At 33.0% G+C, this 116,139-nt stretch overlaps 7 protein-coding genes and 1 long non-coding RNA gene across 11 annotated transcripts; 4 read left to right on the top strand and 4 right to left on the bottom strand.

The window, feature by feature from the left end:
- Positions 1-4,651: 4,651 nt before the first annotated feature.
- Positions 4,652-15,899, bottom strand: LOC130895564 (microtubule-associated protein 4-like). 2 transcript variants are annotated; one of them, XM_057802928.1, is made up of 9 exons: positions 13,600-15,899; positions 11,545-12,421; positions 11,424-11,467; positions 10,920-11,085; positions 10,595-10,800; positions 9,789-9,974; positions 8,976-9,140; positions 8,220-8,278; positions 4,652-6,312 (listed from the first exon to the last, which is right to left on the bottom strand). In XM_057802928.1, the coding sequence occupies exons 1-8, from the start codon at positions 13,669-13,671 to the stop codon at positions 8,249-8,251; spliced, it is 1,746 nt and encodes a 581-aa protein (XP_057658911.1). In that variant the 5' UTR covers positions 13,672-15,899; the 3' UTR covers positions 4,652-6,312; positions 8,220-8,248. The 2 variants fall into 2 exon arrangements, with proteins under 2 accessions (XP_057658911.1, XP_057658910.1); XM_057802927.1 differs by lacking the exon at positions 8,220-8,278 and having other exon boundaries at positions 13,600-15,891.
- LOC130895582 (uncharacterized) lies at positions 11,079-28,270 on the top strand. The gene is made up of 2 exons (XR_009059475.1): positions 11,079-11,334; positions 28,000-28,270. It is a non-coding gene; the product is annotated as an uncharacterized LOC130895582 (long non-coding RNA).
- Positions 28,271-29,526: 1,256 nt separating this feature from the next.
- LOC130895578 (myosin light chain alkali-like) lies at positions 29,527-34,225 on the top strand. 2 transcript variants are annotated; one of them, XM_057802953.1, is made up of 6 exons: positions 29,527-29,699; positions 32,456-32,483; positions 32,553-32,690; positions 33,323-33,493; positions 33,578-33,664; positions 34,094-34,225. In XM_057802953.1, the coding sequence occupies exons 1-6, from the start codon at positions 29,697-29,699 to the stop codon at positions 34,147-34,149; spliced, it is 483 nt and encodes a 160-aa protein (XP_057658936.1). In that variant the 5' UTR covers positions 29,527-29,696; the 3' UTR covers positions 34,150-34,225. The 2 variants fall into 2 exon arrangements, with proteins under 2 accessions (XP_057658936.1, XP_057658935.1); XM_057802952.1 differs by lacking the exons at positions 29,527-29,699; positions 32,456-32,483 and having other exon boundaries at positions 32,501-32,690.
- Positions 34,226-36,371: 2,146 nt separating this feature from the next.
- Positions 36,372-46,455, bottom strand: LOC130895579 (myosin light chain 1). Its single transcript, XM_057802954.1, has 7 exons — positions 46,324-46,455; positions 41,501-41,528; positions 39,671-39,811; positions 39,310-39,477; positions 39,155-39,241; positions 38,672-38,727; positions 36,372-36,634 (listed from the first exon to the last, which is right to left on the bottom strand). The coding sequence occupies exons 1-6, from the start codon at positions 46,324-46,326 to the stop codon at positions 38,702-38,704; spliced, it is 453 nt and encodes a 150-aa protein (XP_057658937.1). The 5' UTR covers positions 46,327-46,455; the 3' UTR covers positions 36,372-36,634; positions 38,672-38,701.
- Positions 46,456-51,074: 4,619 nt separating this feature from the next.
- On the bottom strand, positions 51,075-52,805 carry LOC130895573 (uncharacterized). 2 transcript variants are annotated; one of them, XM_057802947.1, is made up of 3 exons: positions 52,537-52,805; positions 52,018-52,476; positions 51,075-51,506 (listed from the first exon to the last, which is right to left on the bottom strand). In XM_057802947.1, exons 1-3 carry the CDS (start codon positions 52,562-52,564, stop codon positions 51,202-51,204), a joined length of 792 nt encoding a protein of 263 aa, XP_057658930.1. In that variant the 5' UTR covers positions 52,565-52,805; the 3' UTR covers positions 51,075-51,201. The 2 variants fall into 2 exon arrangements, with proteins under 2 accessions (XP_057658930.1, XP_057658929.1); XM_057802946.1 differs by having other exon boundaries at positions 52,018-52,482; positions 52,537-52,797.
- A 167-nt stretch (positions 52,806-52,972) lies between these two features.
- On the top strand, positions 52,973-54,768 carry LOC130895567 (uncharacterized). The gene is made up of 2 exons (XM_057802938.1): positions 52,973-54,407; positions 54,471-54,768. The coding sequence occupies exons 1-2, from the start codon at positions 53,204-53,206 to the stop codon at positions 54,695-54,697; spliced, it is 1,431 nt and encodes a 476-aa protein (XP_057658921.1). The 5' UTR covers positions 52,973-53,203; the 3' UTR covers positions 54,698-54,768.
- Positions 54,769-54,966: 198 nt separating this feature from the next.
- Positions 54,967-55,600, top strand: LOC130895581 (NADH dehydrogenase [ubiquinone] 1 alpha subcomplex subunit 2). The gene is made up of 3 exons (XM_057802956.1): positions 54,967-55,151; positions 55,210-55,316; positions 55,438-55,600. The coding sequence occupies exons 1-3, from the start codon at positions 55,072-55,074 to the stop codon at positions 55,524-55,526; spliced, it is 276 nt and encodes a 91-aa protein (XP_057658939.1). The 5' UTR covers positions 54,967-55,071; the 3' UTR covers positions 55,527-55,600.
- Positions 55,601-55,785: 185 nt separating this feature from the next.
- LOC130895833 (uncharacterized) lies at positions 55,786-110,657 on the bottom strand. The gene is made up of 25 exons (XM_057803384.1): positions 110,622-110,657; positions 98,842-99,215; positions 92,346-93,447; positions 91,810-91,868; positions 89,845-90,026; positions 84,310-84,364; positions 83,997-84,244; positions 83,645-83,938; positions 81,167-81,404; positions 78,703-78,882; positions 78,459-78,652; positions 77,547-77,718; positions 77,380-77,493; positions 76,177-76,387; positions 75,943-76,120; positions 74,948-75,375; positions 70,401-70,417; positions 66,519-66,932; positions 66,259-66,463; positions 63,369-63,529; positions 62,860-63,306; positions 62,589-62,798; positions 62,244-62,521; positions 58,761-58,917; positions 55,786-58,254 (listed from the first exon to the last, which is right to left on the bottom strand). Exons 2-25 carry the CDS (start codon positions 99,184-99,186, stop codon positions 58,180-58,182), a joined length of 5,964 nt encoding a protein of 1,987 aa, XP_057659367.1. The 5' UTR covers positions 99,187-99,215; positions 110,622-110,657; the 3' UTR covers positions 55,786-58,179.
- Between the last annotated feature and the right edge of the window lie 5,482 nt (positions 110,658-116,139).

The following is a 116,139-nucleotide window of genomic DNA, read 5'->3' as shown; positions in this document are numbered from 1 at the left end:
AAAAACTATACAAAAAACGATAGAAACCAAATAAACAATATTTATGTTCGTTAGTTCTTTTTTTAGAACGGTTTAGTTGTTTGTCCAACATAAATTTATTGAGACAAACTACGAAAAAACGATAAAAATCGAGTTAAAAATGTTTATGTTTGTTGGTTCTTCTTTTGAAACGGTTCAGATGTTTGTCCAACATACATTTTTCATCAAAAACTATACAAAAAACGATAGAAACCAAGTAAACAATATTTATGCTCGTTAGTTCTTTTTTAGAACGGTTTAGTTGTTTGTCCAACATAAATTTATTGAGACAAACTACGAAAAAACGATAAAAATCGAGTTAAAAATGTTTATGTTTGTTGGTTCTTCTTTTGAAACGGTTCAGATGTTTGTCCAACATACATTTTTCATCAAAAACTATACAAAAAACGATAGAAACCAAGTAAACAATATTTATGTTCGTTAGTTCTTTTTTTAGAACGGTTTAGTTGTTTGTCCAACATAAATTTATTGAGACAAACTACGAAAAAACGATAAAAATCGAGTTAAAAATGTTTATGTTTGTTGGTTCTTCTTTTGAAACGGTTCAGATGTTTGTCCAACATACATTTTTCATCAAAAACTATACAAAAAACGATAGAAACCAAGTAAACAATATTTATGTTCGTTAGTTCTTTTTTAGAACGGTTTAGTTGTTTGTCCAACATAAATTTATTGAGACAAACTACGAAAAAACGATAAAAATCGAGTTAAAAATGTTTATGTTTGTTGGTTCTTCTTTTGAAACGGTTTAGATGTTTGTCCAACATACATTTTTCATCAAAAACTATACAAAAAACGATAGAAACCAAGTAAACAATATTTATGTTCGTTAGTTCTGTTTTAGAACGGTTTAGTTGTTTGTCCAACATAAATTTATTGAGAAAAACTACGAAAAAACGATAAAAATCGAGTTAAAAATGTTTATGTTTGTTGGTACCTTTTTGAAACGGTTTAGATGTTTGTCAAATATACATTTTTCATCAAAAACTATACAAAAAACGATAGAAACCAAGTAAACAATATTTATGTTCGTTAGTTCTGTTTTAGAACGGTTTAGTTGTTTGTCCAACATAAATTTATTGAGAAAAACTACGAAAAAACGATAGAAATCGAGTTATAAATATTCATGTTTGTTGGTACCTTTTTGAAACGGTTTAGATGTTTGTCCAACATACATTTTTCATCAAAAACTATACAAAAAACGATAGAAACCAAGTAAACAATATTTATGCTCGTTAGTTCTTTTTTAGAACGGTTTAGTTGTTTGTCCAACATAAATTTATTGAGACAAACTACGAAAAAACGATAAAAATCGAGTTAAAAATGTTTATGTTTGTTGGTTCTTCTTTTGAAACGGTTCAGATGTTTGTCCAACATACATTTTTCATCAAAAACTATACAAAAAACGATAGAAACCAAGTAAACAATATTTATGTTCGTTAGTTCTTTTTTTAGAACGGTTTAGTTGTTTGTCCAACATAAATTTATTGAGACAAACTACGAAAAAACGATAAAAATCGAGTTAAAAATGTTTATGTTTGTTGGTTCTTCTTTTGAAACGGTTCAGATGTTTGTCCAACATACATTTTTCATCAAAAACTATACAAAAAACGATAGAAACCAAGTAAACAATATTTATGTTCGTTAGTTCTTTTTTTAGAACGGTTTAGTTGTTTGTCCAACATAAATTTATTGAGACAAACTACGAAAAAACGATAGAAATCAAGTTATAAATATTCATGTTTGTTGGTACCTTTTTGAAACGGTTTAGATGTTTGTCAAATATACATTTTTCATCAAAAACTATACAAAAAACGATAGAAACCAAGTAAACAATATTTATGTTCGTTAGTTCTGTTTTAGAACGGTTTAGTTGTTTGTCCAACATAAATTTGTTGAAAAAAACTACGAAAAAACGATAAAAATCGAGTTAAAAATGTTTATGTTTGTTGGTTATTCTTTTGAAACTGTTCAGATGTTTGTCCAACATACATTTTTCATCAAAAACTATACAAAAAACGATAGAAACCAAGTAAACAATATTTATGTTCGTTAGTTCTTTTTTTAGAACGGTTTAGTTGTTTGTCCAACATAAATTTATTGAGACAAACTACGAAAAAACGATAAAAATCGAGTTAAAAATGTTTATGTTTGTTGGTTCTTCTTTTGAAACGGTTCAGATGTTTGTCCAACATACATTTTTCATCAAAAACTATACAAAAAACGATAGAAACCAAGTAAACAATATTTATGCTCGTTAGTTCTTTTTTAGAACGGTTTAGTTGTTTGTCCAACATAAATTTATTGAGACAAACTACGAAAAAACGATAAAAATCGAGTTAAAAATGTTTATGTTTGTTGGTTCTTCTTTTGAAACGGTTCAGATGTTTGTCCAACATACATTTTTCATCAAAAACTATACAAAAAACGATAGAAACCAAGTAAACAATATTTATGTTCGTTAGTTCTTTTTTTAGAACGGTTTAGTTGTTTGTCCAACATAAATTTATTGAGACAAACTACGAAAAAACGATAAAAATCGAGTTAAAAATGTTTATGTTTGTTGGTTCTTCTTTTGAAACGGTTCAGATGTTTGTCCAACATACATTTTTCATCAAAAACTATACAAAAAACGATAGAAACCAAGTAAACAATATTTATGTTCGTTAGTTCTTTTTTTAGAACGGTTTAGTTGTTTGTCCAACATAAATTTATTGAGACAAACTACGAAAAAACGATAGAAATCAAGTTATAAATATTCATGTTTGTTGGTACCTTTTTGAAACGGTTTAGATGTTTGTCAAATATACATTTTTCATCAAAAACTATACAAAAAACGATAGAAACCAAGTAAACAATATTTATGTTCGTTAGTTCTGTTTTAGAACGGTTTAGTTGTTTGTCCAACATAAATTTGTTGAAAAAAACTACGAAAAAACGATAAAAATCGAGTTAAAAATGTTTATGTTTGTTGGTTATTCTTTTGAAACTGTTCAGATGTTTGTCCAACATACATTTTTCATCAAAAACTATACAAAAAACGATAGAAACCAAGTAAACAATATTTATGTTCGTTAGTTCTTTTTTTAGAACGGTTTAGTTGTTTGTCCAACATAAATTTATTGAGACAAACTACGAAAAAACGATAAAAATCGAGTTAAAAATGTTTATGTTTGTTGGTTCTTCTTTTGAAACGGTTCAGATGTTTGTCCAACATACATTTCTTAAGAAAAGCTACGAAAAAACACGTTACCAATATATATATATATATATATATATATATATATATATATATATATTTCATTAAAAACGATAAAGTTAACTAACAAAATGTTTTGGAGCAAAAAAATATATGGGACAAACGAATTATCATTACAAAAAAAGTTTGGGGGACATAAATATGGTTTTAATAAGAAAAATTTGATGAAAACTATTTTGGAAAAGTTTTGACATAATTTATCAAAAACTGGAATGTATACGGGACTTTTTTTTTTAATATAAATGATTATTAAAGCTATTGGATTATTTTTTTAAGTAATACGTCTCGAACTTAATCAAAACCAGAAAAAAAATAATTTTTCCCTATATTATTTCACTCTATCCTGAATGCGGTCCTGTCTATAAAGCCATGACTTTCTTATGGGACCTTCTAGCCGTTTGCAATGTTGCCAAACTTCCTTAAAAATATCTCATTCAAATATACATTAGTTTAGAAGTTTACTTTCCAATTCAAAAATTAAATATTCGGGTTGGCGGATTGATAAAATTAATGAAGACTTATCGAATAAAGATTTTATTCAATTTTTTTTAGTCACATTGTATATATTGAGTACTTTAATCATCATTTTATTTCAACAACGTACCATCCAAATTGCCCACAATTTACGTCTTGATAATACAGGGAAAAACGGAAAAGTGAAAAGGGTCATGTAGTGACCCGATTTTATCCTATTAGACTTTTGGAGGAGGTTATTTGACATCAGATTTGTGACGTTAAACAGAAAGTGTACAACTACCGCCCGGTATATACTACAAATGCAAATTTATTACCGGCTTGAATCGTTTAGTGATAATTTTTATCCAGGACTGTATTTAATAGATTTCAACGCGTGAAAAGTGATTTTTTTCTATTAGGTATTCAATAGGTGGTAAATTTAGTATCTCCATCTGGGTTTTTCTAGCGATTTTCTTCTTGTAAGCGATGCAGATCTGGTTAAACACCTAGTCGTTAAGTCAATTTCGTTTTCGTGTAATGTATGAAGAGTTCTAGCACTTTGCGGTCTAGAAGGTAAACTCGTTAATCGATCAGATTCGTAATGAACTTTCTTTTTCTGGAAAAAAAATAAGTTTACAAAAGATTATTTGGGATTTAGTCACTTGGGGGTAAAAACAAACATCGATAAAGCCCCCCACGTGTATTGGGTTGTATATCATCCCAATTACTGATTGAAACAACTGAAGTGCACGTTTTGTACCACGTGGCTGTACTATTTATGGTCAAAATAAACGTCATCGAAGCCCTACGTTTTTAAAATAATAATAAAAAAAATACTTACGTGTTCTATCCTACATGTGATTTGTTTACGGTGCTCTCTATCATTAAAGCGACTACTTGTAATATATGCAAAGTTTATTTAAATTAACAATATTCCAAAAAAATTACAAAATAGGAATAGAAAATATATAGTGGAAATAGCACTTGTGAAAAATGCCTTACAAATATATTAAAATAAAAATTACTTCGAAAAAAGTTTACTTAGATCAATTCTTACCAACAATTTTTTACGTAGTTTGCTTGAATAATTCTTCATTCTTCCAGTAAAAATATTTATGTTCAATATACATTTTTGATAAAAAAAAACCAAGAAATTAGATAGAAATCAATTAAAAAACGTTTATGTTAATTAGTTCTTTATTATTAATTTATCATTAATAATCTCTATTACATTGTTTTTATTAGAAATGTAAAAAAGGAATAAGAAATGATCTAAGAAAACGTACAATTATTTTTAAGTCCTCAATTCAAAAAAATAGAAATGAGACATATTATTTTAAAGCGTGAAATACATTTTTTTTGTAATCATTTAGATACTTGTATTTTAAAAAATTTTTTCAGTGTAGACGTGTAGAATTTTCATATGTAAATTCAATATTGCTAAAAACCACCTTAGAAATAAAAATTATTTCAACAGGTTTTATAATTGGGAAAAAAAGGTTAAATTTCTTTTTGGTCACATATCTATCACAACACCAAAAAACTAATTCCAGATTACGTGATTATGTATACATTTAGATGATGAAGATATTTTTATATCCATAGTCACTAAATAAATAGAAATTTAGCTCCCTTTTAACGTTCATTTGTTAAAATTGTGTTTTGATTAGGTAGGCAACCATTCATACGTGTTCTAACCCCTCGAAACTATCTAAAATTATATCAGAATCATGATTTAAGTACTTGATTAGATTCAGTAAGCGAATTTTGAGATTTAATCAACTTTGCCCTTAAAGTAAAGGGTGTACGGTCAACTATTAGTATAAATTTAATCATTTTTAAACTTTCAAAATTCTTAAATAACAAAACATATGAAAAATTAAAATGAAAAAGTGGATTTTAATAACAGTGCCTCGTAATTTTTTAATTGTTTTCTTTTGGAGAAAAATTAAGGGAAATTAGTTTAAATAAACAAGAAATAGGCAATTTTATAACCTTATCCTGAAATTTTTTTATGGTTCCCTTTTGGATGTATTACCTGAAATTGGGAAATAACCAATTTTATAGCAGGAAAACACTTTTAATTTGAAAAAAAAACAGAGCAAATGGGATTTTTGACCACAAAATTTGATCTGATGCCCTATAGATGGTTTCTTTGTGAAAATAATTAGAAATTACAAAATTTTACAGCAAAAAACAGGACAAAAATTCTTCATTTTAATCTGCAAAGTTCATTTATTTTATATATAAAAAAAATGTTTCAAGAGGAGCAAAACATCGATTTCTGTTCTATTTAGTGAATAAATATTAGTGTAAACTATGGTTAATTTTAAATTTACATTATTCCTTTTATGGTTATTCCAAAAGTGCATCTAAAACTTTAGTTTCAGTGACAAAATTATTTTTTTTTTCAATATTCATCTTAACACGTCTCTATATTATTACAAACAACGACCTCCGTATAAAATTATAAACAAAACTTTTACGATAAATTAATGTTCTTGATTCAAATTTTCATCTGCAACTGGTGCTTTGTCTGGCTGTGAAGGTATCGAATTCTAGCAAAACAGAAAGAAAAAATAAAATAAGTGAATACGTACGTTTCGATGTGTATATAATAACTACGAATTTGCTATTAATTACTACAAAATCATCGGTGATAAGAAAATTTTACTTCAAAACTACACTAAAGTCATCGAAATTCAAATAAAAACTACACAAAATGGTTAAAGATATAACGAAACGTCAAACGCTTCTTCTTTTTTTTTTTCTATACAATTGAAATATTTCTGCTTAGGTAAGTAGTCAGTTTGAAATTAAGTAGCTGTAAATTCAGTTCTGACTCTGTCACATTTAGAACTTTATTTTAAACCAACTTCACAAGACTTCCATATTGTTGTAGAGTTAAAATTGGTTGTAATTTAGTTTTAAGCAAATAATCACAATTTTCGTCCTAAATGAATATTACAGACTGCAAAAGATCGTGTTTTAGGGGAAAAATAATGATATCTAGTCAAAGTTTTAATTGTAAAGACACAAAGTTTCGAGTTTTGATGAGAAGGAAAGTGTAGTTTGGGTTTACATCGAAATTTTGAAAACCTACTACTGGTGCTGTTTTAATTTCTATCTAACATGCGATCAGAGTTAATTTCATTCCAAAAAAGAAAAATAGTTTGAATTGTTATAACGATCTGTTAAAAGTGGTTAGTGATTAAGTAAACATGAAAAGATGATGATTAACGTCGAAAATGTTATAGTTAATATACGAGGTGTTGTGAATTTGTGTCGAAAAGTTCAGGAAATAAAAAAAGTGATTCCTTTATAAATTTGATGTATGATAAAAGTGTATTTCTCCCGAATTTTTATGTAAATTGAGAAACACCTCGTACATTCGATTGGAGAGGAAATCGAGCAGCTGTGTTGGGATTTTACGGCATAAAACGAAAGTAAGTTTTAAATAAAATATATTGAATTTTTACAATTTGTCATAAAATACTGTCATTAGAATGAAATATATGAAAAGAAAGAAAAAATTTTTACGAAATCAAAGACTAGAGGAGAATTTTTATCTATCAATTAAATGATTGTTCAATTTTTGTAGAAATTATGTTTTGGATCAATAGTCAAAAACGATTTGATTAAAACTTGTTTTTTATATCAGCACCCTATATATTTAGATATTATCCCTATTTTCTGACTGAAATTAAAGGCTAAGAGATTTTCTGGATACTCCGATGATAGTAAAACATAATATGTGCGTTTCAATAGCCTCTCAGCTTCCTTTCATTCTAAAAAAGTCCTGGTATGAAATTTCTCACCCTGACTTTTACCTAGATTCCCAAAAAAGGCCAAAAAATAGTCTTGTAAGATTGTTAACTCAATATTCATGTGAATAGACAAACTTTTAGTTTTGTTTTGTCTATGAATAAACAGGATTCAATAGAAAGGTAGTTTTATTATCCCATTATATCAGGTTAATCCTTCATCAATATAAAGTCATCTTATTCATTTCAATTATAAATATTTCGTTATTTTGTGTGATAATAAGAAATTTTAGTTTTTAAATGCCAAAATACAACCCCAGATCTTATAAAATCGTTTAAATCATTTCATTCGAATGGTTCCAAGTCACTATCATCATTTTTACCTCAAAATGCCTAGCCTCCTTCTAAAAAAGACCAGTTTGAGATTCTGGTGATATTTTAGGACTCAAAACATTTATCAGACAAAATTTGAAATTTTTTTGTGCAGTATAATTTGAAATTCATGGAAATTTGTTAGATATATAGATAATAAATTATCAATCAAGTTGATATATACTTTCATATACGAGGCGTGATTGAAAAATCATTTGATTTGAAACAATAGTAACCTTAAAGTTGAAGTATAGTCCAACCAAAATCACAAACAGTTGAATTTATGTTAGTATAAATGTTATTGTAAAGTTATCGGAAAAAAATGATACCTTAGAAGATGAAAATGATGATATTAATATCAATAGAATGTATAAAGATATTCTGGAACCTGTAAATCAAAAAATGTACCGAATAAATTATAGGAATTATTTTCCAAATTTTTTTGTCATAAATTAATGGAAAATCGTATATTTTTTGTCGAGAGGATTGCTAAAAAAATCTGACAACTTATTTTTCTAAAAACAGTTCTCCAAAATAGGAGAATCCTCAGGACCTCACCAGCTCAAAAGCAAGGCTCTTTTACTAAGTTAAATCCAAGGGTTTTCCTCCCTAATAGGGACAGACATCTATGTGCCCTGTGATTTGGCCAAATTTTTTTGCTTTCCAATACTATAATTAATTCTGAGGAATTTTCCCACAGCCTCCTTACTCCACAAGTACTAAATTTCCCTGCAGGTTTGAGTGATTGTCGACTGTCAGCTTTTGGAGTGATGAGGTTATCGAGAATTTCGAGAACATTTTAAAGATAAAGTTGATTGAGACTGGACATTGTTGTCAGATTTTTTCACAAAATCAAATAGAATTACCTCAAACTGGGAAAAGTTTTGCATTTTGAGGTTATGTTTCAATTAGAATATTGGAAAAAACAATTTGTGATAGTAAACAATTGAATTTGTCTTGCTTTCATTTTACAATCATGAAAATTGGAAAATAAATGTAAGAAAAGCCTTTTACCACATTTTTATAAACATAACCTAGAAATACGAAGTTTTGATCGGGCACTATTCCTATAATTATCCACTTACCTGAGATGTTGACAGAGAATGTTCCATACTAGATACACCTGACATTTGCCTCAAATAATCCTTATCATCAAATATTTTCTTATCACCACCACCTGGTTTATATTTGACGTTGTCAAGAGAACCAATTTTGCTACCGGCTTTGATTTCTATTTTCCGGTTCTCAATCTAACAACACAATAACTCCCTCAACAAAAGACAAAAAACTGTGGAATCGAATTCACATTAAATATAAAAAGAATCTAAAATGTGATTTCTCCTGATGAGGCAAAATATTACAAAACATGAATATCTCGATAGTAGACTTTTGTATGGTATTGGAAAGAGTAGCTGGTAAAATATGAGAGTGTAGCCCTTATATATGGCATGAATTAACCCAACATAGGTTCCCATAAGAACGCCACGCATCCAACAGTTGATTTCCCTGAACCAGTCTATACCTGTCCAATAGTAGTTATCAACCCCACTGTACCTTTCTATATTTTTTATAGAAAATCATTTGAAAGTAGAATTCTTTTCCGAAAATTAATAAAAAAGACGAAAATATATAATTTATAACAATCAATTCTTTAATGCTTAAAAATTAGCGGTCTATATAGTGAAAACGTGTTCTATAAGTGATCTAAAGTTAACAAATACGTGTGTATTACAAAAGTGGGTAAATATGCTTCATGTTCATTGATTTATTTACTCACTTTGACATTTTTGCCAATTTTGTGTGTAATTTTCTCGTCTTTATCCTCCAATATATCCTCTGGCTGATCAAGTAAATGCGTAATTTAATAAATACAATTTTAAATATTTTATTTCGCTTACCTTTATATCTCCACCTCCGGGTTGATGTTTAATGTTATCTTTGGATCCAACTTTCGGTTTTGCTTTTTCTTTAAAATCCAACTTTATCGATTCTATCTTTTTGTCGCCTCCTTTGGGTTTGTGCGTAGCGTTTTCTAACGAACCTATTTTGGATTTCGCGTTCCATTGTAATTTTTGATGTACTATCTATAAGATATTGAGCAAAGATACACAAAATACAGGAATACGTGAAAATAATAAAATATAAATGGATAATATATAACAATTATTAAATACAACTTATAATAAACGTTACATATACATGACAATTGACATATGACAAGAAACTATGATCGTAAAACAGATCGATCACTTATCAGCTGATCGCGAATTATAATTTATAACATTATAGGTTTTCCGTGTTATTTCTGTTTCAATTGAGTTATAAACGGTTAATCAATATACGGATTACACACAAAATTAAAATACCGATACGTTTTTTTTCATATCGAGTCATAAAAACCACAAACCTACACTATTCGTAAGAAAGGATCATAGATAAAACGTAACATTTGATAAACGAAATTGATCATTATTTGTCGATGATCAAAATCATGATTGGATTAATTTGAACAATAACGACAGAATACGAAATAGTTTTTTTTTGTTTTTTAAGCAATACTGAGTGTTATTCGAAATTTTAGTCTATATAGTAAAATAAATTATCTGCCTAAAGTGCTTTTCTAAGATAAAAACAATCACACATCCATAAGGTGCCGATAGGCACTAAAGAAACAATGACAGATGACAAGTGAAAAAAAAGTTACCTTCTTCTCCCCACTTCTGGGTGTGTATTTTTCATTTTTGGCTTCTATTCTTGGCGCAACTTTGAATTCTATTTTTTTATTTTCTATTTTGACGTTACCGCCTCCAGGTTTGTAGTTCGCATTCTCCAACGAACCGATTTTGGATTTGACGACTTTCAAATTAGGGGACGGCGCATTACCCACTTGAATTTTGTTCATAGGAAGTTCTGTAAACAAAGTACAAATCGAACAGGTTAAATTTGATGTGTATGTTTAATTAATTAGATGACTGTTTTGCTAATTCTAGGGACTATTCGGTGAGTAATATATGAATTAAAGGTCTTACTTTTCTTTTCGCTAGTTGAACCTGGTGTAGTAGCATTTGAATCTGGACTTTTCAAGCTGGGTGACTTGGATCCTCTTGACAAAGATCTAGCTACTGGCGTAGACGTCGACGTCCTCGATTTCGAACTTTTTCTGGCCGATCTGCCGTCGCCGTTAGCAGCTTGGTCCTGTAAAACATATATTTGAACACCTTCACTGTCCCACGCGATTCTAAAGGCGATAAAAACCAATTAAAAATATTTTTTAGGTTCTCAACATGAGTAGTACTTCAATGAAATGAATGAATTATTTTTGAGACGTTATAGAATGTACTTGGAGACCAAAAAATGGCTATCCAGAGTTAACCAGGACGTCTTAGAGTTCGACCAGTTGGAGATGCAATTCAAACCCTTTCCGGAACTAGATACAAAAACTTTGTGAGTGGTACTTCTCATGCAGGTCTTGTTGGAGTTCGTTGTGGCTTTCTAAATTTCAAAATCGATAATTTAACTAAAATAATACTTACGTTTCCTTGTGTAGACTCATCCACTCCACTATCGTTATCACCTTCTGAAACAAACAAAAAAAAAATCAATTAAGACACGTTTAGGAGGAATTGAAATTGAATTAAATTTGAAAATAATAACCTTTAGTTGTCGATTTAGCTTCCTCCAAGTCCAAACGTTTTTCTTGCTTTACGGAAGGTGGTGCTTCGTTGATATTTTCCTGTATAAATGCTCGACTTGGTGTCGTACTTTCTTCTGTTTTATTTATCGGAGATTTAGAGCTACCGTTAGGGCTGATATCGACGCTTTTTTGCGATACCTCCGTCAAGGAGCTCTGCGATTTATCTTCATCTTCCACGATCTTATTCATCCTCGAGGTGGATCTAGATTCCGGCCTGGAAGGAACTTCCTCTAAATTTTCATTGGAATCGGAGCTTTGTCTAGAAGACGGTCTACCTTCTCCGTAACTTTCCACGCTGCTGACCGATTTCCTCCTAGTTTCTTCTTTAGATTCCGCCGTCGTTTCCGGCGGGTTCGAACTCAAACTGTAACTCCTGTTGTTCATGGCGGCTATGGAGGGCGGCTTGATAAAATCCCTCGGCGGATTATTAATTTTGTTATCGTCATTTTTAGATCGATCAATCTCTGTCGGATCCAGAGTTTGAGATCTAACTATACCTCCTTCCGGTACGAACGGTCTAACGTTACCAAATCCCGGTACGGAACGTTGTTGAAATATACCGGGAGGTCGTCGGGGAAACGGAGAGAAGTTTGGTCTGAAGTTGGGTCTCGGTTGATTCGTCGCAAAAGTTTGACCTTGAGGAATCTGCTGAGATCCCGGAGGTCGTTGTATCGGTGTTCTTGGCGGAAGGAATTGTTGTTGGGGTTGATTGGGAAACGGCGGTCGGTAAGGAAAGTTGCTTTTGCTATCGATTCTGTATAGGGGGCGTTGTGTGTTTATCGGGGGACCTGGCGGTTGGATCGGCGGGGATCCTTGGCCTTTTTGTTGCGATTTTGGCTAAGTAAAAAAAAAAAAACAGCGTCTCGTGAGGACTAAACTACAATCATAAATATCAACAAGAAGTATATTCACAGTTTAAGAATAATAATAAACAAAGTTTTGATCGGTGGTGTAAGTTTATAGGGCGACATCCTGAATAACGACGTAAAAAAGCGTTTTAAACGATTTTGATTTATTCATTTTCCAAAGACTGACCTATCCTTGATCTATTTTTAAACGTGATTCGAAAGGGGGTGGAATTTTAGACTATACGTAATGGTTGTGTGGCACGACAACTTAACGAAGTGAAAATTACGGTGGTTTGTTAATATTTTTCAAATTATATGTGATCAAATCTCGATTTTAATCCTCTTAAGGGATACCAACAATCAAATTCGATTCGTACGCGTTTTTGATCGAGACAAAACCCTGTAGATGGCGCGTCTGTATGTTTTAGTCGAGTCCACCGACCCGTGGAATTCCAAGTAACCAATTATACCTGATTTTGGGAAAAACCAAAACCTTCTCCCTGCTGTAAGTACACGAAACCAAAGGAGAAGTTTAATCTTTCGATATTTATAGTTTAGTTGATGTTTAAGTTATCGAAATTTGTTTGTTTTACTATCCCCCCACTACCCTCGACTGCTGTCTGCTGTATTTAAACTGTCAAATATTGACGCGTTTTTGATATTCGAGACTAATTTCAAAAGTTTGTTTAGTAAATTCCTAAATATACCATAACTTACTTTGAAATGTTTAATAATATTATGAATTTGGTTGCTATCAACCTTGTCCTCGCGTCGGTTCAACTCAGTTCATATTTCCTCTCGTAAATATATGAACCGCCCTCGTATCTTTTTATTTGATTGCGTTATTTGGAAAATGTATGTCAGTCAGTGCCTCTCTCACACAAAAACATCGATTTTTTTTTTCTTTTATAAATCGGCGAAAGAATAAAAAAAGGTACGGGTCGTATAAAACTTTTGGTGACAGTGCCACCTGGTTCGAAATAATACATTTCGAGCACTATAGGAATATACGGGGTGGGTATATTATAAAAATTTGACGTATTCGTAGTTTTAAGATATGAAAAAATTGCGTTCTAGGAATTTCTGGATCGTTCCAGAAGTTTCTAGAACTTTCTTCAACGTTTCTAATCGATCATCATGGATTTCACTAATTTCGGAATATCTTACCATTTCTCTAACTTCATTTTTTGACGAATTTATGTCAGTTGTAGGGCCGTTGGGTAGAGGCTGTTCTGACATTATCTAACAATAACAAAAATTATTTTTTTTTACATATTTTTTATAACAAAACTAGTGCTCTACCGTCTACTACAACTTTTTCTTTGTACCAATTAACTAAATGTATAAAACTGTGCTTTATATCACGTGATATGATCTACCAGAAGCGTGAGGCTTTTATGCATGTCGTATATTTAAAGTAAAGTAAGTTAATAAGTCCCCTTTCATAGATATACAACAGTTTTTATCGTTACCACGTTCAGATTTAAGCTAAAGAAGTAATTTCATCTATTGCAGCACTTGGCAAACGCTCCACTTCAACAAATTCTACGTTTCTTCGATTTTAATAGAAAAAATAGTTTCGGGGGGTTACAGGCTTTCGGTTCTGGGTCCAAATTAACCGTTTAACTTATTTTTGAAAATCTAACGGCGTTTGGATACTTTGTGAGATAGGGGACTGCATCGAATCTTCAAAATCGATGGAACTAAACAACAAAGATTAACCAGAAAGCCATCAAGTCACGGTAATAAAGAAACGGGAAAACTAGAAGAAATCAGAGACATGAAATAAAGATTTTTGGATTTGAAACAATCGAAAAAATTTCTTTCTCGTACCACGAATCGGCCTGGAAACTTCAATGACATCGAAACGTGGTCGAAAAATGGGTGGACGTTGTTTTGTGGTCGATGAGATTTAATACCGAAGTATCAGGACCGATTTAACAAAAAGGGACCTCATCTGACGAACGTAAACTTGATCTATGTTTCTTCAATTTTATTAATTGTCTACTAGACTTGTAACAGTCGAGCTAGTTTTTACCGAATCTATGATTTTATACAATTTGACAACACTGCACATCTAGGAAAGTAAACGGGGAATTACAGGCTTTCGGTTCTGGGTCCAAATTAACCGTTTAACTTTTTTTCTTACGCCATCCTCATCGAGATGTCTTATTTTTGAAAATCAAAGGGCGTTTGGATAGTTTGTGAGATAACAGAGCCCCGGGACTGCATCGAAGAAATCAAAGTCATGAATTAAAGATTTTTGGATTTGAAACAATCGAAAAAATTTCTTTCTCGTACCACGAATCGGCCTGGAAACTTCAATGACATCGAAACTTGGTCGAAAAATGGGTGGACGTTGTTTTGTGGTCGATGAGATTTAATACCGAAGTATCAGGACCGATTTAACAAAAAGGGACCTCATCTGACGAACGTAAACTTGATCATGTATAGCGATTAGTTGTACTTTCTTCACTCTAAACTTACTGCTCGTTAATTTCAAAGTTACCAAGCAAGTGAAAGTTTAAATAACTCTAAAGATTGAGTATTAGATAAAACGTCGCACGATATATCAGTGCTTTCGTTGTGACACATATTTCAACTCCAAGAATCTAAAATATTCAAATATTATACTGAAAATGATGACCTTGTAAAATTTTATATTAATTAACTGGAAAGACTTGGAATTTTCGAATTCTGGACGTTTAAAAGCCATCGCAGTTCATTTTGAATGACAAAACTTTAGTTTTAGTACGAGGATGGTACAAGAAGTGCCAGGTCTGATCCAGAAACAAATGGGGTACTGGATGATCGTCGATTTAGTGCATGAACTAGCAGACATACTATGGAGCAATCAAAGCAATGGTCCGGCTCCAAAGAAGCCGAAAACCGCTCCATCTGCAGGCGAAGTTTTTCGGGAATTTTCATTGCTACCTCAAGCACACTATTCGCCAGATTTAGCACCCTCGAATTATCTTTTGTTCCCTAAACGATTTTCCAAAAATGGTGACAGTTAATGGCTATTTCGAGGACCTTGACGGTTTAGAACTTATTGGGAAACGTGTACGGAGCTAAAAGTTGAAAATTAAATCAATTTCTTTCCCAAAATTTTCTTTATTAGACCAAGTACTTCCAAAACCATCATCGCACGCAAATAAAATTTGCGTATTCGATAAACTAAATTGAAATAAGTAATTTCGTATAGAACCAATAAATTCCAATTCCTTTATACGAATCTTACTCGTGTTCGATTATAAAAATAAAGCTAAGAAGCTATAATGGCGCTATTTCATTGTTACCTTATTACCAATTCACTCACACAAAAGCTGGTAAGGGATCGAAAATAAAAACAACCGAAGGGTGTTTCACTACGTCGTGTTTAACACTGACCGATTCGACTGGAAAAGCATTTCCACCTTCTGCGCTGAAGTTCCATCGATCGACAACCTCCTCCATAGCACATAGGCGGTACAACAATTTATTTCAAATACCAAATCGTCAAAAAAAAATTTACAGATTGCGATAAATCGAAAAATATTCGACAATCCATTATATTCGCCCGATCTAGTCCCTTTCGTTTCTAAAACAACAATTAGGAATGATAATATCGCGGCTATGAGAAAAGTTAGATATCTGGTGTGGGTGCCTCGACGACGACGTAAATAACAACAAAAAAATTTTGGAAATCGCACAAAATTATTATTAACACGCTACTGTTTATTATCAATTATTAATAATTGATAGTTTTCTACAGAAACTAACCGACATTTGTCATTTAAAGACAGTTTTCTACAGAAACTAACCGACATTTGTCATTTAAAGACAGTTTTCTACAGAAACTAACCGCCAATTGCCTTTTAAGACAGTTTTCTACAGAAACTAACCGCCAATTGCCTTTTAAGACAGTTTTCTACAGAAACTAACCGTCATTTGTCATTTAAAAACAGTTTTCTACAGAAACTAACCGCCAATTGCCTTTTAAGACAGTTTTTTACAGAAACTAATCGACATTTGTCATTTAAAGACAGTTTTATACAGAAACTAACCGACATTTGTCAATTAAAGACAGTTTTCTACAGAAACTAACCGCCAATTGCCTTTTAAGACAGTTTTCTACAGAAACTAACCGCCAATTGCCTTTTAAGACAGTTTTCTACAGAAACTAACCGTCATTTGTCATTTAAAAACAGTTTTCTACAGAAACTAACCGCCAATTGCCTTTTAAGACAGTTTTTTACAGAAACTAATCGACATTTGTCATTTAAAGACAGTTTTATACAGAAACTAACCGACATTTGTCAATTAAAGACAGTTTTTTACAGAAACTAACCGTCATTTGTCATTTAAATACAGTTTTCTACAGAAACTAACCGCCAATTGCCTTTAAGACTGTTTTCTACAGAAACTAACCGACATTTGTCATTTAAAGACAGTTTTCTACAGAAACTAACCGACATTTGTCATTTAAAGACAGTTTTTTACAGAAACTAACCGACATTTGTCATTTAAAGACAGTTTTCTACAGAAACTTACCGACATTTGTCATTTAAAGACAGTTTTTTACAGAAACTTACCGACATTTGTCATTTAAAGACAGCTTTTTACAGAAACTAACCGACATTTATCATTTAAAGACAGTTTTTTACAGAAACTAACCGACATTTGTCATTTAAAGACAGTTTTCTACAGAAACTAACCGACATTTGTCATTTAAAGACAGTTTTCTACAGAAACTTACCGACATTTGTCATTTAAAGACAGCTTTTTACATAAACTAACCGACATTTATCATTTAAAGTCAGTTTTTTACAGAAACTAACCGACATTTGTCATTTAAAGACAGTTTTCTACAGAAACTTACCGACATTTGTCATTTAAAGACAGTTTTCTATAGAAACTTACCGACATTTGTCATTTAAAGACAGCTTTTTACAGAAACTAACCGACATTTATCATTTAAAGACAGTTTTTTACAGAAACTAACCGACATTTGTCATTTAAAGACAGTTTTCTACAGAAACTAACCGACATTTGTCATTTAAAGACAGTTTTCTACAGAAACTTACCGACATTTGTCATTTAAAGACAGCTTTTTACATAAACTAACCGACATTTATCATTTAATGTCAGTTTTTTACAGAAACTAACCGACATTTGTCATTTAAAGACAGTTTTCTACAGAAACTTACCGACATTTGTCATTTAAAGACAGTTTTTTACAGAAACTAACCGACATTTGTCATTTAAAGACAGTTTTCTACAGAAACTAACCGACATTTGTCATTTAAAGACAGTTTTCTACAGAAACTTACCGACATTTGTCATTTAAAGACAGTTTTTTACAGAAACTAACCGACATTTGTCATTTAAAGACAGTTTTCTACAGAAACTAACCGACATTTGTCATTTAAAGACAGTTTTCTACAGAAACTTACCGACATTTGTCATTTAAAGACAGTTTTCTACAGAAACTAACCGACATTTATCATTTAAAGACAGTTTTCTACAGAAACTTACCGACATTTGTCATTTAAAGACAGTTTTTTACAGAAACTAACCGACATTTGTCATTTAAAGACAGTTTTCTACAGAAACTAACCGACATTTGTCATTTAAAGACAGTTTTTTACAGAAACTAACCGACATTTATCATTTAAAGACAGTTTTCTACAGAAACTAACCGACATTTGTCATTTAAAGACAGTTTTCTACAGAAACTTACCGACATTTGTCATTTAAAGACAGTTTTTTACAGAAACTAACCGACATTTGTCATTTAAAGACAGTTTTCTACAGAAACTAACCGACATTTGTCATTTAAAGACAGTTTTCTACAGAAACTTACCGACATTTGTCATTTAAAGACAGTTTTCTACAGAAACTAACCGACATTTATCATTTAAAGACAGTTTTCTACAGAAACTTACCGACATTTGTCATTTAAAGACAGTTTTTTACAGAAACTAACCGACATTTGTCATTTAAAGACAGTTTTCTACAGAAACTAACCGACATTTGTCATTTAAAGACAGTTTTTTACAGAAACTAACCGACATTTATCATTTAAAGACAGTTTTCTACAGAAACTAACCGACATTTGTCATTTAAAGACAGTTTTCTACAGAAACTAACCGACATTTGTCATTTAAAGACAGTTTTCTACAGAAACTAACCGACATTTATCATTTAAAGACAGTTTTCTACAGAAACTTACCGACATTTGTCATTTAAAGACAGTTTTCTACAGAAACTAACCGACATTTGTCATTTAAAGACAGGTTTTTACTGAAACTAACCGACATTTGTCATTTAAAGACAGTTTTCTACAGAAACTAACCGACATTTATCATTTAAAGACAGTTTTCTACAGAAACTAACCGACATTTGTCATTTAAAGACAGTTTTCTACAGAAACTTACCGACATTTGTCATTTAAAGACAGTTTTCTACAGAAACTAACCGACATTTATCATTTAAAGACAGTTTTCTACAGAAACTTACCGACATTTGTCATTTAAAGACAGTTTTCTACAGAAACTAACCGACATTTGTCATTTAAAGACAGGTTTTTACTGAAACTAACCGACATTTGTCATTTAAAGACAGTTTATTACAGAAACTAACCGACATTTGTCATTTAAAGACAGTTTTCTACAGAAACTTACCGACATTTGTCATTTAAAGACAGTTTTTTACAGAAACTAACCGATATTTGTCATTTAAAGACAGTTTTCTACAGAAACTTACCGACATTTGTCATTTAAAGACAGTTTTCTACAGAAACTTACCGACATTTGTCATTTAAAGACAGTTTTCTACAGAAACTAACCGACATTTATCATTTAAAGACAGTTTTTTACAGAAACTAACCGACATTTGTCATTTAAAGACAGTTTTCTACAGAAACTAACCGACATTTGTCATTTAAAGACAGTTTTCTACAGAAACTTACCGACATTTGTCATTTAAAGACAGCTTTTTACATAAACTAACCGACATTTATCATTTAATGTCAGTTTTTTACAGAAACTAACCGACATTTGTCATTTAAAGACATTTTTCTACAGAAACTTACCGACATTTGTCATTTAAAGACAGTTTTTTACAGAAACTAACCGACATTTGTCATTTAAAGACAGTTTTCTACAGAAACTAACCGACATTTGTCATTTAAAGACAGTTTTCTACAGAAACTTACCGACATTTGTCATTTAAAGACAGTTTTCTACAGAAACTAACCGACATTTATCATTTAAAGACAGTTTTTTACAGAAACTAACCGACATTTGTCATTTAAAGACAGTTTTCTACAGAAACTTACCGACATTTGTCATTTAAAGACAGTTTTTTACAGAAACTAACCGACATTTGTCATTTAAAGACAGTTTTCTACAGAAACTAACCGACATTTGTCATTTAAAGACAGTTTTCTACAGAAACTTACCGACATTTGTCATTTAAAGACAGCTTTTTACAGAAACTAACTGACATTTATCATTTAAAGACAGTTTTTTACAGAAACTAACCGACATTTGTCATTTAAAGACAGTTTTCTACAGAAACTTACCGACATTTGTCATTTAAAGACAGGTTTTTACTGAAACTAACCGACATTTGTCATTTAAAGACAGTTTATTACAGAAACTAACCGACATTTGTCATTTAAAGACAGTTTTCTACAGAAACTTACCGACATTTGTCATTTAAAGACAGTTTTTTACAGAAACTAACCGACATTTGTCATTTAAAGACAGTTTTCTACAGAAACTTACCGACATTTGTCATTTAAAGACAGTTTTCTACAGAAACTAACCGACATTTGTCATTTAAAGACAGTTAAAGACAATTTAATTTAAATACCAAATAGTCAAAAAAAATTCGGATCGTTACAGATTGCGATAAATCGAAAAATATTCGACAATCCATTATATTCACCCGATCTAGTCCCTTTCGTTTCTAAAACAACATTTAGGAATGATAATATCGCGGCTATGAGAAAAGTTATATATCTGGTGTAGGTGCCTCGACGACGACGTAAATAACAACAACAAAATTTTGGAAACCGCACAAAATTATTATTAACACGCTACTGTTTATTATCAATTATTAATAATTGATAGTTTTCTACAGTTAAGTTCTAGAAAATTAATCTTATAGGGGTATTATCGCGACAACTACATCGCGCTGAAAGATTTTCATAAAAAAAAAACCGTTTTTCCGACACATAAATTGATAAGATTGTTTCTAGTATGTTAAAAATAATTTATTTTTAATATAATGGAAAAAACTTTCATAAACGATCATCATTATTAACACATTAACACAAATGATTTAGTACAAGCAATAAGGAAAATATAAATAGACCGGTCAATCGAAATGATTTTTCTAGATAAGGAACGTCACCAAAATGTATTAAAGTCATTTTATTTCGATTTTACGTATTTTAATTTATCATTTTTTTCGAATTTATGAATTTTCCACCATTTTTTTGTCTGTTACTTTTTTCACAACTTCGACAAACACAAATTTTGCTTTCGGTGTCGATTTAGGAAAGACGTAGAATAGATAAAACTCACACAGTGTAAGATCAGGTGAATAAGTTGGGTAGATCCAAGAAAAATATATTATTTTCGTTTGGGGGTCGATTATTTCGGAATATTTTATTTATAACAACATTTTCATGATAAAAAATTCGAGATTATAATTTTCCTTTTCGAGATTTATCTTTCTACTTAATAATAATTTATTGCCAGACGACACGCGCTCAATAAAATCATTCGTTTCAACTTTTAACCCTTTTGGGGTTTTAAAATATTAAATTCAACCGTCTCGATCGTTGACGTTTAAATATAAATGATACGCTTGATTTTATATAAGAAAAAAATCTATTAATCGATACGATCGTGATTAGAATCCATTTTCCAAAACTATAACTTTCATTTTAATGCAAAATACAGATAAATAAACAAAATATTTCGACATAATTCATAATGTTATTAGCCTACGTATACGGGGTGTGCGTTTCCTACCGAATAATACGGATTCATTCGCTAAAATTATGTCCTACCGAACACACTGTTTACACTACTGAAGGTAAACACAGTCTTAAGTCTCTGAAGACGGTAATTTGGTCATCGAAACACTTCGAGGGGTGTTAAAATACTATTACGTCAAGTCTCTTTAAACAAACTGTGTGTTCATTCGGTTGAATCGGTGTCCTTGACTTTTCTACTCGATTGATCCTTCATTGCTGATTGACGATACTATTAAAAATTAAGAAGATGATATATGATGAAGTTGGTCATTTAGATTGTTGTGTGTATTTGGCGGCGCGATGTGGGTGTGCCTTTCGAATTAAATCAGTAAAACAACGGCGTAGGTTTCTCCCATATGCTATTTATTTGTTTTAAATTTGATAATAGCGTTTCGGGGAGCGTCCTAGATTTTCAACTTAGATAGCCTTGACAGGGACGGATTGCCGGTAATTTACGAGCGTTCGCCGCCGCTTCCGCGTGTTTATTAAATTGCCTACACGCTCTAAATTCTTCCCACTTCGAATATTATCTGCCTTTCGGTACATAATATCAGTGTAAATCGGTCATTTGGTGAACTCGTTTTAATGAAATAAATATAAAAAACAAACCATCCTGTCTTTAGAGACTGTCTTTCACATAAACAAACCTTCATGTCTCTTTAGAGAGTGTCGTTTACAAATACATAAAGTCAGTTGTCTTTTAAGACAGTTTTTTACAGAAACTAACCGCCAATTGCCTTTTAAGACAGTTTTGTACATAAACTAACCGTCATTTGTCATTTAAAGACAGTTTTTTACAGAAACTAACCGTCATTTGTCATTTAAAGACAGTTTTTTACAGAAACTAACCGACATTTGTCATTTAAAGACAGTTTTTTACAGAAACTAACCGTCATTTGTCATTTAAAGACAGTTTTTTACAGAAACTTACCGACATTTGTCATTTAAAGACAGGTTTTTACTGAAACTAACCGACATTTGTCATTTAAAGACAGTTTTCTACAGAAACTAACCGACATTTGTCATTTAAAGACAGTTTTCTACAGAAACTTACCGACATTTGTCATTTAAAGACAGTTTTTTACAGAAACTAATCGACATTTGTCATTTAAAGACAGTTTTCTACAGAAACTAACCGCCAATTGCCTTTTAAGACAGTTTTTTACAGAAACTAATCGACATTTGTCATTTAAAGACAGTTTTATACAGAAACTAACCGACATTTGTCAATTAAAGACAGTTTTTTACAGAAACTAACCGACATTTGTCATTTAAAGACAGTTTTCTACAGAAACTAACCGTCATTTGCCTTTTAAGATAGTTTCTTACAGAAACTAACTGTCATTTGTCATTTAAAGACAGTTTTCTACAGAAACTAACCGTCATATGTCGTTTAAAGACAGTTTTGTACATAAACTAACCGTCATTTGTCATTTAAAGACAGTTTTTTACAGAAACTTACCGACATTTGTCATTTAAAGACAGGTTTTTACTGAAACTAACCGACATTTGTCATTTAAAGACAGTTTTCTACAGAAACTAACCGACATTTGTCATTTAAAGACAGTTTTCTACAGAAACTTACCGACATTTGTCATTTAAAGACAGTTTTTTACAGAAACTAATCGACATTTGTCATTTAAAGACAGTTTTCTACAGAAACTAACCGCCAATTGCCTTTTAAGACAGTTTTTTACAGAAACTAATCGACATTTGTCATTTAAAGACAGTTTTATACAGAAACTAACCGACATTTGTCAATTAAAGACAGTTTTTTACAGAAACTAACCGACATTTGTCATTTAAAGACAGTTTTCTACAGAAACTAACCGACATTTGTCATTTAAAGACAGTTTTTTACAGAAACTAACCGCCAATTGCCTTTTAAGACAGTTTTGTACATAAACTAACCGTCATTTGTCATTTAAAGACAGTTTTTTACAGAAACTAACCGTCATTTGTCATTTAAAGACAGTTTTTTACAGAAACTAACCGACATTTGTCATTTAAAGACAGTTTTTTACAGAAACTAACCGTCATTTGTCATTTAAAGACAGTTTTCTACAGAAACTAACCGCCAATTGCCTTTTAAGACAGTTTTTTACAAAAACTAACCGCCATTTGTCTTTTAAAGACAGTTTTGTACATAAACTAACCGTCATTTGTCATTTAAAGACAGTTTTCTACAGAAACTAACCGACATTTGTCATTTAAAGACAGTTTTCTACAGAAACTAACCGACATTTGTCATTTAAAGACAGTTTTCTACAGAAACTAACCGCCAATTGCCTTTTAAGACAGTTTTGTACATAAACTAACCGTCATTTGCCATTTAAAGACAGTTTTCTACAGAAACTAACCGTCATTTGTCATTTAAAGACAGTTTTATACAGAAACTAACCGTCATTTGTCATTTAAAGACAGTTTTCTAGAGAAACTAACCGCCAATTGCCTTTTAAGACAGTTTTTTACAAAAACTAACCGTCATTTGTCATTTAAAGACAGTTTTTTACAGAAACTAACCGTCATTTGCCATTTAAAGACAGTTTTCTACAGAAACTAACCGTCATTTGTCATTTAAAGACAGTTTTCTAGAGAAACTAACCGTCATTTGCCTTTTAAGATAGTTTTTTACAGAAACTAACCGTCATTTGTCATTTAAAGACAGTTTTTTACAGAAACTAACCGTCATTTGCCATTTAAAGACAGTTTTCTACAGAAACTAATCGTCATTTGCCATTTAAAGACAGTTTTTTACAGAAACTAATCGTCATTTGTCTTTCAAAGACAGTTTTTTACAGAAACTAACCGTCATTTGCCATTTAAAGACAGTTTTCTACAGAAACTAACCGTCATTTGTCATTTAAAGACAGTTTTCTAGAGAAACTAACCGTCATTTGCCTTTTAAGATAGTTTTTTACAGAAACTAACCGTCATTTGTCATTTAAAGACAGTTTTTTACAGAAACTAACCGACATTTGTCATTTAAAGACAGTTTTTTACAGAAACTAATCGTCATTTGTCTTTCAAAGACAGTTTTTTACAGAAACTAATAGTCCACTGTATCGAATGGAATTTTTATCGAACTGTCCTCGTATATACCAATAATGGGGATTGGAGTTGATTTAATTAATTTTATATTTTTAATTTTCATTATAGAAAAAAATCTACCTGAATAAATTCAATTTTGATAAAACCGTTCCATCATCCTTTTATCAAATCTAAAATTTATCAGCTTTCTATAAATAAACTTGCTGGGATCCTTTTTGAATTTAGTCCAAGTGTAAATGACATTTTTTTGATTTAACAACAGTGACTAATCTGAACTAAAAATAATTTTAGAAAAAAATTTCTACCTGAATTTCAATTCAAAAAATTAGAATCATTGTTAAAGTTGATGGGATTTTTTTCGTTTCTGATTAAATTTTGAATTAATTCCTCTAGTATTTGATAAAATAATTGGGTGGAATTGTAGAAATCGCAGTTTTTGAAGTTTAGATCTTCATTATATAGGACAGACATCTAATTATGTTTAAAATAGATTCAAGACTCATTTCTACGATAATAGAACCGCATTAATAAAACATGAAATAGCAAAAAATGTACCTTTATTAAGAAAAATTCACATAAACATGAATCACTGGAAATAAAATAATTGTCAGCTATACAGGATGTCCCAAAAATAATTGTATGTCTGAGTCCGTGATTATTGTTTACTTATTTTTAAGATACTATGTATATAACCTACAAACTTTCGTTTTTTTTTTATTATTCAATTTGCATAAATTCAACTTTTTTTTATTGGAATACGAGTTAGTAAAAATTATTTTAAAATAAACATTATGCAACAATTGTTGCCGCTGTAGTCAATTTTAAAAATAGAATGTGATAAAAATAAACATTGCTAATGTTTACACATACGTATTGAAGCAATTAATTATTAGTTATAATGAAATGTCATGTCTTTTAAACGCTGGAAATATCACTTAATAACCAATAAAAGGACGCTAACGGAACAATTGGCGACATTTTCCAAAAGAAACCCGAAATTTCATAGAAACTTCACATAAATTTGTACCGTTCAGAAATGGATCAACATCGTAAAGGTTAAACGCAGATTATTGGCCGAGCGACGAAAAGATAATCAAAATTTTCATCGTGAAAAAAATCTAAATCCACAATGATTGGCAGAAAAAGCTCTTTCTACCAAAAAATGTTTGTTTTCTACATAAACTAACCGTCATTTGTCTTTTAAAGACAGTTTTTCACAAAAACTAACCGTCATTTGCCTTTTAAGATAGTTTTTTACAGAAACTAACCGTCATTTGTCATTAAAAGACAATTTTTTACAGAAACTAAACACCATTTGTGTTTACAGACAGTTTTCTACAGAAACTAACCGTCATTTGTCATTTAAAGACACTTTTTAACAGAAACTAACCTTTATTTATGTTTACAGACAGTTTTGTACATAAACTAACCGTCATTTGTCATTTAAAGACAGTTTTCTACATAAACTAATCGTCATTTGTCATTTAAAGACAGTTTTTTAAGAAATTAACCGTCATTTGTGTTTAAAGACAGTTTTTTACATAAACTAACCGTCATTTGTCTTTTAAAGACAGTTTTCTACAGAAACTAACCTCCATTTGTTATTTAAAGACACTTTTTCACAGAAACTAACCTTTATTTATGTTTATAGATAGTTTTGTACATAAACTAACCGTCAATTGTCATTTAAAGACAGTTTTCTACAGAAACTAACCTCCATTTGTTATTTAAAGACACTTTTTCACAGAAACTAACCTTTATTTATGTTTACAGATAGTTTTGTACATAAACTAACCGTCAATTGTCATTTAAAGACAGTTTTCTACATAAACTAATCGTCATTTGTCATTTAAAGACAGTTTTTTAAGAAATTAACCGTCATTTGTGTTTACAGACAGTTTTTTACAGAAACTAATCGTCATTTGTCGTTTAAAGACAGTTTTTTACATAAACTAACCGTCATTTGTCATTTAAAGACAGTTTTTTAAGAAATTAACCGTCATTTGTGTTTACAGACAGTTTTTTACAGAAACTAATCGTCATTTGTCGTTTAAAGACAGTTTTTTACAGAAACTAATCGTCATTTGTCGTTTAAAGACAGTTTTTTACATAAACTAACCGTCATTTGTCTTTTAAAGACAGTTTTCTACAGAAACTAACCGTCATTTGTATTTACAGACAAATTTTTTTACTGAAACTAAACACCATTTGTGATTACAGACAGTTTTTTACAGAAACTAACCGACATTTGCCTTTTAAGATAGTTTTTTACAGAAACTAACCGTCATTTGTCATTAAAAGACAATTTTTTACAGAAATTAATCGTCATTTGTCGTTTAAAGACACTTTTTAACAGAAACTAACCGCCATTTGTCATTTAAAGACAGTTTTTTACAGAAATTAACCGTCATTTGTCGTTTAAAGACAGTTTTTTACAGAAACTAACCGCCATTTGTCTTTTAAAGACAGTTTTTTACAGAAATTAACCGTCATTTGTCTTTTAAAGACGGTTTTCTACAGAAACTAACCGTCATTTGTCATTTAAAGACACTTTATCACAGAAACTAACGTTTATTTATGTGTACAGACAGTTTTGTACATAAACTAACCGTCATTTGTCTTTTAAAGACCGTTTTCTATAGAAACTAATCGTCATTTGTCAAACTTTTAACAAATAATGGACTGATATAGGAAGATTTATAGAAGGGTTACAACGCCTTTTATTTCCACCCTTGAAATTCATTAAATTTAAATTTAAATCATTTAAAATAAACACTGTGGGTTGTAAAAATCTCGTACGTAATAAATTGATAATAAAAAGGGTATTTCGGAAATAAATCTTGCTCAGAATAACAAACGTTTCTTGACGAATTGTAGTAAATTACATTCATTCACGAGGCTATAATTTTTTTTAGCTTCTAATTAACATTACGACCTCAATTGGAAAAACAAAGACGTGAAAATAATGATGACATTAACTAAATTTAAACGTCCGTGTCGATCGAATTTATGTATCGTGAAAATGTAAACAACAACTGATAAAAAAATATTAGAACAAATTATACCAAAAATAAAACAAACAGTCGTTTGTCTCAACGTCTCAAATTGAGTAAATAAAATTGAGTCTACAAAAGGATCAACGTCAACACGAATCAAAAACAAAATGGATGCTATTCGTCTATCTCAAAATTTAAGTAGCAACCCCCGTATTTGAGTCTGATTAATTTCATGTTTTGTTTATTATATTCTTAGTTATTTATGTATTCCTGATGGCACGCATCGATTGCGTGTTTACTTCAATATTGACGGATTATTATAAAATAACGCAAAGTACGTTATCAAAAAAAAAACAAAAATGAGATCATCGTTTCCAAAATGTTGTGAAATCGATTATAATCTAGATTATTATGTGTTAAAATCATCGACTAAAACTAAACAATTATTTATGTTTATATTATTTTTTTTTAAACAAATTTCCGTAGATTTTAGCCAATGAATCGACCTTATTGATGTTATACAGATTGTCTCTTCAATAATGAAAAAAAAAAACAACAAAAACTTAACTGCAGACTGTTGACTATGGTATTTGTTATTAAAAAATTCACAAACCCCTCTTCGAATTCTTATTTTATTAATTAAATTAAAATCCCTTGTCCAACAAGATGCCACACGACCCCCTTTCTCACTTAACATCTTCGAGGGGGGTTCGAACTGTCAATTACAAATTTTCTTATTAAATATTTTTTTTTTAAATTTCGTTGTTTCATTACCTGTATTGTGATTGCCGTTTAAATGTTTTTCCTCGTTTCCCACCGTCGTTTCAGCACACAGATCCGTCATATTTTCAGTCTTTCAGTCAATACACCAAAAACACAAAATCCAACACGCGATTCGTACCGAAATTATTTTATTTTTATATGAAACAATAAAACGAGAATCGTCGTCGTACGGATGCGATTAAACCCAAACTGTTTTTGTTTGACTCCGTACACTGTGTTTTTCAGAGGATTCTTCGATCGAATATTTTTTTTTGTCAACCAGTAGACGGCGCGCATGAGCGGTAGATGCTGAGAAGGGTTCCATCGCGTTTTTTCTATTCGTCTATTGTCTGATATCTAATTTATTCCATACGAGGTAAGGATAATGTTAAATATACAGGACGGGTCATACGAAAAATGTCCACTGCTCTTCTTTATTAATTTACAGGGTGATCTGTTAAATAGATACATTTTTTCATAAACATCGATTTGCGGATTCGTATTGAATACTGCACCCTGTATAATATAATAAACGAATGAAACTAATCCATCAATTAGATGTTTTAACTGTTCAAAAACATTTCTGCAGTAATTAAACATCTGTATCAATATCAATATCATATTTAATCCAGAAAATGATCTCAACGAGCTGGAATTGTGTAGATGGACTGACCCACTAGCAACACGCCACGCCACGCCTCGCTACGTAACGATTATATTCGCATATGTTTTTGCCATTTAATCAAATACGCACTCAGCTCATTACACGCCACGCCACGCTATCCCACGTGCGACGATTCATAATTTTTCTTTATATTTTGTCGTGCGAAACCGCAGCAACACGTTCTTCTAGCAACTGTAGGTCATTAGACGAACTAGTGCCCTTCAAAACGTACTGAAAATGTTTCTTTTTGAAATTATAGAATAAAATGAGCGTGTCGTCACGTGGCGTCTTACGAATGTATCACGTGAATCGACGTTGCGTGGCGTGGCGTGTATATGCACACATATTCGAGACGTGGCGTGGCGTGGCGTGTTGTTACATTAAAAAATTTCTTTCTACGGATTTATGTTTTGTTTAGCACCCGTAGACGTTTAATTAGATTCATTATAATAATTTTTTGAGAATTAAATAATGAATTTCCGTTCAATCAACGCCGTTCGTTCTATTTTTATAAATATTCACCTATAGTTTTGGCAAAGGTTCATTAATTAAGGCATTGCAGTGCTATTAAATTCACTGGCGTATTTTTTTTTTTTTTGGATCCTTATAATTCAACCAATAGGGTTCGATACTCGATATTCGATGGCACTTATTTTAAATTAGACTCGCTATATAAAACCAGAAGGTATGTCGAGCGTCGTCTCACTTGTCATTACATTTTAGAAGAAATTCGTGATCATCCGAAAGTGAGAACAAAATGGTAAGCCACCTTTTTAAAATGATTCTTTATAAAAATAAATAATTCGTGATTGTTTGAATTCAAATTATAATATTTCATTTTATTAATTCACAATCCCTTAAGATGTATTCATTTATATTTTATTAAACATTGTATTCAAAATTTTGCAGTTTTACAATCTTGTATATCATAAAAACTGCCATTTCACAATAATCCATAATAAAAAAACTTTGTTGTGATCGACGATCTTATAATCCGGCTCGAAGGTACATTCATGTCAATTTCAATTACTGTATACTGTTTTTACATTGATTATTCGTCTTTATTGAAAATTACCCGGCTCGAAGGACCAATATTTACATATTTTGAGGAACTAACATCGAAAAATCTTAAACTATCAACTTTTGGTGATTAATGATCTTATAATCCGGCTCCAAGGTGCGTTAATGTCAATTTCAATTACTGAACCCTGTTTTTTCATTGATTATTCGTCTTTATTGAAAATTACCCGGCTCGAAGGACCAATATTTACATATTTTGAGAAAGTAGCATCGAAAAATCTTAAACTATCAACTTTTAGTGATCGACGATCTTATAATCCGGCTCGAAGAGGCATAAATCGCACTTTTCATTGATAAAAACTGGATTTCTTCGGGTTTAAAGCATGTTTCGCTTGAAATCCGGCTCGAAGGTGCATAAATCGCACTTTTCATTGATAAAAACTGGGTTTCTTCAGGTTTAAAGCATGTCTCTTTTGAAATCCGGCTCGAAGGTGCATAAATCGCACTTTTCATTGATAAAAACTGGGTTTCTTCGGGTTTAAGGCATGTTTCGCTTGAAATCCGGCTCGAAGGTGCATAAATCGCATTTTTTATTGATAAAAACTGGGTTTCTTCGGGTTTAAGGCATGTTTCGCTTGAAATCCGGCTCGAAGGTGCATAAATCGCATTTTTTATTGATAAAAACTGGGTTTCTTCGGGTTTAAAGCATGTTTCGCTTGAAATCCGGCTCGAAGGTGCATAAATCGCACTTTTCATTGATAAAAACTGGGTTTCTTCAGGTTTAAAGCATGTCTCTTTTGAAATCCGGCTCGAAGGTGCATAAATCGCATTTTTCATTGATAAAAACTGGGTTTCTTCGGGTTTAAGGCATGTTTCGCTTGAAATCCGGCTCGAAGGTGCATAAATCGCACTTTTCATTGATAAAAACTGGGTTTCTTCGGGTTTAAGGCATGTTTCGCTTGAAATCCGGCTCGAAGGTGCATAAATCGCATTTTTTATTGATAAAAACTGGGTTTCTTCGGGTTTAAGGCATGTTTCGCTTGAAATCCGGCTCGAAGGTGCATAAATCGCATTTTTTATTGATAAAAACTGGGTTTCTTCGGGTTTAAAGCATGTTTCGCTTGAAATCCGGCTCGAAGGTGCATAAATCGCACTTTTCATTGATAAAAACTGGGTTTCTTCAGGTTTAAAGCATGTCTCTTTTGAAATCCGGCTCGAAGGTGCATAAATCGCATTTTTCATTGATAAAAACTGGGTTTCTTCGGGTTTAAGGCATGTTTCGCTTGAAATCCGGCTCGAAGGTGCATAAATCGCACTTTTCATTGATAAAAACTGGGTTTCTTCGGGTTTAAAGCATGTCTCTTTTGAAATCCGGCTCGAAGGTGCATAAATCGCACTTTTCAGTGATAAAAACTGGGTTTTTTCGGGTTTAAGGCATGTCTCTCTTGAAATCCGGCTCGAAGGTGCATAAATCGCATTTTTCATTGATAAAAACTGGGTTTTTTCGGGTTTAAAGCATGTCTCTTTTGAAATCCGGCTCGAAGGTGCATAAATCGCACTTTTCAGTGATAAAAACTGGGTTTCTTCGGGTTTAAAGCATGTCTCTTTTGAAATCCGGCTCGAAGGTGCATAAATCGCACTTTTCATTGATAAAAACTGGGTTTCTTCGGGTTTAAAGCATGTCTCTTTTGAAATCCGGCTCGAAGGTGCATAAATCGCACTTTTCATTGATAAAAACTGGGTTTCTTCGGGTTTAAAGCATGTCTCTTTTGAAATCCGGCTCGAAGGTGCATAAATCGCACTTTTCAGTGATAAAAACTGGGTTTTTTCGGGTTTAAAGCATGTCTCTTTTGAAATCCGGCTCGAAGGTGCATAAATCGCACTTTTCAGTGATAAAAACTGGGTTTCTTCGGGTTTAAAGCATGTCTCTTTTGAAATCCGGCTCGAAGGTGCATAAATCGCACTTTTCATTGATAAAAACTGGGTTTCTTCGGGTTTAAAGCATGTCTCTTTTGAAATCCGGCTCGAAGGTGCATAAATCGCACTTTTCATTGATAAAAACTGGGTTTCTTCGGGTTTAAAGCATGTCTCTTTTGAAATCCGGCTCGAAGGTGCATAAATCGCACTTTTCAGTGATAAAAACTGGGTTTTTTCGGGTTTAAGGCATGTCTCTCTTGAAATCCGGCTCGAAGGTGCATAAATCGCATTTTTCATTGATAAAAACTGGGTTTTTTCGGGTTTAAAGCATGTCTCTTTTGAAATCCGGCTCGAAGGTGCATAAATCGCACTTTTCAGTGATAAAAACTGGGTTTTTTCGGGTTTAAGGCATGTCTCTCTTGAAATCCGGCTCGAAGGTGCATAAATGGCATTTTTTATTGTAAAAAAATTGTTATGTGTTGAGTAAATGTCATAGAAAAAACTCCCTGCATATTTGATATAGAAGAATTCGTTTTTCAAAATGTGATTCTACTCAAATTGTTTTTTTTTTCATTATAGGGTGATCTGAAACCACAAGAAATTGAAAGTAAGTAATAAGTGTGTTTGAAACGATCTAAAATGTCACACGAAATTTTATATAATTGTCAAATTTCAGCCGCTGAATTTATAGTCGAGGTATTCGGGGAAGAAGATAAAAAATTAGATGGAACATTATTAGGAAAATTCATGTTTTGCATGAACATCAATCCCAGTCAAGAAAGATTAAAAACCGCCGGTTTGACAACGAAAAAAGGTAGGCAGTAACATAACCTAACTTAAACGAGACCCACAACCATTACCGATAGTTGAATACTATATTTTATCTACGACTATAATATTAAATGTGAAGATAAATATATAAAAAACGGTGTTTTTTCAAAAATTCCTTTATATAGAAGTTCAATTTTGTAAAACTCCAACAGAATTGAAAAAAAAAATTAATTTATAAATCAAACTGTTGAAACGAATAGTTTGGTTTCGAAAGTTCGAATTTGACGTTTCATAACTCACTTTGTATAATCACTAAAAAGTCGTTTTGATTTTTTTATGACAGCATCGACGTTCTAATACGATTTTTTTCATATAACAACGTTTACATTTGACAATTGTAAATGTTAGAAATTTTTTTATTGAAATATGTCACAATAATTTAATTTTCAAGTTTCACCCTGTATATTCATACGAATATCAAACTGAAGATAATCAAACATACAAAAATAATTCGAAACACTCTTTCCTAATTGATTAATGTCAAAAAATTCTCAAAATCGTATAAAATTTCGGAAATATTGAATTTTTTATACGAGCGAGTCAAAAATTTTTTCCGAATCCAAAGTCTAATTATCCGCAAAATGGATTTCGGGTGATTTTCGTTAATATTTATAGGAGAAAAAGTTTTCACCGTAGAAGAACTTTTGAATCTCTACAAAGAACTCAAGAAAGAAGTCAAAGATTTCGGTTGTTACGAGGATTTCGTCGAATGTTTGAAACTATACGACAAAAACGAAAACGGATACATGCTGGCGGGAGAATTGAATCATTCATTATTAACTTTAGGTGTGTAAGTGAATATCGCATAGACAAATACCATTAATTCCAAATTACGAGGCACCATAAACAAACCGAATCCTGAATTTTTAGGGGAGAAATTAACTGAAGCAGAAGTGGACGAATTATTCGATACCTGTTTGGATGAAGAAAATGATGAAGGCGAAATTCCTTACACACGTAAGTGGGATTACTACACATTTTTTTGTTCAATTTATTGATATAAAATAGCGAAATTTCCGAATAAGGATTTGGAGAACGCGTTCGACACGTTACTACTTGCTTGAATTATATCTAAAAATTTTTTAACGTTCCGATCGATAATTCAGTTTTTGTAACGGCTAAAAATCTTTGTCATCCACCGTATTTTACAGATCTGATACCCAGTAACTTTTAAACACTTTAGGATATCGCGCAGACCAATATCCAAAAAAAAATGTGGCCGATTTTTGAACCGTATATTTTAAAGTGACTTTTTTTTATTTAAACCACCTTAAATCACTAAAAAAACACGTACGCGTTATAAAAATTATATAAATTACAAGTTTAGCGAATTAGGTTACGGCTAAACCGATTTGTTACAATCTTATTTGAGGTTATGTCTTTCAGCTTTCCTTAGAAGGATGTGCGAGCTTGATCCACCTTTAAAACCATCAAAAAAATAAATATTGCGTCATTTCCGATTATATTTTTTTGTTATTTTACGTATGGTGTTGTAATATATGCTTAAAAAGATTAAAATCGGGTTTTTGTACCTTAAAATGTCGATTTGACGTTTTTTCTTATGCCATGTCGAAAAAAGAATTTTTCGAACGTACCCTGTAGATGTCTAGACGTCGCGTATTTCGAGAAACTCCCTCGTAAGTTGGGAGATTGTTAAAAAAAATGGTTGTGGAATATTTTTCGCGCCAAAAAAATTGAAAATAAACGGTAAGTATTTTTTTATTTGAATTATATACAGAGTGTACAATTGTATTTCATCTTATTGGGTGTTTTGATATTAAAAAAATTTGGTGTTCGTGATATTTCATCAGAATTAGAGAAAAAAATTGTTTATTTACCTTTTGAAATACGAAGCTTTTTTCGAAATTTCAAATTCGATTTTTTATAACTCACTCTGTATAATTATCAAAAAGTCGTCGTATTTTTTTCATGATAGTTCTTACATTTTTCTTTGGATTTTTACATATATTAGCGTTTCATTTTCAAAAATGTGGATTTTGGAAATTTTTATATTGTAATTTGTCACAATAATTTGTTTTTCAAGTTTCACCCTGTATATTTCATTCGATAATGTAACTGAAGTAATGAAACATAGACAGACAGTTAGATAAACTTTTTCTTCATTGATTAATGTTAAAAATTTGTCAATATTTTACGTAGTTTCTTAAATTTTGGATTTTTTATACGGGCAAGTCAGAAATTTTTTGAAAAATTTTCAATTTTTCCCCAAAAACTTGAAAATATAATGAAATTACATGAAAATTTATGTGGTACCGAGTATTTTCTTTAACAGCTTCTAGAAATCGCATCAGTTTTTAAATCAAAAATATAGTTTTCCGGAAAATCAACATACCATAAATTTTCTCAATTTTCTGATTCAAATTTTTTTTTTTTTCGAGTCATTGATGTTTTTTTTGATTTCTCGTCGCAAAAAAACTGTTTTTAGTGCATTTCTATCATAATTATATAAAACAAAAATTCTCTGGCAAACTCCTTCAAATACGAAGATTTTTTTCGAAATTTCAAATTCGATTTTTTATAACTCACTCTGTATAATTATCAAAAAGTCGTCGTATTTTTTTCATGATAGTTCCTACATTTTTCTTTGGATTTTTACATATATTAGCGTTTCATTTTCAAAAATGTGGATTTTGGAAATTTTTATATTGTAATTTGTCACAATAATTTGTTTTTCAAGTTTCACCCTGTATATTTCATTCGATAATGTAACTGAAGTAATGAAACGTAGACAGACAGTTAGATAAACTTTTTCTTCATTGATTAATGTTAAAAATTTGTCAATATTTTACGTAGTTTCTTAAATTTTGGATTTTTTATACGGGCAAGTCAGAAATTTTTTGAAAAATTTTCAATTTTTCCCCAAAAACTTGAAAATATAATGAAATTACATGAAAATTTATGTGGTACCGAGTATTTTCTTTAACAGCTTCTAGAAATCGCATCAGTTTTTAAATCAAAAATATAGTTTTCCCGAAAATCAACATACCATAAATTTTCCCAATTTTCTGATGCAAATATTTTTTTTTTCGAGTCATTGATGTTTTTTTTTGATTCCTCGTCACAAAAAACTGTTTTTAGTGCATTTCTATCATAATTATATAAAACAAAAATTCTCTGGCAAACCCCTTCAAATACGAAGATTTTTTTCGAAATTTCAAATTCGATTTTTTATAACTCACTCTGTATAATTATCAAAAAGTCGTCGTATTTTTTTCATGATAGTTCCTACATTTTTCTTTGGATTTTTGCGTATATTAACGTTTCATTTTCAAAAATATGAATTTTGGAAATTTTTATATTGTAATTTGTCACAATAATTTGTTTTTCAAGTTTCACCCTGTATATTTCCTACAAATACGATATTCGAAAAACCAAATGTAGGCAATTGATTACGTGTAACTTTCCTTTATCAAAATAATATTAAAAAATTATTTCGAAAAATTTATTTTTATACAAAGAATTCATAAAATTTTTCGAAATTTTGAAAAATAAAAAAAATTCCTACTAAATATAAAAAAAAATAATTACCCACAATTTTGTTATTTAAATTTTACGTTAAATAAATTTCCATTGTATCAAATATTTTCATTTCCATCCACAATATATAGGGTGTTTTTATATTTGAAACCAATAATTAAAACACTTCATGAATATATTTATATATTTTTTTTTTTGGAAAATTATTTACATTTAATATGAAATTATATTGAATTTTATTAATGACATATTTTGAAATTTTTCAAATAACTTAACAAAAATAATTTAAAAATAATATTTCAAATATTTTTGTCGATGGGGGGCAGTGCCTATATGAAATTGTTGTTGGTCCTCCCCTGGTTGACTTCTGGTGTTCAATAGCTGTTTGTTAAATGAGTCATTTCAATATTAACAGCACTTTTCAGGTGACTGAAATTTAAAATAAATTAAAAAAAAAACATAAACTATTATTTCTAATAATTAAATAAATTCATTAATAAATACAAAAAATTATAAAAATTGTTTTCCCGCTATAAAAAACGATTTGTTTCGTTAATATAAAGTACAATTGGGTATTTTACATATACCGTGGGTATCTAAAAATACTTTTTTTGATTTTGTTATGATTTTTTCAAATATTTTTTATTATTATAATCAAAAATAAATAGCAGGTTAATTATATTAATTACCATGAAATTATTGATAAACTTATAACTTTTGATAAAAAATTGTGATATCGCAAAATAATATACAGTGAGATCCAAAAAAAAAATAATTTTCTCAATATCGTGAGTTTAAAAACATTTACGAAGCTGAAAAAATTATTTTCGGATAGTATCTGTATATTAGAGAAAGAAATTGTGGAATTAAAATTTAGCTATACATCAAATTTCTGTCAAATTTTGACAGATGACATTATAAACATAACGAAAGGTAAAAATACAATCGTCATAACGAAAATACGTTGTTTACACAAAAAAGCGAATTTTGAATATTGTAAATATGCGAATAAAAGCTTTTTTTCTTGTCCTGATGGTCCTGATCAGGATATTAGTTAATAATTAAGCTATACAATCAAATATAAACGAGCCCCATTCATTCACTATTCACATGGTATTGAATCCAAACTATAATGTGGATGACTAAGTTCATTTCTATTGTCTGGCAGTTACTATTCGAATCCTGGTGTTTACAGCAACTTTGGAACCCAATCGATTCGAATTTATGGCACCAAACTTCAATTCTTGATCTTCAAGGGGTAGTTTACCCGAACCAAGCCATAAATTCGTCCATTTTCAATCATCCACAAGGCTCCCGGTCTAGAAAGTTCGTTGTGGTTCCTGTACAACTGCAGATCTTCAATCTCAATCAAATGTCTCGTTTTTATTTGATTGGTCCTCGTATATTAGTTTCCGCGAGGCGTATTCGTGAGATTTCTCGTCAAAGGTGATAATTTGATGGAAAAAATCTTCTTTTTCAATCTTCACAACGAGTTTGAAGCAATCGGAGAATTTAATCATCATCCACCAACTTTGGAACCGAACCGATTCGAATTTATGGCACCAAACTTCAATTCCTGATCTTCAAGGGGTAGTTTACCCAACCAAGCCATAAATTCGTCCATTTTCAATCATCCACAAGGCTCCTGGTCTAGAAAGTTCGTTGTGGTTCCTGTACAACTGCAGATCTTCAATCTCAATCAAATGTCTCGTTTTTATTTGATTGGTCCTCGTATATTAGTTTCCGCGAGGCGTATTCGTGAGATTTCTCGTCAAAGGTGATAATTTGATTCAAAAAATCTTCTTTTTCAATCTTCACAACGAGTTTGAAGCAATCGGGGAGTTTAATCATCATCCACCAGCTTTGGAACCCAACCGATTCGAATTTATGGCACCCAACTTCAATTCTTGATCTTCAAGGGGTAGTTTACCCGAACCAAGCGATAAATTCGTCCATTTTCAATCATCCACAAGGCTCCCGGACTAGAAAGTTCGTTGTGGTTCCTGTACAACTGCAGATCTTCAATCTCAATCAAATGTCTCGTTTTTATTTGATTGGTCCTCGTATATTAGTTTCCGCGAGGCGTATTCGTGAGATTTCTCGTCAAAGGTGATAATTTGATGGAAAAAATCTTCTTTTTCAATCTTCACAACGAGTTTGAAGCAATCGGGGAGTTTAATCATCATCCAGCAGCTTTGGAACCCAATCGATTCGAATTTATGGCACCCAACTTCAATTCTTGATCTTCAAGGGGTAGTTTACCCGAACCAAGCGATAAATTCGTCCATTTTCAATCATCCACAAGGCTCCTGGTCTAGAAAGTTCGTTGTGGTTCCTGTACAACTGCAGATCTTCAATCTCAATCAAATGTCTCGTTTTTATTTGATTGGTCCTCGTATATTAGTTTGCGTAAGCCATTTTGGTGATTAAGCCGAGCTGCGATTCTATTCAAAAATATCTACTTACTTAAAAAATAAAAAATATAACTAAAACATCTTACGCCATCATTTTTTTAAGGAATGCTGCAAATTTCCAAAAAAACCAAATCAATTATTGTATTTATAAAGGGGGGAAGGGGGGTAAAAAAATGATCGATAATTTCCTCATTATTAAAATTATATAAAAAAAAATTGTAGACAACAACAATGTTAATATCTACAGGGTGGACTATTATAACAATTTATCGATCGTTGTAGTACTAAAAAATTTTGAAAAAAATCCAAGTTTTTAATCGTAATTTTCGTATTTTGACATATTTTTGACAGGTACTTTATAAAAAAAAAGTCACTTTCTACTTTGGATCGTTCGAAATATCTACAAACGCTCGTTTCGCGAAATTTTTTATATAGGGTGATTCAATAAAGTATAAAAGTATTTTAATATATTAATTAATCGCATTGTATATGATTTATACCGTTCGAACGTCACAATATTAATTTTTTTACTTACATTCGTATGGGATAAAGCCATCGTCGTCTTCTTTGTCCATACAATCAGCTAAAACTTCTTCCGCTTCGGCGTCTTCTAACCTTTCACCTAATTACAATTTTTTTTTATGAAAAACTCGTTTTTATAATTTTTTTTCTATATATTTATATATTTACCAAGTGACAGTAGTGTGTGGGCGAGTTCGGCTGCCATCATTTTACCATTTTCTTCTTTGTCGTACAATTTGAGACATTCGAGAAAATCGTCGAAGTTACCTTGCTCTTTATCTTTTTTAACTTGGCTGAAAATCGGGAGGAATTCGTCTATTTTCAATTTCTTTTCATCTAAAAAAATAAAAAGGCGACACGTTTTAGTACAAACCAACAAAAACCGATCGCGATCCATCAATCGTACGAATATTTAAACGACTACGAGTCGGAATCAGATTCACGGCTATACTGATTTGTTTACGGACGATGCTACTGTGAAACGAAGTTTCAAGTGTCCTAAAACTAAGGATAACGTGACAAAACTTACTTTTCTTTTTGGTACCACCGACCTTTTCGATTGTAACCAAAGTTGGGTTGAGGTTAAGGGCTCTGAGCATGTCACCCAAGTTAACAGCATCTACGGTGCCGTTTCCTTCGAAATCGTAGATGGAAAACACAAAATTGGCCCCTACAAAATATAAATATCTTAAAACCCAAAATGTAATTCGATCAAGTCGAGTTCTACACGCTCTTTCCATGATACACGTTATAATCCCCAAACAGCGGCGTTAATAACATTCAGTCCAGTGAGTAGATGCCGAGAAAATAATTTTTGTGTCCAAAATATTGCTAATGAGGCTAAATTGGGGCTTAAACGCGTTTATCCATAAAATAACTGGAGATTTTCACGATATCATCCCTGCGAAAGATGCAAGTTTTGAGATGTGGCAACACCGAAGTAAATATGTCAAATCTGACGTTGACAACGTGAAGTTTGACATTTATGGTGAACGTACTCACAACGTGTTGTCATACGAGCGGTGTACGAGTTGTTTAGAAACAATTCTTAGTAAATTAGAAACTTTTTAGGTACGCATTCAAATATCAGGTGTTTTTACCTATAGTTTTCGAAAATTTAAAAAAAAAAAGGTGTGCCAAGTTTTTAAATTTGGTAATCCAAATTTTGTTGTCGAAAATTTTTCGAAATTCAACTATTAACCTTTTGGTTTCGATGACGTTTCTGCAAATGGTGGATCTTGATGGGAAGGGTTCCAAAATCGGTTTTAAAAATAAGATTTGACCTTGAAACACGCACCAGTATAATCAAGATCCACCACTTGTAGAAATCCATCGAAACAAAAGTCATTTTTGAAGGTTAAAAGTTGAATTTTGAAAAATTTTTGACAAGAAAATTTGGATTACCAAATTTAAAAACTTGGCACACCTTTTTTTTTGAATTTTTCGAAAATTATAGGTTAAAAACACCTGATATTTGACTGCGCACCTAAAAAGCCTCTAATTTGCTATCCATTTTCAGTTTATTTTTTGTAAATGGGTCGGTCGATTCTATAGGGGTGTCAAAAAATTGAATCAAAACACGAATCTTTACGCGCCATGATTTCCAAGGAGGATTAAATCAAAAACGGGGCGTCGATGAACTCGCTTCGACTTTTTGGTGATGAGCCATCGATTAGAGCAACTGGAACTGTCAATTCTCAACGAAACACCAACATTTGTTTGCCAGAAAAATCAGGAAAATCAATCGTAGAAGACGCGCCTCGACATTGCAAGCTTTCGCACATCTAACCTAACCTAAAAATATCCTCCCATATACTATTTTGGAGGTTATGTAAAGATATGAAATCCGCAGTAAAAATCGATCCAAAAAGACCTTGGAAAAGACAAAGAAATCCGGATCCAAAAGAACATCTTCAATCTGGAGACGATGATTTGGAAAATCTGCTGAAAACTCAAGGAAAATGGAGATGGGTGAATGCAAGACAAAAAGAAAAGTTGACGAAATAATTAACGAAAAGGGGGCCCAATCAAATCTATTTCGATTCACTTTAGGTTTGAGGTTATACAAATATTTAACGCGATACAATTTTTTTTGCCCCTCGTATGTTATTCAATGTCGACGTTAGCCTAAAAATAAACGGGTCAGTAGTACGGGTTACCAAAAAAAAAATTTCTGACGGGTCGAACTCGACTCAATCTAATAATAGAAATCAGTTTCTGTTGCGCAATTACACAAATTCGATCTGCCAGTCGCTACCTTATAAGTTTCCGATTTAATTTTAGACCGCTAGGAGTATTACGTGTCCCGAAAATATTTCCGACTGTATAATAATAAAAATAACTTTTTTTTTTCACTTACTTTCGACGTCTCTGGCACTTAAATCAGCCTGAAAAGTATACAGAACGATATAACGTTTTGTTTCGTTGAAATTTTGGGTATTTAAAACGAACTTTTTATTATTTTTCGATTGAAATTATCGTTAACAAACTTTTTTTCGACAAAAACATTTTTTTAATGGAAAAAACTTTTAAATTTTAAATACCCAATTGTTCGTTTTGATTTTGACAAACTTTGTGATCAAATTTGACCGAGACTGACCAAAAAAAAACAACTTTTTGACGTATCTTATAACAAATCTTTATTATCGCTTTCGGAATTTTCTTTTTTCCCATTTCCAACGTTTTAATTCGAGTTTCCATCCACCTAGTTCGAAATATCCTTCAATATCTCGAAAGAATTTTTCGATAATCGCTTCGATTGACTCCTGGAAGCGGATTTTTCAGTTTTGGATAGAAAAAAAGTCACATCGAGTCAGATCTGGCTAAGTAATGACTCTAGTTTAGTGTTTGGTCGAAAAATTAACCAAAATCCCGTTGGAATAAGACGACATATTATGGTAAAGAAAAACCCATGCATTGTTTGACGTTTATGGCAAATTGCTTCACGTAGACGACTCCAATCGATCAAAACTTACTTCTTATTGACCAATTAACATTCCAAAACGACTTTACGGTAAATTCCACCAAAATAATCGAAAAAAACAATCTACGTTGTTAAGAATCACTTTTGGAACCTCTACTCGATGCTGTTTTTTGGTTTCGAGTACCAGTGTCGTTTCTTAGGAGATCTTGGAGCCTCTCGGTACCATTTCTTCAATTTTTATGAACGATTTCGTACAGTACAGTCCCCAAAGTACTTCAACGCCTTCTAAATAGCTTTTTATGGAGACCATACGGACATGGCAACGTTTAAACCGATTTCCCATACATTTGGTGCAAGATTCGTATGGAAAGACCTTCAATACCTCTAGATAATTCCTTTTTATGGCTTCAATAGCCAATAGAGCGTTTCTGGAAGAGGATTTTTCAGTTTTGAATAGAAAAAAAGCGACTGCGAGTCAAATATGGTCGAAAAATGAGTCTAGAATCCAAATTATCCTGGCGAAAAATTCTACGTCTCATTCGGTTCTTCTGGCTAATTTTTTGGAGCGCTATTTGCTAGATTTTCGGTCAATTTTGAGCCGCTTGTCTGAACTCAAACACTCTTCGAAACATCCTTGCAATTTTCCTCTAAACATGGCGTCCAAACCAACGTCAATGTAAATTGTACCAACTTAGGAAAAGAAAAAGTTACCGATTCGATTTAGGCGCGCAGTTTAAACGAACCAATCAGAGGTCGAATTTGATCCTGTGATACGATACAGTGGAAGACAGATAGAGTGTTTTTGCTCGTTATGAGTTGAGTGTTATTGGAAAAAAAAACGGAAAAATTCGTATTAAACACATTTTCTAATTTAAAAATTGACGAATACATTTAGCACATATAACACAAAAAAATGCAGATGTCGATGACGATTTTCGGAAAATAAAAAGAGTGAAAATTCTCAATGCGAATTATTAGGAATCAAAAATGTTATCTAATAGTTTCAAATTACTTTTTATACGTCGAAATAAGAGATACAGGGTGTTAAAATTAACAAACAGCGGCTTATATAAAAGAAAAAGTTTCCACGTCCACTGTAATCCCCTGATTTGGTCCTTAGGTTGTTCTAGGATCAGCTACGAAGAAATTTGGTTCGCAAAATGTGTATTTCCAAAAGAAAAAACAACTTTTAACATAAATCGGCAATTCGAGTGAGAAACCACTTCGAAATTATGTCAATCAAACTTCCGCGGAAGAATTTGGAGTTGGTGGTAGAAGCTTGGGGTTTCTGGACCGCAACAACCATCGAAACCATGGAAAAAGTTCACCAAACGGTACTGGACGGTCAAATTACGATTAGATACGATAGATAAATGAAAAAATTCGAAAATACATGCGAATCAGCATTTCCTGAGGCTAATTGACACGATTTAAGCAGTTTTGCAGTAACTAAAAGCCCTGATTTGGTCCTTAGGTTGTTCTAGGATCAGCTACAAAGAAATTTGGTTCACAAAATGTGTATTTCCAAAAGAAAAAACAACTTTTAACATAAATCGGCAATTCGAGTGAGAAACCACTTCGAAATTATGTCAATCAAACTTCCGCGGAAGAATTTGGAGTTGGTGGTAGAAGCTTGGGGTTTCTGGACCGCAACAACCAGCGAAACCATGGAAAAAGTTCACCAAACGGTTCTGGACACTCAAATTACGATTAGATACGATAGATAAATGAAAAAATCCGAAAATACATGCGAATCAGCATTTCCTGAGGCTAATTGACACGATTTAAGCAGTTTTGCAGTAACTAAAAGCCCTGATTTGGTCCTTAGGTTGTTCTAGGATCAGCTACAAAGAAATTTGGTTCGCAAAATGTGTATTTCGAAAAGAAAAAACAACTTTTAACATAAATCGGCAATTCGAGTGAGAAACCACTTCGAAATTATGTCAATCAAACTTCCGCGGAAGAATTTGGAGTTGGTGGTAAAAGCTTGGGGTTTCTGGACCGCAACAACCATCGAAACCATGGAAAAAGTTCACCAAACGGTTCTGGACACTCAAATTACGATTAGATACGATAGATAAATGAAAAAATCCGAAAATACATGCGAATCAGCATTTCCTGATGCTAATTGACACGATTTAAGCAGTTTTGCAGTAACTAAAAGCCCTGATTTGGTCCTTAGGTTGTTCTAGGATCAGCTACAAAGAAATTTGGTTCACAAAATGTGTATTTCCAAAAGAAAAAACAACTTTTAACATAAATCGGCAATTCGAGTGAGAAACCACTTCGAAATTATGTCAATCAAACTTCCGCGGAAGAATTTGGAGTTGGTGGTAAAAGCTTGGGGTTTCTGGACCGCAACAACCATCGAAACCATGGAAAAAGTTCACCAAACGGTTCTGGACACTCAAATTACGATTAGATACGATAGATAAATGAAAAAATCCGAAAATACATGCGAATCAGCATTTCCTGATGCTAATTGACACGATTTAAGCAGTTTTGCAGTAACTAAAAGCCCTGATTTGGTCCTTAGGTTGTTCTAGGATCAGCTACAAAGAAATTTGGTTCACAAAATGTGTATTTCCAAAAGAAAAAACAACTTTTAACATAAATCGGCAATTCGAGTGAGAAACCACTTCGAAATTATGTCAATCAAACTTCCGCGGAAGAATTTGGAGTTGGTGGTAAAAGCTTGGGGTTTCTGGACCGCAACAACCATCGAAACCATGGAAAAAGTTCACCAAACGGTTCTGGACACTCAAATTACGATTAGATACGATAGATAAATGAAAAAATCCGAAAATACATGCGAATCAGCATTTCCTGAGGCTAATTGACACGATTTAAGCAGTTTTGCAGTAACTAAAAGCCCTGATTTGGTCCTTAGGTTGTTCTAGGATCAGCTACAAAGAAATTTGGTTCACAAAATGTGTATTTCCAAAAGAAAAAACAACTTTTAACATAAATCGGCAATTCGAGTGAGAAACCACTTCGAAATTATGTCAATCAAACTTCCGCGGAAGAATTTGGAGTTGGTGGTAAAAGCTTGGGGTTTCTGGACCGCAACAACCATCGAAACCATGGAAAAAGTTCACCAAACGGTTCTGGACACTCAAATTACGATTAGATACGATAGATAAATGAAAAAATTCGAAAATACATGCGAATCAGCATTTCCTGAGGCTAATTGACACGATTTAAGCAGTTTTGCAGTAACTAAAAGCCCTGATTTGGTCCTTAGGTTGTTCTAGGATCAGCTACAAAGAAATTTGGTTCACAAAATGTGTATTTCCAAAAGAAAAAACAACTTTTAACATAAATCGGCAATTCGAGTGAGAAACCACTTCGAAATTATGTCAATCAAACTTCCGCGGAAGAATTTGGAGTTGGTGGTAAAAGCTTGGGGTTTCTGGACCGCAACAACCATCGAAACCATGGAAAAAGTTCACCAAACGGTTCTGGACACTCAAATTACGATTAGATACGATAGATAAATGAAAAAATTCGAAAATACATGCGAATCAGCATTTCCTGAGGCTAATTGACACGATTTAAGCGAAATTTGTCTGAAGCTGGATCCACAATCTATCCACCATCCATCTTATCAACTAGATCTGGTTCTCGGCGGTTTTTTCCCGTTTTCTAACCTTGCAAGAAAAGCGAAATAAAAAATAATGTATTTGGAACTAAATTTCGACCGCCGTGTATATATTCGTGATTATTTTAATAATAATTATAACACCCTGTATGCTATAATAGATACTCCAGCTATGCGAACGTATTCCGGGATAAATTCTAAAAATAAAATTGATAACGCGCCAAATATTCAATTTTGAGTTTTATAAATTTCTATTAAAGACACTTTCCACTAGATCACTCGAATTTTCACGATTTTCATTTCCAAATCCAAATCCGATCGACACTAACTTTCACAAAAAGCACATTTAAAAAAAAAATAGACGTGACACTTCACAACATCAAAACCTTTAATCCAAATACCTATCGGCGAAAAAATTCCCCTGAAAAAAATTTATTTAAACCGCCGAAAGATTAATACGTGTGTCAATTTGTTAATAAACAAATGTTAAATACTATTTTCGATTTGTAAATCTTCTTTTTCCAATATTTGAAGGCCCTAACGTACGGCGGTTCGGGGAACGTAATCTTCGGTAGATTAGATTCCATTTTTTTTTTAAATTTTTTTCGTTTCGAGTATCACAAACAAAAAAATGTCTACACTCAAACGTCTAACTTACCATTGTGGGTGATGTTCGCTGCTAACTTGCCTTCTAGTAAGAACTGACCAGAAGTGGAGCAAGGAGAGAAAACGATCCCGAGTTTTATAAGTCTAGATGGCGCTCGGGTATTGAAACTGAAAACCCAGAAACGCCGCTGTGTACCTGAACGATTTCGATTACGTGGAAATTCTTTACGAGCCAGCGGCGGCAAATGCGACAAAATTTTTCATATTCTCAACAAAAATCCAGAAGGTATTTTCGTGGAAAGTTTCCTTTTAAATGTTAACTACAATTCTACGATTTCATTTTTTGTATTTATTCAATATCGCGTACAGATTTATTTTTTTTGTGTCCATATTATACAGTATGGATGCACGCCTACTCGTTGTGTACCACCTTAACCTAAAATTTCTTCTTCGACGCGTCGTGTCAAATGTCAAATTCGAAAAAACAGAAGAAGGCTCGTTTCTATGGATTATTCAGTCTAAATTTCGTTTCTGGATGGAAAGTTTTTCGTTTATCACGTCCCCAATTATGTTTAAAAACAGTTTAACTTGTATAATGGTTAAAAAGAACTGTTCAAATGCGATTGATCCACGATAAAACTTCTTAGGCAACTTTATCATCAGATCCGGAGAATAGGGTGGATTCGAAAGCAATTTTAAGCTCAATTTGAGTAATTATGCCCTAGTTTATATTTCAATTTCCACTATTTCTATATAAACCCGGGTTTTCCGTGCGTAGCAGGTTAGTTAGTTTCTTTAAATCGAAATATCTGTGTTAACACTATTCCCATTCTTAGAAACGATTTATTCAGATCTTAATTTTGTTTATAAAATTATTTCACCCTTCGTTTTCTTTTGGATTTTCCATAGTTGAAACCAAATTTTTAAAACAGCAACTTGATGTTTCTATTTATGACAATTGACATCTGTCAAATTACCAGTCACAGACAACGCCTACTTTACTTGCTAATTTTTTACTGTTTAGACGTTTTTATTGACGATTCGTCTCGATTTAAGATTTCTATTGATAGGAAATTAATTATAAAAACACTTTGGACGTTGAAGAAACGATTTATTCAGATTTAATTTTGTTTATAAAACTTGGCAGTTATTTCACCCTTCGTTTTCTTTTGGATTGTCCATAGTTGAAACCAAATTTTTAAAACAGCAACTTGATGTTTCTATTTATGACAATTGACATCTGTCAAATTACGAGTCACAGACAACGCCTACTTTACTTGCTAATTTTTTACTGTTTAGACGTTTTTATTGACGATTCGTCTCGATTTAAGATTTCTATTGATAGGAAATTAATTTTAAAAACACTTTGGACGTTGAAGAAACGATTTATTCAGATTTAATTTTGTTTATAAAACTTGGCAGTTATTTCACTTCGTTTTCTTTTGGATTTTCCATAGTTGAAACCAAATTTTCAAAACAGCAACTTGATGTTTCTATTTATGACAATTGACATCTGTCAAATTACGAGTCACAGACAACGCCTACTTTACTTGCTAATTTTTTACTGTTTAGACGTTTTTATTGACGATTCGTCTCGATTTAAGATTTCTATTGATAGGAAATTAATTTTAAAAACACTTTGGACGTTGAAGAAACGATTTATTCAGATTTAATTTTGTTTATAAAACTTGGCAGTTATTTCACTTCGTTTTCTTTTGGATTTTCCATAGTTGAAACCAAATTTTCAAAACAGCAACTTGATGTTTCTATTTATGACAATTGACATCTGTCAAATTACGAGTCACAGACAACGCCTACTTTACTTGCTAATTTTTTACTGTTTAGACGTTTTTATTGACGATTCGTCTCGATTTAAGATTTCTATTGATAGGAAATTAATTATAAAAACACTTTGGACGTTGAAGAAACGATTTATTCAGATTTAATTTTGTTTATAAAACTTGGCAGTTATTTCACCCTTCGTTTTCTTTTGGATTGTCCATAGTTGAAACCAGATTTTTAAAACAGCAACTTGATGCTTCTATTTATGACAATTGACATCTGTCACAATACGAGAAACAGACAACGCCTCCTTTACTTGCTAATTTTTTACTGTTTAGACGTTTTTATTGACGATTCATCTCGATTTAAGATTTCTATTGATAGGAAATTAATTTTGAAAACACTTTGGACGTTGAAGAAACGATTTATTCAGATTTAATTTTGTTTATAAAACTTGGCAGTTATTTCACTTCGTTTTCTTTTGGATTTTCCATAGTTGAAACCAAATTTTTAAAATAGCAACTTGATGTTTCTATTTATGACAATTGACATCTGTCAAATTACGAGTCACAGACAACGCCTACTTTACTTGCTAATTTTTTACTGTTTAGACGTTTTTATTGACGATTCGTCTCGATTTAAGATTTCTATTGATAGGAAATTAATTATAAAAACACTTTGGACGTTGAAGAAACGATTTATTCAGATTTAATTTTGTTTATAAAACTTGGCAGTTATTTCACCCTTCGTTTTCTTTTGGATTGTCCATAGTTGAAACCAAATTTTTAAAACAGCAACTTGATGTTTCTATTTATGACAATTGACATCTGTCAAATTACGAGTCACAGACAACGCCTACTTTACTTGCTAATTTTTTACTGTTTAGACGTTTTTATTGACGATTCGTCTTGATTTAAGATTTATATTGATAGGAAATTAGTTTTAAAAATAGATTCGGTCATTATCAAAACACTTTGGACGCTGAAAATCGAATGTTAACGAGGATGGTACCAAAAGTACCTAACCTGAGCTAGAGATTGCGGTTGTTTACAGACTATACAACATAATGTTTCAAGTTTAAAAACTTCACGTTGTGGTGATATTTCAAAAAAGTGAGATACGTCGTATTTCAACGGAAAATTTTGACATGAGAAAGTTATGTACAAAATGGATGCCGCGTTTGCCGATATTAACTATCTTGAACTTATTACAACGTTTTAGATAAAAAAATGAATCGAAAACAAACTTGGTTGTACGCCTATGAAATAATTCTATTATTATATATCTCCAGTTAGTGTAGTGGGGGAGTGAGTAAAATAGAATGTGGAACGCGCGTTCCCAGCCAGATTACCTTCGATGACTAATAACAGAAAACGAGTCTCCTCTATTTTATTATACTACTGCACATGGGAATTATTTTCGTTCGTCCAAGTTTTGATATGACTACGACGCGAAAACCGCGTTGCCTTATGTACAATTCTAGTAAAAATATCGCTTGAGAAACAGCCGTCGTAATATCTCTCTAACATCCTAGAAGGACTAAATTTTTTCTAGTACTAAGTATCACTATTCATCTTCGAGGTACTAAAGGGCGCCCTAGACGTTGGGTATCTAGATATCTTGTCTATCACGTCTCAAATCTCAAATTTTTCGTTAAATTGTTGCTAGAAGCCTATGGGGACGATTCTCTTGCTCGTGCGCGTGTTTTTGAGTGCTGTAACCGTTTTAGAGACAGCACTGAATATGACCAGCGACCAGGTTTCCCTGTGACTGTTTCAACTCCGGAAACAGTCACCAAAATCAACCAAATTGTGGTTGTAAACGCCGATAAATAAACGGTTAGAAAAATTTTACACATGACAATAGTTTGTGCGAAGCTGGTGCCAAAAAATCTGACTCTTGTGTCAACACAGATTTCCTCGAAAGGTTAGATGAAGATATGCTTCGAAGGGAACCCGATTTGAGTCGATGGAAGCGGTAAACCAGAACTCCTGAAGATCCTCACCGAAGAAGACTTCCAGTACTGCTTAGATCGATGGAAAAAAGGTATGGAAAGGTGTGTGGCGAGGGAAAGGTTAGAAAAAGGTCTGCCTTAAAAGGGAAAACGATTTGAGTCGATGGAAGCGCGGTAAACCAGAACTCCTGAAGATCCTCACCGAAGAAGACTTCCAGTATTGCTTAGATCGATGGAAAAAACGGTTGGAAAGGTGTGTGGCGAGGGAAAGGTTAGAAAAAGGTCTGCCTTAAAAGGGAAAACGATTTGAGTCGATGGAAGCGCGGTAAACCAGAACTCCTGAAGATCCTCACCGAAGAAGACTTCCAGTACTGCTTAGATCGATGGAAAAAACGGTTGGAAAGGTGTGTGGCGAGGGAAAAGTTAGAAAAAGGTCTGCCTTAAAAGGGAAACCGATTTGAGTCGATGGAAGCGCGGTAAACCAGAACTCCCGAAGATCCCCACCGAAGAAGACTTCCAGCACTGCTTAGATCGATGGAAAAAACGCTTAGAAAAGTGTGTGGCGTCTTTAGAGTTAAAATTTTCGTATACCGCCTATTTAATCTCATCTACGCAGTTAATTCTTTCACTATTTAACTAAAAATAGTCCGCCGGAGCTAGTTCAGGACTGTATGGTGATTGTTCAATCTATGCGAAGCCATATTCGTGTACAGTCGCTTTGGAAAACGAAGTAATGTGGATTGGAGCATTGTCATGAAGCCTCGACTAATTTTTCGCATTTTTTGACGTAAATACGTCAAAGTACTATGCCGCGCTCATGGTTGCATTCGATTCTTCGGACTCGCGGGACCTTTTGCTACACGTCGATTATCTTTTGATGATTCTCGTCTCCAGCAAAACAACTTTCAATTGTCGAAGTCGAAAGTTGTCGTTTCAACTCTACTATAATGAAATGGATCGAAGTTGCGATTTGAAACTTTGTTTAAAGCTTGTCTAAACTTGTCACTAACGCGTCCTACTGTGCGAATCGACCGCACTGCGTATTCTCCGAAAAAAAAATCAAAAAATTCCAATAAATAAAATGTTTATTATCAAAATTTGTCGATATAAAAAAAAACAATAAATGGAAAATTTATCGTTGTCGAAAAACTAATTTGGCATCGAATGAATGGAAACCAAAAATTTTCCAACAACTTAAAATTTAAATTCGTCGTTTTGATTTGTATTTTCGATCTGCCTCTTCGCTTTCTGTTTACGTATATAATCCATGATCCTACTACCGAAATTCCATTGTTTCTTTTTAAATTCCCCGGCGAATTTCAACGTACGGTAACGATCCATCAGAGTTTTCTTCGACGGTCCCGCCAAAGGAAAAGTCATCGTCTTTTTCAAACTCTCTTTCGATTGTAAATCGTCACCTTGCGACACCGACAATTGTATCTCGTCCAAAATTTCTTCGTCCCCGGATCTTTCGTTCAAAATTTCATCAGAATCATCACCTAGAAGAATTGCGTTCGGTTATTGAGAATATTGACGATTTAGAGACGCCAAATATCAGCTTTGATGGTAACTGAAAGGTTTTAGTCCCCTAGATCGGCCACAACTTCTTCTTACTCGGGTTAAAGCCCTAATCAGGGCTCAAAGTAAACAGAGACCACCACTTCCAAAATATCAGTTCCCAGGTCGATACAACTGCACCCGCAGCAGGCAGGTCACGCCAAATACGACGAATACGACGAACGATTGAATCTGCGGCTGATCGTTGATCACCTGGTGGACCTCATTGACTGGGGCCGCCGATGGAGAAGAGGTAAAACTCGGAATTTCCACTATGTGGTCGATACTAAGACCGGGGTACTTTCGATTTAGCGACACCTCACCACGAACGCTCATCGAACAACGAGTTTCAGCTTCAAAAGCTGTAAAACTGCACCAGCAGCAGGCAGATACCGCCTGGTCTCGAGCCACCGATGGAGAAGAGGTAAAACTCGGAATTTCCACTATACTTACTTGGTAAACGAGTATCTTCGGGTGCGTTGACGTTTTTCACTCTATAAGGTTGTTCTTTCGAATCTAATTCGACAACTTTAACTAATTTTTCGGATTTAGTATCGTGAAGTTCGCCTCTACTTTCGTTCAACATCAATTTGGCCAAAAGTTGTTTGGAATTTTTCACCAAGTCGGTGAGTCGACTCTTCTTTTCCACGGGTCTGTGCTGTATCTTCGGTTCTTTATTCACGTCATCTCCCAATTGATCTCCGACGCCTTGAAAAGGTCCCGCCGCGTTTTCGGTAACTTTCCGTTTATCCTTGCTGGTTTCTTCTTCAAATTCTTCTTCTAAAATGTCTCCTATATTACCGCGTTCTTCGGCTATATCTAAAGCGTTGTTAATAATATCCGTCACTATATCGGAAGCTATAGTTATAGCGGTGCCTTCGTCTTTGATTTTTTCTAATATTTCGCAATCTCCTGTACCTTAAAAATACCTTAATGAAACTTTCCCTTTACCCAATTTAAATTAAATAATACCTATTTTGTTAACGATTTCGAAAGACATGGTAAAACGGTTAATAATTGACAGTTATAAAATTGTTTGGATCTGTCAGCGAACGTCAATCGGTAGTTATGAGATTAACATAATTTTTAAGACGCCATACTCGAATTGAGGTTAAGTATTCGGTAATTTAAAACATAACCAAAACGTGTTTTAAACATTAAATGACAATTGACGTCGATTCGTGTCATTAAATGTTCGTGCGAGATCGACTAACTGGCCTTTGTTTAAAACAATATTCAGCCCGGAAATTTTCAATAATTTAGTTAGTTTACCGTTGATAAAGTTAATGACAATTGACGTCGATTCGTGTCATTAAATGTTCGTGCGAGATCGACTAACTGGCCTTTGTTTAAAACAATATTCAGCCCGGAAATTTGGTAACATTCGATCATTTAGTTATTTCGCCGTTTACGCTTGATAAAGTTAGGTTAGGTTACTCAAAAAAACTGTTTATCATTTATAATCATGTTTTTTATATTAAATCTGACAACGCCGCTCCGGTTCGAACGGTTCCGTGGTTTTGATCGAATTTTTTTTTAGTGGAACGTGTCAAAAATAATTATTATTGACATTAGTGAGATTATTCAAAATTATGCGCGTCATATTAATAATAAACATAATGCTAAGGTTTATAACATAATGTTGAATTTGAAAAATAAGTCCGAAGATGTCACAGAAAAAAATAATCAATTGCAGCTTGAACTCGAAATGGACGACGAGGTAACGGATATAATAAATTTTCCGGAAAAATACGCCGGTACGTATCTCGACGTTACCGTAATCAAACCGAAAGAAAACGAACTTTTTACTACAGAAAAAAAAGTTATGTCCGGCGAACAAGTAAAAGAATTCATAGAAACGATGAATTTGGGAAAAAATCGAAAGTTGTCGATCGAAAAATCGAAAAAAAGTACCAATAAATACGCAAAAGGCGATCACATAAAAATACCGACGTTCAGCGATTCGGAAGCGGAAAACGTTCAACAAATCTTCAACACGACTGGATTAAATTCGATATTTAAATGTAAAAACAGGGAAAATGCTAAGGAAAAATACGCCGCGCCGTGTGTATGTAAAAATTGCGCGATTGTAGGTCTAGTGGCGGATTCTCAAAAACGGCCTTTCGTAACGGAACCTCTAAAAGACCCCCGGGAAATACTAAAAAAACGAAACAACAACGAAGAAAACGACAAAAGAAAAAAAGAAAACGATCACCAATACTGTCAATATTATTTCAAACATCTATCGGAAAAAATACGATCGTTGGAAGAACGAGTCGCCGCTCAAGAACAAAAAGCCGTACCGAAAGAATATTTCAAAAAAACAATCATGAAACTAGTAAATCATTTCACAAAAACGACTTACAATGGACAAATTAAACTCGAAGCCCCCATCCAGTCGTCTCCAATAAATAAAAACAAAACTATCCCCCGACAAAAACTGATCGTCAATCCGATTTTAATCCAGAGTCGATCGGGCGAAGAACCACCCCAATCGAATGTATGGAAATGGAGAGAAGATATATTAAAACCGGGAATAGATATGAAGAATAAATTAATATCGGTAATGGAAGATACTTTGAACAGTTTAAAAAAATCGAAAACTAAACCGAAAGAAGACGAATTAAAATCGTTTATCAACGAATTTTCTAATAATCTTTATAAAACTATCAACGACGACAAGGCGACTTGTAGAAAAAAAGATTCGCACAGAAATCCTGTCAGTGTAACGTACGTTAATTCGCAAATTTTAAGATGGCAAGATACTCAAACTACTTTTAAATTCGAATCTGATAAAGAATCGCTTCATAATTTATTAGAAAAGAAAAAGACGCAAGAGTTTCGTGAGTATATCATAGTATGACAAATTTTTATTTTAAAACTATATATTTCATTGAAAATTCTAGATAAATATGAATTTTTAAAAACGATTAAAAATACGAAAGAGGAAGATAAACGTAGATTATGGGAAAGTATAAGGGAACAAGCCAACAAAAACGGTCATAATAAATATAATAAAGTCACTGTTCAAATACCTGATAAAAGTAATCCGAAAAAAGGATGCGTCGAAGTCGAATACACTTTGGGAGAATTGGAATATTTGTTATTAGGAAACAGAACGAATCGGAGATAGGTTTTTTAATATACATTTTACATATAAACAATAAAACTATGTATATAAATACTACGATGTAATGGTGAAAAGTAATTTCTCTTCTTCGTTTTTTAATATAACAAACACAATCATCGTATGAACTACTCTACCTAGTTTTTTGAAAATTTTTAGCTTTATTATTACCATACATTTTTAATATATAATTCAAATTGACAAAAAACTCTTAATATTCTTATTTAAACGAAAATTAATAACTTGTTTTACTAAAAAATATTTCTAATGGATGTTTACTACATAAGTAAGAGACCACCTATATGTGTCAATTGTCTAAACGAAGTTTAAGTAACAATAAGAAAAATCAATTTATTTTCTTGTAAAAATATATATATAGAATGGCTCTCCGTTTCGGATCCGCACTTAAAGAATTAAGAATTCATTTATGCCAAACTGGAGCTGCCAGTAAAGGTGTCAGGTAATAGAACATTATTTAGGTTATGTAACAATATTAAGATCACAATTATTTCTTTTAGAGAATTTGTTGAAAAACACTATGTGAACCTAAAATCAAATAATCCCAAGCTTCCTATACTGATAAGAGAATGTTCTGGTGTCGAACCTAAACTTTGGGCTAGATTTGGTACGTAAAACAAATATATTATTTAACTTTGTTTTCTTTCTTATAACCCCCGAGATTGTTTTTCTTCTCGATTTATATACATTTTTTTCTAGTTTAAATTATGTATGCATATCTTTTATAGATAAGGGAAAGGAAAAATGTGTGACGTTGAAAGATTTATCAGCAGAAGATGTCCTTAAACATATTGATTCAGTTTCGAAAGGGCATTGAATGTAATCGTATATATTTTTTTAGAAATTTACTTATGATAGTTATTTGTGATCAATAAACAATGTTAACTAGTTTTTAATTTTTTTTTCAATTTTACCTGTTTTTAATGTTATGCCTTTCACTTTTAATTGATACTTTATTTTTTACACTTGTGTTTTTTATACCACAATTTTCTTCTTATAACAATATCAAACGATATACTGAGTGATACAATCTTGAAGCATATAAATTGCCCTCGTTTTTGGAAATAAAACTAAAATTAAATTTTTCATTGGTTTATTTTTAACATTATACAAAAATGTATTTTTATCACAATTTCACGTGACGGAATTATCATTAGGATAACTAATTATAATACATTTTTCTTTTTGTTCGAGTTTTTTTTATTATCTAAATAAAACCTCTTAAGAGCAAGACAATTTCACAACACTTGAATCTCTGGCATTTGAAAAAGGTTATAATGAAGATAGGTTATTCTTCTTTTCCCTGTTACTTGGTCTTACATGATAACGTAGCTAAGCAACATTCTAAAACTATTTTGACGAAGTTACAAGAATATTCTGAGGTCTCAGATTGGAAGTAACAGTATCGGCCGATAGGTAGAAGTAGAATGTACTTATAAAAACGTCAAAATTATAAATAAAACGTTTATTAAACTGTTTTAATATAAATGAATTAATTTTCAACATCGTCAGTTGAAGTGTTGGAAATGCAATTTTGACTGCCTAATATGAATCAATCTCCAATATAACTGCAGAACTATTTTTTAAAAGTATTCCATTTTTTTTTCTCAACATTATATACAAATCTTGAGGCTTGTACAGTCAAAGAAGATTTAAAAACATTGCATTAAATTTATGAAAATAGTATCATTTATTTTTTTCTAATTAGATTGATGACCAGAGATTAAGACTCATCTATTCAATATCGAATTTTTTTTTATAAAAAATTGGACGATAACAATTTCTTTAAAGTTTAATAAAAAGTATTCTCACTATTATTAGAGCCGAAATTAAGCTTGAAAAGGCAATAGGAATGTTATATGTAAAATAGGAATTAATAGAACAAATTGACAATTTACATTCGTCATATTTTTTGTTTTACAATAATATTTTTCCAAAAAAAATTGATTTAACAAATATATCGTAACGAGAGTAAATAGGCTTCTTCTTTTTTCTCTAATTTGGCCTTTGTATATACGATTATGTATTAGTAACGAAGTGCTTTGGAACTTTTCATTAAATGACTGTGTAATAATATAGACAAAGACCATTTTACATGTAAAAGAGAAATAATCTCGTTACGTTAATTATAAACAGAAATAAAACATAGAAAAGTAACTTTTTTGACAAAATTAAATTAATAAGAGCCTATTTTGGTAAGTTCAACACAAGAAATGCGATTTTTAACAAAATTTAACTCAAAAATAATATTTCGACTGAATTAAATCATATTTTCACTTGACTCAGAAATACTTTTTCACCGAAAATCCAATTCTGGGTTATTTTGAATTAAAAAACTTACTTGTTGATATAAATTAAATATAGAAGAGTCTTTTCTACCAAATTAAACTGCGAAACTTTAGTCTAGGGTCATATTAAATTGAGAAAAGTCTATTTTCGACCAAAGTATTTCAAAAATGCCATTTTTTGCTATTTTTTGTCAAAATAGAAATAGAAAACTATTTTGGACCAAACTCTATGTGAAAATCAAATTTTAGATGAAATTAAATAGAGAAAAGCATTTTTCCACCGAATTAAACTGATAAAATCCAGTTTTGGCCAGTATTAAATTAAAAAAGCATATTTTCGACCAATTTTGGACTATATTGAACTGAAAAAAACTATTTTTCGTCAAAATTGGATATTGAAAACTATTTTCGATTAAAATTAAGTCAGAAAATTCGATTTTGGGCCACATTTAATCGAACAAAGCTACTTATAATCCAAACTATACAATTTCTGATCAATTTCAGTCAGAAAACAGAATTTTTGACCAGAATAACTCAAAATTGTCATTTTTCCATCTAATTAAAATCAAAAAATCATGTTTCTCATCAAATGAACTTGGAAAAACCTCATTTTCTATGAAAATAATTTTAGAAAATGCAATTTTTACAAAATTAGGTTCTTAGTACACCGTACACTTGAAAAAAATGTCATCCCTGTCCTATTATAAAGAGTTTTTAAAGCTTAAACAGAAAGTCAAGGCGAGGAACTATTAAATTAAACAAAATGTCCGATTTTATTAATGAAAAATTCATTTAAGATTTCATAAACATGAAGTATATCGTTTATTTCGTCTTTGTTCTACCATTTCCCATTCATTTATGACACATCCACCACAACCCCATCCTACTACTAGATACTCAATTTAACTACACCTAAAATTTTGGATTTCAATAAAAATTTCATTCAAAAAATCATTGAAGATGATAATATTTTGACTGCAGTTAAGTAAAACCCACATTTCCCTTTTTTAGGTTAGGTTAGGTTGACTTTTTAAAATTGTTTATAGAAAAAGTCAAGACAAATATTGTTAACACATCATTAAGAATAAAAAATAAGTAATTATTATTCCATTTAAATAATATCATAGTAAACTTTCTTTTGAACTTTATAATCAAAGAAGCGATGTACAGAAATGCTATAAATTAGGCCGGTACTATTCCTTTATATCCCCTTCTTCTGCTCAGTTGTTTCCAGAAACGTCTATCCAACTGCTTGTCCTAAATAAATTATTATACGATCAGAATCAAACAATATTAAAAATAGAAAAACTTATCCTTGTCAAGCATATGTTAATATAATACGTGGCAGTATTGTTTGTTGCCTATCCGGTAGGTTGGTATATGATTTCTCATACCTAACACTTGGAACGCGGTACAAAGGATTCGATGACAGGTGATAGATATTGACAGTTTGTTTTCTTCTATTTCCATTAATATTTTTCTAATTGAAGTCTACAAACATTATGTATTTGAATCCTTCGGAAAATACGATAGAGGTTTAATAGATTAAAAGACAAGGGATTTAAAACACACAAGAAGCACGATGGAATCAACTTAAATACATAATAGCGAACTGAAACTTTTCTCTAACCTACCCCCACTATTGATTGAACGATCAGTATCCAGTACACGTAATTAGATTTGAAAAATTCAATTCAAGGTTAATTGCTATTTTGAATGAAGTATTAGTGTCAGTAATTAATGCGATGTTGTATAATTCATACCTTCAGTCGTCTAGGCGATAATTGCTTTGGCGAATTTAAACTGTGTGTGTCGTCTGTAAGAGGATCTTCGCTTTCGAATATTTTGATGAGATGTCTACCTTCGGGGTGTGTTTCGTATATTCTTCTTTCCGGTTTACGCATATTAAAAAACTCAAAACTGAAAAACAATTAATTAAAAATAATTATTAATAATAGATTTAAGCGATCTCTCACGTCTACTAGTTTGTACAATCAACACAGATAGAAGGAATCTGTAATTTATTTTGTTTATGTTGTACTCGACAGAATACTGTAGGTAGTTTGGTATTGTTGTCGATAGATGGTGCGCTGAAATTTTATTTGTTTGCAGTTTTATTTTAAATATTAATATTTTAATTCCATCATTCTTCTCCTATCATAAATTCAATGAATAAAATTAATTTTCCACGATTTTCGATTCCTTGGGCACATCACGTTAGTTTAGATCTTAGTTAGTTAATTGAGAGACGACTTTCTAGATGTCGCTGAGTTTCAATAGTGTATATACATGTAATAATGGGAGTTTATTATAAACTACCCATTATAATAACTTTAAGTTGCTTTGGCATAGACTGGGGCCATAATATATTTTCGATTCGCTTTAATTTTTAATTACTGACAATAATACTTTTAAAAACGTCAAAACTTAGTTGTAGATAACAATTTTGATAGGCTACAATCGACTTGAAAAGGAAATTAAAGTTTCATTCATACTTTCTGGTCGTAGAAAAAATATTGTGTGCTAGATACATAACAATTGATATTACTTATACAAGGTCATTTAATTTGGCTATTCAACGTGATTTTATAAAAATATATAGAGTTTTTTTGGATAAAACATTGTACATTATTATAATATTTCAATATATTATACGGGGTTTTTAAAAAATTACAGTAAAATTACTATAAATTTAGCGCCTTTATTATTATATAACTTTTTAAATACCCTGTATAACATATTATGATAATATAATGTTATGGAGGAAAGTGAAAGGGGTTTAAATTTATGAAAAAAAATGATTTTTCATCATTTATGATGTGGATTTAACATACAGGGCGATACATTTAAAAAAAAATAAAAACAAATTTATTTGCATCTTGATTCACCCCGTATTATATTTGGAAAATATCAATGCAATTAATCATTATTCTAAATGAGAACCATTGAAAAGTTATTGTACAATTTTCACGTTTTCAATTATACAGGGTGTCAAATTTATTATATAACTTTTTAAATACCCTGTATAACATATTATGATAATATAATGTTATGAAGGGAAGTGAAAGGGGTTTAAATTTATGAAAAAAATTGATTTTTCGTCATTTACGATGTGGAATTAACATACAGGGCGATACATTAAAAAAAAAAATAAAAACAAATTTATTTGCATCTTGATTCACCCCGTATTATATTTGGAAAATATCAATGCAATTAATCATTATTCTAAATGAGAACCATTGAAAAGTTATTGTACAATTTTCACGTTTTCAATTATACAGGGTGTCAAATTTATTATATAACTTTTTAAATACCCTGTATAACATATTATGATAATATAATGTTATGAAGGGAAGTGAAAGGGGTTTAAATTTATGAAAAAAATTGATTTTTCATCATTTATGATGTGGATTTAACATACAGGGCGATACATTAAAAAAAAAATAAAAACAAAATCATTTGCATATTGATTCACCCCGTATTATATTTGGAAAATATCAATGCAATTAATCATTATTCTAAATGAGAACCATTGAAAAGTTATTGTACAATTTTCACGTTTTCAATTATACAGGGTGTCAAATTTATTATATAACTTTTTAAATACCCCGTATAACATATTATGATAATATATTGTTATGAAGGGAAGTGAAAGGGGTTTAAATTTATGAAAAAAATTGATTTTTCATCATTTATGATGTGGATTTAACATACAAGGCGATACATTTAAAAAAAATAAAAACAAAATCATTTGCATATTGATTCACCCCGTATTATATTTGGAAAATATCAATGCAATTAATCATTATATTAAATGAAAACCATTGAAAAGTTATTGTACATTTTTCACGTTTTCAATTATACAGGGTGTCAAATTTATTATATAACTTTTTAAATACCCTGTATAACATATTATGATAATATAATGTTATGAAGGGAAGTGAAAGGGGTTTAAATTTATGAAAAAAATTGATTTTTCGTCATTTACGATGTGGAATTAACATACAGGGCGATACATTTAAAAAAAAAATAAAAACAAATTTATTTGCATCTTGATTCACCCCGTATTATATTTGGAAAATATCAATGCAATTAATCATTATTCTAAATGAGAACCATTGAAAAGTTATTGTACAATTTTCACGTTTTCAATTATACAGGGTGTCAAATTTATTATATAACTTTTTAAATACCCTGTATAACATATTATGATAATATAATGTTATGAAGGGAAGTGAAAGGGGTTTAAATTTATGAAAAAAATTGATTTTCCGTCATTTATGATGTGGATTTAACATACAGGGCGATACATTAAAAAAAAAAATAAAAACAAATTCATTTGCATCTTGATTCACCCCGTATTATATTTGGAAAATATCAATGCAATTAATCATTATTCTAAATGAGAACCATTGAAAAGTTATTGTACAATTTTCACGTTTTCAATTATACAGGGTGTCAAATTTATTATATAACTTTTTAAATACCCTGTATAACATATTATGATAATATAATGTTATGGAGGAAAGTGAAAGGGGTTTAAATTTATGAAAAAAATTGATTTTTCGTCATTTACGATGTGGAATTAACATACAGGGCGATACATTTAAAAAAAAAATAAAAACAAATTTATTTGCATCTTGATTCACCCCGTATTATATTTGGAAAATATCAATGCAATTAATCATTATTCTAAATGAGAACCATTGAAAAGTTATTGTACAATTTTCACGTTTTCAATTATACAGGGTGTCAAATTTATTATATAACTTTTTAAATACCCCGTATAACATATTATGATAATATATTGTTATGAAGGGAAGTGAAAGGGGTTTAAATTTATGAAAAAAATTGATTTTTCGTCATTTATGATGTGGATTTAACATACAGGGCGATACATTTATAAAAATAGAAAAAAAATCATTCGCATTTTGACTCACTCTGTATCATATTTAAAGAATAGTAATGCAATCGATTTTTTCCTTAAATCTTCGTAATTATTCAAGAGAATATGGCAACGATTAATCTTAAACACCTTCTCTATTATACGAGGCCATAAAATTGTTAAGATTTTCGTCAACAATTTTAAGTTTAAATCGAAAAAACAAAACGTAAATTGATTATTTTAAGAGCGTTTTAGATATTTTTCGACAAGAATCTAGTAAAAACAAAACAAAATGGCTCCTAATCACGCCAAAACAACGTCCGAACCGAACAAAAAAAAATTAATTATCGATTCGACTCACATTTTAATACTTCTCGATCTCGGTATCCTCTCGATATTTACAAACTTGCCCGCCGGCCGGAATCGATTGAAGAAATAATCGTTTCGTTCTTCGTTTCCTTCGTTTTCCGCAGCCTCGATAATATGACGGTAACTTTCCGATCTGTGAATCGTCGTCGTCGTCGGAATCGAAGGACGAACGCGCGTACCTCCTTTCGATTCCTCCAGATCCGATCCGTTCGGTTTCTGCGCTCCTTCCGCAACACAACATGTGTCAGCAACACCTCCAGTTCCGCTCTCCTGCCCACAATACAACCGAAAGTAATTTTTCAAATAAACTTCCGCATATATAATTTTGTTTATCTACCTGTCGTTCGGGAGATTCCGACTCGCTATCGGATTCTATCGAAGACGTCGAAGACGTTTCGTACAATTCTTCTTCGATCAGAGGTTCCAGCGTCCTCCGCGGCAGGAGGCCTCGCATCGCGGCACCGCTGATCGGGGGCGTCATCAGCAATTCGTCCATCATCAATTCAGTATCGTCGCCGTAATCGGACGAAAGGGATCCGTTATTCGGCTGAAATTCGAATCAAATACAGTCCAAACGAAACAAAACCAACAAGTTTCTACCTACTGACCGATTGTTTGTCTTCGCACCCCGGCGAATTCAAACTATCTTCGTTTTCTCCACCGCTAGTCGGAGTTCCCCAAATATCTTCTTCTTCTTGTAAATCTTCTCCGTTTACGGGATTATCGGATGTCGTTAGGTATCTAGTGACGTATTGTTGTTTGTAATCTTCTCCGAGTTTCTCGAGAAACGACATTTTTTCGGCGACGTACGATCCGGCTCTTAGAGTCCAATGTTTTATAGTAGAGTTATTGAAATCGTCGTTATCTTCTTCGTCTACGCTATTATCGTCTACGTTATTGTCGATGGAATCTTCTTTTTCTTCGGACGTAACTCTTTCCAAACTAGATACGGTGCCGAATCTTCTTAAAGTGATCATCGAACTGCTCAGGGAGTGATAAGGGTGGTCTTCGGATTCGGGGGAATCGTCGGGAGAGTCCGCGACGAAATTGTGATTCTTTGAAATGGAAAAAAAAGCGTGGAAACTTAATCGGAAGTTTTATTAACCGTTTGACTCACCTCGTATCCGTTTAAATCGTTTTGGCACGACGAATTTTCCGAATGTTTCGATATTGAAATGGAACTTTCTGGCGTCGCAGGTATTACTGAGATATTAGGAACTTTTGAAGATGTAAATGGATCCGTGTTGACTAAATTAGTTGCTTTGTTAGCTAATAAACCTGAAATCATTTTTTTTCTTCATTTCTATTTCGTCGATCGTTAAAAATTCAGCTCGAGAACCTTACGAAGAAGATGATGATGCAGAATATACAGAAAATAAAAAGATTCATCAGATAACGAAAAAACTGCAAAGTTTAAATGAGAATCGTGAAGCTTGGAGGAAAGCTAGGACGAAAAAGGAAAGCTAGAACACACAAAAATAAGTCCAATTGATGTTTTGGTTCAAAAATAACGAATTAAAAGTCTAAAATAAAACATAATAAAGCTAAAAAACCCAAAATAAACTCATAAAAATGTTCTAGTTCAGCTAGAACACGTTAAAAGTCGAAAAATAGAATTGATAAAAGCTAAAACGTTCGCAAATGAGTCCAAAAGTTGTTCTAGCACATCTAGAACGTATTAAAAATCGAAAAACTTGATTAAGTAAGCTAGAACACACAAAAATGAGTCCTAAAGATGATCTAGTCGAACTAGAACATGAAAAAATGAATCCGAAAGATGTTTTGATTAAATTAGAACGAATTTAAAGTCCAAAACACAATTAGAAAGCTAGAACACACAAAAATAAGTCCAAAAGAAGTTATGGTCGAATTACAACATGGAAAAAGTCTAAAATAAAACATAATAAAGCTAAAAAACCCAAAATAAACTCATAAAAATGTTCTAGTTCAGCTAGAACACGTAAAAAGTCGAAAAATAGAATTGATAAAAGCTAAAACGTTCGCAAATGAGTCCAAAAGTTGTTCTAGCACATCTAGAACGTATTAAAAATCGAAAAACTTGATTAAGTAAGCTAGAACACACAAAAATGAGTCCTAAAGATGTTCTAGTCGAACTAGAACATGAAAAAATGAATCCGAAAGATGTTTTGATTAAATTAGAACGAATTTAAAGTCCAAAAAAAAATTAGAAAGCGAGAGCACTCAAAAATGAGTTTAAAATATGTTCAGGTGGTTTGTACTAAAGCATAAGAAAATTATGAAAAGGAATTAATAAAGCTAGAATACACTAAAATAGCTCCTTGAGCTGTTCCAGCTTAACTAAAACTTGGAAAAAGTAAAAGAGAGAATTAATAAAGACAGAACACACAAAAAAGTCCAGAAGATGTTATGGATTTTCCTGGAACGTATTAAAACTCTATAAAAGAATTGTGAGAGCTAGAACACACAAAAATAAGTGCAAAAGATGTTCTGTTTGATCTAGAACATATTAAAAGTCGAAAAAATCAACAAACAAAGCTAGAACATACACAAAAAAGTCCGAAAAATGTTCTGTTTGATCTAGAACATATTAAAAGTCGAAAAAATGAATGAACAAAGCTAGAACATACACAAACAAGTCCTAAAAATGTTCTGCTTGATCTAGAACATATTAAAAGTCGATAGAATGAATGAACAAAGCTAGAACATACACAATCAAGTCCGAAAAATGTTCTGTTTGATCTAGAACATATTAAAAGTTGAAAAAATCAACAAACATAGCTAGAACATACACAAAAAAGTCCGAAAAATGTTCTGTTTGATCTAGAACATATTAAAAGTCGATAGAATGAATGAACAAAGCTAGAACATACACAATCAAGTCCTAAAAATGTTCTGTTTGATCTAGAACATATTAAAAGTCGATAGAATGAATGAACAAAGCTAGAACATACACAAACAAGTCCTAAAAATGTTCTGTTTGATCTAGAACATATTAAAAGTCGATAGAATGAATGAACAAAGCTAGAACATACACAATCAAGTCCGAAAAATGTTCTGTTTGATCTAGAATATATTAAAAGTCGATAGAATGAATGAACAAAGCTAGAACATACACAAACAAGTCCTAAAAATGTTCTGCTTGATCTAGAACATATTAAAAGTCGATAGAATGAATGAACAAAGCTAGAACATACACAATCAAGTCCGAAAAATGTTCTGTTTGATCTAGAACATATTAAAAGTTGAAAAAATCAACAAACATAGCTAGAACATACACAAAAAAGTCCGAAAAATGTTCTGTTTGATCTAGAACATATTAAAAGTCGATAGAATGAATGAACAAAGCTAGAACATACACAAACAAGTCCTAAAAATGTTCTGTTTGATCTAGAACATATTAAAAGTCGATAGAATGAATGAACAAAGCTAGAACATACACAATCAAGTCCTAAAAATGTTCTGTTTGATCTAGAACATATTAAAAGTCGATAGAATGAATGAACAAAGCTAGAACATACACAAACAAGTCCTAAAAATGTTCTGTTTGATCTAGAACATATTAAAAGTCGATAGAATGAATGAACAAAGCTAGAACATACACAATCAAGTCCTAAAAATGTTCTGTTTGATCTAGAACATATTAAAAGTCGATAGAATGAATGAACAAAGCTAGAACATACACAAACAAGTCCGAAAAATATTCTGTTTGATCTAGAACATATTAAAAATCGAGAAAATCAATAAACAAAGCTCGAACATACACAAACAAGTTCGAAAAATGTTCTGTTTGATCTAGAACATATTAAAAATGGAGAAAATGGATGAACAAAGCTAGAACAGACACAAACAAGTCCGAAAAATGTTCTGTTTGATCTAGAACATATTAAAAATGGAGAAAATGGATGAACAAAGCTAGAACAGACACAAACAAGTCCGAAAAATGTTCCGGTTGGTCTAGGAAATGAATTGAGAATGCAAAAAATAATTTATAATTTATAATTTAACGACTAGAAAAGTATACCAACCTATCAACATGAAAGATTGCCAATTATTTTCATTATTATGGTTACTATCCTTCGTGGGGTTATTATCTAGTCTTGAAGTTGGATTTTCGTTACCATCACATCCGTTCGAGTTATTTCTGTTACCGTTGGTGCTGAGGCAAGTTTTGTGACATTTTCGACACAACGATACAGTTTCAGGTACTATGGGACTAGATCTAACGGTCACCTGAAACAACATTGTTCAGCAAACAATACAAAACGACAAATATTAATAAATTAACTTGACTTTCCGTTGTGGTACTTTTGGACGGACTCTGATCGTTTTCCGATACCGTAATTTCCTCGCAATCGTTGTCGTTTCTCTTCGTATGCTCCTTGTTGTTCGTACTTCTGATATTACCTTCGGAATCGATCAATTGCAATTCTTCGGATCTCTTCCTCAACATCTCTTTGGTCCATTCTTCCATTAAACCCTCTTTTTCCTCGTCCGGCGTTGTTTCTGATCCCAATTCGTCGGTCAATTGCGATTTGATCCATCGCTCCAAATGTAGCGCGTTACATTTACTATTTACCCCTTTTCCCAACTGTTTGCACTTTAGTTCAATCGACGCGTCCATCTCCCGTTGTCGCAATTCCTTTTCCTTATTGGCGTTTTGACAATTTTGACAGGTTTGATTTAAATTTTGACAGGTCTGCTGAAAAGCGGGTTTCGTTAAAGTTTATCCGTAAACGAATGCTCAAGTTTTTGGACCAAAATACAGTTAAGAAAATGGAGATTTTAATTTTAACATGAAAAAAAATTAACGTTTTGGCGTTAAAATATACGGGGGCGGGTTTAAAAAATCCATTTTCTTCGTTAATCAACATACAAAAAAGCCGGGACGAAAATACGTTGTAAATATCTAAATTAGTTTCGACACACACTGTATACATTAAAATCGCCTCTAATACAATGAATTATTTTAAAATATGGAATAAACTAGAAGTTTTTTTTTAATAAAAATTGAAGTAGAATATGGAATAATTCTAAAATTTTATATATTTAATTTAAAATAGTGATAACTACGAAAAAACAATAAATCTGTCAACCGTGTAAAATTGTGAGTCAAATTTGCATACAATATTGTAAATTATAGCGTGAAATCAAATTTTCGATTAAAAACTTTATTTGTTTGATAGGTGTATAACTTGATTTTTATACTACAAATTTTCGTATTTTCAATTTCGAAATTTTTGGGAATTGGATAGAAAAGGACGTAATTATATCCTTTATTCGTATAAAAAGGGTTCAGAAAATAATTACAACACTTAGCAAGGCACATTTTTCAAATGCTTACCTGGTACAATGCCACAATAGCAAGCAAGGAAAATATTCAGTATACAGTGTAATCCAAAAAGTTTAAGCAAATAAAAAAAAAGTTTCGATAATATTCTTCGTAGATATTTTCGAAAAAAAAAAGGAGACTGATTAATTAATAGTATCTTATCTATATTGACTTACGATTGACATAAAAAAGAAGAAGATTCAGAAGTTTTCAACTGGAAAAAGAAGTAGACGGACTGGTATCGGTTATAAAATAGAAAAAAACGATGTGACGGATGGAAAAAACATTTCAAGTCCACAAAAAAAACTTATAAACAGTAAAATTAGAAAATTAACATAAAAAAGAAGAAGATTCAGAAATTTTCAACTGGAAAAAGAAGTAGACGGACTGGTATTGATTATAAAATAGAAAAAAACGATGTGACGGATGGAAAAAACATTTCAAGGCCACAAAAAAAACTTATAAACAGTAAAATTAGAAAATTAACATAAAAAAGAAGAAGATTCAGAAATTTTCAACTGGAAAAAGAAGTAGACGGACTGGTATTGATTATAAAATAGAAAAAAACGATGTGACGGATGGAAAAAACATTTCAAGTCCACAAAAAAAACTTATAAACAGTAAAATTAGGAAATTAACATAAAAAAGAAGAAGATTCAGAAATTTTCAACTGGAAAAAGAAGTAGACGGACTGGTATTGATTATAAAATAGAAAAAAACGATGTGACGGATGGAAAAAACATTTCAAGTCCACAAAAAAAACTTATAAACAGTAAAATTAGAAAATTAACATAAAAAAGAAGAAGATTCAGAAATTTTCAACTGGAAAAAGAAGTAGACGGACTGGTATTGATTATAAAATAGAAAAAAACGATGTGACGGATGGAAAAAACATTTCAAGTCCACAAAAAAAACTTATAAACAGTAAAATTAGGAAATTAACATAAAAAAGAAGAAGATTCAGAAATTTTCAACTGGAAAAAGAAGTAGACGGACTGGTATTGATTATAAAATAGAAAAAAACGATGTGACGGATGGAAAAAACATTTCAAGTCCACAAAAAAAACTTATAAACAGTAAAATTAGAAAATTAACATAAAAAAGAAGAAGATTCAGTAGTTTTCAACTGGAAAAAGAAGTAGACGGACTGGTATTGATTATAAAATAGAAAAAAACGATGTGACGGATGGAAAAAACATTTCAAGTCCACAAAAAAAACTTATAAACAGTAAAATTAGGAAATTAACATAAAAAAGAAGAAGATTCAGAAATTTTCAACTGGAAAAAGAAGTAGACGGACTGGTATTGATTATAAAATAGAAAAAAACGATGTGACGGATGGAAAAAACATTTCAAGTCCACAAAAAAAACTTATAAACAGTAAAATTAGAAAATTAACATAAAAAAGAAGAAGATTCAGTAGTTTTCAACTGGAAAAAGAAGTAGACGGACTGGTATTGATTATAAAATAGAAAAAAACGATGTGACGGATGGAAAAAACATTTCAAGTCCACAAAAAAAACTTATAAACAGTAAAATTAGAAAATTAACATAAAAAAGAAGAAGATTCAGAAATTTTCAACTGGAAAAAGAAGTAGACGGACTGGTATTGATTATAAAATAGAAAAAAACGATGTGACGGATGGAAAAAACATTTCAAGGCCACAAAAAAAACTTATAAACAGTAAAATTAGAAAATTAACATAAAAAAGAAGAAGATTCAGAAATTTTCAACTGGAAAAAGAAGTAGACGGACTGGTATTGATTATAAAATAGAAAAAAACGATGTGACGGATGGAAAAAACATTTCAAGTCCACAAAAAAAACTTATAAACAGTAAAATTAGAAAATTAACATAAAAAAGAAGAAGATTCAGTAGTTTTCAACTGGAAAAAGAAGTAGACGGACTGGTATTGATTATAAAATAGAAAAAAACGATGTGACGGATGGAAAAAACATTTCAAGTCCACAAAAAAAAACTTATAAACAGTAAAATTAGAAAATTAACATAAAAAAGAAGAAGATTCGGAAGTTTTCAACTGGAAAAAGAAATAGACGGACTGGTATCGGTTATAAAATAGAAAAAAACGATGTGACGGATGGAAAAAACATTTCAAGGCCACAAAAAAAAACTCATAAACAGTAAAATTAGAAAATTAACATAAAAAAGAAGAAGATTCAGAAGTTTTGAACTGGAAAAGACGTAGATGGGGTAAAATCGATTTGACAACAACAAGAAGAAGAATAACGTGATGAATAGAAGAAAAAAGTTAACAAAAATTAAAGATAAACTAAAAAGAAGTGAGACAGAATCTGACAAAATGTGAATTGAATCAAAGATTAGATACGAAATTATCCATTTTATCACATTTTAATACATTTTTTTTTTTTTTAATTTTCTAGACTATTTGAACGACACTGTATGCAGGATGTTTTGAAAAAAAGCTAATCCTATCCGATTCGACATATTTTTCAAACACCCTGATCATAAAATAAATTATATAAAGCTCCAAATTTATTAGAAACGTCAAGTTTTTTAATATCACCCTGTAAATTGGTTCAAAAACCCGCACGGGACATTAAGAAAAAACTAAAAATAATAATTAGAATTTTTATTTTCATATATTATTATTTACATTATCGTTTTTGTGTTTTTATTACTAAATAAAAATGTTTTTATATTCAGTCAGTCTCAGTTAGACGCCATTAAACCAAATTTTTTTTATATATGTATATAAATAATATTCAAAAATCTGACGCGATTTTTCCCAATCAGATTTATGTAAGATTTTGACAGATAACATGTCAAAAACGATCAATCATCGTAAGGAAACTTACAAAATTCCCCAATTTCCCTGGTAATATGTTTAAAAAATTTTAATATTAATTGTTAATAGGATAAATCGTAAAAAAATGTAGGTGTGTAAATGAAAATTAGATAATTAAATAATAAAATTGTATATTCAGTAGAAATTATTTACTAAATATTTCTATCTATTCTACATCACTCTCAAAATTTAATTCAATCAGCACTTGGACTAATATCGAAACTAAGGGAAGGGGTGGGGTAGGACATGGGGGTGTGGTACAACCTTCAAGCTTCGTTTTTCCTAGACATTAACCCCAATTAAGTCCTGACATACTCATAGAATTCCAGCTCGATTTTTCGATTATTTATTGTTTCTTTTTTCATTTTTTATCAATTTAGACACAAGCTTCAAGCTTCGTTTTTCCGAGACATTAACCCCAATTAAGTCCTGACATACTCATAGAATTTCAGCTCGATTTTTCGATTATTTATTGTTTTTTTTTCATTTTTTATCAATTTAGACACAAGCTTCAAGCTTCGGTTTTCCGAGACATTAACCCCAATTAAGTCCTGACATACTCATAGAATTCCAGCTCGATTTTTCGATTATTTAGTGTTTCTTTTTCATTTTTTATTAATTTAGACACAAGCTTCAAGCTTCGTTTTTCCGAGACATTAACCCCAATTAAGTCCTGACATACTCATAGAATTCCAGCTCGATTTTTCGATTATTTATTGTTTTTTTTTCATTTTTTATCAATTTAGACACAAGCTTCAAGCTTCGTTTTTCCGAGACATCAACCCCAATTAAGTCCTGACATACTCATAGAATTCCAGCTCGATTTTTCGATTATTTACTGTTTTTTTTTCATTTTTTATCAATTTAGACACAAGCTTCAAGCTTCGTTTTTCCGAGACATCAACCCCAATTAAGTCCTGACATACTCATAGAATTTCAGCTCGGTTTTCGATTATTTAGTGTTTTTTTTTTATTTTTTATCAATTTAGTGTTTTATTTTTATTTTTTATTAATTTAGACACAAGCTTCAAGCTTCGTTTTTCCGAGACATCAACCCCAATTAAGTCCTGACATACTCATAGAATTCCAGCTCGATTTTTCGATTATTTACTGTTTTTTTTTTTCATTTTTTATCAATTTAGACACAAGCTTCAAGCTTCGTTTTTCCGAGACATCAACCCCAATTAAGTCCTGACATACTCATAGAATTTCAGCTCGGTTTTCGATTATTTAGTGTTTTTTTTTATTTTTTATCAATTTAGTGTTTTATTTTTATTTTTTATTAATTTAGACACAAGCTTCAAGCTTCGTTTTTCCGAGACATCAACCCCAATTAAGTCCTGACATACTCATAGAATTCCAGCTCGATTTTTCGATTATTTATTGTTTTTTTTTCATTTTTTATTAATTTAGTGTCTTATTTTTATTTTTTATTAATTTAGACATAAGCTTCAAGCTTCGTTTTTCCGAGACATCAACCCCAATTAAGTCCTGACATACTCATAGAATTCCAGCTCGATTTTTCGATTATTTATTGTTTTTTTTTCATTTTTTATTAATTTAGTGTTTTCTTTGTTTTTTATTAATTTAGACACAAGCTTCAAGCTTCGTTTTTCCGAGACATTAACCCCAATTAAGTCCTGACATACTCATAGAATTCCAGCTCGATTTTTCGATTATTTATTGTTTTTTTTTTTCATTTTTTATTAATTTAGTGGTTTATTTTTATTTTTTATTAATTTAGACACAAGCTTCAAGCTTCGTTTTTCCGAGACATCAACCCCAATTAAGTCCTGACATACTCATAGAATTCCAGCTCGATTTTTCGATTATTTATTGTTTTTTTTTTCATTTTTTATTAATTTAGTGGTTTATTTTTATTTTTTATTAATTTAGACACAAGCTTCAAGCTTCGTTTTTCCGAGACATCAACCCCAATTAAGTCCTGACATACTCATAGAATTTCAGCTCGGTTTTCGATTATTTAGTGTTTTTTTTTTATTTTTTATCAATTTAGTGTTTTATTTTTATTTTTTATTAATTTAGACACAAGCTTCAAGCTTCGTTTTTCCGAGACATCAACCCCAATTAAGTCCTGACATACTCATAGAATTCCAGCTCGATTTTTCGATTATTTACTGTTTTTTTTTTTCATTTTTTATCAATTTAGACACAAGCTTCAAGCTTCGTTTTTCCGAGACATCAACCCCAATTAAGTCCTGACATACTCATAGAATTTCAGCTCGGTTTTCGATTATTTAGTGTTTTTTTTTATTTTTTATCAATTTAGTGTTTTATTTTTATTTTTTATTAATTTAGACACAAGCTTCAAGCTTCGTTTTTCCGAGACATCAACCCCAATTAAGTCCTGACATACTCATAGAATTCCAGCTCGATTTTTCGATTATTTATTGTTTTTTTTTCATTTTTTATTAATTTAGTGTCTTATTTTTATTTTTTATTAATTTAGACATAAGCTTCAAGCTTCGTTTTTCCGAGACATCAACCCCAATTAAGTCCTGACATACTCATAGAATTCCAGCTCGATTTTTCGATTATTTATTGTTTTTTTTTCATTTTTTATTAATTTAGTGTTTTCTTTGTTTTTTATTAATTTAGACACAAGCTTCAAGCTTCGTTTTTCCGAGACATTAACCCCAATTAAGTCCTGACATACTCATAGAATTCCAGCTCGATTTTTCGATTATTTATTGTTTTTTTTTTTCATTTTTTATTAATTTAGTGGTTTATTTTTATTTTTTATTAATTTAGACACAAGCTTCAAGCTTCGTTTTTCCGAGACATCAACCCCAATTAAGTCCTGACATACTCATAGAATTCCAGCTCGATTTTTCGATTATTTACTGTTTTTTTTTCATTTTTTATTAATTTAGTGGTTTATTTTTATTTTTTATTAATTTAGACACAAGCTTCAAGCTTCGTTTTTCCGAGACATCAACCCCAATTAAGTCCTGACATACTCATAGAATTCCAGCTCGATTTTTCGATTATTTATTGTTTTTTTTTCATTTTTTATTAATTTAGTGGTTTATTTTTATTTTTTATTAATTTAGACACAAGCTTCAAGCTTCGTTTTTCCGAGACATCAACCCCAATTAAGTCCTGACATACTCATAGAATTCCAGCTCGATTTTTCGATTATTTATTGTTTTTTTTTTTCATTTTTTATTAATTTAGTGGTTTATTTTTATTTTTTATTAATTTAGACACAAGCTTCAAGCTTCGTTTTTCCGAGACATCAACCCCAATTAAGTCCTGACATACTCATAGAATTCCAGCTCGATTTTTCGATTATTTACTGTTTTTTTTTCATTTTTTATTAATTTAGTGGTTTATTTTTATTTTTTATTAATTTAGACACAAGCTTCAAGCTTCGTTTTTCCGAGACATCAACCCCAATTAAGTCCTGACATACTCATAGAATTCCAGCTCGATTTTTCGATTATTTATTGTTTTTTTTTCATTTTTTATTAATTTAGTGGTTTATTTTTATTTTTTATTAATTTAGACACAAGCTTCAAGCTTCGTTTTTCCGAGACATCAACCCCAATTAAGTCCTGACATACTCATAGAATTCCAGCTCGATTTTTCGATTATTTACTGTTTTTTTTTCATTTTTTATTAATTTAGTGGTTTATTTTTATTTTTTATTAATTTAGACACAAGCTTCAAGCTTCGTTTTTCCGAGACATCAACCCCAATTAAGTCCTGACATACTCATAGAATTCCAGCTCGATTTTTCGATTATTTACTGTTTTTTTTTTCATTTTTTATTAATTTAGTGGTTTATTTTTATTTTTCATTAATTTAGACACAAGCTTCAAGCTTCGTTTTTCCGAGACATCAACCCCAATTAAGTCCTGACATACTCATAGAATTCCAGCTCGATTTTTCGATTATTTACTGTTTTTTTTTCATTTTTTATTAATTTAGTGTTTTCTTTGTTTTTTATTAATTTAGACACAAGCTTCAAGCTTCGTTTTTCCGAGACATCAACCCCAATTAAGTCCTGACATACTCATAGAATTCCAGCTCGATTTTTCGATTATTTATTGTTTTTTTTTCATTTTTTATTAATTTAGTGGTTTATTTTTATTTTTTATTAATTTAGACACAAGCTTCAAGCTTCGTTTTTCCGAGACATCAACCCCAATTAAGTCCTGACATACTCATAGAATTCCAGCTCGATTTTTCGATTATTTACTGTTTTTTTTTCATTTTTTATTAATTTAGTGGTTTATTTTTATTTTTTATTAATTTAGACACAAGCTTCAAGCTTCGTTTTTCCGAGACATCAACCCCAATTAAGTCCTGACATACTCATAGAATTCCAGCTCGATTTTTCGATTATTTACTGTTTTTTTTTCATTTTTTATTAATTTAGTGTTTTATTTTTATTTTTTATTAATTTAGACACAAGCTTCAAGCTTCGTTTTTCCGAGATACTAACCCCAATTAAGTCCCGATTTTTTCCAATACCGGTTGATTAACTAATATTGAAAATAAATTTATAATTTCAACTTTTCTGAGACGAACCATCGATATTCAAACAACTCATATCGTAATCGAACTGACTAACATCCCATGGCTCGTCACCGAGTCCAAAGTCACTTAAATCATCGTTGTAAGCTTCGGTGCTTGGCGTAAGTATAGCCGACGGAGAAGCTGTCTGTTTCCGAAGTAAGCTAGCTTCTGATGTATAAAGAGACGATTCCGACGAAGATCGAAAGGAAATATTAGCGCTTGGAGTATCGGGAGTTTTGTCTAACTGAGATTGTACGGGATCGAGGTTAGGGAATTTTTCGATTGGATTATGTTGTTTGGTAATGTCTAGACGCACCTGACGACGTATCGATAGCGATTCATTCGATTGTAGAGTTACCACCGAGGAAGTAATCGGAACTTCGGGAGATTCTAATGGAGAACTAATCGAACTTCCGTCCATGCCTGAATTCAACTGAAAGCTGCGTGCGCAATATCAAAAACTCCTATTCAAATTCTATACAAAGCGATTGTTATTTTGTACGTTTTTCTTCTTTTTTAAATTACCGAGAAACGTTGCCAATTTTACAAAATAACAAACACTCAGCGTAAAAACTAAAACTGAAAAAACATTTCATTATAAGTCTTTTTGGGTTTTTAAATCATAGTCGTTTCGAAAATAAATTATCTTTATGTTGTAACGAAGGTTTGAAAATATCCAAACGGTTAATTATAATCACATTTATATACGAGGGTTGCTACATAAGTTTTTAATTCCAATTCGATCGAGGTATCGTCAAAATATTCGATTTAAACGTTTCTTTAGGTGTAAAAAATTAATAATTTATTTTAATAACGACAAATCATCGATTGTCAAACTAATTAAAGTTGTTATAGGACCGGACTCGCCCGCGTCCGATATAAAACACGATTTAAAAACCCTAGTCTATGTCTAAATTCGTAATAAACATTCCTGGTAGGTTCTAAATTTTTATCTAATCAAAATAAAATAGAAAACGGGGATTTATACCGAAATAAAAAAAACTTACATCTGCCTTTGTAGCAAATTTTGCCAAACGGCCTTAAGTTCCGTAGTGGGAGCTCGTAAAATGACAGTTTTTCTGTTTGCGTTTTTCTTGGGGGTCCTGGAAAGATCGGGACCGCAATGGACCGTTGGACTTGACGCGTTCTTACCATCGGGATTAATATTTATCCTGAATTCTGTATCTGTATCGAATTAATTAGTTATAACCCTTTTTTCGAAACGCTTAACAATGCATTACCTTTTTTTCTTACATTGAAAAACATATCGGAAACTTGAGCCAAAGGTAGAGGGTCCTCGGTGACGAATAAAACTCGATCTCGAGAGGCTTTCGCGAATAATAAAAGATCGCTGAACAACAACGTCCAATATTGCCGGACGTTTCTGCCTTCCACTCTCGCTAAATCGCCTCCGAAAATCCATTGTCGACCCGGTTTATTTAAAACGAAAGGCTGAAATGAAACATTACGTAAAACTACCATTAAATTACTGTTTTATCGTAATAAAACACTCGAAAATTGATAAGAAATTCGATAAAACGTTGAAATTGTCGAAAAAATAGTCCAATTCCGTCATTTTTTTTCATGAAATTCCATCCGGACGTTCGTCCGACTGATTTCTTTAATTTTTTTTGACCGCACGGGTTTTATACGTAGATCTTTCATATTTCGAGTTGTAATTGAGGTTATGTTGTTCTTTTTGGTCTAAAAACACTCAGTTTATCTATAAGGACGTTTTAACCTCTAGGAAGATCCTAGAAGTACCTGGCGTGACCTGGAGATGTTGCTTTGACCTCTAGGATGATCCTAGAAGTGACAGAAGTACCTGGCATGACCTGGAGATGTTGCTTTGACCTCTAGGATGATCCTAGAAGTACCTGGCGTGACAGAAGTACCTGACGTGACCTGGAGATGTTGCTTTGACCTCTAAGATGATCCTAAAAGTACCTGGAGTGACCTGGAGATGTTGCTTTGACCTCTAGGAAGATCCTAGAAGTACCTGGCGTGACCTGGAGATGTTGCTTTGACCTCTAGGATGATCCTAGAAGTACCTGGCGTGACAGAAGTACCTGACGTGACCTGGAGATGTTGCTTTGACCTCTAGGATGATCCTAGAAGTACCTGGCGTGACAGAAGTACCTGACGTAACCTGGAGATATTGCTTTGACCTCTAGGATGATCCTAGAAGTACCTGGCATGACCTGGAGATGTTGCTTTGACCTCTAGGATGATCCTAGAAGTACCTGGCATGACCTGGAGATGTTGCTTTGACCTCTAGGATGATCCTAGAAGTACCTGGCGTGACGTGGAGATGTTATAACCCTAATATTTGATGAAACTTCGAGTTCTTCTCGTGATAAAGTGCTACTGGATTCTTTGAAACATTTGGACTACTTCGAATTATATTATTTCTAAAGAAATAATAATCCAAATAAAATAATTACCTTGCATTTGGTGAAAACTAGCCTATTTTCTAAATCTTGAACAGTCAGCAACGGTCTACCTTCTCCCGAAGGTTCCATCAGTCCCGATTCCGAAGTAATTTCTCTATAAGTCAACTTAAAACGAAACAATTACAAATATTATACGGTAAATATATAAATTTACTCACCTGCAACTGATGGACAAGTTCATTTATCACAGAAAAGTCGTCATGATTTGGCTTGGTGCAACTTTGAATCGTCGTAAGGAATCTCAACATATCTCTGTAATGCTCTAGAGGTTTGTGAATGAAAGTAGTTATGTCCGGTCTTCGTCGAGGTATGTGCGGTATCTGAATAAACCTGATCAAATATCGAAAGAATTTATTGAAGAAACGAAACAGTTAATACAAAGCGTGATAAAACGTATTATTAAGGTCTCCGCAGTGTAGCGGTTAGAATACGAGGCTCGCACGCGGTAGGTCCCAGGTTCAAGTCGCTCTGATGCCAAAGACGTCCAAAAGCTATTTCTGCCATTCCAGATGATTTTTCCAAGTTGTAGAGCCTCCGCTTGTTCTTCCGAACACCAAATCCTACTTCTTCATCACTTTTCAAATAAATAGTGTCTGGAGTTGATTCGTTACGTGAAATACCCAGTTAGAAAGCATTAGATCGGGCGGTAAAATCGTTTTCCGAAGGATGTTTTAGTCCAGTAGGCTCCTGTGGGCTCCAGTTAACCATAATTTAGATTGAATCTAATCCTCTACGTTGCTTGGATTCGTCCAATTTTGAGTATCGCTCGGATATTTGGAGCTTGGTTCTCAAGCATATCCTGAAGATGCTCGGCTCAATACAGAATAGAGCAAATCGATTCATAAGCGATCCAAAGTTGACCAGGAAGATCTACTCGACGTCTAGAACGTCGATTTTTCGAGATTCCTTTCTTTGGAGAAGTGCAAACTACCAAGACACGTCTTTCTCGAGCATTAAAACCTAGAGACGTTCAAGGTGAATGTCTAAAGGTATCTTCACACGGTAGACGCTCGTGTTTACATAAAAAAATTGATAAAATATTAGATGAATGCGATAAACAAATGACTTACCTACAAAATTCGGAATTGCTATTTTTTGTTTTGTTCGCCAAAATGCAATCGGCTTTCTTAATCCCCGAGCAATATTTTTTGTAAATCGTTTTAATTTCCTGAAGTTTTACGAAGTAAGTTTTGACGAGCAGATGCGTTTGGAGTTCATTGTCTTGTATTAGATGATCCAATAGATCTTCCGTTAATTGTAATATCTAAAAACAAATTCGTTCCGAAATTCGTTTAAAGGAGTTTTCGTTTTTACCTCCCCGCTATTTTGGAACAACATCCTATGTTCTAATGGGGAAATTAGGTCCTTTCTTTCGGCCAAAGCGGAGACGAATCTTGCAATGGCAAATTGTAAACCTAGAGCGTATTGTTGTTCCTTCCCGACCAATTGGTACATCGCTTTTTTTCTATTATCTTCTGGATTATTCGTCGGTTTCTAAGAAATAATAAATACAACACTCTAGAATTCAAATCTATATAAACAATATAGAAGAAGTAATTAATTCAAATGGACTTATTGATATGGCAACACCGATGTGAATTGACATTGACATTGACATTGGCATTGACATTGACATTGACATTGGCATTGACATTGACATTTGAGTTGTTTACAAATACTCGAAACATTCGTGTTTGTCGATGAATTCGCTTCGACTTTTAATTAAATTATTAAATCGTGGTCGCACTACAGGATGAATATTTCGCATTATTTCTTGGTTTGGTGAAGTTTGAGCTTCAATTTCTACGCCCAAAGTTGTCCCCCCTATATTTTATCACCTCGTATATATTTTTTAAATAAATTTAGTTTTATATTCGATTGAATTTTGACTCATACTGTATATATATATATAACCTGAAAAGTTAATTAAAAATTGTATTAACCCATACGAGAAAGTAACGGTAGCCATTTTCTTTAAGCTTCATCTTGTCATAACTCGAAGTGACGTCATATCGAGTGTTAATTTGGTGGAGTGTGCGTGGTGAAAAATAAAAAAAATAATGCAAAAAAACATGTATTTGTACACAATATAAGTAACATATTTAACAAAAAAATCAAATAAATAATAAATAAAAACAAATCAGCAAAACAGCGAAATCAAAAAACTCCGAAAAAAAAGGGAATAGATTATATTCAACTAAAAAAAATTTTGATTGCCGGGTTAAAATTTGGTAATTATACAAGCCGACATAATATATGAAATAGAATATACATCATTTAAAATATAATTTGTCCGGCTTGCGGCCGAGTAGACATTACCATTACTGATGTTGAGATATGGTGACATTATTTATTTCGTTCTCGAGATATATCGTAAAAATTCAGTTTAATCTAATTAACATCATAAAAATAACAACGTTTCGCTTCATTTTCATTGATAAAACAAAAATTTGCGAATGCAATTCTTCCGTAGTGTCCGAAAAATTCGTAAAACATTTACTACTAATGTCAAACGATCTCACACGACTTTGCCCGATTCTATATTCCATCGACAAGTATCGATATTTCCAAAAGCCTTTTCAATGCTTCAATTATTCCAAATTATTTTATAAGAATTAGTATTTTAATTGTTTTTTTTTGAATAGAAATTATTGATTTCATGAAGAAATAAATTATAATTGAAATGTAAATAGAATGAGAATGCACGAATTAGAATCGATTGTTTTTGCTAAAGCGAATCGAATATCCCCTAATGGTGAATGTTGGCAATAAACTGACGTGAGCCGTGTAGTGTAGTGTAGATACACGCTTCGTATTAACTCTTATCGAATTTTTTCATTATTTCGTAAAACCGTTACTTTCGATCATATTGCGAGTATTGTAATTGAAGAATTAACTGGGTATTACGATATTTCTCGAGTACGTTGTGATATTAATTATAATTGTGATTTATGTGCTGGTGATTCACTTTTTTGTATATGGCTGCCACACCATCGAATCCAACAAGATACATTAATAAAAACAGCTGGCTTATCATGATATATGCGTAAGTACACTGTAAAATAATTTTTCTAATTGAAATAGTGACGGAACAAAGAATTAGATTAAACAAATCATGTGATTCAATATGGCGTTTGAAAGTGTGAATTATGGTTTTGGTCATGTAATTTCTGAGATACAAAATGAAAATTTTTATCTTTGATAGAAAGATTTGAAGTAGGTTACAAAACACAATTTACTTAACAAAAAACTTGAAATATTACACTTTGGTGGGGGTGGTAATTCTGTTTGCGAATAGACGCCATATTGGAAAATGTTTGACAAGTCGTTACAGGGTGTAATGAAAAACTGATTTGAAATCGGAATATTCTCGAATATTTCTAATTAAAGTATACAGGGCGTAATGATAAATTTGATTTGAAATCGGAATATTTTCAAATACTATTTAAGTAACAAAAAATTTATTTTGAGATCGAAATAGTTTTAAATATTTCTTAGGAAACAATACGGGGTATATTGAAAAGTTTGATTCGAACTCGAAATAAATAAATAAGAATATTCCACGAATAGATATACAGGGTGAACATTAGATTAGAGTATTAAATGTAAAAAAAAATATTCGCAATACAATTTTCACAAAACCTTGTGAATGTATGATATACAGGTATATAAAAGCGCAAAAGTTTCGTAAAATTCTTTCAACTGACCACAACAACAACTGGCTTACATAAACAAACGAACAAAACAAAATTTCTCAAACAATGACTCCATTACCAACCTCAGTACTAAAAGTGACTTGAGGAAGGTTAAGTTTTCTCCTATTATATTCTCCGGAAGCGGTATTTGTAGAACACACCGTCGACGGTCTTCTTTGTAACGCTACCGGTAGTACGGACGTACTGCCCAAAGCGGTGGAAGTCGCTAACGGCGTTGACAGTCTTTTAACACTAGGCACCGAACCGTTTTTTGATGGGTTCCGACGAAATATCTCGAGAGTTAATTGGCTACCAAAAGATCTGAAAACCAAAAAAAAAAAAATGAAATGTTTAGATCCCAAAACCTAATAAATATTCTACCAAAATATTGCGTCTGGATATTTCTAGAAACTGCTCGTTGGTTATACAACGTTCTAGAACCGATTCGAATGCTCTGGATGTATCCAGATTCTACCAAAACACTTTTAGAAACTGCTCGTTGTTTATACAACGTTCTAGAACCGATTCGAATGCTCTGGATGCATCCAGATTCTACCAAAATACTGTTAGAAACTGTTCGTTGGTTATACAACGTTCTAGAACCGATTCGAATGCTCTGGATGCATCCAGATTCTACCAAAATACTGTTAGAAACTGTTCGTTGGTTATACAACGTTCTAGAACCGATTCGAATGCTCTGGATGATTCCAGATTCTACCAATATACTGTTAGAAACTGCTCGTTGTTTATACAACGTTCTAGAACCATTTCAAATGCTCTGGATGTATCCAGATTCTACCAAAATACTGTTAGAAACTGTTCGTTGGTTATTCAACGTTCTAGAACCGATTCGAATGCTCTGGATGTATCCAGATTCTACCAAAATACTGTTAGAAACTGTTCGTTGGTTATTCAACGTTCTAGAACCGATTCGAATGCTCTGGATGTATCCAGATTCTACCAAAATACTGTTAGAAACTGTTCGTTGGTTATACAACGTTCTAGAACCGATTCGAATGCTCTGGATGATTCCAGATTCTACCAAAATACTGTTAGAAACTGCTCGTTGGTTATTCAACGTTCTAGAACCGATTCGAATGCTCTGGATGATTCCAGATTCTACCAAAATACTGTTAGAAACTGCTCGTTGTTTATACAACGTTCTAGAACCGATTCGAATGCTCTGGATGTATCCAGATTCTACCAAAATACTGTTAGAAACTGTTCGTTGGTTATTCAACGTTCTAGAACCGATTCGAATGCTCTGGATGTATCCAGATTCTACCAAAATACTGTTAGAAACTGTTCGTTGGTTATACAACGTTCTAGAACCGATTCGAATGCTCTGGATGATTCCAGATTCTACCAAAATACTGTTAGAAACTGCTCGTTGGTTATACAACGTTCTAGAACCGATTCGAATGCTCTGGACGTATCCAGGTTCTACCAAAACACTTTTAGAAACTACGCTTTGGTTATACAACGTTCTAGAACCGATTCGAATGCTCTGGATGTATCCAGATTCTACCAAAATACTGTTAGAAACTGTTCGTTGGTTATACAACGTTCTAGAACCGATTCGAATGCTCTGGATGATTTCAGATTCTACCAAAATACTGTTAGAAACTGCTCGTTGGTTATACAACGTTCTAGAACCGATTCGAATGCTCTGGATGATTCCAGATTCTACCAAAATACTGTTAGAAACTGCTCGTTGGTTATACAACGTTCTAGAACCGATTCGAATGCTCTGGATGATTCCAGATTCTACCAATATACTGTTAGAAACTGCTCGTTGTTTATACAACGTTCTAGAACCATTTCAAATGCTCTGGATGTATCCAGATTCTACCAAAATACTGTTAGAAACTGTTCGTTGGTTATTCAACGTTCTAGAACCGATTCGAATGCTCTGGATGTATCCAGATTCTACCAAAATACTGTTAGAAACTGTTCGTTGGTTATACAACGTTCTAGAACCGATTCGAATGCTCTGGATGATTCCAGATTCTACCAAAATACTGTTAGAAACTGCTCGTTGGTTATACAACGTTCTAGAACCGATTCGAATGCTCTGGACGTATCCAGGTTCTACCAAAACACTTTTAGAAACTACGCTTTGGTTATACAACGTTCTAGAACCGATTCGAATGCTCTGGATGATTCCAGATTCTACCAAAATACTGTTAGAAACTGCTCGTTGTTTATACAACGTTCTAGAACCGATTCGAATGCTCTGGATGATTCCAGATTCTACCAATATACTGTTAGAAACTGCTCGTTGTTTATGCAACGTTCTAGAACCATTTCAAATGCTCTGGATGTATCCAGATTCTACCAAAATACTGTTAGAAACTGTTCGTTGGTTATACAACGTTCTAGAACCGATTCGAATGCTCTGGACGTATCCAGATTCTACCAAAACACTTTTAGAAACTACGCGCTGGTTCTATAACGTTATAGAAAGGATTCGGATACTTCCGTGTCCTTCCAGGACATCGCGTCTCGAAATTTCTCGGAAATTATACTCGGAACGAAATAATTCTCTATTTAAATCTTACCTGATCAAATTTAGTATATCGATTTCGGGCATCACAACTACATTATGCTTATCCACGAAAATGATATAATCGCCAGGTAAAATTCCCGCTTTATCGGCCGGAAGTCCTTTTTCCACTCTTTCTATCCTCGGCGGATGTGTCCACACGACCGAAAAACCGAATCCAGATTTTGGCGGTCGAACCAATTTTTTCGTACAAGTAAACGGCGTCCTGCCGTTCCTATTTCCGGTCGCTTTTCTTTGCGTAGCCGCCGAAGACGCGTCCGGACCTTCGGTTGGATCCAACTCCAAATACCTACTCGGAAAGATTTTTTTTTTAGAAAAAAAAAAAAAAGAAAATTCGAAAAAATTACCTCAAAAATAAATTTTCGTCGGCGTATTTTTGTTGCTCGTTCAAGACGGTCTTCGACGTCGATCGTTTCAATTCCCCTTCGAAATCCTCCAAACAGACGAGTTCGTCGACGCTCGAATGACTTTCGCACATTTTTACGTCTTTTTCAAAATGAACGTCGTTATTAACCGACATGTTATCTTGTGTTATCGATAAGTTAGTATTACGACCAATCGATTGGGGTAGCAATTTAAATGTACCTTCGATACCCTGAAAACGAAATATTTCGAGGTTATGACGCGTATTAGACCGACGATATGACGTTTTTTACTCACTTTTTCAATGACATCTTTAACATCGAACGACATACATCCCAAAAAGTCGCTTGTTCTGGAACCAAATTGTATTTTTTAATAAACAACTACTCCACGTACTATATTAATCAATGGGCATTGTAATTAACCACCCGGTATATATGTTTATAGGATAATTAATTCGTTATATTGAATATATATTTCATACAACCCTCGTATATAGTTATTTAGATATAAACATTTTGAAAACGACCCTTAAAAGTAATTTTCTTTTATTACAAATACAAAAAGGTTTTTTGTAAACACTTTTCGATTTCGTATCAACCCCCCAAATATCGTAACCGATTCCAACTTATGTAGAACATCAATTGAAGGGTTCGAGGGCCATTATACGATCACTTATAGTCCCTAAAGGCTATTGTCGGCGAGTCGAATGGGGGTTTTCGAGGGCTCACTTGATTTATATTTAAATTTAGACATTTGGTAAAGTTCCGAATATCGGATTTGGTTTACAAGTATAAATGTTTCGTCCGTCCTAATCGCCTGATTTGGTCGCATGTGATTTATCTCTAAAGAAATGGCGTAGGGTGAGATAGATTAAGCGATTCATCAGATTGCCCGTTAACTAGTATAAGGACCGGCTTTAAGGGGCAAAATTTCAAGATTTAGTTGGTTGTATATGAAAACATATAACGGCACCCTCGTAACTATTTTGAAAAATGAAATAACGTTCGTTCAATTTTTAACGTTAAATAATACAATTTAAAATTATTATTTTCGAAAATTCACGTTTCTGTTTACGTCTAAATTCACTTATTGTACACTGTATGTCAAAAATAACGTGAATTTTAATATAAAAATAATTTTTGAATGTATTCGTTTAATACAATTCGAATAATTGATGATTTTTATATATAATGTGATTACTAATCTTGTTTATTATCTGATTCCATATTTTGAATCAATTTTTGACGTTTTCACTTGACTTTTACGACGTTTCCTAGTTTTAATGTGACAAGAGACGTTGTAACTTGACTAAAATGTATGACAGATGACGTTTTAATATTGTATTGTGACAGGAGACGTTTTGACATGACTAAAATGTATGACAGATGACGTTTTATCATGTTATTGTGACAGGTGACGTTTTGACATGACTTTTATGGCGTTTTTTTGATTTAATCTAACAGAATACGTTATAACTTGACTTATATGTATAACGAATGCCATGTGACCATTTTATTGTGACGTGAAACGTTTTGACATGGATTTTACGACGTTTCCTAGTTTTAATGTGACAAGAGACGTTGTAACTTGACTAAAATGTATGACAGATGACGTTTTAATATTGTATTGTGACAGGAGACGTTTTGACATGACTAAAATGTATGACAGATGACGTTTTAACATTTTATTGTGACAGGTGACGTTTTGACATGACTTTTATGGCGGTTTTTGGCTTTAATCTAACAGAATACGTTATAACTTGACTTATATGTTTAACGAATGCCATGTGACCATTTTATTGTGACGTGAAACGTTTTGACATGGATTTTACGACGTTTCCTAGTTTTAATGTGACAAGAGACGTTGTAACTTGACTAAAATGTATGACAGATGACGTTTTAATATTGTATTGTGACAGGAGACGTTTTGACATGACTAAAATGTATGACAGATGACGTTTTATCATGTTATTGTGACAGGTGACGTTTTGACATGACTTTTATGGCGTTTTTTTGATTTAATCTAACAGAATACGTTATAACTTGACTTATATGTTTAACGAATGCCATGTGACCATTTTATTGTGACGTGAAACGTTTTGACATGGATTTTACGACGTTTCCTAGTTTTAATGTGACAAGAGACGTTGTAACTTGACTAAAATGTATGACAGATGACGTTTTAATATTGTATTGTGACAGGAGACGTTTTGACATGACTAAAATGTATGACAGATGACGTTTTAACATTTTATTGTGACAGGTGACGTTTTGACATGACTTTTATGGCGGTTTTTGGCTTTAATCTAACAGAATACGTTATAACTTGACTTATATGTATAACGAATGCCATGTGACCATTTTATTGTGACGTGAAACGTTTTGACATGGATTTTACGACGTTTCCTAGTTTTAATGTGACAAGAGACGTTGTAACTTGACTAAAATGTATGACAGATGACGTTTTAATATTGTATTGTGACAGGAGACGTTTTGACATGACTAAAATGTATGACAGATGACGTTTTATCATGTTATTGTGACAGGTGACGTTTTGACATGACTTTTATGGCGTTTTTTTGATTTAATCTAACAGAATACGTTATAACTTGACTTATATGTTTAACGAATGCCATGTGACCATTTTATTGTGACGTGAAACGTTTTGACATGGATTTTACGACGTTTCCTAGTTTTAATGTGACAAGAGACGTTGTAACTTGACTAAAATGTATGACAGATGACGTTTTAATATTGTATTGTGACAGGAGACGTTTTGACATGACTAAAATGTATGACAGATGACGTTTTATCATGTTATTGTGACAGGTGACGTTTTGACATGACTTTTATGGCGTTTTTTGGCTTTAATCTAACAGAATACGTTATAACTTGACTTATATGTATAACGAATGCCATGTGACCATTTTATTGTGACGTGTAACGTTTTGACATGGATTTTACGACGTTTCCTAGTTTTAATGTGACAAGAGACGTTGTAACTTGACTAAAATGTATGACAGATGACGTTTTAATATTGTATTGTGACAGGAGACGTTTTGACATGACTAAAATGTATGACAGATGACGTTTTATCATGTTATTGTGACAGGTGACGTTTTGACATGACTTTTATGGCGTTTTTTGGCTTTAATCTAACAGAATACGTTATAACTTGACTTATATGTATAACGAATGCCATGTGACCATTTTATTGTGACGTGTAACGTTTTGACATGGATTTTACGACGTTTCCTAGTTTTAATGTGACAAGAGACGTTGTAACTTGACTAAAATGTATGACAGATGACGTTTTAATATTGTATTGTGACAGGAGACGTTTTGACATGACTAAAATGTATGACAGATGACGTTTTATCATGTTATTGTGACAGGTGACGTTTTGACATGACTTTTATGGCGTTTTTTGGCTTTAATCTAACAGAATACGTTATAACTTGACTTATATGTATAACGAATGCCATGTGACCATTTTATTGTGACGTGTAACGTTTTGACATGAATTTTACGACGTTTTCTACTTTTAATGTGACAAGAGACAATAATTGATGATTTTTATATATAAAAAAAAAGACGTACAAACTTTGTTATATCCGTAGATGGATTTTCCACCACTTCCACGAGCACTGATATCAAATTTTTTTTTCCTCATGGAACTGTTAAACATTATGGAAACGATCGGATTTATCACGTTTTTAATAACCGAAACCGTTTGGAAAGAACGTCGCCATATACGTAATTTTCCACGAAACGTTAAAACGCGTCGGACGATGCGAGGGAGTGGAAAAATAGCTGGAAATTCGGGAGCAAAACATCGATCGGTACGGTAGAAACGCAACGAATGGTTCTGCGCAACTGCGGGATACACACAGGACCGAAGTTAGCTACTAATTTATCTGTATTATTTCATTACGTATCAAATCGAGTCGAAACATCGTCATCCACCGTACAATCCTGGTTTTGCACCCGACGATTTCTCGTTATTCCCGCAATTTTGTTGGAAAAAATCAGGAACTTTATTCAATTTCACTTTTAAGGGTTTGCTGCACGTTTTTTTATAATGCGCCCAACCGCCTCTGTATATAGTAGGGATTCGACATTATTTAGAGGTCAAATTAACCAGCTATCGCTTATTTAAATCCCTTTAAATACTTAAATCATTTTATTGTAAACGAACAGTGATATCATTTATATTATATACCCCTGGTGAGAATCATTTTGAATGATATTTTTAATGCTATTCACAAATATCATATAAAATTTAATTAAACAATCCACCCATCATATTTTGACGTTTAAATATATCCAAAAACGTTTTGATTCCCCTTCGATGTTTGACAGACGACGTATTGTGACAGGAGACGTTTTACTATGACTTAGATCTATGATACTCGACATTTTATCGTTTTATTATGACAGGAACGACATAAACATGACTTTGATGTTTGACAAATGACATTTTATGCGTTAATTATGACAGAAAATATATAAACATGACGTTGATGTACGACAAATGACATTTTATGCGTTAATTATGACAGAAAATATATAAACATGACGTTGATGTACGACAAATGACATTTTATGCGTTAATTATGACAGAAAATATATAAACATGACGTTGATGTACGACAAATGACATTTTATGCGTTAATTATGACAGAAAATATATAAACATGACGTTGATGTACGACAAATGACATTTTATGCGTTAATTATGACAGAAAATATATAAACATGACGTTGATGTACGACAAATGACATTTTATGCGTTAATTATGACAGAAAATATATAAACATGACGTTGATGTTTGACAAATGACATTTTATGCGTTAATTATGACAGAAAATATATAAACATGACTTTGATGTTTGACAAATGACATTTTATGCGTTAATTATGACAGAAAATATATAAACATGACGTTGATGTACGACAAATGACATTTTATGCGTTAATTATGACAGAAAATATATAAACATGACGTTGATGTTTGACAAATGACATTTTATACGTTAATTATGACAGGAAAGATATAAACATGACGTTGATGTTTGACAAATGACATTTTATACGTTAATTATAACAGAAAAGTTATAAACATGACGTTGATGTTTGACAAATGACATTTTAACGTTAATTATGACAGGAACGATATAAACATGATTTTGATGTTTGACAAATGACATTTTTTAATTTAATTTCGACAAGAGACATATTAATATGATTTTTATGTATGACAGATGACAATTTATCATTTTATTATGACATGCGATGTATTAACATGATTTCGATGTGCGACAAAAGCCATTTTATCAGTTTATCACGACAGGAAACGTTTGAATATTATTCCTATATATGACAAATGGCATTTTTTCCGTTAATTATGACAAGAGACGTTTTAACTTGACTAAAATGTATGACAGATGACATTTTATCAAATAATCATGACAAGAGACATATGAACATGACTTTGATGTATGACAGATGACATTTTATTATCTAATCATGACAAGAGACATATTAACATGATTTTGATGTATGACAGATGACATTTTATAATGTTATTGTCCCAGTAGACAATTAAATACGATTTGTTTGACGTTTCCTGATTCAATTTTGACTCGAGATTTTGATAGATGAAATTATTTCATTCTAATGTTGCAGGAGTGGTCTGAACGTCAAAACTTATTATTTTAACGAAAATTATCGACCTAAAACCATCTATAGAGTGTTTTTTAATTAAATAAATGATTCATATTAATTTATTTGGAGATAAAATTAAAAAAAAAAAAAACAAATGCTTACCTCGTGTTTCTATCTCGATGCCAAGCTTCCAGATGAATATTTTTCGAATTATCATAGCCATTAAAAGGAAATTTGAAAGTATGATTGAAAATCGGTCTGTTCGAATCAGCTTGAACGGCAGTTCTTTGGAGAAAACTTTTCTTTTTCTGTCGAGAATCCCCCAATCGATCTTCCAATGCGACCTATAAATAACCAAAATGAAAAAAAAAAAAAGAAATAACGATGACAGTGATAAATGAAACTTAAAATTCGACCTAATACATTCTTTATATAATATACCGGGGGTACTATCTTTGTTTCACATTATTTCAGCTCATTCCTCGTAGAATAAAAACGCGAAAATATCATCGAGTCAAATCCCCAAGTTGTCTAGTTGAATTTACGACGCAGTCAAACGAAAACCAAATAAAAAAAAAAATTTCTTTTACGCTGTATAATTTTCTCACATGCGGTTAAACGTATCGGACTCGATGTAATTAGATTAGACTAACGATCAGTATCTGTCACCGTATTTTGAAAAGGACGAACTTCAGACTTCTTTTGAGACGCAGCGTAAACATAAACTACTGATCTAATTCGAAACATATGTCGGCAATTAATAGATTCGTGGTTGTTTTTGATTCGGATGCCGCCCACGTTCGATTTAAACCGAATTTTATAAAACAAATCGATAAACAGCATCGAATAATATCTAAATCGATTCTCGCTTGTAAATTACGCCTCGCAACTACAAAAAAAAACAAATATATCAATCGATAGATAAATCGAACGATCTGATTCCCAAAAAACTTGGTTCGTTTCTATAAAAAACGTTCCTCAAATCACCATATCATATTTAGGAACGTATCTGCGAGCGTATTAACGTCAACTGTCATTTGTCATCCGTCATACGCCATCTATCGAATATGAATCCAGTTTATTGTTATCTATATTGAAATCGAAATCAACGTGTTCTACTAATTTCAAATAATCGTCCCCGTTGAACGTTGGTGATTTCTAATCTTGTTTATTATCTGATTCTATATTTTGAATCAATTTTTGACGTTTTCACTTGACTTTAATGGCTTTCGTGAGTTTTTATATGACTGGAAACATTATAACTTGACTTATATGAATGACAAACGACATTTGCCCGATTTATTGTGACGTGAAACGTTTTGACATGAATTTTACGACGTTTCCTAGTTTTAATGTGACAAGAGACGTTTTCACTTGACTAACATGTATGACAGATGACGTTTTAATATTGTATTGTGACAGGAGACGTTTTGACATGACTAAAATGTATGACAGATGACGTTTTATCATGTTATTGTGACAGGTGACGTTTTGACATGACTAAAATGTATGACGAATGACGTTTTATCATGTTATTGTGACAGATGACGTTTCGACATGACTAAAATGTATGACGGATGACGTTTTATCATGTTATTGTGACAGGTGACGTTTTGACATGACTTTTATGGCGTTTTTTGGCTTTAATCTAACAGAATACGTTATAGCTTGACTTATATGTATAACGAATGCCATGTGACCATTTTATTGTGACGTGAAACGTTTTGACATGAATTTTACGACGTTCCCTAGTTTTAATGTGACAAGAGACGTTTTAACTTGACTAACATGTATGACAGATGACGTTTTATCATGTTATTGTGACAGGTGACGTTTTGACATGGCTAAAATGTATGACAGATGACGTTTTATCATGTTATTGTGACACGTGACGTTTTAACTTGACTTCTAATTATCGCATTTAATATAGCAGTCACAATTAATTCAAATACACAATAATAAATAAAATTCCAAGACCGGAAATTAATATTTTGAAAATTAGTGTACAAAAACGGTCAAATCAAAGTAATTAAGCAGCTGTTACAATGTTAGAACATATGGCCGATATAAATCTATAAGATTTGAATATACAGCGTATATTTAGAAAAAAAAAAAATAAACACGTACCTTGATATAAGCGTTTATTTTCTCCCCATTCGCGCGGTATAAATCCTTGCAGCACACAACTGGAATCAAAAATTATGAATTACTAGAACCGCATGTCGATTTTAAGCACGTTATTGTTGTTTCCCAACTAGATTATTGAGTATTTACATCCCCATTATCTAATTTCGATAACAATGCACCAAAAATTCTTAAAAACGGGCTCTGTTGCCGACGCGCCTCGTTCTCGCAAGTACCATTGAGTTTATCGTCCGCGTCTTCTCCGCTAGGACGATTTGGATTGCAGATTGGGGTCCAAGGTCTCTTATTTAGAGGGTTAGGTGGACGGTGCACCCTTCCCGACCTCCAAAATCCAATCGAAATCCGTCGAGAAACGTTGCCGTAGATGCATTGATCGATTTGGTCATTTACATGACAAGTTTTTAAAGTTTTTTCGTCGTAAATCACCAGATTTAATTTACTTCCTGTTACCAACTCGTCGAAACTTAAGAGCGTTCGTTAACCCGGACCACTAATGATTAAATAATATTTGAACTCACCTTTAACCAAGAGATTATCTTGTCGAAGATAAGATTTAAGTTGGACGGTACCCCGTATGTCGATGGATTTACACGTGGAACCGCTTTCGGAATAAATGGAAGAATCGTTTTTGGAATTATCGAAAACGAGACATTTCCTAAAATCCCTGCCGCCGCTCGCACTATTTTCCAGGTTTGTTTTCGTATCGGCGGCACTTGGAATTTCCTTATTTTCCAAATAACAGTTGAAAATGGGGGTGTTTTCGATATTGTATTTATCGCAGCTCGGCGGTTTTCTTCGTCTGATGCATTTTTGTCTCCGTAAAGTGAATTCGCCTTCTTTCGATTTATCTAAAGCTTTCGGTTCAGTCGATAAGCTCGATCGTCTTTTTCTAAATCTTGTATCGTCGACGCATCTTTCGTTGTAGGTTTCGTCGATTTGTATGATGGTTTTGTTGCATTTGCAAACGAAATTGTTGTCGAATCGATGAGATTTTTCGGTATTGGAGCTTCTGAAACCGGAATCTGAGGAATTGTCCGATGCGACGTCCTGTTTTTCGTCAATTTTATCGTCGCTGGCGTCTATCAATTCGTCGACTATTTTTTCCAAAGACATGTTGTTTATGTAGGAGGAATCGTTTGAATTTTTGTTGTATTCGAAATCTAAAAATTGTCCGACTAGAGGTTTGCCGGCCGAGCTGCTGGTTCCCGGTAAACACCCCGCGTTTTCGGGGGATGTTATATAAGATATTTGGTGTAGGAAATCGTTTACGTGATCGATTTTTTGTTTTTTGTTTGGGGGCAATTTCAAATCTTCGATCACTTTTAATTTTTTGTAACTTTTTCTATTCAAATAATGGTAATCGTCGGAGGAAATCGGGAGCGTCGCGGCTGGTTTTTTACATGAACAATGAGTTTCCGCTTTGAATCCTTCTATATGCGAATCTACGCTTTCGAACGGTCTGAAATAGTTGCTTGTTTGGCTAACCAACATCAAATCTTCGTGCTTGAACAAACAATCTTTTTTCTTTTTGTGCTGGTTTTTTGGTGTCGTTAAGGAAACTCGCAGCTTTCTGTCGCTCTTGGATTTTCTGGCCGATAGAGCTCGATGATTCGCTAAAAACTGAAACAAAAATCCAATAATTATCGTGATAAAACTTGACAAGACAAGTTGGTGCTTGTTAATGATGAATATTTCGTGGATTCGACATCGAATTCGTAACCGGCGACCTCCAAAACCTTGGAAATGATACGTGACATCGTTTCTTTACAAAATACGGTCTGAAATATAAAAAGATGGTTGCTAGGGGTTGAAAGGGGTTAGTTACTGTAAATTCGACATCGAAATCGTAACCGGCGACCTCGAAAACCTTGGAAATGATACGTGACATCGTTTCTTTACAAAATACGGTCTGAAATATAAAAAGATGGTTGTTGGGGGTTGAAAGGGGTTAGTTGCTGTAAATTCGACATCGAAATCGTAACCGGCGACCTCCAAAACCTTGGAAATGATACGTGACATCGTTTCTTTACAAAATACGGTCTGAAATATAAAAAGATGGTTGTTGGGGGTTGAAAGGGGTTAGTTACTGTAAATTCGACATCGAAATCGTAACCGGCGACCTCGAAAACCTTGGAAATGATACGTGACATCGTTTCTTTACAAAATACAGGCTAAAATATAAAAAGATGGTTGTTGGGGGTTGAAAGGGGTTAGTTACTGTAAATTCGACATCGAAATCGTAACCGGCGACCTCCAAAACCTTGGAAATGATACGTGACATCGTTTCTTTACAAAATACGGTCTGAAATATAAAAAGATGGTTGCTAGGGGTTGAAAGGGGTTAGTTACTGTAAATTCGACATCGAATTCGTAACCGGCGACCTCGAAAACCTTGGAAATGATACGTGACATCGTTTCTTTACAAAATACGGTCTGAAATATAAAAAGATGGTTGTTGGGGGTTGAAAGGGGTTAGTTGCTGTAAATTCGACATCGAAATCGTAACCGGCGACCTCCAAAACCTTGGAAATGATACGTGACATCGTTTCTTTACAAAATACGGTCTGAAATATAAAAAGATGGTTGTTGGGGGTTGAAAGGGGTTAGTTGCTGTAAATTCGACATCGAAATCGTAACCGGCGACCTCGAAAACCTTGGAAATGATACGTGACATCGTTTCTTTACAAAATACGGTCTGAAATATAAAAAGATGGTTGTTGGGGGTTGAAAGGGGTTAGTTGCTGTAAATTCGACATCGAAATCGTAACCGGCGACCTCGAAAACCTTGGAAATGATACGTGACATCGTTTCTTTACAAAATACGGTCTGAAATATTAAGAGATGGTTGTTGGGGGTTGAAAGGGGTTAGTTACTGTAAATTCGACATCGAAATCGTAACCGGCGACCTCGAAAACCTTGGAAATGATACGTGACATCGTTTCTTTACAAAATACGGTCTGAAATATAAAAAGATGGTTGTTGGGGGTTGAAAGGGGTTAGTTACTGTAAATTCGACATCGAAATCGTAACCGGCGACCTCCAAAACCTTGGAAATGATACGTGACATCGTTTCTTTACAAAATACAGGCTAAAATATTAAGAGATGGTTGTTGGGGGTTGAAAGGGGTTAGTTACTGTAAATTCGACATCGAAATCGTAACCGGCGACCTCGAAAACCTTGGAAATGATACGTGACATCGTTTCTTTACAAAATACAGGCTAAAATATTAAGAGATGGTTGTTGGGGGTTGAAAGGGGTTAGTTACTGTAAATTCGACATCGAAATCGTAACCGGCGACCTCGAAAACCTTGGAAATGATACGTGACATCGTTTCTTTACAAAATACGGTCTGAAATATTAAGAGATGGTTGTTGGGGGTTGAAAGGGGTTAGTTGCTGTAAATTCGACATCGAAATCGTAACCGGCGACCTCGAAAACCTTGGAAATGATACGTGACATCGTTTCTTTACAAAATACGGTCTGAAATATAAAAAGATGGTTGTTGGGGGTTGAAAGGGGTTAGTTACTGTAAATTCGACATCGAAATCGTAACCGGCGACCTCCAAAACCTTGGAAATGATACGTGACATCGTTTCTTTACAAAATACGGTCTGAAATATAAAAAGATGGTTGCTAGGGGTTGAAAGGGGTTAGTTACTGTAAATTCGACATCGAAATCGTAACCGGCGACCTCGAAAACCTTGGAAATGATACGTGACATCGTTTCTTTACAAAATACGGTCTGAAATATAAAAAGATGGTTGTTGGGGGTTGAAAGGGGTTAGTTGCTGTAAATTCGACATCGAAATCGTAACCGGCGACCTCCAAAACCTTGGAAATGATACGTGACATCGTTTCTTTACAAAATACAGGCTAAAATATTAAGAGATGGTTGTTGGGGGTTGAAAGGGGTTAGTTACTGTAAATTCGACATCGAAATCGTAACCGGCGACCTCGAAAACCTTGGAAATGATACGTGACATCGTTTCTTTACAAAATACAGGCTAAAATATTAAGAGATGGTTGTTGGGGGTTGAAAGGGGTTAGTTACTGTAAATTCGACATCGAAATCGTAACCGGCGACCTCCAAAATCTTGGAAATGATACGTGACATCGTTTCTTTACAAAATACGGTCTGAAATATAAAAAGATGGTTGTTGGGGGTTGAAAGGGGTTAGTTGCTGTAAATTCGACATCGAAATCGTAACCGGCGACCTCCAAAACCTTGGAAATGATACGTGACATCGTTTCTTTACAAAATACGGTCTGAAATATAAAAAGATTGTTGTTGGGGGTTGAAAGGGGTTAGTTGCTGTAAATTCGACATCGAAATCGTAACCGGCGACCTCCAAAACCTTGGAAATGATACGTGACATCGTTTCTTTACAAAATACGGTCTGAAATATAAAAAGATTGTTGTTGGGGGTTGAAAGGGGTTAGTTACTGTAAATTCGACATCGAAATCGTAACCGGCGACCTCCAAAACCTTGGAAATGATACGTGACATCGTTTCTTTACAAAATACGGTCTGAAATATAAAAAGATTGTTGTTGGGGGTTGAAAGGGGTTAGTTGCTGTAAATTCGACATCGAAATCGTAACCGGCGACCTCCAAAACCTTGGAAATGATACGTGACATCGTTTCTTTACAAAATACGGTCTGAAATATAAAAAGATTGTTGTTGGGGGTTGAAAGGGGTTAGTTACTGTAAATTCGACATCGAAATCGTAACCGGCGACCTCCAAAACCTTGGAAATGATACGTGACATCGTTTCTTTACAAAATACGGTCTGAAATATAAAAAGATTGTTGTTGGGGGTTGAAAGGGGTTAGTTACTGTAAATTCGACATCGAAATCGTAACCGGCGACCTCCAAAACCTTGGAAATGATACGTGACATCGTTTCTTTACAAAATACGGTCTGAAATATAAAAAGATTGTTGTTGGGGGTTGAAAGGGGTTAGTTGCTGTAAATTCGACATCGAAATCGTAACCGGCGACCTCCAAAACCTTGGAAATGATACGTGACATCGTTTCTTTACAAAATACGGTCTGAAATATAAAAAGATTGTTGTTGGGGGTTGAAAGGGGTTAGTTACTGTAAATTCGACATCGAAATCGTAACCGGCGACCTCCAAAACCTTGGAAATGATACGTGACATCGTTTCTTTACAAAATACGGTCTGAAATATAAAAAGATTGTTGTTGGGGGTTGAAAGGGGTTAGTTACTGTAAATTCGACATCGAAATCGTAACCGGCGACCTCCAAAACCTTGGAAATGATACGTGACATCGTTTCTTTACAAAATACGGTCTGAAATATAAAAAGATGGTTGTTGGGGGTTGAAAGGGGTTAGTTGCTGTAAATTCGACATCGAAATCGTAACCGGCGACCTCGAAAACCTTGGAAATGATACGTGACATCGTTTCTTTACAAAATACAGGCTAAAATATTAAGAGATGGTTGTTGGGGGTTGAAAGGGGTTAGTTACTGTAAATTCGACATCGAAATCGTAACCGGCGACCTCCAAAACCTTGGAAATGATACGTGACATCGTTTCTTTACAAAATACAGGCTAAAATATTAAGAGATGGTTGTTGGGGGTTGAAAGGGGTTAGTTGCTGTAAATTCGACATCGAAATCGTAACCGGCGACCTCCAAAACCTTGGAAATGATACGTGACATCGTTTCTTTACAAAATACGGTCTGAAATATAAAAAGATTGTTGTTGGGGGTTGAAAGGGGTTAGTTACTGTAAATTCGACATCGAAATCGTAACCGGCGACCTCCAAAACCTTGGAAATGATACGTGACATCGTTTCTTTACAAAATACGGTCTGAAATATAAAAAGATGGTTGCTAGGGGTTGAAAGGGGTTAGTTACTGTAAATTCGACATCGAATTCGTAACCGGCGACCTCGAAAACCTTGGAAATGATACGTGACATCGTTTCTTTACAAAATACAGGCTAAAATATTAAGAGATGGTTGCTAGGGGTTGAAAGGGGTTAGTTACTGTAAATTCGACATCGAAATCGTAACCGGCGACCTCGAAAACCTTGGAAATGATACGTGACTTCGTTTCTTTACAAAATACGGTCTGAAATATAAAAAGATGGTTGCTAGGGGTTGAAAGGGGTTAGTTACTGTAAATTCGACATCGAAATCGTAACCGGCGACCTCCAATACCTTGGAAATGATACGTGACATCGTTTCTTTACAAAATACAGGCTAAAATATAAAAAGATGGTTGTTGGGGGTTGAAAGGGGTTAGTTACTGTAAATTCGACATCGAAATCGTAACCGGCGACCTCGAAAACCTTGGAAATGATACGTGACTTCGTTTCTTTACAAAATACGGTCTGAAATATAAAAAGATGGTTGCTAGGGGTTGAAAGGGGTTAGTTACTGTAAATTCGACATCGAATTCGTAACCGGCGACCTCGAAAACCTTGGAAATGATACGTGACATCGTTTCTTTACAAAATACAGGCTAAAATATTAAGAGATGGTTGCTAGGGGTTGAAAGGGGTTAGTTACTGTAAATTCGACATCGAAATCGTAACCGGCGACCTCGAAAACCTTGGAAATGATACGTGACTTCGTTTCTTTACAAAATACGGTCTGAAATATAAAAAGATGGTTGCTAGGGGTTGAAAGGGGTTAGTTACTGTAAATTCGACATCGAATTCGTAACCGGCGACCTCGAAAACCTTGGAAATGATACGTGACATCGTTTCTTTACAAAATACAGGCTAAAATATTAAGAGATGGTTGCTAGGGGTTGAAAGGGGTTAGTTACTGTAAATTCGACATCGAAATCGTAACCAGCCACCTGGAAAACCTTGAAAATGAGAGATTACAAATCGATAACTGGATTTTTTTAGTTTTGGTCAGTTTTTTTGATATTCGGATCTCCAGGAAAAGTTTATGGAGCAAAATTTTTCTGTTTTTACGAATGAACCGAACTCCTGGCGAACTATAACATCCCTGTATTAATTAAAACTAATTACCGATTCCCAATGTTTATCGTTAACGTTAGGCGTAACATTCCCCACGTCTCTTAGCGCGCCACTCTCGGAAATTGTCTTGATCGGCGTCGACGTAAATCTATTTTCCTTCTCGACGTCCAACATACTATCTAAACTGTTGCGTCCCTCGTTTATACCATTTGTAATCAATCCGGATGAACGTCGACGTCGCAACGCCGTACTCGAACGACGTCGTTTCACTGTAGTAGCCGATTTCTGCACTCGACGCATCTGTATTCCGGGCGTTAAACTTCCAGTCGGATAATCGCTCGATAGAGGGCGGTCGTTTGTGGTGACGACGTCGTTTTGTACATCGCGACGTCCCATTACGGTCCATTTTAACATCGTCACAGGGGCTGTAAAGAAAAAAAAAATACACAATTTTTTTTAAACGAAACCACTTGCTCGCACGTTTGGAGCTCGAGCTCCGAAGACGCTCGGCTCGATACAGACCAGAACGATTCGTTCTTTCGCTCGGAGAAGTGTCTGCAAGACCTAATGGACAAGCAGACGTCGCTCATGAATACCAAGTTGGCCCGCAGACGTCCAGAACGTCAATTTTTTTGGTGCGAGCTACCGAGGCACGAAATTCGAGATGAATATCTAAAGGTATGTTCACACGGTAGGCACCGATCGAATATAATTGATTTACGCACTCGTTTCCAACAAATCCATCCCTGAACAAAGTCAATTATTGACCGGGAACGAGTTTCGAAACGACATCGTCGTCTCGATGTACGAGGATAGTCCCAGAAGTATTCTAACCAATATAAAACCCGGGAGAAAGGGAAAACCGGCTCCGAAGGAGTTAAAGACTTATCCATGTCGTAGCGTCGATGTTTTTTGGTCAAAATGTTGAATTGAAATTCAAATTTATCCCCCGCGGTTAGGTCGAAGCAAAAGTAAAAAGTCGTAAAACTTTTCATCGATCCCCCGTATTTTTCTTTTATCGAAATACACCGTTAAATTCACCGGCGGTAATTTCATTCAAATATTCATCGTTTTATCGACAATTTACATAAATTGGTTTAATACGAGGGGGTGTTCGTATAGCGTAAATAACTAAAACTGAATAAATTTCACGGGGTGGGAAAATTTAATTTGTGATATTAAAATAGTAAATAAACCAAAAGGGAAAATATCTACCCGAACCGTTTTGACTTCTTATAACAATTAGACCAAAAAAAGTCACTGGGGAATTCGAAATGTCCCAATCCCGAACGGGACCTTTTGGAAACCTAAAAAAAGAGGGTTTGAAACGAAACTTGTATTAGAAAAGTAGGGGGTACGAAAAGGTCGTTATAATAAATAAAAAAACAACAAAATACGACGTCTATTTCTATTTTTTTGATTTTACATCTCTTCTATATCAAAATTAGTTTTTCTTTTTAATAATTTTTGAAATTTATTAAATGGCACATAGGACAGACATCTCGGTATTTAGAAAATAGATTAAAAACTCATCAATACGATAAAAACTATATAAATATCAAAAAAACCGTAAATTCAATTATAAAAATTCAAAATTATCATAGAAAAAACATATTCTACGAGGGTTGGAACAAAACTAGTCCATTACTTTTTTATCTTTTCCCTAAAATCTTCCCCCAATCTTCTGTCCACTTTTTGTGTACGACAAAACGATAATTTTCAGTTTAAAAATGCGGCAAACGTGATAATATAAAATCTCGGTATATTTTTTTCGCGTTTCGCTTCGTGGTTTCACGCTTTCGACCATATGCCACTTTACAACGTTCGGGGTTAATTTTTGGAATTGCCGTTAACGTGTAATTGGCATATGTTAAACGTGCGCTAGATTTGTTCTGTGTCGCCCGTTAACGATCTCATTTGTATCAAATACTACGAGGATAGGACGAAAAGTTTACCGTAAAGAAACATTCCGACAAAAAATAGCATAAATCGCGATTATTTATTGAAAATACTTATAAGAGGCATTCAAACGCAATCAAATGTTTCTAATTGAACTGTATACTGTCGATTATATTCTTAATTACGTAAGGAACGTGGATTTTCAATTATTTGGTTTCAATGACAAGTGAAAACAAGGAAAATTGAGTCCCGTCCCTATTTTTTGCACCCTTCTATGACATTAGGCAAAAATTACGACTTGTTTCGTTGTCAGGACGGTAAATTTTTAATATAACCCTCGTATTTATATAAGCAGCTGTCCGATACAGGTGGTTTTTTTTTGTTTTTTTGCTTAAACCCCCCCGAAAATTTATTATTCATTCGCGTCGTTGAATTTGAACGACAAATCGCCTACAAAAACAAAATTTTACAGAAAAATTTGTAGAAATTAAATTTTAATCGCCGTAATTTAGTATATTTCGAAACTATTTTAACAAAAAAAATACGAACAAATGGTCTTAGAGGTCCCCGTCCCGAAAAATTTGGAAAAAACTATTTTTATCCTTTATCCTTTCAGCTCCGTAGAATTTTTCAATAACTTCGACACATTTTTTATAATAAAAATCGACTAGTTCCTCAAAATAACCATATTGTTGGGAAAACTTTGACCCCCGAGCTGTAATTTCAAGTTTAGGTACAGAAAATTAATCCGAGAAGGATAAATCTGGTTAATAGGTTGCCTAAAGCGGCGATTCAAACTTTAAAACGACTAGTTCCTTAAAATAACCATATTGTTGGGAAAACTTTGACCCCCGAGCTGTTATTTCAAGTTTGAGTACAGAAAATTAATCCGAGAAGGATAAATCTGGTTAATAGGTTGCCTAAAGCGGCGATTCAAACTTTAAAACGACTAGTTCCTTAAAATAACCATATTGTTGGAAAAACTTTGACCCCCGAGCTGTTATTTCAAGTTTGAGTACAGAAAATTAATCCGAGAAGGATAAATCTGGTTAATAGGTTGCCTAAAGCGGCGATTCAAACTTTAAATCGACTAGTTCCTCAAAATAACCATATTGTTGGGAAAACTTTGACCCCCGAGCTGTTATTTCAAGTTTAGGTACAGAAAATTAATCCGAGAAGGATAAATCTGGTTAATAGGTTGCCTAAAGCGGCGATTCAAACTTTAAATCGACTAGTTCCTTAAAATAACCAAATTGTTGGAAAAACTTTGACTCCCGAGCTGTTATTTCAAGTTTAGGTACAGAAAATTAATCCGAGAAGGATAAATCTGGTTAATAGGTTGCCTAAAGCGGCGATTCAAACTTTAAATCGACTAGTTCCTTAAAATAACCAAATTGTTGGAAAAACTTTGACCCCCGAGCTGTTATTTCAAGTTTAGGTACAGAAAATTAATCCGAGAAGGATAAATCTGGTTAATAGGTTGCCTAAAGCGGCGATTCAAACTTTAAATCGACTAGTTCCTTAAAATAACCATATTGTTGGGAAAACTTTGACTCCCGAGCTGTTATTTCAAGTTTAGATACAGAAAATAATCCGAGAAGGATAAATCTGGTTAATAGGTTGCCTAAAGCGGCGATTCAAACTTTAAATCGACTAGTTCCTCAAAATAACCATATTGTTGGGAAAACTTTGACCCCCGAGCTGTTATTTCAAGTTTAGGTACAGAAAATTAATCCGAGAAGGATAAATCTGGTTAATAGGTTGCCTAAAGCGGCGATTCAAACTTTAAATCGACTAGTTCCTCAAAATAACCATATTGTTGGGAAAACTTTGACCCCCGAGCTGTTATTTCAAGTTTAGGTACAGAAAATTAATCCGAGAAGGATAAATCTGGTTAATAGGTTGCCTAAAGCGGCGATTCAAACTTTAAATCGACTAGTTCCTCAAAATAACCATATTGTTGGGAAAACTTTGACCCCCGAGCTGTTATTTCAAGTTTAGGTACAGAAAATTAATCCGAGAAGGATAAATCTGGTTAATAGGTTGCCTAAAGCGGCGATTCAAACTTTAAATCGACTAGTTCCTCAAAATAACCATATTGTTGGGAAAACTTTGACCCCCGAGCTGTTATTTCAAGTTTAGATACAGAAAATAATCCGAGAAGGATAAATCTGGTTAATAGGTTGCCTAAAGCGGCGATTCAAACTTTAAAACGACTAGTTCCTCAAAATAACCATATTGTTGGAAAAACTTTGACCCCCGAGCTGTTATTTCAAGTTTAGGTACAGAAAATAATCCGAGAAGGATAAATCTGGTTAATAGGTTGCCTAAAGCGGCGATTCAAACTTTAAATCGACTAGTTCCTCAAAATAACCATATTGTTGGGAAAACTTTGACCCCCGAGCTGTTATTTCAAGTTTAGGTACAGAAAATTAATCCGAGAAGGATAAATCTGGTTAATAGGTTGCCTAAAGCGGCGATTCAAACTTTAAATCATCAATTTTGTCTATTGCAATAACGGATTTTTGAGCTGGTGCAATCTGTCGACGAAACAGTTTCTTAACGGCCGTTTTTGTTCGATTTTTTTGCTCAAATTTTGCCGCAACACTCGCCGTCGATAGTTTTTCCTTAATTGAAAACGGAAATTCCAAAAAAACGCCGCGATTTCGGCTTCAGTTCGAACAAAAACGTTTTTGAACAGTAAAAATACAGAATTTATGGATAATCCCTCGTATTGCATCAAATTATTTTTTATTCCCGGCAGATCGAAGGGAAATTGCGACGTCCGCCCCTCGTATATACACTAAGAAATAAAAAATTCGTTAAAATAATCAATTTAAGGAATCGATGTGTTTATTTTTCGACAAAATAAAAAACGTTAAAAACTCGGTAATAAATAATTTGAATATGTGCGTCGTTTGGGGTCGATCGGGCGAATTTTTCTCTTATCTAAACAGCTGGCGGTAACTAAATATGAAAAGAAATAGTAGATACGGCTTCGGACTAAATAAATCTCGAACAAATCGTGAGAAAAATACCCGATCGGTTTTCGGAAATATTCATAATACCTTTCGTTGAAAATTAGATCACGTATTGTGTTTATCCCCTTCTTGGGTTAGGTTCAGGTTAGAGTATCACCTGGAAATGTTGTCCCGCTTCTTTTTTTCGCAACTTCTTACGGTTCACCAGTGGCGTACACCGATAAAAACCGATTTTTATTATTCGACGTGGTTTTTATTCTCGAGGAAGGGACGCCGATGCTTTGTACGGAAGTGATTGCGTTTCGGCCTTCTTTTGTCGTAATGCTTACTGTTGCGGAACGCTGCGATTCTTTTATCGAAAAAGACAAGATGCGGTGGTACACTTTTGACGGATCATCCGATAGATATTTCAACGGAAATCCCTTCGATTTCCAGCGGGAATCCGTTTTCGTTCTTATTTAAATGAATAACTCAATTAATTGAGTGGAAAATCACATTCCGTGATTCAAATTTGGCGGTAACATCGATAAAAACGGAGATATAGTTGTAGCACAACGCCGACTGACGTCTGAATGTGTACAATGTGTTGTATCGCGTATACGAGACTCCTATCAGATTAGGCTAAATAATAACCTAGAAAATCGCTTTTTGGCGTACCAATAGTACCAATAGGTACCAAAAAATCGATGTTATTTCCGTTTCAAGTCCAAACACACCGTTCAATACTTGAATTTGTGTACGACAACTTCTTATTTCCGATATTGGGACTATTCATTATGGATTACGATTATTTCGTTATTTTATTACTCTCTCGTTCATAAAAATAGACTATAGTTAATGTAAAACGACAATTGAATTAAATAACGCGAAATTTGCGCCGAATTAAATCGATTAATTTGGTTGAATTGAACATCTACAACATCCAACGTTTAGTCCGGATCTCGTACCATCAGATCACTATTTTATTCGAATTCGTCGAATTCCACAAGGAAAAATTTTAATCCTGGATGAGATTTTGAATATACAATTCGAAAAATCCATTATTTCAACCGATAAAATCAAATTGAACACACTATTTATACTACCACTACACTAACCACTTAAAATTACGCTGTTTGACGCGCGTTTCGATATCAAAATTATCGTCTTCAGATATTGAAGGTGAACAGTGTCTGAAGACGATAATTTTGTTATCGAAACGCGCGTCAAACAGCGTAATTTTAAGTGGTTAGTGTAGTTGTAGTATAAATAGTGTGTTCAGTATGAACGGTTCTTAATTGAGTGGAAAATCACATTCCGTGATTCAAATTTGGCGGTAACATCGATAATAGCGGAGATATAGTTGTAACACAACGCCGACTGACGTCTGAATGTGTACAATGTGTTGTATCGCGTATACGAGACTCCTATCAGATTAGGCTAAATAATAACCTAGAAAATCGCTTCTTGGCGTACCAATAGTACCAATAGGTACCAAAAAATCGATGTTATTTTCGTTTCAAGTCCAAACACACCGTTCAATACTTGAATTTGTGTACGACAACTTCTTATTTCCGATATTGGGACTATTCATTATGGATTACGATTATTTCGTTATTTTATTACTCTCTCGTTCATAAAAATAGACTATAGTTAATCGAAAACGACAATTGAATCATATAAAGCGAATTTTGCGTCGAATTAAATCGATTAATTTGGTTGAATTGAATCTCAACAACATCCAACGTTTAGTCCGGATCTCGTACCATCAGATCACTATTTTATTCGAATTCGTCGAATTCCACAAGGAAAAATTTCAATCCTGGATGAGATTTTGAATATACAATTCGAAAAATCCATTATTTCAACCGATAAAATCAAATTGAACACACTATTTATACTACCACTACACTAACCACTTAAAATTACGCTGTTTGACGCGCGTTTCGATATCAAAATTATCGTCTTCAGATATTGAAGGTGAACAGTGTCTGAAGACGATAATTTTGTTATCGAAACGCGCGTCAAACAGCGTAATTTTAAGTGGTTAGTGTAGTTGTAGTATAAATAGTGTGTTCAGTATGAACGGTTCTTAATTGAGTGGAAAATCACATTCCGTGATTCAAATTTGGCGGTAACATCGATAATAGCGGAGATATAGTTGTAACACAACGCCGACTGACGTCTGAATGTGTACAATGTGTTGTATCGCGTATACGAGACTCCTATCAGATTAGGCTAAATAATAACCTAGAAAATCGCTTTTTGGCGTACCAATAGTACCAATAGGTACCAAAAAATCGATGTTATTTTCGTTTCAAGTCCAAACACACCGTTCAATACTTGAATTTGTGTACGACAACTTCTTATTTCCGATATTGGGACTATTCATTATGGATTACGATTATTTCGTTATTTTATTACTCTCTCGTTCATAAAAATAGACTATAGTTAATCGAAAACGACAATTGAATCATATAAAGCGAATTTTGCGTCGAATTAAATCGATTAATTTGGTTGAATTGAACATCTACAACATCCAACGTTTAGTCCGGATCTCGTACCATCAGATCACTATTTTATTCGAATTCGTCGAATTCTACAAGGAAAAATTTTAATCCTGGATGAGATTTTGAATATACAATTCGAAAAATCCATTATTTCAACCGATAAAATCAAATTGAACACACTATTTATACTACCACTACACTAACCACTTAAAATTACGCTGTTCGACGCGCGTTTCGATATCAAAATTATCGTCTTCAGATATTGAAGGTGAACAGTGTCTGAAGACGATAATTTTGTTATCGAAACGCGCGTCAAACAGCGTAATTTTAAGTGGTTAGTGTAGTTGTAGTATAAATAGTGTGTTCAGTATGAACGGTTCTTAATTGAGTGGAAAATCACATTCCGTGATTCAAATTTGGCGGTAACATCGATAATAGCGGAGATATAGTTGTAACACAACGCCGACTGACGTCTGAATGTGTACAATGTGTTGTATCGCATATACGAGACTCCTATCAGATTAGGCTAAATAATAACCTAGAAAATCGCTTTTTGGCGTACCAATAGTACCAATAGGTACCAAAAAATCGATGTTATTTCCGTTTCAAGTCCAAACACACCGTTCAATACTTGAATTTGTGTACGACAACTTCTTATTTCCGATATTGGGACTATTCATTATGGATTACGATTATTTCGTTATTTTATTACTCTCTCGTTCATAAAAATAGACTATAGTTAATCGAAAACGACAATTGAATCATATAAAGCGAATTTTGCGTCGAATTAAATCGATTAATTTGGTTGAATTGAATCTCAACAACATCCAACGTTTAGTCCGGATCTCGTACCATCAGATCACTATTTTATTCGAATTCGTCGAATTCTACAAGGAAAAATTTCAATCCTGGATGAGATTTTGAATATACAATTCGAAAAATCCATTATTTCAACCGATAAAATCAAATTGAACACACTATTTATACTACCACTACACTAACCACTTAAAATTACGCTGTTTGACGCGCGTTTCGATATCAAAATTATCGTCTTCAGATATTGAAGGTGAACAGTGTCTGAAGACGATAATTTTGTTATCGAAACGCGCGTCAAACAGCGTAATTTTAAGTGGTTAGTGTAGTTGTAGTATAAATAGTGTGTTCAGTATGAACGGTTCTTAATTGAGTGGAAAATCATATTCCGTGATTCAAATTTGGCGGTAACATCGATAAAAACAGAGATATAGTTGTAGCACAACGCCGACTGACGTCTGAATGTGTACAATGTGTTGTATCGCGTATACGAGACTCCTATCAGATTAGGCTAAATAATAACCTAGAAAATCGCTTTTTGGCGTACCAATAGTACCAATAGGTACCAAAAAATCGATGTTATTTTCGTTTCAAGTCCAAACACACCGTTCAATACTTGAATTTGTGTACGACAACTTCTTATTTCCGATATTGGGACTATTCATTATGGATTACGATTATTTCGTTATTTTATTACTCTCTCGTTCATAAAAATAGACTATAGTTAATGTAAAACGACAATTGAATTAAATAACGCGAAATTTGCGCCGAATTAAATCGATTAATTTGGTTGAATTGAACATCTACAACATCCAACGTTTAGTCCGGATCTCGTACCATCAGATCACTATTTTATTCGAATTCGTCGAATTCCACAAGGAAAAATTTTAATCCTGGATGAGATTTTGAATATACAATTCGAAAAATCCATTATTTCAACCGATAAAATCAAATTGAACACACTATTTATACTACAACCACACCAACCACTTAAAATTACGCTGTTCGACGCGCGTTTCGATATCAAAATTATCGTCTTCAGATATTGAAGGTGAACAGTGTCTGAAGACGATAATTTTGTTATCGAAACGCGCGTCAAACAGCGTAATTTTAAGTGGTTAGTGTAGTTGTAGTATAAATAGTGTGTTCAGTATGAACGGTTCTTAATTGAGTGGAAAATCACATTCCGTGATTCAAATTTGGCGGTAACATCGATAAAAACGGAGATATAGTTGTAGCACAACGCCGACTGACGTCTGAATGTGTACAATGTGTTGTATCGCGTATACGAGACTCCTATCAGATTAGGCTAAATAATAACCTAGAAAATTGCTTTTTGGCGTACCAATAGTACCAATAGGTACCAAAAAATCGATGTTATTTCCGTTTCAAGTCCAAACACACCGTTCAATACTTGAATTTGTGTACGACAACTTCTTATTTCCGATATTGGGACTATTCATTATGGATTACGATTATTTCGTTATTTTATTACTCTCTCGTTCATAAAAATAGACTATAGTTAATGTAAAACGACAATTGAATTAAATAACGCGAAATTTGCGCCGAATTAAATCGATTAATTTGGTTGAATTGAACATCTACAACATCCAACGTTTAGTCCGGATCTCGTACCATCAGATCACTATTTTATTCGAATTCGTCGAATTCCACAAGGAAAAATTTTAATCCTGGATGAGATTTTGAATATACAATTCGAAAAATCCATTATTTCAACCGATAAAATCAAATTGAACACACTATTTATACTACCACTACACTAACCACTTAAAATTACGCTGTTTGACGCGCGTTTCGATATCAAAATTATCGTCTTCAGATATTGAAGGTGAACAGTGTCTGAAGACGATAATTTTGTTATCGAAACGCGCGTCAAACAGCGTAATTTTAAGTGGTTAGTGTAGTTGTAGTATAAATAGTGTGTTCAGTATGAACGGTTCTTAATTGAGTGGAAAATCACATTCCGTGATTCAAATTTGGCGGTAACATCGATAATAGCGGAGATATAGTTGTAACACAACGCCGACTGACGTCTGAATGTGTACAATGTGTTGTATCGCATATACGAGACTCCTATCAGATTAGGCTAAATAATAACCTAGAAAATCGCTTCTTGGCGTACCAATAGTACCAATAGGTACCAAAAAATCGATGTTATTTCCGTTTCAAGTCCAAACACACCGTTCAATACTTGAATTTGTGTACGACAACTTCTTATTTCCGATATTGGGACTATTCATTATGGATTACGATTATTTCGTTATTTTATTACTCTCTCGTTCATAAAAATAGACTATAGTTAATCGAAAACGACAATTGAATCATATAAAGCGAATTTTGCGTCGAATTAAATCGATTAATTTGGTTGAATTGAACATCTACAACATCCAACGTTTAGTCCGGATCTCGTACCATCAGATCACTATTTTATTCGAATTCGTCGAATTCTACAAGGAAAAATTTTAATCCTGGATGAGATTTTGAATATACAATTCGAAAAATCCATTATTTCAACCGATAAAATCAAATTGAACACACTATTTATACTACAACCACACCAACCACTTAAAATTACGCTGTTCGACGCGCGTTTCGATATCAAAATTATCGTCTTCAGATATTGAAGGTGAACAGTGTCTGAAGACGATAATTTTGTTATCGAAACGCGCGTCAAACAGCGTAATTTTAAGTGGTTAGTGTAGTTGTAGTATAAATAGTGTGTTCAGTATGAACGGTTCTTAATTGAGTGGAAAATCACATTCCGTGATTCAAATTTGGCGGTAACATCGATAATAGCGGAGATATAGTTGTAACACAACGCCGACTGACGTCTGAATGTGTACAATGTGTTGTATCGCGTATACGAGACTCCTATCAGATTAGGCTAAATAATAACCTAGAAAATCGCTTCTTGGCGTACCAATAGTACCAATAGGTACCAAAAAATCGATGTTATTTTCGTTTCAAGTCCAAACACACCGTTCAATACTTGAATTTGTGTACGACAACTTCTTATTTCCGATATTGGGACTATTCATTATGGATTACGATTATTTCGTTATTTTATTACTCTCTCGTTCATAAAAATAGACTATAGTTAATCGAAAACGACAATTGAATCATATAAAGCGAATTTTGCGTCGAATTAAATCGATTAATTTGGTTGAATTGAATCTCAACAACATCCAACGTTTAGTCCGGATCTCGTACCATCAGATCACTATTTTATTCGAATTCGTCGAATTCTACAAGGAAAAATTTCAATCCTGGATGAGATTTTGAATATACAATTCGAAAAATCCATTATTTCAACCGATAAAATCAAATTGAACACACAATTACACAAACCACGTAATTTTAAGTGGTTAGTGTAGTTGTAGTATAAATAGTGTGTTCAGTATGAACGATTTTAGATATTTCTACTTAAAATCAAAGAAAATCGGTTATAGACGACGAATTTTCCACCTAAATTTGTTTACAGCGTACGTAGATTTTTCGCTTTCGAAGTTTTCCGTAAATCGAATCGATCAAATGAAAAATGTTCGAATGTATAAAATGACGAATTTTTTTTGAGGTTATAACCGGTATTATTTTAACCGCCTTCATCCGTATTTCGATGTAGACTTACCTTCAGATCGACAATCCAACAAAAATCACAAATTTTCCGTATCGATACAACACAATCACGAATCGAATCGAAATTCACGATCACAATCATTACTTTATAAACAATCAACTAGCTTTCGATGCGATATCTAGTTTGCAAGTGTGAATCGCGCCACATTTACCTGGTCGTACCTGGTCTTGTCTGCTTGTAGTCTACCCCATATCAACTTTTTCCCCACTACCTCCCGCTTTTTTTCTCTCTCACTCTCTCTCGACCGTATCCAAAACCCCTCACGAAACGCCCCTCTCGTCGCTGGTTTTAGGCGACTGCGACCTTGGTTATGCATTTTAGGCAGTGTATACTAAACCAATCGGCAAACGCATTTAAATTTATATACACGATCAAAAATCGCTTTTTCGCAGATATTCTTGTTTTTTTTTTATTAAATTCCTCCCATATTTCTGTACCAAACTTTATTTCTAATTCACTTTATCCAACTAAAGTCGTTTGTATTACCCCATATTACATTTAATACAAATGCGATGTACCACAACTCTTTCTATTAAATATCGCCTTGTTTGTCCTAAGATAACTCCGAAATAATCCATAGGATGCAGGCGCCACTGAAAATTAGAAAACAGCGTGTATTTTAAGAAGTAAATGTCCAGTTTTTGTGTCAACTTTTGGGAGGTCGATCCTTGATACTGTTTGACACACTTTTCTAATGGTTTTCAACGTTTTCTTCCCTACTGCCTTCACTAAGTTCTTCGGTTTTTGTGTCCACTCGAATAATTGCTAACTATTCCTATTCAAACATTCACCATAAATCCATGGTGGTTCCTAGTCTTCCATGTTGTCTCGATTAGTTTCCACTTGGTGCTGGACATACATTCGTCTGAGACTTCGGAAAGGTTTGAGGTGGTTCTCAGGGGTGCATCTCGGCACCTACAACCTAATCAGGATGTTGCGTTACAACAATACCTACAGAAAGTTTTTTTTATCGATATTATAACCTATAAAGTAACTGTCACACGGTGAACAGATACTAGACTCAAAAAATGAGTATTCGATTGTATAAAAGAGAATTATAAACATTATTCATTGTTATTTATTGATTTAAACAAAACAAATAATTTCAGAAAATTAAAAATTTAACGTTACGCAAATTATCGAAGTCAAACTGTCAACTGTCAACATTGAAATGGTTAGAGTCGCTCCAGAACGTTCCGGAAGTGTTTTGCAGTGTCACTTTCACAACATGGAACATTCGAAACGCAACTTTCGATATATAATTGAATACAGAACGAATAAATTTGAGATGGGCGACGTCTAAAAATTGTATTTTAAATAAATAAACTTCGATCGTACTCGTAGTCATTTCCATACGACTTAATCTATTGAAAGTGTTGATGATTTGATGTAGTTGTTGTGGGTAGAGATGAATGACTTTTTTTTAACGTCAACTGATTGATTTGTCAACAGATTTATCAAATGATTTTAGTTTCGTTATTTACCAAAATAATAATCAACTTAAACTTATATTTATAACGCAATTTCTATCGTTTTTGTTTCTTATTATAAATAATTGACTCGAATATACTTATAAGATGGTTAGAATTATATATTTTGTTAAGATTATACAAAATCATCGAAGTCAAACTGTCAACTGTCAAAATTGAAGTGATTAGAGTCGCTCCAGAACGTTCCGGAAGTGTTCTGCAATACGGAACTGTCACTTTCACTGCAGGGAACACTCGAAACGCAACTTTCGATATGTAATTGAATACAGAACGAATAACTTTGAGATGGCGACGTCTAAAAATTGTATTTTAAATAAATAAACTTCGATCGTACTCGTAGTCATTTCCATACGACTTAATCTATTGAAAGTGTTGATGATTTGAAGTAGTTGTTGTGGGTAGAGATGAATGACTTTTTTTTTAACGTCAACTGATTGATTTGTCAACAGATTTATCAAATGATTTTAGTTTCGTTATTTACCAAAATAATAATCAACTTAAACTTATATTTATAACGCAATTTCTATCGTTTTTGTTTCTTATTATTAATAATTGACTCGAATATAATTATAAGGTGGTTGGAATCATATCTTTTGTTAATTAAGGACAAAGTAAAATCGTCCAGGTGTTTTTTTTACTCACGAATCGTATAGGTTTTGGGTGCACGCTTAGAATGGATTCTGGGTGGAGCAGAGCTAATAAATTCCGTTAATTTCCTTTATTATCAACGACTTTATTATAATTTCGAATATTTTTCAATAAAAATGTTTTTCTTTCTTTGAAAAATGATCTACATTTAACGAAATCGTTGATATGGCTGCGGAATCGTCGAGACCATAAGCAAATTTCATTTTATTTGTTAAATTCCGTTTGATATTCGAAAATTTACCGGGACACGAGGCTCCTTCAATACCTCGAACATATTTAGAGAATTTCCAATGATTTCTAGGCAATTTTTTATAAAATTTGAGACCGAAAAGTCTAAAATCGCATGTTTCGGACAGCAACTTTGTAGATGGGGCCGAAAAACGTGTCTTTGTAACTAATTATCGTGATTTCTGCATGAAAATAAGTGTTTTGGATACATTAATCGATGGGGTACATCTTAAACGTTATAACGTGATTGCGGGGCCGAAAAATTGATCGGAAACGTGCGAAAATCAGATTTAAGTCGTCAGGGTTTTATCTAAAGACCTAAGACATCACCAAACGCACCAAAGGTTTCCCCATTCTTCGGGAGGTTGTATTTCTCCCTTTTTGAGAACTTGGAGATAAATCTGGACTATACTGTGGACGAGAAATGTAATTCGTTCAAATTAACCAACGTTTTTGCATTCAAACATCAAAATAATCGTCGAAATCGAATTTATTTTCGTCTAGTGAAATTCATGGTTGTTTATAGTTAGTTTCGAGTGTAGGGGTATACGAAAAAGCGCAGCCCGCAGGTATAGTTGACAGTTACGAATGTGGCGTTTAACTGCTTTCCAAAGACAAGATTAATGTCGCCACGAATGAAGATGGAACGCTTTGCTGATTGGCGCAAATTACGTAAACTACCCGACGTTCGCTATAATTGACGTAGTCAGCATCGTTCTTCATAAAGAAATATTCTAAATCATAACGGTAGTCGAGATACGACGTTGCCACGTTTCGACAACGAATTGGTTCTCGGGATGAGTATCTAGATACTTCGTACTTGACGTCCACGGCGTATCATCCGTAAATTCGATGTTTCGACGGTTCGAAAACGTATTTTTTTTTTAAACGTGTCAATGTCATATTTGACATATTCGCATCAGTGTTGCCATATCTCAAAATTTCGTTATAAAACATCGTATATTGTTCAAACAGAGCAGAAATCAGAGTCGACTTGTAGATTCGTGGTAAAGCTATGATCGAACCTGAAAAACGGGCGGAAATATAAAGAAATACAACTGGAAGAATATGTAAAAGATAAATCTTTCTAAAAAACCTAAAAACCATCGTTTCATCTTTTAGCTGCATGTCCAAACTGTTTCAAAACTTTCTTCTGGTACTTTACAGCTCATAATTCGTGTTGTCCAGCACCATTTGGTCAAGTTTTTCGACGATCCGCATTTCAATTCATCCCCACAACGTTTTTTTTTATAAAACGACGTTGCCGAATCTCCTCAATCCATTTTGGAAGTGTCTTTTCCAACTTTTCGTCTTTGCACATGCAGATCGGATGTTTTCTGACATTTCGTTAAATCTGGCAACACATAATTCGTGAAAAATTACCAACGGCAGCTTCTATGAGGACAACCAGCCTTCGAAATGGTACACAACGGTTGTTGAGTACCATTTGGTCAAATTTTTCGACGATCCGCATTTCAATTCATCCCCACAACGTTTTTTTTTATAAAAAGACGTTGCCGAATCTCCTAAATCCATTTTGGAAGTGTCTTTTCCAACTTTTCGTCTTTGCACATGCAGATCGGATGTTTTCTGACATTTCGTTAAATCTGGCAACACATAATTCGTGAAAAATTGCCAACCGCAGCTTCTAAGAGGACAACCAGCCTTCGAAATGGTACACAACGGTTGTTGAGTACCATTTGGTCAAATTTTTCGACGATCCGCATTTCAATTCATCCCCACAACGTTTTTTTTTATAAAACGACGTTGCCGAATGTCCTAAATCCATTTTGGAAGTGTCTTTCCCAACTTTTCGTCTTTACACATGCAGATCGGATGTTTTCTGACATTTCGTTAAATCTGGCAACACATAATTCGTGAAAAATTGCCAACCGCAGCTTCTAAGAGGACAACCAGCCTTCGAAATGGTACACAACGGTTGTTGAGTACCATTTGGTCAAATTTTTCGACGATCCGCATTTCAATTCATCCCCACAACGTTTTTTTTTTATAAAACGACGTTGCCGAATCTCCTAAATCCATTTTGGAAGTGTCTTTTCCAACTTTTCGTCTTTACACATGCAGATCGGATGTTTTCTGACATTTCGTTAAATCTGGCAACACATAATTCGTGAAAAATTGCCAACCGCAGCTTCTAAGAGGACAACCAGCCTTCGAAATGGTACACGACGGTTGTCCAGTACCGTTTGGTCAAGTTTTTCGACGATCCGCATTTCAATTCATCCCCACAACGTTTTTTTTTATAAAACGACGTTGCCGAATCTCCTAAATCCATTTTGGAAGTGTCTTTTCCAACTTTTCGTCTTTGCACATGCAGATCGGATGTTTTCTGACATTTCGTTAAATCTGGCAACACATAATTCGTGAAAAATTGCCAACCGCAGCTTCTAAGAGGACAACCAGCCTTCGAAATGGTACACAACGGTTGTTGAGTACCATTTGGTCAAATTTTTCGACGATCCGCATTTCAATTCATCCACACAACGTTTTTTTTTATAAAACGACGTTGCCGAATCTCCTAAATCCATTTTGGAAGTGTCTTTCCCAACTTTTCGTCTTCGTACATACAGATCGGATGTTTTCTGACATTTCGTTAAATCTGGCAACACATAATTCGTGAAAAATTGCCAACCGCAGCTTCTAAGAGGACAACCAGCCTTCGAAATGGTACACAACGGTTGTTGAGTACCATTTGGTCAAATTTTTCGACGATCCGCATTTCAATTCATCCCCACAACGTTTTTTATTGGTTAACGACGTTGCCGAATCTCCTAAATCCATTTTGGAAGTGTCTTTTCCAACTTTTCGTCTTCGTACATACAGATCGAATGTTTTCTGACATTTCGTTAAATCTGGCAACACATAATTCGTGAAAAATTGCCAACCGCAGCTTCTAAGAGGACAACCAGCCCTCGAAATGGTACACAACGGTTGTTGAGTACCATTTGGTCAAATTTTTCGACGATCCGCATTTCAATTCATCCCCACAACGTTTTTTATTAGTAAACGACGTTGCCGAATCTCCTAAATCCATTTTGGAATTGTCTTTTCCAACTTTTCGTCTTTGCACATGCAGATCGGATGTTTTCTGACATTTCGTTAAATCTGGCAACACATAATTC

Source organism: Diorhabda carinulata, chromosome 6 (assembly GCF_026250575.1).
Source record: "Diorhabda carinulata isolate Delta chromosome 6, icDioCari1.1, whole genome shotgun sequence".
Taxonomy (NCBI): Eukaryota; Metazoa; Arthropoda; class Insecta; order Coleoptera; family Chrysomelidae; genus Diorhabda; species Diorhabda carinulata.
This window is presented reverse-complemented; position numbering and strand designations above follow the sequence as displayed.

Bases quoted from the DNA above. Each gene is read 5' to 3' on its own strand.
- LOC130895564 (XM_057802927.1), bottom strand. From the start codon at position 13,671: ATGTCAGAACAGCCTCTACCCAACGGCCCTACAACTGACATAAATTCG. The intron at 11,086-11,423 runs GTAAGTATTATT...TATGTTTTACAG, and splicing joins ATGAGTCTACACAAGGAAAC to GACCAAGCTGCTAACGGCGA. The intron at 9,975-10,594 runs GTAACTTTTTTT...AATATCTTATAG, and splicing joins CCAGAAGTGGGGAGAAGAAG to ATAGTACATCAAAAATTACA.
- LOC130895578 (XM_057802952.1), top strand. From the start codon at position 32,516: ATGTCACACGAAATTTTATATAATTGTCAAATTTCAGCCGCTGAATTT. The intron at 32,691-33,322 runs GTAGGCAGTAAC...TAATATTTATAG, and splicing joins CGGTTTGACAACGAAAAAAG to GAGAAAAAGTTTTCACCGTA. The intron at 33,665-34,093 runs GTAAGTGGGATT...TATGTCTTTCAG, and splicing joins AGGCGAAATTCCTTACACAC to CTTTCCTTAGAAGGATGTGC.
- LOC130895579 (XM_057802954.1), bottom strand. The intron at 39,812-41,500 runs GTAAGTGAAAAA...TATATTTTGTAG, and splicing joins AAGTGCCAGAGACGTCGAAA to GGGCCAATTTTGTGTTTTCC. The intron at 39,242-39,309 runs GTAAATATATAA...AATTGTAATTAG, and splicing joins CCACACACTACTGTCACTTG to GTGAAAGGTTAGAAGACGCC.
- LOC130895573 (XM_057802946.1), bottom strand. From the start codon at position 52,564: ATGTCTTTCGAAATCGTTAACAAAATAG. The intron at 52,483-52,536 runs GTATTATTTAAT...GGTATTTTTAAG, and splicing joins CGAAATCGTTAACAAAATAG to GTACAGGAGATTGCGAAATA. The intron at 51,507-52,017 runs GTAAGTATAGTG...CAATTCTTCTAG, and splicing joins CGAAGATACTCGTTTACCAA to GTGATGATTCTGATGAAATT.
- LOC130895567 (XM_057802938.1), top strand. From the start codon at position 53,204: ATGTTGAATTTGAAAAATAAGTCCGAAGATGTCACAGAAAAAAATAAT. The intron at 54,408-54,470 runs GTGAGTATATCA...TGAAAATTCTAG, and splicing joins GAAAAAGACGCAAGAGTTTC to ATAAATATGAATTTTTAAAA.
- LOC130895581 (XM_057802956.1), top strand. From the start codon at position 55,072: ATGGCTCTCCGTTTCGGATCCGCACTTAAAGAATTAAGAATTCATTTA. The intron at 55,152-55,209 runs GTAATAGAACAT...TATTTCTTTTAG, and splicing joins GCTGCCAGTAAAGGTGTCAG to AGAATTTGTTGAAAAACACT. The intron at 55,317-55,437 runs GTACGTAAAACA...TATCTTTTATAG, and splicing joins TAAACTTTGGGCTAGATTTG to ATAAGGGAAAGGAAAAATGT.
- LOC130895833 (XM_057803384.1), bottom strand. From the start codon at position 99,186: ATGGGACGTCGCGATGTACAAAACGACGTCGTCACCACAAACGACCGC. The intron at 78,653-78,702 runs GTAAAAACGAAA...ATTTGTTTTTAG, and splicing joins TGTTCCAAAATAGCGGGGAG to ATATTACAATTAACGGAAGA. The intron at 62,799-62,859 runs GTCAGTAGGTAG...TTCGAATTTCAG, and splicing joins GGTGCGAAGACAAACAATCG to CCGAATAACGGATCCCTTTC.